This window comes from Amblyomma mixtum, chromosome 3 (assembly GCF_055824585.1).
Source record: "Amblyomma mixtum isolate Tamu chromosome 3, ASM5582458v1, whole genome shotgun sequence".
Lineage (NCBI taxonomy): Eukaryota > Metazoa > Arthropoda > Arachnida > Ixodida > Ixodidae > Amblyomma > Amblyomma mixtum.
This window is the reverse complement of record NC_143014.1, coordinates 92762606-92906784: the sequence shown is the minus strand read 5'-3', so window position 1 is coordinate 92906784 and position 144179 is coordinate 92762606. Positions and strand designations below refer to the sequence as shown.

At 49.3% G+C, this 144179-nt stretch overlaps 1 protein-coding gene and 1 long non-coding RNA gene across 2 annotated transcripts; one reads left to right on the top strand and one right to left on the bottom strand.

The window, feature by feature from the left end:
* Positions 1–3014: 3014 nt before the first annotated feature.
* On the bottom strand, positions 3015–51951 carry LOC149350949 (uncharacterized). The gene is made up of 3 exons (XR_016289476.1): positions 51794–51951; positions 9216–9426; positions 3015–3530 (listed from the first exon to the last, which is right to left on the bottom strand). It is a non-coding gene; the product is annotated as an uncharacterized LOC149350949 (long non-coding RNA).
* A 7356-nt stretch (positions 51952–59307) lies between these two features.
* On the top strand, positions 59308–136272 carry LOC149350948 (uncharacterized). The gene is made up of 4 exons (XM_089580116.1): positions 59308–59401; positions 80814–81074; positions 117109–117177; positions 135143–136272. The coding sequence occupies exons 1-4, from the start codon at positions 59324–59326 to the stop codon at positions 135167–135169; spliced, it is 435 nt and encodes a 144-aa protein (XP_089436242.1). The 5' UTR covers positions 59308–59323; the 3' UTR covers positions 135170–136272.
* The last annotated feature ends 7907 nt before the right edge of the window (positions 136273–144179 follow it).

Sequence of the window (144179 nt, the reverse complement as noted above, 5' to 3'; positions counted from 1 at the left end):
TAAGAACTTAATATTACCTGCCACGCAACCATGACGAAGCTTGGTTACTTACATAAGCATTCAGCTCATACACGATTAAACCAGCTGATATCGAGGGGTAGAACGAAATTTCTCAACTCATCATCACGGAACAAAATACTACTTCATTTAAGCAATGATTAAAGCCGTTAAAGCATTAAAGCCGTTATTAACTGACCATTTCAGCCAACAGTTCCTGTAACATTCCCTGTTATTTATTACAGTGTGTTCGCTCAATTGTGTTTTGCTTGTGCCTGCTATTCAGTTTTATTTTGAGACTCGTGATTGATTTCTGTTCACCGCCCTTCATGCAACGGCCCATCAGAGGCCGTTAAGGGTAAATAAATCTTGAAGTGATGATGATGCGTTCGGAAAAGCCGCTGCAGATCCCCCCCCCCCCCCCCCCCCCCTTTCAATTCCCTGCGGCCCCCAACGATGGAGGGCAGCGGCGCGCGTTACGGCTCCAACGATGCACTGCTGCAAAACGGTAAACACGCTACGAGCTTTTCATCGAAACCACGTCATCGATGGGCGGTTCACCGGCGTCACTGATATCTCCGGTGACGCTCCGTTCGGAGGTAAAAAGCTCCCGTCTTTCTCTTGCAATGGCGCTATGTCCTTGGGTACCCGGAGGGCCCGTGGTATGGCCGGCTGCCGTAGCTCCGTCTCAGCCACTGCAATATGCGTTCTGTGCACGTCTCTTTGAAACTGCATTCTGAGCATAATCCGTTAAACGGAAGCGCCCTTCTGCACGTACTGACCCAACCTGTTTTCAAATAATGCTCACATAACGTCTACGCTTCACTCCTTTCTCGTTTGAACTTCGATGGAGGCGAAATTCTAGAGGCCCGTGTACTGTGCGATGTCAGTGCACGTTAAAGAACCCCAGGTGGTCGAAATTTCCGGAGCCCTTCACTACGGCGTCCCTCATAGCCTCAGTCGCTTTGGGACGTTAAACCCCAATAAACCAATAAACCAAACCTTTCTCGTTTTCTTTTTTTTTTTTTTGAGAGTTGTTCCAGGCACCATTGTGTCGAGGACGTTTTATCTGCTCGGTTTGGTAGCGGTTGTACGTGATCTTCTGATTGGCGGACCTTGGCTGGACGGCTGTTATGGTTTATCTTCAGTAAACTCAACAACAACCACTTCACAGCGTCGCGATGTTCCCGCTGATTCGCGATAAGATTCCGCAGTGTTACGGAGCAGCGCACCGTTCAACCCGTTCCGCACACGGCACAATGACCGCACAGGCCGCGTGATTTCCCCACAGTGGCAATCAACCTTACTCGATCACCCCGAGTTCATAGTTACGCTGGATGGCTTACACCTTGCACTGAGTGTAACGTATACCTTCCATTTTAAGTGATCATTACTAGAGAAGTTTTAAATTCAGTTAGTATCGACACATTCTTTTTTAGTCGCTTCATTTTTTTCTCTGAATCTGATCTGTTGTCTCCTTGTACTTGTCACCTTGTCATTGTACTTGTTATGTACGCGCGCTGTATCCATAGTAGGCTCCTATGAAGCATGAGTCAGCTTTCAGGCGTAGGTTTAGGAATGCGCTTTGTAGCAGGCTGTCCTAACCCTCTGTAGTTTCCTGAAAAAGAACCACAATAGTTCCACAGTGCGGCCTTAGTGCCGCTCCGTGTACATCATGTGTTTTATTTAGAGGGAAGACGAGAAATGGTTAAACCGGCCCTAAACGCGGAGGTAAATTGGTTTCACCGCGAAACAGGGGCGCGGCTATGAAGGTCCTCTTCTAAGATCTCTGCTCCTTTTTTTTTTTGCTTCGCGGCGAAACCTACTTTTCTCGAGTTAAGAGTCAGTTTAACCATTTCTCGTGTTCCCACTAAGTACGACACATACAGTACTAGCCTATTAGTACAAGACGACACGTAACCATTGATGCGGATTAAGGAACAAGCTGCACGGACGAGGCTGTTCAAGCTGGGTTTCTGCTCCTTTAATTAATGCGAAACTACAAAGACTGAAGGTAAGGCCCAACGCGTCCTACCAAACTGAAGTAGCGGGATTAAATGGGCCACTCCTTTCAGCCGCAGAGAACACCGCAACGAGGAACGGGCGGGCCGAAACCAATTTCTCGGCGCACCGTCGAGGCCCCCCCCCAACCCGGCTCTCGTCGTCCCAGCTGCGCGGGGTCGATACCTTGTCGCCAGGCAGGTACGCTTTCAGGGCGGCTCCTGCAGCGCAATGCGATATCCCGCTCGCATGCGAGAAACCGAAGATCGTCCTCTCTTGCTCGAATATTACGCTTTAGCAAAGAAGCGTATACTAGTGGGAAAGATCGTCTACAATTCAAACTTCGGAACCCTCCGTGGGGGGGGGGGGGGGGGGACATACGAAACTTGCGTGAGACGTGTCCTGAGTGTAAGGTTTTTATGGCATATCAAAATAAAAAAGGGAAGGAAGTAAAGAACTGAGGAGAAAAAAACTGAGCTTTCTACAAAAGCGTGCGACAGTTACGAAAGAAATAACGAAGGTAAATTTTCGTATTTGAAACCGGCCACTTGGCTGATTTTAATGAGAGGCAGGGCGAGCATTCATCAAAAGCACCAGCTGGATATAAAAGTTGAAAAGGGCGAACTTTTTTAACGGCGATGAATATAGATGCTCTTCGCTGACCTTCTAGCCTGAGCTAAATTAGAAGGAGGGAGCAATAAGAAGCAAGTCAACAAAGCCGTGCATTTTGACAGCTGAAACGGTGGAAGTTGGCCTTTCAGTCATACCACACGAAGCACAAAGGACTCATTGGAGGGCACAAAATAACCGCATACTTTCACAAGACTACAGGAGCGAATGAAAGATGGCTTAGGAGCCGTGGTCTTCATGGCTTACAAAAAAAAAATAAAAGTAAGTGAACTTTCGTGTCGCTTCGGACACTAAAAGAACATTGCGTTTTTTTACGTAAAAGTAGCAGCGCCGGTTTTATAAAAGTGCTTGCAATAAATGAAGCACATACATTTTTTTCAGCTCATGTATGCTTGTTTTTCCCGCGGTTCTAAAAATGCCACAAAAAATATTGCTTTTTTTGTCTTCTTAGATATTTGATACAAAAAGAAAATAGAGCCCCATAACCTCGGCACCTTTTCCAAGAATTTATTCAATGCTTATGTCAATTTACAGCGACTTCCAAACTGCTCTACGCCCAGCCGCAACAATAAATGGCGCTTATTCAGGGAAGCAGAAGGCTCTGCCCAGCACTGGAAACAACGTTTTTCGGGGGCGCTATCTAAAAGTAGAAAATGAATCGCCGATTATTTTCCTCTCACTGTGATCCATGCGACGGCCCAACTTGACGCTCACGCCACTAAAATGAACGTGAGCAGGGCTAGAGCCTTTAATGAGCGTCGTGTGGTCCGATTTTTTTTGTGTGTGGTAAATTCTCATTTGTGCCGCTTATTCTCTTTTCTTTTTATATACTTCATAACAAGTGAAACTGCGACGTGCAGTGTTCCATGTTGTAGCAGTCTGGAGAAGTCAGGAGCGTTGAACTGAAAAAAAAAAAGGACGTCAGCCTTAAATCAAGATAGAAAGCCCACAAGCGATATCACAACTAAATAAATAAAAAGAAAAAAGAGGAACACTTACTTTTCGCATGAACAGCACACACTGCAGGCGGGATGCCACATAACTCACGGCCTTACCAAAACTTACCCCCATCCCGAGAACTGACGCAGCTGAAATACACTGACTGAACTAATTTATCGATGAGAGGCAACAAGAAATACGAAGCCAAAGTACGTTATGCCCATAGCATCCTTGTGACAGTGCGAACGGCTACAATGGCTGACTCCCCTCCATGGGAATTCACGACGACAAACAAGATGACTAAACTTCGTCGTAAAGAGAAGCAGAGAACTCGACCTGCATGTACGGACGAGTCGATTATAGAGACAGGCGGTTGAACAGCAGCCACTAGCCCGACGCACAGAGAGCTAAACGTACATCATGAATACGTATGAGACCATACGGATCCGCTTGTGATAGAACTTCAATAAATGCAATCCGCGATGCTATGGAGGCCATAAGTAAAATAGAGTCTATAACAGAAGCCCATATCTATACGGACTCCTTAGCCGCCATTTAAGCAACTGAAAAGAGCGACAAAGCAAGTGTGTGTAACGCAGGAGATCCATGCACTCAATAAGAAAACAAAGATACACATCCAGATACACTGGACACAAGACGATGCTGAGAACGCTGAGCAGAGAAAAGCCTTACACACCAAGCTCCAAACTCTAATGCATCCCCCACCAGGCTCCCTTTTGACGCCCGCTCCGCTCTCCCCATCTTAGCATACTCCTTAAGGAAAAGTACACGTGCCCTCATTCCCCCGTGCACTTTCTCCCTCCCTCATAACCTAACGAGATTGGAGGAGGTATCCCTTGGAAGGGTCAGGGCTGGGGCGGCCATTACCCCGTCGGTCACGTGCCGATGGGGCTCCGAAGAAGACGCAGGACCCACCACCTGTCCGAGGTGTTCCACACCGGCTGCAGAGGTGGATGTTCGCCTGCTGTTTGTGGACACTTTTGCAGAGGCAAGGGCTTCAAGGACACGGATTTTGCAAGATGCGGGACTAACAGCGACAAGGGAGGAAGATTTCTCCAAGTAACTGACTGTAAACACTAAGAGCAGGATCCTTCCCCGGTTCCTGCACGAAAATACCTTACATGATTTCCTTTAATATACAGCGAACCCAAATTACGTCTTTATGGCAAGTGTGCGAAAAAAAAAAAAAAGAGACCCTTGGCATCAACAATACGAAAGTGGTGGCGAGTATGGCAATAATGACATTACTGCGATTGCAAACAACAAAATAAACTGTTCCGTGGCGTATTTCGCAGAAATGCCTTTTCAATCGCTAGTGCATTCATGGAATGAATTACTCGGAAGTCTTAGTCCTTGACCGTCATCATCATGGCTTTTGACCCCGCTGAAAAATACTCGACAGTGTTTAGCGTTGGCGCGAAAGAACACAGAGGCACTAACCGACTGCAAAACATGAGCGAACACAAGCGCAGCAGTGGATGTCCGGAAGATCATGGTAAGGACAGCACGATAGAAATCTCTCATGAGCGATATAGGAAGGAGGAGAATGGAAGTCGTTGACTGAATGACCCCAGAGCTAAAAATTGTGTCATGCCTAGGATGTGACACTATACGAATTTGTTGCCTTTCGCGGCCATAGAGAAGTCGATTTTTTTTTTTTTGTACCACCAAGCCCTGCAAACGCAGTACCCTTTAGGAAGGTTAAAAATAAAAGAAGCAAGTAAAGAGATAGGCAAATGGTTGCAGATGGATTTTTTTTTTAGCTCAACTCCGCCATTACAAGGCTGCTACTTGACGTCTCACTTAATCGCTAACTGAATCACGTAACTGAGAGACATATGATGTATATGCAGAGAATCTTCTGCCGCCTTGCCCTCTTTTTCCTTCACGAGGAGCATTTGATGCAGCGAGTTTGTAAAGAGACTCCCTTCCCTGAACTGTCAGTAGGACAAGGAACAGTAAAGATAATTCCAACGCTTCCGCTACACAATGCACACGTGTACTGCGGACATAGGGCTATGGTAACGCTTGATCTTTTCACAACCACGCGCAGGCGACTGCTGGCACTCCTGTCTCCTAGAGATCAGTGGTGACGAGTAAACGACTACTGTTATCAGCAACTCGGGTGCATACCTTTTTACAGAGCGTGGCATCGTACTTGGGAAAGATGTAAACCTAGAGCCCTTTTTTCTTTTTCGTGCGGTTTTCGGCAGCATATCTATGGCATTTTGGACGCCAGGCTAGCTTCCGGGCGCTCTGGTGAATTCTTCAGCATTGCTGTCCAGCGTTCGAATTAAACCGCGTGGGAACGGAAAGCCTTTCTTTGCACTTAATAACTGCTGGCGCTGTTTGTTTCCCCCTCGCCCGTGGCGGTACCGTGCGCGTGCTGTGCGGCGGTCCGTTCCGGCGGCCCGGCCGCCCCCACGCAGCAGCAGCAGTGCACGCCGAGCGCAGCGTGACCGCGCGGGGGCAGCGCGCGCGTTGCGTCACAAGCGGGTCCCACCGAGTCGGCGGCCGAGCAGCGGAAGGCGCTCGTCGGACGCGGCGGCGGTGGATGGGGAAGATGTCGAAAAATGAATCGGAAGCCCCCGAGGCATTTCCCAACGGCTCCCCGCGCGGCAACCTGGGCCGGTCAGCCATCCATCTCGAATCCATTAAGCGGGGAAATCAAGCGGCCGCAGACGCGCCGCCGAAAAGCGGGGCCCACCATCTGCCAGCGCCGGGCTTCCTTCGCCCGTTGCGACACTGGAACAAGGGCCGGTCGCCAGGCACCAATTAGGGGGCCGCGCATCGGACGTCGCCGCGCTACCTGGCACGACTCGCCCCGGTGGACGCCTATAGCTGGACCTGGGGCGCTACTGCACAGTGTCCTGGCTCCCGAGTCGGGCACCGGTTCGGCCTCCCGGGGAACCAAGAGGGGGAGAGCAGCAGGGCCCTTTTGGGCCGCACTTATACCCATTCACATCCATGCTAACGACGAGCTCGAGAAGCCAGTGACATTGATAGGTTAGCGATCTTGAACTCGCATACCAAAAGTTTGTCCTTACATTATTATGAGCACTCACTGAATGAGCCGTATACCCAGCACACGAGCTCGTCTAATTAGCCTATCCGCATAACTACGATGATATTGGGTTGGCCAGCCAAAGCGCCTTTCTGTAAAAGTGCTGTCGAAAGATAGTCCTCACGTGGATTTCGACAACATATTACGGCGCGAAGAATAGTGCGATGTTTAGGGAGAAATGAGGTGTGCTTAGCGCGCACTGCACGAATCTGTACGACGAGGAGCAGGCACTGACGAGTCGCCAGTCAACCATAATGCCCTATATCGCACAATGCCCCCCCCCCCCCCCTCCCTCCCCTTGATGATGAGCATGAAAGAGAGGACACTATGCCTGGCGGCACGAATTTCCGTTTTGTCGTTCTCGCCTGGTAAGATCCACACGTTAGCATTATCTGCATCCCCATCTATTCTCTCCTTTCTTTCTTTTTTCCTGCGCTGAATGCACACCTTGAATTTCTTAATTTGAGTTACATGAGTTACATAAGCATACTCTCAATATAAGCGTCATAGCCAAACTGAAAGAAAACACTTTGTCACGCTCTACAAAGTTCTAGTGAACTCTGGTGCATACCTTTTCCAGATACCATTTACGTCTTATGGATGGTGCAGCATACTATGTAGTCTTTCGCATACATTTAATTTTAAACTCAAATTAAATGGTCTGCGGTTGTTATTGAAGAATGTGTTGTCTGCCTTGTTTATTTAAGGCTGTTTCTTCTTTGCTTGTTTTCGTCCAGTGTTGTTTAGTGCACCAGCACTGAAACCCCTAATCTCAGATTTCGCGGATGTCTATCTGTACGAAGCCCCAGGCAGGCTGCAACTTGCCCACCTGGCTATGGACAACCTGCCAGCAGTCTTTACGGCCAAACTATGCAGAACACTTTATGGCAAGACACTCTATGGCCGCAAGTGGGTTCCCACAGGGGTGCGAACGGATCAACTTCGCTGGCCACTGCACTAGACCACTACGTCATCGCCTGAGCCGAACATCCCGCGTGTTTAAATGCCAGTCTCTCACGCTGTGCTTTGCATGTCGTAGTCTTCATCAACTTCCATCCGTGCATAATGGATCCGGAACAAACACACCGCTATCACATTGCCCTGCTAAACCGAGCCTCGAACCGAAACCGAAGTGTCAGCTCACCTAAATCGCATTTGGCTTAACCACCCTAAATCGTCCGTCATTTTTTTTCCTCCCCTGTGCGATGACATGCTTTGAATATGACATAGTATATTCATGCTATGGGCTGCTTTGCTGTTCTTCTTGCCGACTTTCAGAGGGGGTCAAGCTGCATTTTTCGAACTTCTTCACGTGTGTGGTGAAAATAAACTGAGCGTGAATTTATTGCTCTTATCGGTGAAACGAATTTAAGGTTAGCACAGATCGCAAAGCAACGCTTAATCTCCAACAGGTGCCGTGGTGCACAGCTCTGGAGCTCCAGTATGGAGTAAGGGCACCGCAGAAGGAGCACTCCTAATATAACACTGTCCGACATGACTATAGCTTACAATATCTTTCCCGCACTGATAGGCTGCCGGCCCAGCCAGATTCGAACCGATGTGAATTTGGAAGTGGTCCATTTGTTCCGACGGCTATAGTATTACAGTCGACAGATTAATATATGAAAAAATTTAGCCAGCGCAGCCGCAAGTATTCATTAATTCTGCGTTGCATGACAACGCATGCAATAAAATGACGAAAGAGAGCTACGAGTGCGTCTGCAGGGCCACGCTTTAGTTGTCTCCGTTAGCCTTAGTCGTAGCAGTGCTGAGCGATATGCTATTGCGTCGGAGCATATATCGCATGAGCACGTAGGTGGAAGTTAAGCCGAGCTAAGAATCAAACCGTCTTGGTTAACAGCCCGCAGACCAAGGGGTGGAGAAATGGGGCGCCAGCGGACAGTGGCCGAACGGTGCAGCTGGGGCGCGTTTTAATTGGCGCGCGCGGTCGGTTGAGCGCGTTACGCGTGCTGTAGCAGCGGCGCGAGAGACCGCGCAGTAGCTTGGGGCCAGGGGCGCCCCGCGCCCGGACTCTGGCGTTCCACTTTCGCCGCTGCCCCTGGAGGATGCGCGTGGCCGAGACACGCGCCGCCGCTGCAGTGCTCTCCTCCGAATGGGGTTAGGCGCCGGGCGAGCAGCGCGGCGGCTGCAAGTCGGCCGGCGGCACAGAGCCCTCGCCCGATGGCGCGGACGGCCTTGACTCGGCCCGCTCCTCGCCGAGCGTCACAGTTCCCCCGGCGTCGCTACTTCCTTCCTCCGATCACGACCAGATACTTGATCGCTCCGGGCAGCGGAAAAACGCGCTGCTGCCTCTCGCCTGGCGGCTGCCGCTGATACCCCCTCCTCCCCCCCACTGTGCTCCTAGAGCTGCTGCAGAGCCGCAGCACGTGCGTGCACGCAGATGTATGCACTTCTTCGACGCCGCCGGAACCGCGCAGGGGCCGCCGGCTGTGCGATACAGAGAAGGGACGCGGTCAGATGATGTGACGTGGAACCAGCGTTTCGTCTGCGCGACACGTTCTGGCTTTCTAATGCACACAGAAACTGGCGAAAGCAGGCGTACGTGTGGCACGTTGTGGCGGGGGTTACTGCAGGTTCTCGCATCTCGTGGGAGACCTTAGTTGGCGAGCCCAGGTGAAAGTAGAACGTCAGCAGCGAGTTTTTCCCGGTATAGAAGATGGTGTTAATTGATTACATTTGACAGCCCAGCCCATGGTTCCCCGCGCAGGTCGAGCGCAGGCAAGCCAGCCAATCCACTCGCAGAATGTGCATTCCTGAAATAAAATAAATGTTACATGGGATGTTCGTTTCGCTTAATTATTGCAAATAACAGCAGCCTTCACTGGTGATATAATCATAAAGCTGCTGTGGAGAAGCAATGATCAAAATTAAAATTATTTCTAGTACCAAGAAAGGTAGACAAAGTTCCGGGGTGTTTTGCCTAACGAGCTGCTCTGCTGGAGGCGAGGCAAGCCAATGCAGCCCAAAGTGTAACCACTAGATGGGCAAAGGCCAAAGGTGAAAGCGATTATGAGTTTCCCGAACGCTGCCAGCCTTCGCCAGCTACAGTATTAAAACACTGTGACGAGTAGTGCACACAGCTAGAAACAACGGTAACTGGTAAAAATAATAATTTATGAACGGCAGGAGAGGGGGTACGTCTGCTAGACGATGCAAATGTCACATAATTCACAATTCATATTACTTTTACTACGCTGGGCTACGAGGAAACCTCGCTTGCGCAACTGTTACGTGCAAGTGCATGATGAAGGGCCAAATGGTCTTCAGTTTGAAACAGAACGTCAGTCTGTAAGCGTGTCGTTTGGGCTGTTTCTGTCAGCGAACACCGTAGGCAGATGCTGATTTATTTATTTATCGAACCTCACAGGACCCAACGGTCATTGTGTAAGGGGGGTTACTATATCAAAAAGGATTTCAGTAACAAGAGGCAGACACTGGGCATATCAGTTTCAAAACAGAACATAATTCACAAGAACTAACATAAAACTACATCGTACCTACACAGCGCGATACTTACAGGTGCATACATACATATACACAGAAAAATAAGGCTAATATGGTAACACTTGTACGTTGTACAAAATAACGCATGTAGTTTAACACATGTTCACGGAATGACGCAGGGTTAGGTAACGATGCAATTGCATCAGGAAGATCATAAGTCTTTGAAAAGCTTCAAAGGTTCAGCATGACCAGCACTTGGCCCAAAAAGTCAGTGGGCAGCTATCAAAAGCGTCATTAAGAATGCGCCCTATATGTCCGAAACCAATATCTTTATTTGGGATATTAATAAATGAAAAGATAATAACACATGAGAAAACACGGACCTCGGAAGAGGGCAAGGAACTGTTTCCAGTTCATCCATACCGATGTACAGGTCCCTGCAGTCACGTCGTGTTCACTTAAATGCGGCGCGAACGGCGCATTCGATTGGAGAACCTGTGAGACTGCCAGTAGAAGAAAGACGCTCGCACGTGCACGAGCTTGTTACCTTCTTTTGCCCAGGAGGAGTTTTGCCGCTGAAAGCTGGATTCACTCTGCTCTCCGGGGTCGGGAAGCGCCCTAGCTTTTAATTCGAGTCCCAGCACCCCTGGCCCCGGGTCGCAGCCCAGCGCTCGCGTGCCAGCGCGTCCCGCGATCGGCGCGCGCCGTGTGCGGTTGCGCCCGATGCACGCTGCTGTGGGCCGCGGTGGGGCCCCGCGAAAGGGGGCTGCGCAGAGGAGAAGAATACAGCGGGGGCGAGTTTCGGCGAAATACTTTTCCTTCTCTCGAAACCAACGCGAGGAGCAACGAAAAACAAGCAAGGCCCAACGGCGGCAGTGATGGCTGTGCGGCAATGAGCGGCGTAGGATAGACAACGATGCCGGAACCGCGCAAAATACCCAAAGCCGCTCGGCGCAGCCACCAGAGAAGAAGCGATGCGTCCCCTTCCTGGAAACAAGAGCACTTTGGCGCGAGCGTCGTTCGAGGCGGAAGACGCGGCGGGTAGCGAAGCGGTGCTGCTCTCAAGGCGCGGCCTTTATTCACCGCCACCGGGGGCCCCGCGCGTTTTTCATCGGCCCCCGGCTTTTTCGGGCGCATCTTCGTTAGGGCCGCCATCCAGGAAGAGCGACCATGACTCTCGGCGGTCGCCGTCAGGCGCCTCCCGGAGCACGGGGCGGAGGAGAACGCGTTGGAGAGTGCACGCCACATCGTCAAGTGGCGCTAATCGGGTAGGACAAAAGCCCCGAGATGGTCGTCCTTGTGCGCCAAGCGCGTAGTAATATGGCGCATAGATTAGTCTGCGCCAGCGTGTCGGCACGGTGTAGCGGCGACTCACCGTTTGCGGCCCATCTGGAAACGAGGAGGTTGGATCCAACTCGGGGAATCATACCAGGCCACACACAAGCTGACGCTCTCTGCACCCTTCTTCTTGGAGCCCCTTCCTTTGTGACTCTCACGGAAAGTAAAATATCTTAAGGACAGTGTCATAAGGGTGCTTCGTGCGTAGTCAGCCGTGCAGGCGCCTCTATTCCTTGCAATAGCTTTTTAGCTACCGAAAGCCCTTGACTTAACAGTTCCCGCATCATCGGTATTTGTGGGGAAACATGCCCCCTCCAACGAAACGTGAAAGCTAGTATTAAGGAGTTAATCATCACCGCATTCTTGATCACAGCCTTGACAGCGGAACCTGGAACAGATGCATGTGTACTGATATAAACAAAAGGCTATATAACAGGTCACTGAAGGGAGACGAGAAAGTAGTTCAAAAGCCCAGATTAGTAAAAAAAAATTAAAGGCAGTAAAAGCTGCAAATGGTCCTAGTTGGTTACGCTCTGTCTGTCTGTCTGTTTTTTTTTTTCGTCCTAGTTACGTTACCATGGCTACAGCGCATTAAGGAAGTGAATTGAAAAAAATTCTCGATACTGCAGGTACTGCTCTGAGGCTACGGGTGGCAGTAGATATGCGGCAAATCACGCTTACCAACCGGAAATGGCCATCCTCTTCTCGCCGCTTGCAGGAGGCCTGCGCACATATGCGAACTGGCGCTCGCCAGTTCACACCGAACGGCGGCCGCGCGAGATGGGCGCTACTACGCGGGTCTGAAAGCGGAACCTAAAAGCGCGCCCAGGGTGGCTTCTATTTTATTTTCGCTTTCCTCCCGCGCCCCGCAGAGCGCTCACGTGTGGCGGCCGACTGTAAGCAGCTAATTAACCATCTAACCAACACCCATCTGCTGTGGGCGCACGCCGGCGGATGAGCCCGTCGTGCGCTCTGCCACCCCTCGCTGAAAAGACGCGTCCGCGCGGTAATTAAACCGGGGCCAGGAATGGGTGCCGCGGGAGCGGAAGTTTTTCAATGGGCCGAGGAGACAACGCGAGTCCGGCGCCGAGATGTTATCACGTACTCTAGGAGGCGGGCAATTCGATTAGCCCCGCTTACGAGGTGCGAAGCTGGCGGCTTCCCATCGACGGGGTGGTCCCAAGCTGTGCCGCCGTCCACTGCGGTTCGCGGCCGGGACACATGTGGTGGCCGGGGAGGCCCTCCGCGCGTCCTGACCCAACGAGGCGCCGACAGCGCCTCGCTCCCGCATGAGCGTCGCGGGGAACCAAACCGTTACCCGCCGCACCCGCGAGAACGGTTTCCCAGGACACGCAGAGCGATCGGCTTACCAGGAGTGAACGAGGTCAGAGTGCGCCCGGTGGTTATGACTAGGAGTTATGACTGCAGCCGTGAAAACTCGCTGCGATACAGACGAAGGCGAAAGGAAGAAGCGGGTCTGCTGAGAGCGCTTGGTCCCCTCCTCCTTTCTGCAGGTTCCCAGGCAAAACTTTAATGTTTTGCTTTTTGCCACAGTCAGACTATCTAGGCCTCATGCGAGTGCTGGTTGCGGGGCAATGACATGAGTGACTGCACCACGGGGCACCGCGACGAAGGTCTTCTGGAATTAAATGGTTTGTTTTTGAAGAAAACAAAGGATGAAATAATATGCGCTCGCTTTTTTGGGATATGCCGGGTCAGGCATGCACATCGACTAGTTGACTGTGTTTTTTTGAAGAAGCTGGTGAATTACCTTTGGTTAAGAGCTTCAGCTGCGAATGTCGGTTGACGGCTGTGGCCGCCAGGATCCACCGGTCTGGGCCTGTGTTTATCAGTCTAAAGAAACCTCTATAAAACACCATTAGAAAGAGAGGACTCCCGAGTGAAGTGCAATTTTCAGCTGTGCTCAGGACATTTTTGGCGGCCCGTGCGGACCTGCACGAGCTACGGAACGCTATGAGACGTGTCATGCGAATATTGGCCAGGCGATGCCTTCAGAGGCCTTGGTAGGCACTTATCCTAAAATACATAAACCGTTCGGTCCTCACTTAACGTATTCGATTTCTTCTGCCAGCTACTGCTGCACTGAATGCGCTTCTGCCTAATGTGGACGTCAGCTGGTATCCTTGGACGTCCGGCAGGAACCTCAGAAAACAAACATGATCATACTTCATGCAGGCGGAGGTAGCGCCACCACAATCGCGCGTAAAACGAACGATTCGCAATGAGCTAAGCATGGGTGTAGTATGCGACGGTCACTCCTTTATTGTACCGAGCATAGTTAAGTGCAGTTGGTTACACGTGGGCACAAACTATCTCCATTAACTGCGAACCGGCCTCTTTGGCCAAAAGATCTTCGATCGTTCCAGGTTATGGCACATTTCTTGAAATGACTACAGCTTGACTGGCGCAAATAGGCATTAGATGCAGTTGCAAATTTTAGGACGTTTAAATGAACTTTTCTCGCGCTATTTCATCGGTACTGAAGGACAGAGTCCCATCTCTCTGATCCTGTCTCATAGACGCCAGTGATTTCTTCGCAGAGCGTGCACAGCATCGGAGAGGCGCGAATCCGGCGTCGCTCACGGGTCCGCCGTTCCGCTCCGCACGCGCGGCCAATCGGCGTCCACCGAGGCGGCCGGGGCCTCGCTCGGCTCTGCCGGCGGCCGACAGGTGGCTGCGCGCGCAGCACCACGGCGGGCAAGCAGTGCGTGACTCTCCGGTGGCCGAGCGATGTTATCGCTCTCCCAAAAACCGCGCTTTTTGGGTTCCGTTTCGCTGGTAGCGGAGGAAAATAAAAGGCCCTCGGAAATTCGATTATGCAAGATGTGCGTTGTCACGGTTCGAGCAAGCGCGGGAATGGATGGAGGCGAAAGCTTAATGAATCCGGCGCTGCCCCCGAGGCGCCTTATTATTACGCTGCTTCGTGGCCCGAGTGGCATACTCGCTACGCAGCCGGCGGATCTGGCCAGCGGCAGCGAGGCGCTTTTTTTTTTTTTCGGGCAACTTAAAGGTGTTAATTGGAGTGGCTCGCTGAACCGGGAATCACGACGCGGCGCGAAAATGGTCCGATCCGACCTTGTTTCGCTGCGCAAAGTAATTCTTGCGCCATGCATTTGGCCGATACCGCTGATATATTTTGACCCCTGTCTCTCATCCGCTATCGTCTCAATCTCGGCGGTCGCGGGTAGGCGGAGCTCCGGCTCATGATCATCTTGCAGGCCGTTGCCTGCAGTTCCGAACTTTTTATGAAATGCAGTGTAACAACAGACATGCAGTAGAGAGCGAGACAGAAAGAGAAACATCGAAAATTCTCTAAGTAACGGTTTGCTACATCATATGCTCGGCTGAATTAGGAGCTGGTAACAGCTGCTAGCCGGTAACAGCCGCAAGTACACGGCACTGCTGTACACTATACACGGGGGTGAAATCTAGAGGGAGGCTGCCTCCCCCGTAGACAACCAATTCCAATATCGCTGTCCACATCCAACGAAAATCTCTGCCTCTCCCGTAACCGAGAGTAGAGTAAGCATGAAATGTTTACGGGCATAACACATTGGTTGTAGATGGTACTAGTCAAAATCTTGACCAGTGTTCTGCTGTGGCATATCACTCGCAAAGCGATCGCTTTCCGCAAGACGCTTCCTACCTCTGCTTTCATCAGGCTCCATTGCTCGGCTTAAGCAGCTGTGACGGTGGCGGCATTGAAATGCAGGACCATGCAGAAGCGTACGCGGACACGACGAGACGCAGGCCTGACAAGAATGTATATGCAGCGCGTTCGAAACTGTCTAAAGTGCGTAGAGGCGAACGCGTTTTCCGCACCACTTTGCCTATGTGACACTGGTGACATCACCACGGGATTACGTCACACATAATTGATGACGAAGTAATGACAAATTACTAATTATTGACTAATTACTCATTAATGACTTAACTGCTAATTAATGACGCTTAAGCTTCGCCTTTAGGAGTGGAACGCGACAGCGTGTTGTAGCGCTGCCAGGCACCCCACGGAACGCCACCATTCGTTCGGCGCGATGCCTTGCCCTTTGAACGCAACGCTTTTTGAGGAAAGGAAATTGTGCAGTAATTCTGTCATCTCGGTGGACACCCGAACCGCACCGTACAGGAAGGGAGGAACGCCACCACCCGTTCGGCGCGATGCTACCTGCGCTTGTATTCCGGTCCTGTAGGAGAGCTTAGAGAGTCTCGTTAAATCTCGTACGATGCCCGGATGCCCTCGTTCCAGCTCCCGGATATGCGGAATTCAGTGCCCGGATGTTGGCTCTCGGTCTCGGCGTGACGTCACCACACTGCCGACAACGGGAGCTAAAAGCATTTCATGCTTAAAACACGCCACACAAATCAAACTCCGCACTTATGCTCCTGGGAATATGGAACGGTGTTCGCGCTGGCTTTGTAGCCACTGCGTTTCATTGAACTCCATAGTGTAGCGATCAATTATAAAGGCAGAGCATCCATCTCCTACACGGGCGGAAATGAACTGAATTCGAATCGCCGTACGCCAAGAAAGCTATCGGCTTTTCTGGTGGGTAAAGTTCTTTAGCCTGGTGCACTACTGCTTCATCGGAGATTCGAGAAACGTCAGGAGAAGGTGCCAGCCAGTCTGTGTGAGCAAACCGCAGAAACTTCTCCCAAGCACGCGGCTCTGGAAGGAGCTGTGCGCCAGACCGGGGGTTGGTGCCCAGTTCGGCAGGTGAGCATTCATCGATGGGTTCCGAACCGGGCACCTCCCGATGCCAAAGCGTGTTGCTTTGCCTTTGGCCCACTGGTTAGCCACTCAACTGTTCAGTAGAGTGTGTTCTGAATCTAGGACGCAGCTTCCCTCGTGGGCAGAAAGAAAGGAAGAACAGACACTGAGCATGGGCGGACGCCGCAAGAACAGCCACAATGCTTTTTTGATTGTGCGAAATTTGTGCACCTACCAGCTTTTTTGGTATTTTCTTTTCGGTTATTTCTGTTCCCTTAACAACAGCCACCTTAGACTACTTGACAACACAGCTGCAGCCGTGTACCGTCGAGTAAGCAGTCAAGTAGCATATATATCGGGCGCTTCTGCCTCGTGTTCACAGGCTTCTCCGCAAAACGCCACCGCTTGTGCGGAGAAGGAAGTCTGCGACTTTATGGCGATGACTCCGACTCCGTAGATTCGACTGTCGGCTATGGAGAGTGCGTTTCTGAGGAGCGATGGCTGAAAACGTCCGCCTCGGATCTGAAGGCACTCGTGGAACGAAATGCTCGAACGACGACCTCGAGCAACGATTCCACCGCCACGTTAGAGCGCCCACGCGTTGCTATGCGCCTTTACGTCGTTCTACTGGATATGCGCACGGCCCTTGGCGCTCATCCGCTGTCCCCAAGGGCACGGGTGTAGATATGAGGCTGACCGCACTTGCATTAGACGAAGGTGCGAAAAAATTAAAATTATCATGTGTTTGTTGAAATAACGTCCAAGCTAGAATATAAGAGGTTATCAAAAGTAGCCTGTGGAATGATCCTCTACGAAGATACTCGCACGGTGGTCTAGATCAGCTGGGCAACTGCAATCTAGGGTCCGCTGAAACATCGCCAGCGATAGGAATTAATGACCCAACAATCACCGCATACTCGGGCTTCGCGCGAGAGAAAGAGAAAAAGGAATTTTAATGAGGGAAAGATGGAGAGGTCGGGGCTTTGCGCGCTTCTTCGCAAGGCATAGGGGCTAAACAACTGCTGCTTTTGAAGCACGCGGTCGAATGTAGAACGGCAAACAAATGCTCTCAGGCGGTGTCCCTAGCAGCCAAACCTTTCAAAAAGTTGGACTAGGCCATAAGGACACGTCAAAAAAGCGAAAGTTCCATCTGCGCACTGTGCTTTGGTCAAATTACTTCTTGTGGTTAGTGAATCTATCTTCCGGTGTTCTCATGCAGCACGTCAGTTGTCGGCGCCACGCCGAACTTGTGACACCACAAAAAGCGGGCCCATTTTTCATATCAAAGGTTTGCTAGACATGCCGGTGGGTAAAGCACAAGCGTGAGACACAAAAGAGGAAATGAAAAAAAGCGCACTAGATTCGAGAAGCCGACGCGCTCACTTTGAAGTAAATCTCTGAGAACAGCCGGTTTTTTGCAAAAGCATCAAAGGGACGTTGGAATAAAAGATTAATCAAGTCTGCGCTTATTAAATTAGTGTCGGCGAGAGATAAAAGCTCGAGAACTGTCGCCCAATTCTTCGTTGGTCGTAACATCTATTTACAGCCCAACGCCTTGGTTGCCAGTGCCAGGAAATTTAAGGCAATTAAATAAATAATTCTATTTGAATGGAATCCATCAAATGGGTAGCTATGTGTCCTATCATGGAGAAATAGTTTAAAGCGGCCGCTATGAATGTCCCCATGGCTGAATGCCACGAGGGATGACATAGGTGATCTTTGACTACCGGCGGAGAAAAAAAAAACATCAGTTCTATCTTTCAGATGTCTCGAAGCACATTTTTGCTTCTGCATTTTGCTTTGCAGGCCCTTGTACACGACTTGAACAGAGTTTGTAATTTACCTCGAGGGACTCGTTCAGTGAACACTTTCCCAGGGTTTCTGAACGTTCCATAGATGACCAAGTACGCACTCTCCCTCCCACTGGTGGCTTTCTTACTACCAGTTGTTCATACACCTGAGGCCCAGGTGCATGGCAGCTCCCGGGGCCGTCGCCATTAGTTCGCGCGTAACATGGCCGTGCGCGAAGACTCAGTCGGTGCCGCACACGCATCCGGCAGCGGGCATCCTTCGCTTGGCGCCATGTTTGCCGGGCGCCGCAAGGTTCCCGCGCACGTCGGAACCGGAGCCGGCCGGTTGGCAGCTCGGTCTTGTGCAGGCCCGAACGTTGTAGCGGCCGCCAGCGAACGGAGGAATTATTTCCGCGTCCCAGAGCCGAGCCGGAGCCGCAGGAAATCCGCCATTAAGTCAGCAGCTCCAATGGTGCGCGAGCCGGTGCGCAGCATCGGCGCGCGTAGCACTGTGCTGTGCGCGGCCGCGGCTTCGCGCCAAGGTCGGACCCGAACGCCGCGGACCAGCGACGACAGCACGCGCCGACAACCGCGGCTCGCGCAGCCCCATGGCCACGCCCGTGCTCCCGGCGCGTCCGGGGCCACGTGAACAGGTGCGGCACAAGTTGGCGTCGCGATTCTCTTCAGGGGACGACCCTCTGATGCGCCGAAGTCAACGCGTCCGTCACAGAGTCTTTGAATCATTTTATGCGCCTCGATCCGGAAACGAATCAATGAGTCGGGGGTACACCAAGCCCTTTTCGTCGCAAGCGTGAAGCGTTTCTTGACGGGGCTATCTGCCTCCAGGTATATTACGAGTTTGTGTTACCTAACAGGCTCAGCCAACGTGATCAGCTTATTACAAAAAAAAAATAATAATAATAATAATGCTTGCGCACTTCTTCGTGTTTTTAGACGCCGGTATTTTTGTAGTGGTTGCATATTTTGACCAACTTTTTCAAAACGTAGTAGCCTAATGCACCCTATTTCAATGTACCTGACCTGCGTCAAACATTTCTAGTCAACGGCGGTCATGAGACCGCGTTTTGCATTGCTTGCTAGATGCGAGGGGTGATCAAAAAGTTTTGAAACTCGCACCAGGCTTTAAACAATATATATTTTTGAAAATAGACCCCCCTCAGACTGATGCATTTCTCCCATTTTCCCGGAAGGTTTTTGATACCTCGCAAACAAAAAAAAAAGCAAAACATTGTTCCTGGTCGCAGCCACTCCTCCGTGATAGTTTGAAGTACGTTCAATTCATCGAACCTTGTTCCCTTAATGCTCCATTAATTACTAGGGCCCAGATCGTGACTGTAAAGTGGGTGGTCGAGTGCTTCGAAAGAACACTCTTGGATGGCAGCCTGGGTAACACGCGATTTGTGAACCGGGCCTTTCGTGATAGAGGCAGGCGCCTCTTGTCACCAATCCTCCTCGTTTTTCCGCGATGGCCTCTAGCAGACTTCGGACATTGGCACAATATTCAGCTGTTTTTGTCCTGCTGTTTGCCAGGTAATAAATTAGCAGGATCCCCATCACCTAGCTTTAAAATTTTCACCATCACTTTCCTCCCCGAGCTTTGGGACTCGAATTTTTGGGGGACCCCGAATGCCTCCTTTGCATAGACTTCCGTTTTGTTTCTGGGCCTCACTGGTACAGCCACACCTCACCCCCACTAACATTTATAGCGGGCGAGAAAATCAACTGGGTCGCTTTCATTGAGGCGGGAAAGCTCCCTTGCGTAGAGTGGTTCCGTGCCGTCCATCGTGCCGAGCCCTTCGAGGTATACCCAAAACGTCATGTGCGATTGTGAAAGCAGTGCCATACGATATGATAAATTCTGCGGCGACTTCGGACGCCTGAATTCGGCGATTCTTCATCATAAGGCTGTCAGCTGAAGTTATAGGATCCAAATGGGTTGAAGTGCTCGGCCGCCCTAACCTTAGGTCGTCTTGCGCGTCCACACGGCCACGTTTAATCTTCCTGAAGAAGCGAGTTACTGGAGCATATAAAGGTCACTCCCTGCCATACACATTCCCCATTCTGCTGTGAATTCCTTTGGCGCAACTTCCTCCTTTGCACAGAAATTTTATCACGCTCCGGTACTCAAATATGAAATCGAGGGAGGACGCCATGTTTAACTGACTGATGCATACGAAGGGAGGAAATGGAAAGCATGATACTGAGAGCTTGGGTGACTATAAAGAGATGACCTAAACAAAGAATACAAGAAAGATCACTCTCAGGTGTTTGGTTATAGCCGAGTTGCAAAACTTTTTGATAATCCTTCGTATGTAGACTCAAGGCCGAGTGTATGCGCAAGAGCAAAAATAGAATGGTGGAGGAGAGAACTTGTAGGCCCTTCTCTTCTGGTGAGCATCTGATGTCGTACGCGGTGGGTGTAGCGAAAGAGTTACCTCAGTGCTTTCAGAGCCGCGGGTTGACTTATTAATAACACTTGCTATGGGTTGGTGGAGGTGATGCGTTGTTATACCCCATCCTCCGAATATGGTGTTCACCGAGTAACTCCTTAACCCGATCCACAAATCACTTTAGAACCCATTACGGATGTAATGGGCGCAAACGCAGCCAATTGCACTCGGAGATGGTCGGCAATCTTCTCTTCAGGAGAGGGAGCTGCCCTGTAAAGGTCATAGGCCATGAAGGCGGGGACGCATTGAACGTGGTTACCGCGTTCCATGTTTCGGAATGGTGTAAGCACAGTGTGGAGACATTTCCTTATATATGCACGCTGTACGTGTCCTTCGCATTTGAAATGTTGAATGCTGTTTACAAAAGGCCTACATGGTTTTCGTTCCGTCGGCGAGCAGACAGATCATCTGTCTTCCTGCTTTTCGACTACTGCGCATCGCCTTCTGAAACTGACAAATGGCCTGATCGACCGCTGTCGCCGTAAGTGGGTGCAAGCGAATGCAGATAGGTAGTGACCTTTCTCATCCGGCCTCGAAACAGGCGTTTGACTTCCGCAAATATTTGGCGCACATATGCTACGCGTTTGTACATCAGGACGGCGTATTTTCTGACAAGCACTGAAGTATCTACGGTTCAGAGCGTCGCCCGGTGTATTCCAAGATGGTGCCCGAGCTGAAAGACGAGCGTCGCGTTTCCGACGCGGAAGCTGTTGCCAGGGGCTGCCGCCCACTGGGTCGCGTCGGCGACCCTTGCCGAGTTGCGTGACTGCTGCAATATTGTCGCCACCTGCGCGAAGAGGTAGCAAAGGGGAACAAACGGCCAATGCTTTCGGCGCACGATTTGCTTCTTGACTTTTTCTAACCTTTTTATTCTCTCTTTCTCGGTTAAAGAGTGCTTGCGCTTAAGCGCAGTCATGTTAGAGTTTGTGGGAAATTGCGATAATTCACTCCTGGTCCCAATATTCATTTGTCAGTCCTGGTGTGATGCTATTGCGACAATCCAATTCAGACCACACGCATAAAGCATGGCGTTATACTGAAAGAACGCTTCGTCGTGGACCACTGCTGTACCGTGCCCACAGCCCATATAAATGTAGAGGTGTGCATGCGAAAAATTTCTGAGACATTCGGCGGATATGGGCTCAGAAATTCGGCCACGAGTGCAGCTTTTGGCAGCAAAGAGAGCAGCAAAACGGAACATGCAAGAAAGCTTTTACGTCTAAAGCAGCTGCTCTCGACGGCCCACTAAAGAGAACGTAGCTACTTGTGCCGAGACGTAAACTTGCTTCATGACTAAATGTCTCGTATAATGAATGACAAGTGAAACTGTGAGAGACCACAAACAAGATTTTTGTATACACGGGATTCTATCCGGTTACGATGCTTGGAAATACGCACGGCGCGTAAAAGACGGGGAGGTCACTTCAAAAGTGAGATCTTTCGCTTTCGGCTCCACTGAAAGGCGGCTCGGAGAGCAGCCTGCTTCCGCGGGGCCAAACTGGGCGCGAGTCGCCATCGGTCCCGAGTGGGGCGCGCGCGCGGTGCGCCAGAGAAGGACCCGGAGGCACCGGCAGCCCAAAGGCGTGGACGAAGGTCAACGAAACGCTGTTTCACAAGAGCGCTTCGAAGAACAGCCCCGAGGCCGGGCAGATCAGTGGCCACACCGTCGCGAAGCATGCTCGTGCGGAAGACCCCTAGCTCTGCTCCCAATTTCGATGCACGGAACGCCGCCATTAAAGCGACGGAAGCAGGTGGTGGCAGAAGCCGTGCCCCTCTTGTGTCCTGTCGTCTAGGAAGAGGGGTACCTGTCAGGGACGCCTTCTGTCCGCGCGCGGCCATTAGTAAAGGGCCCGGCCGAATCTCGGCCATCGCAAGAAATCACGCGATATTTTCAGAGCTTCCTTCCGCTCGGCGTGCGCGAGCGGCTGCGCGGGGTAGCCTTGCCCCCTCCCCCATCGCGACAGTGCAGGGGCGAATGGCCGCTCTCCGATGGAGCCGCACGCCTGCCCTTTCGCGGGGGCATCCATACTCGAGAGGGGGCGTCAGTGACCCCGGGCACGAGTACAATGACGCGACTGAGACTGCCGTTTTTCTGCAGCCTGCACTTTTACTGAAGGTCCTATAGTGTTTGGTGGAGGAGAGGAGTAGTTGTCTGTTTGACAGTTTCCTTTTCTCTCTTAACGCAACTATGATGAAGACATCATATCGTAATCAGGTAATCTAGAGCTGATCCAATTCTTTTACCCCGAGTGCCACCTTTGCCTGTGAACTTTTACAACAGCAGAACTGCCTTTTTATGGCCCATATCTTTTTCTGGAACATCCCCTTTCTGTGATATATACGCATGGTTAACGCAGAATTTTTGCACAGGGTAAGAGAAAGATGCACTGTTAGTAGATTTGTGGAGGATTCCGGAGCAACTGCGGCTGGTTGCAATGAAAGTGCAGGTGAAACTTTCAGGGTCGTTCGCCGCTTATATGTCAATTTTAAAAGAAAGCAATAACTGAGACGCAACAATGAACGACATCAAGATGTAAGATTGCCACTAAGATCAAGAATATAGAACTTCATGCTTCTGAGGAGCATTTAATCTACATTCTATTGTTGACGCCGGAGTGAGGGCCGTCGATTTCCCCGTGCAATATGACCTTATTGAGCAGCAGAGCGATTCACGGATTCGCGTAAATCCTATTTGACTACGTGAATGAATGACATGGATATTGTTTTTTAGTTCGCACTGTGACCGCATCAGCTCTTACACTGCCAGTCATTTTACGGTTTTCACATCTACCATCTCCGATAGGCGCACAAATTCAGAAAAATTTGTCGTAATTAGGATTAGGGAAAGGTCACGGATGCGTTAGTCAAGATCGTGACCGCTCCAATACCTGCATTAGTGTATAATAGTCAATATTGTTGACTTAATGATTTTAGTGAAATTTACCTGGTTGGCAAATTTTGTGGCAGAATTTTCTGCAACAACAAATTTTCGGATGAGCACTAATCAACAACGAACAAGAATGACTCAGTATGACACTAGAAATAACGACTGCAGTGCATACGATAGCGAAAGCTTCCTCTATGTTGCGTTTCAAATCTGAAGACATTGTATCACAGAGCCTATCGGCATCGAGGAGTGCAAATTTAAACCTTAGCTTTACAATAAACGCGACTCCTGACCTGTGCATGCGCCTTCGTGCATGCCATCGTGAATGATTTTGGTGCAACAGGCGCAGAGATAAACGCATCGGTGGCCAGACCGCCTGCTTCTACGTTCCTTGCTAAACAAGGGAAACAACGGGTCGTATTTTGTAACGCTCCATTTCGCGGTAATTCATTGTCTAGCCTATCTGCCATTGGTCAGCTCCATCTTTAATACCGTAGTAGGCGAATGACATCGCTATCAGCCCTTACGTCATATGCGGCGACAACGGATGATAAACAGGCAAAGGAATGAATCGGCGAGGCAATCGTTGCAAAATGCGCCCCCTGGTGCTCATGTAGCGTTGTTTGGCGCCGTCACAAAAGCGGTTTGGTACTTCGTTTAACGGCTGCCAAAGCCGTCAAAGCTTACGCGTGCTCTCGGGGCTGGGCCTCTGTGGCCGGACGCGCTCTGGCTCCGTGCGAAAACGGAAGGCGGCGTGCGCGGGCAAGTCTTACTGCCAATTCGTCGACACACGGCCCGGCCACGTCACACAGAGAGTAGAGACGCAATGAGAGTGAGACACCTGCACATACGCACAATGTGACATGCATATGTGCGCGAAACTCGAGATTCAGACGCCCCGATTGACTTTGAAGACATGAAAAGAAAACCTGCGCGAAGGACAATGAATTTCACAATAACTCGCTACGTCTCTTTTTGACGTTGCACCTGTCTTTGGGGACAGAGTGGCATTTCAATAATGCGGTTTCAAATGAATAGTGGAAATCGAGTTTTAACAGAAATCGTTCTGGCGCTGTGCTACAATACTGTTCATTGATCCTGCACCACATGTTCGTGTTGCTGGCGCTTAGTGTTTTGCTTGTGCGCGCTGTAGCGTTTATGAATGCATTGTAATGGTGTGGGCAAGCGGAAATGGCGACTCCGGTCACGCGTGACGCGGTGCGAACCTTGTGGTGTAATCACAACCTGCCCACCGGACTGTGACCACTATGACATGTGGCTGTTAAATCAGTGATTGATAGCGAGAGGTTGCTCGCGATGAGCAACCTGGGGTCGCACAAGTCCCACCGGTGGCAGCGCCTGCCACCGCAGGGCAGTGGCGCATCGCTTAGTAACCGCTGCACCAGTGCTGAAGGAGTGGTGTGAGGACAGCCAGGGACCTACGAATGTAAAGTTGAAAATTGTCAATTCCGCACACGTGGGCATCAATTCATTAACGCTATCGCGTCGTATCCTTAAGGCGGATAGTCCTTTCTGTTATCTTGTTTACTTGTAGCACGTTTCACTACAAACGACAAAAGCAGGGTGGAAGCAGGAATAACAATCGGAAGCCGAAGAAAGCAAAAACAGCCAGTAAAGTGAGAACAATGCAAAAAAAAAAAAGAATTCGTTACCTCCTTTGAACTCGGCGACAACGTGTACTGGGCGTTTAACGTAAGACTGTTATTTTTTAAAATAGGCTTTTCGAGTTAAAAGAGCCTTTTCCTCTTTAATTATTGTCGCTGGTGGTAGCCACCAGAAAACAGCTTAGTTAAGTAAAATCTGATCCTTAAATCTTTATTTATTACATTTCGGTTCCTCATTTATGTTCATGTTTGTGGCTCCCCATTGCTGATAACCAATCAAATGTTTAGATTTCGCCATTCGCGTTGGAGCTACAAAGGAAGGAATAAAGGGCACGCTGTCAGGAGCCGTACCCAAACTGAGGAGCAGAGAAGCGCATGCAGCCACGCCCACCAGCGCACGTCAACCGGGGGCGAGGGTATGACTTGCTTATAGGGGTGTGCGAATATTCGAAAGTTTCGAATATAATTCGAATATTATATTTTTAGTATTCGAATTCGATTCGAAATCCAAGTATTCGTGTCGTCTCGAATATTCGATCAGGCGCGAATATTCGTATATTGCCGAATATTCTATGTGAGCACCGCCGTTCATTTCGGTCCGCAAGTCATATCGACAGAAACAACAACACGGCGGCGCCCAGAGCAATGCGTAACGTTGGGCCTTGCCGTAGCTGACTGCGCTGGTGAGCTTCTTTGTGGCTATACCTGCGAAGCTGGTATAGTTAGAGCTGTGCACGAAGTACCTCGCAATACGTGTCAGTTCAGTGCCAAGTGAGAGGGGATTTTCTGTGGCTCGAGAAGTCGTTTCAGCTAGAAGGGAACAACTTCTGCCTGACCATGTGGAGCAGCCGGTTTTCCTTCACAACAACCTTTTATGTTCATCCCAGCAACGCGCTTTTGTGCTTATGGCAAGCAAGCCTTAATCAATGTTGTGTACTAGCCATTTTCTCTGATATTTCCACTCTTGTAATAATAATGTTGGAGACTTTGATACACACACCTTTTGTGTTCATTTAATCATTGATAGTTGAACTGTGATGTTCTCGGGTGCTCAAATAAATGTTTTGTAGTGGTTAAATGCGTCTGTCCTTGATTATTCGATATTCGATTCGATATTCGGAACCAAGTATTCGTATTCGATTCGTATTCGAAGAATTTGATATTCGCACACCCCTACTTGCTTACAATTGGGCATTTCGGCGGCTAGTTAGAGCATTATGTGAAGTGAAGGCAACAGCGCTAAAAACAAGGACGTGGCACGACTGCACAGCCGCTGCGTGGGGTGACACTAATTTGGTTGACGCCCATTGTACACCGTAGCCAAATGGAAACTTGCGAAAAAAAAAAAACGGCGGTGAAACTAACCCGTCGAGATAAAAAGGCCGTACGCCGCAGTAGTGCAGCTTGCAGGTGAAGCCGAGGCGAAGTGTTCAGAACAAGGGGAGCGGAAAAGAAAAAAAAAAGCAGCAGTTTTTGAGACACGCGACTGTCGCAACCTCCTCCTGCTGCGTGCCTGCACCGCAGCTCTCACTCTATGTTCGTGCTCCAATAGTCTGCGTAAAAATGAAATGAATACAATATATATATATATATATATATATATATATATATATATATATATATATATATATATATATATATATATATATATATATATATATATATATATATATATATATATATATATATATATATATATATATATTGTACCCGAGCATTTATCATAGTCCTTTTTTCCTGAACGAGCCGCCGACGCTTAGCAACGTTCAGTCAGCAAATGTTCGACCGTCGAGGGTCTAATTCGCGACAATTTTCTTGCGTAAGGGCTCTGCGTTACCGGCCGGCGCAAGGGCGCAGGTTAATCTCGACGAAGAACGAGGCGATATCCTATTCATGAGAGCCAGCAAAAGAAAAGTTGCGGTAAATCACAATGCGCACTTGCGCAAGTGGAGCTTTGTGAAGCTGTAGGTCTCTGTCCGTCTTCTGCGAGAATTGGCGAGGCGCGAGGCGGCCACTGTGGACGGCTGCCGTCTTTCCTCGCTGCAGTAAAGAGGAGGCCTATAGTACGTATTTTTCTACACAGTCAGCTGTTACAGCCAGCCACTATGAGACCTCGTAGACGGCGTTCGCCTGAAATGACGTCATCAGATAGCGAGGTCACATGACACACTGCCATCGTTTACATGGCCGTCCGGTCACGCGACTCACGGGCTTTATCACACAGCAAGGTGACGTGACCAACTGTCATCGCTTATATGACCAATGCCCACCGGATCACGAAGCCAACTGGTCATGTAAGCGATGGCGTCATTTTAGGTGGACAGCGACTATGAGATCTCGAAGTTAGTGGCTGGCTATAACAGATGACGATGTAGAAAAATACATACTTTGTAGTTCGGGTCGCACGTGTTATCCGAACGCATTCTCTTGCTACATACTCTATTCCATTTTCCGTTTACACACACGACTAACCTTGAAAATTTTGTCGCATTACGTAAGCGCCCTTCAATTTTTTAATCAATTATTGTTGCTATTTTAATCACTTCGTGGAGAATTCTTGAGAATAAATAAATTGCAGCGAAGTTGTTCTATTTTTTTCACTTTGGTCTTTGTGCCGCTCGCTTTTACAGCAGGAGACGCATCCTTAACGCGTAGAGTAGGCGGATTCACTCAGCGGCGATGATGAAAAAGGAAAGTTAAAAACTATACCTCTACAAAAAGGTTCACTGTGGCTTCGCGCGCATGTTCTGCGTTATAGCCGGATATAACAACTCAAGAACAAAGCGGCAGATGCCTCTCCTTAAAAGAGGCCCTCCAGCCAATGGCGTTAACCGATTCTCATGACGTTGTGATTAATCGCCATGGACCTGCTAGCGCAACATCACACGGGGTGGCAGATTAAAGTGGATTAACCACGGCTTAATTGGATCAACCACGGGGTCCTGAAAATCGGTCCACGCCAATGGCTGGAGGTCCTTTTTCTAGGGGCATCTATCGCTTCATTCTTGTGTTGTATTCGACAATAATGAATTATATTATAAGCACAGATTTCTTCCCGTTATTTTGTTTATTTGTAACATGCTGCACTCCGAACGACATTGCGTGATGGACACAGGAATAACACCTGGAATCCTAATGAAAACAAAGAAAGAACAGTAAAGTCATGACAATAAAAAAAAAATAATTTTCTACTCTGCTGTCGGCGACAACGCACATTGGGTGTTCAGATACTGGGTGTTGTGCTTCACCTGGGGGTTTCACTTTTCACAGCATTAGCATTCATAAACTAAAAATTGTTTGCGGTGGTGATTTTAATCTTGATGCGCCGGTTAAGAACAACACCGTTCGAGAAATAGCATGGTTGTTCGAGAGTTCTGGCCTAATTAGGGTTATAAACCTGCCAAGCAGTGACCGTAAACCCATCAACCTTAACAGACTTATGTGTTGCTAACGTTAGTAATCATGACACCGAAACTGGAGCGACTGCTAGTGACCCAATGACCAACTCCCCATATATTTCCGTCATCGTCTAAACAAAGAACTTCAACGTGCCAGAAATAGCTACTGTAACAACTTATATACAAAATCGTCCAACAGCACTACTGTTAGGTGAAAAACAAATCAACTCGCTAGTCCGGTCATCAAACACTATTAATAACTCAGTTACTAAATTGTGATTAGTAATGTGAGCATACACCCAGTTATTGAAGCAGAAGTCGTTTTGTCAGTTATGACGTCAAAAAAAAAACACTGCATCCTGTGATTTTATTGACATCGAGGTGCGCCTGTTAAAATTTGTGGCTGATATCACCAAACAGCCACTCACTTGCGTTATCAATCTCTGTTTTATAGATGGTTGCTTCCATGAGGTATCGCAAATAGCAAAATGTGTGTTTTATGTAAGGACGGTGATATAAATAACGTAAATAATTACAGGCCAATATCAGTTTTGCCAATATTTTCTAAAATCCTCGCAAAAGTACTTCTTTCAGATCTAGTACGATTCACAGATAAATGCAACTTGGTTACAAAGTCACATTGTTGTTTCCGGAAACAACGCTACACTGAACTTGCCCTCCTTGGTCAGAAAGAGTGTATCCTGAAAGGTATCCAGCAAAAACGCAAAGTACTAGAAATTTTCGTCGACTTCAGAAAAGCCGTTGACTCTCGACCGAATGTTTACTGCTTGAAGAGCTAAATGTTTATGGCATACGTGGCACTGATTACAATGTTATTCACTCATACGTTGGTCACCGAAAACAGTGTGCAGCTTTAAATACTTGCTTCCCCTGTATTAAACCTAATTTCTTGGGAGCACCGCAGTGAAGCATTTTAGTCCCTTACCTCTTTAATATATTCATAAATGATATTGTCAACCTGGACCGCTTCGTAAAATTTGTAATCTACGCAGATGATACCAGTTTTTTTAAGTAGTAATGAGGACAACGAGAAACGATTTCGGAGTGGAAATTACGTACCACAGAAACTCCAATGCGGCGTTTCTGGCAACGCATTCTTCATTAGTACTGAAAAAAACTACGGCCGTAATTTTCCAGCGAAAGAGTAACAAGTGGGCTTTAGTTGACCCATTTAAATACTGAGCATGATCAAAATTCCTGGTGTATTTTTCCCGAAAATTATGCTGTGGGACACGCCTGTTGATCATGTCGTAACTAAATAGGCACGCATAGCAGGCCTCATGTATCGCTACCTGCAATTATTTCCTATAAATACTAGACGTGTTATCAATTATTAACTTTTTCTTTCCCATATAGAATACTGCTTTTTAGTGTGGGAAGCAACTACGAAAACTAAGAATTCCAAGCTAACAAAACTTCAAAGTATGCTGATTAAAATCATTTCTGGAAGTCTTTCAAATTATAACTAACTTTTTGCGTAAAAAATTGCTTCGTTAGCATTACCTGATGTATACAAGTATTGCCTACGTAAAACATTCGAAGCCATCAAAAACAAGAAATAAACTTACTATGACACTTGGCATATTGAGAGCAAATAGTCGTTATTATCAAAAATGGGAGCCGGAATTCTGGTTTGTGCTTGATCTACAGACTACTTACGATGCGGAAATGTTGTGTACAGCCACAGCGCTGTTGAAGGACTCTGGAACAACTATTTCTGAAACGCAGAATTTGTTCAAGGAAAGTGGAAATCATATAGCGGAGTTGTCATCAAGCCAACTGAAGCAGTTATTTTTGTAATGCTAGTCTTTTTGTACACATTTGTAAAAATATTGACATGCCCAACCATGGTGGCTTTACCAGTGATTTATTCTGTCGTGCTCTGTTGATAATGTATGGCATGCATTTGATACTGAATGCGCATCTGAAGGATTGTGGACTTTTGTTTTTATTTGATTGCAGAGAAAGATGCGTTTATTGCTTTTCCTTGATGCTAGTTGCCTTTCTATATAAAGTATGTGCTGGTGCTGTGCCCGTGTAAAGGGAATGGGATCCAGCCAGGCTGCATAAATGCAGCTGTTTCTCCTATCTTCTCATGCACGAAACATAGAAATAAAATTCAAACTCAGATCTGAAGACGAAACGGTGAACCATTTTCGGCCCCCCACATATGCAGTGCTTTGTATTGTTCGCTTCTGCAATGGGCTTTTTACGCATCAAAAGCAGTTCATCGAAATCATTCTGAAATTACAGACTGTACCATTTCTTTAAAGTGTGAAAGTGGAATGGAAATGCGGCACAGCACTGCAAGAAATGGCGGAAATATACCATGCCAGTAAGGTGCACTTAACTGGAGTCGCACGAGCCTACCGTTAGCTGTTCTTTTTTTTTTTCTTGGAAATATAAGTGTCAAGTGGTAATGTGGCAATGAGTGTCGACTTTACGACAAAAGGGCCGCATTGAAAAGGAAAACAAGAATACGAGGCGCGTAACTTGGCGACGTCGTTTTTCACGTCGCATTACGCTTACGCAACGCTGCCTGACGCAGCGGCGCCGTGGATTAATTTGAACCTTGCTCACACAGCCGCACTGACAACTAACTCCATCCAGTCTGAATAATAGCGCCCTGCGCTCCGCTGCTTTTTACGTTGAATAAACGTGTGCCGCTTCATTTTCGCAACTTTGTACCTCATTTCCAGATCACTACGCATTACCAAACGCCCTTCAAAATCGTCTGTCTACGTGTCAGCGTGCTTCTGACAATGCATTTGTTTTTTGTGTGTGTTTCTTTTTGCATTGATATTTCCGCATTGCTAGCCGAGTCAGTGATCGGCTAGGGTGTTACTAAGTCGTCATCTTTTTTACTTTCGTTCACTCAGGTTATTTTCTTTATCGTTGTGTCTCTTTCTGTCTCGTTGCAGGAACCTGAAGCCATCTTAACGGCGTCGGATCTGAAGAGCATGGGTCAATATGCGTCGTCTCGCTTCCTTCCAGATGATAGTCGCTAACCGCGCGTGAGATATAAAAGACGGGCGCCATTTTCATTCTTACGAGCCCGTCGCATTGCCACATACGGCGTACGACATTGTTTACAGGCTCCGTTCGAATATTGTTGTCAAAACAAATCCATCGGCCACAGCTGCGCGAGATCCGTCTTGTGCAGGATACAATGCCAGCCTTATCGCGCATTGCACGAAACCAGGCTGTATATGTCACCGGGTGTCCGTGGACGCCCCTAAAGAGCCTTCATAAATTTCAAAGGTCCACTGCCTTGGACGAAGGAGGAGGCCTCGTCCAGCCACATTCAGCGCAACACGCATCTGCCCAGACGTGAGGAGGACAGCGGGAGGCTTCATTCCCCCGCTGTCCCTGGCGCAGTTTTTAAAATCGATTGACTTATTTATTTATGCGGGGCTGCAAAGGTCGCGAACACTTGTGCCTGGTTTTCCATAGCATTAAACTGTTTGGCGAGGAAACAGACTAACGTGACATAGGGAAAAATGAGACCACACGATAATTACGAGGAGCGGCGTTCAGCAGGCTCTAAGCCCGAGTATATTATGCAAGTGACTGCTAGCGCTGCAATGCTACATACATGATGCGCCATCCTGCCTGGTAATAAATGCAGTTCATAAGTGCCTCTTTCCTGATTCGATTACTTGTCACACCATGCTGAATCTCGCTAGGTGACAGTATACGAGCTCTGTTAGAAAAGTATCCGACTTTATTTTTTTTTTACGAACACCTGATGGATTTGAAACAAGCACGCTTCCACCAGCCTACCTCGAACCTTCATGCGCATGCACAAATTTTTTCCCGCCTGCCGATAGCGTCAGTCGCTGGGACGCAGCTTTTGAGGGAGGCAGTGCGCAGTGCTCTCGTCGGTTTTTTATTGCAAAGAAAATGGCGGAGCGACAGAAGCAGCGCTACTGCATCAAATTTTGCCAGAAACTAGGCGACAGCGAAGTGGAAACCATTCGGAATATTCAGACTGCTTTCGGTGACAATGCTATGAGCAGCACACAGATTAAGAAGTGGTACAATTGGTTTAAAGACGGCCGCACATCGGTGCAGAGAGAGACACGCTCCGGTCGGCCATCAACATGCCGAAATGACCAGGTCATTGCCGAAGTGAACGCTGTGGTGATGCGGGACCATCGTGTGACTATCCGAGAAATTGCGGAAGAGGTGGACATCACCTATTTTTCTGCACATTCCATTATCACCGAAGATTTGGCCATGGAGAGAGATGCGGCGAAATTCGTGCAGAAGCTGCTCACGGTGGAGCAAAAGCAGCTTCTTGTTGAAGTCTCACAGGATATGCTGGATTCCACAAACAGTGACCCCGACTTCATCAACACCATAATCGCTGGTGATGAGTCTTGGGTGTACAGGTACGACCCGGAAACCAAATGCCAGTCGTCACAATGGCAGCATTCCACGTCACCAAGACCAAAGAAGGCCCGCCAAGTGCGCAGCAATGTCAGAGTGATGCTGACTGCTTTTTTTTACTCTCTATGTGTGGCACACCACGCGTACGCACTCCACAGGTTAAACATTGACCAAAAGAATACTACACGGATGTCCTCCGTCGCCTGCGTGGTGCTGTGCGGCGCAAGAGGCCGAAGTTAAGGTCAACAGAAAATTGGCGCATCCATCACGACAATGGTCCTGCACATTCCTCGCACTAAATTCAGACTTTTTTCGTGAAAAACTAGACTGCTGTAGTTCAACAGACTCCTTACGCTCCTGATATGGCCTCCCGTGACTTCTGGCTGTTTCCCAAAATCAAGAGGCCATTGAAAGGAGCGCAATTTCAGACAAGAGAGGTCATTAAGGCTGCAACGACAGCTGAGCTCAACTCCATTCCGAAAGGGGCCTTTTCGGAATACTTCTAACAATGGCAGCACCGCTGGGAGAAGTATGTGGAGTCCCAAAAAGACTACTTTGAAGGTGATTAGGTTTCCAACGCTCCAGTCACGCCAGTTTTTTTTCTTCGGCAAAAGGTCGGATACTTTTCTAACAGACCTCGAATAGCTGAAGCGTCAAGCATTATGCCGCTATCGATTTTTCGACAATTCTAAGAGAACGGAGGAAGCTTTCATATGTTCATGACGAATGTGTTGGGGAGCAGGGCGTCGTCATATGCGACTGTCAAAAGGTGAGCAGTTATCTGAAGGTACCGCGGGGAGCGATTGCTAGGCGACGCATGCGCTCGCGCACTGTTTACGTCATCGCTGAGGAAATGTGCTACAGAGTGTAAGCCATAGGTGCGGCTGATACATACTGCACAGTTCTGCGAGTTGCTATAGTTATAATACTGGTTCTGTGCAAAATATTCTTACACAGGCTTTTGTGTGAGCCCAATGTCTGTTCATGTTGGATGCCCAAGTTGGGGACCCTTGCAATAGAGAAAAAAAAAGAGTGAAATGTTGTCCTGTCTAAATTTTCAAGATGACTCCCACCAAAACTGCTGTAATAGGTGACCAGGGAATAGGAATGATTTCTCGACATGCCACTGGACCCTTGAGAGCGAAGAAAGCAGCATGGGCCAGGGGATACATTTTTTTTTCCTGTTCGTAGAATTCAGGACAACTGCTGCAGGGGAGATCATGGCGACATTTTGAAGGATGAGAGTAGTGTTCAGCTTTTCTTGACTCCACCCTAGCCCACGTGTACCATCATTGATAATACGTTGTATGAGTGTGCGAGTAGGTACAGAAAAATATTAACGCTCTTAATGCGCGCGCTCTCAGGGTTGAGTCAGTTCTCGAGAACTTTTCCTACGGGAAAATGGGGTCATCTAGGCGGTTTAGTGTAATACGCAACACTGTCTTCTGTGAATCAAACTTGGGGCGACTCAAAGTAATGTACTCAGCAATCACTGCGGTCTGCAGTGCATTTATGGGTACATGGAGTATATGTATACCTCGCAATGTATGCAACCATGGCAGTGTATGCAGCAGAGCCGACAAGTCCTAAAATGAACCGCACCGAATTTTCAGCCTACCTTTCAGTAGATGCACTCGACAGCCAGCAGTATGCTATGAAGCTGTGGTGTCATCTATAGGATATGCCATGTGAAGGCCAATGACATTGTCCAACTCCAAAAAATGGAATTGCGGAGGTTGATTTTTGCTTGAGCACAGTTGTTGAGCCATCATTACAATTGTGAACGTTGTCTTTCAGATAGTCACAATGACTGCATAAATCTAGTGTTTTTAGGAAAGTTATCAGGTTGCAGCCTTCTCGGCGAACTCCTTATATCCGAGCTCAGAAATCACGGCGATAGCTTAGCATCTATGTGCCATTGCGTGTGCAGTAGAACAGAGAACGAAACACCCCAAGTAATTTAAACAGCAAGCTGTCGCAGTTTGTAAGCACAATGGATGGGAAGCCCTAAGCTGAGGAGGTGAGAAGAATCTCAAGGAAGTATTTTTTTGTCTTGCTCTAGCGCGAAGTGCAACTGCGGGATTCCCATCCGTCTGCCTCGGCCCATCTATCTTGAAGCTGGCGCCATGAGGAGGCAGCTCGCGGTATAAACTCGTGCGAAAAGTCATTGACTGAAATCTAAACATTTTAAACAAGTTCTGTCGGCTGTAACGTTCCCCTTTTTTCTAGAAGACGTCGTGCTTCGCGATTTAAGTTATTCAGCAGTGGTAATCTGCGAGCCATACATTGTCTCTGCAAGGATAGCATGAACTTGGGGTAGCACCTGGATAGAATGCACTTTAGCAAGGTCGCGACAAACAGTGCACGGAACGCTCAACTTCGCTCAGCAATCAGACGCGTCGGGTCTTGTCATGCGTCAAAGAGTGCGATGGTTCATGCGCTCACTACTCTGCCTTTTAGGGAAGGAGCAAAACGCTGGAAGTGCTTTTCAGTTTAAGGAGCGTGAGAAGAAATGTCGATGCCGGGAGCTGGAAACTGAATGTAACGTGCACAGCGTCAGCGACAGACTATGGTTGTCGCATTTAGTAGCAGACCCGTACGCAAACCTCATCCACAGGCGTAATGATGAGGAGCGGAATAGAATACTGAAGCTGTGACCGCGAGCCATACTGAAAAGAAAAATTGAGTTTTGTAAGCTACCTTAAAAGCACCTTCTTGAATAAGCTTCATTCTTAGTAAAACCAGCTAAAAGCGTCTTCCTAGTAAGCTAGTTTAAAGCATCGCCTTAAAAGCGTCCAGCTGCCTATCGCTTGTGCACCGATCCCGCTGGTATGATTCGCCTGTGTATTCACTGTGGAACGCGGCTCGGTGCTCAGTGCGATGTGGCATAGATGTGCTGAGGTAGCGCTCCTCCCATCCCATCCTGAAGAGGAAGGAGCGCTGGCCTCGAGCTGGGACAGGGGCGTGCAGGCCTACTCCGAACGCTCGCGTCACCGCCACCCACAGCGAGCATGGACGCGTGCTATCCTACTAAACGCTGAAGAGTGAGTATCTCGCCCCAGAAAGAACCCGCTGTACGAAGCAGTGTGCCACGGGGACAGTTAAGAACGGGGTCCGACAGCATGACTCCCGACGAGGTTCAGAGCGGCGACAACCAACGTGAGCGAACCTGGCCGCCGATTTCGAGCTTCCTTCGACAGCCTTCGTTCGCCAGCCACGAAGTGTGCCTCCCGCAGCACTCGCCACGGGAGGTTGCATACGCGTCCGACGGCGCACGCGCACCTCGTGCCGCCTGTCGGTCGAGCTGCTCGACGCCAAGTGCGCTGCCACCCAAAACATATTACCGGGTTCCCTCGTGAGCACGGAGCTCGGAGGCGTGTATTAGGTGTGGCACTATGTCAAGCGGTCCGCACGAACGTGCACACACACGCACGCACACGCACGCGCGCGCGCGCACACACACACACACGCACGCACGCACGCGCGCGCGCGCACACACACACACACACACACACACACACACACACACACACACACACACACACACACACACTGCAGCGGAGGTCTGCGTGCACTCTCAGTGGGAGATAGCGAATGCGGCGGGCACCGGATCTGGAGATAGCGCGTCTGGGACAAGCGTTGTACCGTTTCCGCGCAAAGCGGATAAAAACAGCTCACCGGCCGCGGCTGTCGCCGCGACGGCCTCTGTGCAGTGGGCTCTTTTCACGACAGGCTGCTGGAGCGCCATGCAGGGCCGAGCCCAAAATGCTCCGACTGAGCGGCAGGCTGCACGCGCTTCAAGGTCGGACTGCGACGAGTGCTGCTCGTGATGAACAGTGATAAAAATTATAACAAAAGAAACACCGGTCTCTCTGCGTGTCGCATTTTCTATTCCAGTGCTCACCAAATAATTTGCACAGTCGCTGACGCTGCCATCGCTGCTGAAGACAATGGGAAACACATTATCCTTCAGCTGAAATTTCAGGTAATTGCTAATATCAGGCAGCACTTCTAATACATCAATGTCCGAAATATTTATCAGTGAGACCGGTATCTTATCCTTACTAGAGAAGCTTAAAACAACATCAGCATCAGATCACCTTGGCTTTAATAACAAAATACTCAAAAATTCATCTGATGGTATTCATCGCATCTTGTCCGCTATTTTTTCACAATCTCTATCATCAGGCGTGATTCCGCTGGACTGGCGCCTAGCTAAAGTTGTGCCAATTTTCAAGTCTGGCGATCATTCCTCACCACTAAATTACCGACCCATTTCATTAACTAGCACTGTTTGCAAACTTCTTGAACACGTAATTCACTCGCAGGTAATTAACTATCTTGAAGAACATAACATTATCTTTAAATATCAACATGGGTTCCGTAAAGGCTACTCTTGCGAAACGCAACTTGCCGGATTCATTCAAGACATACATTCATCGATTGATGCTGGCATTCAAGTAGACTCCATATTTCTTGATTTTTCTAAAGCTTTCGACAGAGTACCTCACAACCGGTTATTAATGAAACTAGCACTGCTTAATATTCACCCTCTTGTCATTGCATGGGTTAAAGATTTTCTGTTTTCCAGGTCTCAATTTACAACTGTCAATAACCACAATTCGTCTTTCAGCCAAGTACACTCTGGCGTCCCACAAGGAAGTGTGCTTGGCCCCTTACTTTTCCTAATATTTATCAACGATTTACCGGATTCCATTTCTTCCCATATCAGACTTTTTGCTGATGATTGTGTAATTTATCGCAAAATTTATTCTAACACCGATTGCCAATCCCTTCAATCTGACCTGGATTCAGTAACAGCATGGTGCTCAACCTGGCTTATGCAACTTAATCATTCAAAAACTAAATTGATGTCTTTTACTAACCGAATGTCTCGAATTCAAACAGCATACTCCTTAAATAATAGCTCACTCGAGCTAGTCACCACGTATAAGTACTTAGGACTTCACCTTCATTCAGACTTAGCATGGAACCACCATATTAACCTTATGCTTGCATCTGCTAATCGGTCATTAGGTCTTTTAAAACATAACCTAAAGCATGCTCCTCCTCACCTCCGTGCTCATGCCTATACCACTCTAATTCGACCTAAAATTGAATATGCCTCGGCTATTTGGGACCCTTACCAATCTTACCTAATAAATAACATTGAATCATTGCAGAACCGCGCCGTTCGTTTTATTTACTCCGATTATTCACGTAACACCAGCGTCACAGCCTTAAAGAAACGCGCAGGTCTCCAGGATTTATGTCTCCGCCGTAAAATTGCACGACTGTCACTTTTTCATAAACTTTATCATCATCCATCACTTCATAACGACTTTTTTTCTTTGCCTACTTCGATTTTTGACCGCCGCGATCATCCCTTTAAAGTTAGACGCTTCACGTGCAGGACATTTATCTATGCGCATTCATTCTTACCACGCACAATATCTGACTGGAACACTCTGCCTTCACATATCGCAACCACCACTGATCCTGATAAATATTTTAAACTTATATCTTCAATAACTACTGCTTAACTCTTCGCATACATTGTTATTTTCTTTGTTCATGGCTTCCTTTTTTGCAGGGTTTGTTACTAAAAAGATTCATTGTATTAGTGTTCTGTTTGTATAATTTTAATAATGCAGTAATCTTCGTTCTTTGCCGCGCTGCCATTCTTTTGATTCTTTTGCTTACTTATATGTCATGCAAAGTGTCTTATTTGTGCCTTTGATTGATTCTTTTGCTTACTTATTTCATACAGTGTGTCTTATTTGTGCTTTTGTTGTTTGTTTTATATTTGTGGTTTTTTTTATTCTGTTCAATTGCCTGTGCCCCCCCCCCCCCTATGTAATACCCTCTCGAGGGCCTTTAGGGGTATTCTGTATAAATAAATAAAAAATAAATAAATAATAACGTGTACTGAGCTTACACTATTTACAAAGCTTCAAAGCCAGAAGCGCGCAATGGTGTTCGGAGAATACTAGTTTCCTCCACGCGTTTTCAGCTTTGCATCGAACAATACTGGGAACGCTATCTGGAAAACCAGAAAATGTTCATAACTGGCTGCTAAACAAGTCTCCTTGTGCCAGCAGAAACTACAAAAACTGTCTGTTTCGACGATAACACTACATAGGATTAGGCATGAAATTCTTTGATGCATGGTACCTAAGATGCCTTTGTAGTGTTCAGATGCAACCAAATGACGACTGTTCTACACGGTAAAGTATTTATTAGATGATATACACATTTTTGTTCGGTTCGTTAGAAATCCATTTATTTCTATGGTTTATGTTTTATGGGGGTTTAACTTCCCAAAGCGACTCAAGCTATGAGGGACGCCGTAGTGAAGGGCTCCGGAAAATTCGGCTACCTGGGGTTCTTTAACTTGCACTGACATCGCACAGTACACGGCCTTCTAGCATTTCGCCTCTATCGAAATGCGACCGCTGCGGTCGGGGTCGAACCCGCGTCTTTCGGGTCAGCAGCCGAGCGCCATAACCATTGAGCCACCGCGGTGGCTTCCATTTATTTGTAAGTTTTCACTGAAATGGTTGTATACTTCATTAACACAGTTGTGACTTCTGAACTTTTTTTCATATATTTCGTCTCCGGGATTCCCTTCGGCCATATCTTGGCCCCCCCTCTTCCAAGACCAAGACCATGACGTTGGCGTTATGCATACCAGGCCCCGGTTTCCATTCCACCTCTTAAATCTTTACGCAACCATTTCCACCCCCTCTTTCCTTGATTTTGGTTTTACTTCCCAAGCAAGTTCACGACGGCGGACCGTCCTGATGTCTTCACGCATTTTGTGAAATAAACGGCAAACTCGAACTAAAAGAATTCAATTGAAAAACATCTTTTACCAGTGGAATGAAAAAGAAGTAAACGAGCATATGCCACTGGAGGTGTTTGTTTTTTAATCCTAACTTTCTAATTGCTCAGTTAATAGTGCTTCAGCAATGAAGAACATTATTTGTGTGACTAAAAACGAAAAAAAAGGGGGTAAGGGCCCCATGTGTTGTAATGAGAACCGCACCATCTGTAGCTCTCGTTATGTGGATTAAGTTGGCAGCCTTTGGAAGGCCTTGAGTACAAATGAATTGAAACGCACTCCTTTGCGTTCCACTGGCTTCATTCGGATTATAAATACTCCGGCTGAAGCCGCTCAATATGGGGCTAAGAAGACTTTCATCAACAAACAAAAGCAGAAACCGAGTTTTGCACTTCGGAGATGTCAGGAAAAAAGAAAACAATGAACCGAGGAAGTATTTAGCTAGTTAATTTGGCTCTAATCATCCCAAGTGCGACCCGCTTGTATATGTAATCTGTCTGAGCAGTCACTAGTCATTAATTCTTCTCAAGCGGTTAATGTCTGCCGATGGAGGCCTAACGCTGCTCGTGGTTTCCTCATTTGTTTTTTTCTTTTCGCGAAAGCCGCACATTAAGGTGTGTCGTAAGCCTTCGCTTTTTTTTTTCCATATTGATATGCTTCGTTCGCGACGTGACGCGCGTGTTGTTAAACAGAAGTCGTCTTTTACGTCGCGTTACTGGCATTTTACCAACAATCGCGTGACGTTGGCTGTCGCTTCGGGAAACGCTTCGGGAAACCACGCTTGTCCCTGCCATTTGCTGCAATAACGTGACGCCCTTTATGACTCATTAACGGAGAGTTGGCCGACGATAAGAAAGCAAGATTAATGCGTGCGCTATTAGGTGCAATATCAAAACAGGCACATGTAAAATTCAAGTCGGAACTTGTCGGTAAAAATAATGCAGTTGCGACAAAGTCTGCTTTAAGTAGGGCGAATGAGTCAGGATCAGAAAAAAGAATGTAAGGAATTGCGATGTGAACGGTCCTATTACCCTTGACAACTTCAACCACAGGTAATGACATTGCTTCTTGGACGTTACAAGAAATTGAATTCCATTTTTTTTTCTTTTATGTAGGAGAAGACTTTTCAAGGTTGCTCCAGGAGATTTGTTAGCCAAGTTTTCGAACCTAACATCCTCGAAAAGAGTCCGCCCTTTTAACCCTCGCGAGGAGAAGAATGCGTCTAGGAAGCTGTAACAGGTCTTTCCCTGAAGTTGAATATTATCCGCACCTAATGACGCAAGTTTTAAGCCGCTAATTGCCGTTGTATTACTTTTACGAACTATTGGAAGGGGGGGGGGGGGGGGGGGGGGAGGCAAAACGCGACACGAATTAGCCAATCATCGCCTCCTTTTCGTTATGCATGAGTATTAACACATAACTATAAAAGAATCATTTGTTACCGTCTTTGCATCTCGCTCAGTATTTATGATCATCTAGCTGAAGCAGAAAACAGTAAAACTTTATGGCCTTAAAAAGTTCTAAATGTGTAAATTTGCCCCAGCACCTGTGGCAAAATGTCATGAACGGGGTAAAATTCGACGCGCATCCGAAATCGAGACATTACGCAGTGTTGCATTGAATGCACATGAATTCCGCTCCATACACGCACCAACACAATCTCTCTGAACCTATTGGCATGAAAAACGCTGGACCCAGACAGAACCCTACATTGTTTTGTGCCATGACCCATAGACTACAGACTACAGACAGGCTTTGCGTGAAACCTGGCTACGCGATTCTCTGCAATTTCTTGCCTTCCTCGGAACCTTACTCTAGTTTAATGACACGGTTGATATTCTCTCCCCTCCTCCCTGCCGAATGAACATGCGCTCAGGTTCGATTCGCAGTATCTGAATACGATCTTTGGGACGCGATTGTAGGTCAGGCCGAACAGAGCTTGTTCCATTCTCAGTGTGCTGTACATGAAGCCATTCTTGCTCGTCGACGCGTAGGTTCTATAGAACGTATGTGCATTTTGAACAAATAAATAGCAGCGCAAGGAGACAAGGACAAGAAGAGACAACAAGGACGGCGCTGAACTTCCAACTTTTATTTCCAACGAATCGTGCGAACATATATGCACTCTGTACAATCCGGCGTCATCGTCAGTGCATGCGCAGATACGCCAGCTCTTTATCAGAAAGAGTGATAGAAGCGGAGCTAACACATGCTTCTCCCCGATTATAATAATTATGTTCAAGTCATGTACCAACACGCCCAATTTTCCGCGTTAATTATGTGCATTTTGTTCCCCTCGTATTCCCTGACTTTACTGTTCTTTGGTGGGTGAACGTCTTTGAAGAGACACCGGCACTGCTTGGTGAGTCTCTTTTCTTCATGTCTTCCTCAAGCCACTCGGCAATCAATGCATTCTTTATGCACATTCATCCTATAGAGCGACAAAACAAGGATATATCTTTAGAGGAAGAACGAAAACCATTACCAGTTCGATCCCTGCCGCGGCGGTTGAATTTCTTTGGAGGAGAAATTCTAGAGGCCCGTGTACTGTGCGATGTCAGTGCACGTTAAAGAACCCCAGGTGGTCGAAATTTCCGGAGCCCTCCACTACGGCGTCTCTCATAGCCTTAGTCGCTTTGGGACGTTAAACCCCATAAACCAACCAACCAACTTTTGAATTCTATTGGCTGACGGCCGCGTCGTTCGCAACGATCGCTGCGACTGTGCGGCGTGCGACCAACTGGTTGGAAGCCTGGCGCAGCCGCTCTGCGACGGGAGCGGCGTGCCTTTGAGTCGCAGTGCGGCTGAAATCGCAGTGCGCTGTGGCAAGAATCGCACCATGTGAAACGGGCATTAGTCGCTTTGGGATGTTAACCCCATAAACCAAACCAAACCAAAACCATTACCTTTAATTTAGACCCTAAAGAACACCTCAATGTCACGTTTTGTCCTATGTGTGGCTTGCTGTTAAAATAAACCTCTTGTTAAAACCGCGAGGTGCAAACATTCCTAAAGTTTACATGAGGTAAGAACAATAACCAACTCTTACATTATTCTAGGGCGCCATGTTGATGGAGTTGGGCAGTTTTGAAAAATGTGGCGTGCAGAATATCGTGCCTTTTCGACCACTGTCTCATTTACTAAGGCTCATTTCTCAATTTTTTTTTTTTCTAGCCGCCGCGGTGGCTCAGTGATTGTTGCGCTCGGCTGCTGACCCGAAAGACTCGGGTTCGATCCCGGCCGCGGCGGTCGCATTTCGATGGCGGCGAAATGCTATAGAGGCCCGTGTACTGTGCGATGTCAGTGCACGTTAAAGGACCCCAGGTGGTCGAAATTTCCGGAGCCCTCCACTACGGCGTCCCTCATAGCCTGAGTCGCTTTGGGACGTGAAACCCAATAAAACGAATCCTGTTTTCTTTACTGCAGAGTAACTGCTGCTTAATAGCCCACATTCCCTTCTGTTTCTGTTGAAAAGTTTTTGATGCCATATATTTGCTATTCGCTTCATGCTGTCCTTTTTTTTCATTCTGTTTCCTTCTTCAAAGTACCGTGCATTTCGAAATCGTGTAGTTACAGTATATTTCTGTGTATTCCATTGTAGGACCCTTTTCTATATTTCGGCTCGGAGTTTCCTTGTATCAAAACATTACGGCTGTTCCTGGAGGCTCTAGGAGTCTCAGATGGCATACGCATCGTAGTTCTCTTTTTTCCTTCCGATTAGCAGTGCGCCGAATCAGACACCAAACTCACATTATTTCGGGATGGTGCACCCCCACACTCCTCCGTTGCAGTCGCCCTCGGCGCCTGAAGGGAATGCAAATGAAGCCGTTTCTGCGAAGAGAACTCCGCAGTATGGGACCCCATTAATTTATGTCACTCTGCGGCCTTATAACTGTTTTCCCATAGCGGTCGTTTCCTGTGCTGTCTTTTCTGCTCGTCGTGCTTTTTTTCGCGCTGTTTCTTTTTTAAACGTGAGTTGGCGCCAATTCGTCCAACTGTGGACTCTTTAGCAGATAGTTTTAGTATTGGGGCAATCGATATTGTGAGTGGAATCCACGGAATTCTCATATTTGATCATTATCGCAATTTTGGCTTCTGAAGGAGGTCTACTTAGAAATCTTGAACTACAGAATTACGAGCGGCAGTATTCGTACTCAGTTAAAAATGGTGATAGTTCGTCCACTTCTTAAAGACGGTAATGCTAAATGTGTACAAAATTATCACCCTATTTCCATCCGGTCCAGTTTCATCTCTTCAGTAATGAGCAGTTTTATTCACAAATCAGAGGGATCCCGGATATCAATACTGCAGCATTTGGGCTTCGCAAGCTTCGCCTGGAAGGCCGAAGACAGAGACAGGAGGCTGCTGTGGTCCCACACGTACTACTTTTAGTAACAAAAACACACATGCTTTATACACAGACACTGGTGACGCGGTGAGCAGAAACTGAAACCGAAATTCTGGTGATCCGATATATACGGCTCTATTGAAAAAAAAAGGATCCCGTAAAGAAGAATGACTGATCATTTATTTACTTCGTTTTAAGAAATCTGGTGTCATGTGCACTTTTTTTAAATGTCGCAAAATCATTCGATACGGTATGCCATGTTCTCGAGCTGGATAAAATAAATTTAAAATTTATGCTTTCGCGGTCCCTTCCTTTGTTTGTTACATTTTTTTTTTTCAGTTTATTCACAGGTCGTCTCCATTTCGAACATTCGCAGTTCTGTTTTTCTCAAAGTTGCTATCCCACAGGGTTCCACAATGCCTTCACCCTTTTTAATGTAGACATAAAGGACATGCGTAATACGCTGTCCACTTGATAACTATTTCAATGTACAGACGATACTGCCTTTGTAGTTAGCTAATGAATTTTTCGAACGTAATTACAATGCTTCAAAACGATGTCATAAAGTTAATAACTAGCTAGTTCGACGCGGACTTTATGGACATTAATCCTTGTGAATCACAGCTTGTTCGCTTTCGCAGCCCGCTGAAGCTGGTCACACTTTCTGGCTCACTCAATTTCCACATTTCTCGGTGTGCGAATTGTTTTTACCCTCGTATTAATTTTTTCAACTCAGCAAAGTGTTTGGGCACATGGTTCGATTCCGGTCTCCCTTGGTCTTTCAAGAAACCGTCGGTTCATTCATTCCTCAGCCCAAAGTGCACTCAGATATGGAATTACAACTTTTGTGCATTGTTCTGGTATCTGGCATCGGCCTGTTAATAGTATGCTAAAAAGTTCTAGTTGTGATGTATATACTCCTCCAAATGAAATGTTAACCTCTTTCAGTTGAAGAATGCCTAATTTTCGACCACTGTTTGTTCAGACAATTGACTCGAACATTTCTGGAGGGATACCTTTAAAGTATCACCTGGGAATTGTCGACTATTTGGTAATACATTAGCCTTTTCCGTTCTTCATACACGCACTAGATTTGGTAGATTCACTCTCTGCTGTTGTATTGCAGGCATACTTGTTACGATTCCCTAGGAACTTAGTTCCGACGAATCGACACGTCAAGTTGTAGAAACCTGAAAGAATTAGGCATCGACGAATTAGGAATTGTTTTTGATGTCATTGCGAATGTTCATTGCGGTTATTACTTGTGTTGCGTTGTGCTCTGCACCACACTATTCGGTCTTAGTACTGCTCATTTTTATTATTTTTTCTCTAAATTAGTCAGCTTTTGTGGTTAAGTCTTGGTGCTTGGTGCCGGATTTCATGCATAAAGCCGCTCTGATGGCTTAGGCGAACCTAATTTCTATTATCGAACTTGTATATATATGTGAATCAATTATTATTATTATTATTATTATTATTATTATTATTATTATTATTATTATTATTATTATTATTATTATTATTATTATTGACATTATTATTACTATTCCTTGCGCGACTTCAACAGGCTGGGTCCTGACTTTGCGGAAAAATGGCAATAAAAGCGTTATTGTTATTATTGCAATAATAAAGTTCTCATTACTGTGCTAGAGCCCTCGGTGTCAACTAATTTTTTTTTTCTGGTTGACCAGCCTGACCATGCACATATACACAACGCCATGGCAGTGGAGCTTAGCCAAAGAAGTCCGTCGTTCATCATCAGCTGAACTGCGCTCACTGCCGAGAAAAAATGGCTGAGGCTTAGCTTAGGTTAAGCCTAGTCAGATGCGAAGCATATTGTCGCCGAGTTGCATATCGAGCACGCCGCTTGGCTAGACGTTCTTCACGCTCTTCATCAGTCTCTGTAGCACGCCGCAACTTTTGCTTCTCATTCCAACGAGCAGCCCTGTCTCCAGGAGGCATCTCTATCCCGTGTACGCCTAGCAGAGGCAGGCGCACCCCCTTGTATACCGCCGCTCCAGCATCACGTGTTCACTACAGCGCACCTAGCGGCAGAAGCAGGAAACACATTGGTCGCGACGCCTCGCGCGACGGCGCGAGCTGGGGCCCCGTTTCTCCTATGTCGTTACGTCACGCATCACGTGGTCCTCCTTGGTCGCGACGCCTCGCGCGACGGCGCGAGCTGGGCCCCCGTTTCTCATCTGCTGTGACGTCAAGCACCACGTGGTCATCCTTGGTCACGACGCCTCGCGCGACGGCGCGAGTTGGGCCCCCGTTTTTCATCTGCTGTGACGTCACGCATCACGTGGTATGACATGGAGGTCACGAAAGGTCAATGGTAACGACACCGCCGCGCTCGAGGAGCTGGGTTGGGCTATTTTAGTATGCTTCGCATAAAAAACCTCGCTCAACGCTCTCGAATCATCCCTTTCTAACGCTGGCCCCCGACCGCCCCGCCTCAACAGTCTTTAATCCCATCTCTCCACTTGGATTTCGTCGTTGCGCTTCAAAAACAAAACGTTTCATCGTCCTCAGTTAAACAGCGTAACCCTCATTTGAAAGGCCCATATTGAGTGCAGCCATGACCTAGGTTGTTCAAAAGCACCACAAGTATGTTGACGTGAGCCAATCGCGTGATAAGATACAGAGAATCAGATGCGGATCGACTCCACTCGAACGGGGCTTGTTCCCACACGCACCTTGGATTAATCCCCCTACTTGCAGTGCGCAAGAGCAGAAATATACGAAGGCAGGAAAAACAGCACGCGAGGATCGGTAAAGAGAAAACTCAGGAGGCGGCAGAAACAGCGCGCTGAGGACGAGGGCCGTGACGTGTCGGTTGCGTCACGTGGATCTCTCTAATAGGCTTTTTGCGGGAATCAGGCTAAGCGGGGCGCAGAGTGGTTGCGATTAGCAGGATTACATAGCAGCTGCTCACTACACGTCGGCGGGACGCCTACGGCTTCTGCGAAAACGCCGAGCGAAGGAGCGAAAACAAACGCCAGCCTTTTCTGCAGCTCTTCCCTCTAGCTGCTGACTGTAGCATGCGGATCGAATCATAAATTTGGGCCAAATTTAAAGCACACTTGAAGGGGTTTGAGCGTCGCACGCGGCTGGCGCCCAAAGGTGTTGTCGGAAATGCGTGAAGCATTTATCCAAAACACAACACAAAAAAAAGTGAGCGTGTGTGTGCGTGGTGGTGGTGGTGGGGAGGGGGGGGGGGGGGGGGTAATTGTTTTCCACGCGCTTGTTCGCCACTGTCTCCTAAGCGTCCAGAAGTGTACGTCGCGGTGGCCCTCGCTTACGCAGCCGCGGAGCTCTCAAGATCGCACGCATGAGCAAGCCGACGACTTACTTCTTTTCGAGAAACACCTGTTATGCGAGACAGCCCCAGCGCGGCGCTGTTAAGTCGTGCAGCCATGCGTCGCGTGGAGATTCCCCGCCCTGGTGCTCGCAGAATCGCCAGGGGTCCCGTTGTATTCCACCATCCGAAAAACGGAGAAGCGCCTTTGTAATTGAAACGTGTCGGCCTGCGCCGGTGTCAAAGGCGAATTCGCCTTTACTCAGCGACGTACTGAGAAATCAACTCGGTGAACCATACAGTTGGCCTGTATAGTTTCCTAAAGCTGCAGATATAGACTGCAACTCGGTCTGTTCGTACAGAGCGTTCCTTCTTCAGCTCTTGCTCGTACTTTGTTTTCTTTTCTACAACAGAGAATTTCTTCCAAGGAGTTACTTGAAGCGAATTTATATATTATTCGCGCAGTAATCTGGGTTCTCACTCGCAGAGTTTTTCGCGCGCAATATTGGTTCGTGACGAGAATCGCCTTTCGTCTCATGCGCTGTCGCTAAGGTCCAGCAGACGGGAGCGCGCAAATAGCGAAGCAAACTTAGGTACGAACAGGAATGGGAATTCGCCCTCTTGAAATCCGTATATGCTTTATTTCGTATATGCTTTATTTATAACTGTACCCCTTGGAAATGGTGCAACTCGCCTCTTCTGAGTGCTGATTTCATATTCATATCCTCGGCAGGTGTAACGTATGCACGATTACTGTTCTCGACCGCATGCATATGATTTTACTTTCTTCTACTTGTCACTTAAGTAACAGAGAGGGAGCGGTGTATGCCAAACCGCTCGGACAGGTCACATCCAGCTGGCGTGCTCTGGCCAGCCTCTCTGCGCTGACAGGAGGTAAGGAGAAGCAGCCTTCAAGTAAGGTAGAGAGAGGCTCCCCATGGCAACTGCAGTTCTTTGTAAGAGATCAAACCGGGCTAACAACGGGACCATTAGGTTAATTCCTACTACGCAACGCTCTCATTTGATCTCATCGGTGTGTATCGCTTGCTTAGTTTTACCCGAAACAACGCTCGACGTCACGTCGCATCGCTCCCCGCTGTAGCACTAACATTGCTACACACTCGTTTGACCTCGAGGACGTTGTCTTTTCCATTAAAAGAAGCAGGACTAAATCCACAAATTGGTTTATTGCGGTTAAGTGTCCCAATAGTTTTACGCTGCAGCCAGGATACGTAGTTTTGTGCAAGAAGCGTTTCACTAAAACAAACAGGATTAAGCACAGTTTATGCCTGTGCACAGTCGTTAATCCCATGGCAGGGCTCTCTTCAGTGCGTCCGCAATTATGCGAGGCCGTCTGCAGTACAGGAAGGACCCTTTTCGCTGTTCGCAGTCGGCATCGGAGGCGGCGGTCCCCCCAGCCTCTGCGACGGGGCGGACGTAGGGCGGCCCCGGCGCACGCGCGGACGCGCCGGCGAGGAGGCCGTCGAGCCCCGAGGCGGTGGGGTCCGACCCGAGCCGGGCCCTGGGGTCAGAGGCCGGCGGCGGCGGCGGCGACCTGGCCGCAGCATTCCGGAGCGGTCGGCCGGTCCTTGTCCCCTGGCCCATACAGGTTGGGGCCCCGTTAGGGGCGCAGACGCCCCGCCAAGCCCCGCGCTTCACCGGGTCCGAGAAGACGCCCTTCCCCGATCCAATGCGGCGGTTCGGGGAAATTCTCCGCCGCGGGTTGTTGGCCTCTTCCCCCTTCGGACGGGCCCCACCACCGGGGTCCGTCCTTGCCTCCGTTCCGGAATTAACTGACTCGCCTGGCGGAACTCGGTCCCGGCCATGTCGTGTAGGTGTCCCGGCGGCGCGCCGCCCGCACTGCGCGTAAATCAGAGCCTTGTGCAACCGCCGAGGGCCCCGGACCCCCGTCCGTCACGCCCGCAGCCGCCGACGAGGGAGGGGCGGCTCTCGTGACAGCGCTCGTGCCGGCTTTCACGAGCGCGACACGACATGCAAATGACCGGCGCGCACCTGTTGCTTCGGAAGCAGTGGGTCGCATTGGGGCAGCGGCGGACGAACACTGCTGTCCAGGACAGGCTGTTCACGCGCTGTGGGAAATTAACCCCAGCAAGACTACTGACAGGGGCATTGCTAAAAAGTATTTGTTTCGCACACTGCGTTCGAATGCCTAAACAAATCTGGGCGCATTGATGTGTCACATTTACCGGCACGAATGTTTCCGCGATTGGTAGACAGCCTTGCTGACTGCTGTCAGTGGTCGCCGCTGCAGAAAAACTCAATACGGATGCGAAGAGGGCTAAGCCATGCAGGAAGAAATGACAGGTAACTTGGAAAGAGAACGAGCTACGTAGACCGAGACGCATTTAGAACTAGTAGTTTAAATCATTTACCAATTTACCATTTACTAAATTACCAATTTGAACAAAATGATCTGCACGCGTCCTTTATGCCCGTTTTGCTCACTAGAAGTTCAGCGGTATATCAGTGCCCCGGGATGACAAGTACGCAAATATTCTTGCAGATGCAAATTGACTGGAGTGCACGGTTGGGAGAGGAAGGTGTAGTCCCTGTGCGCCATGGATTTCTTCAACTTTTTTCACCTAAAAGAATGAAGGCCACTGTAGCTTTTTCGTATAAAATTAAGTATTCGTGTTGGAGGGCAGTGCCCCCTCTCATTAATGCACGCATGTCGGCGACCCATATCTTTTCTCCCTCTTCATTCTTCCCTGTTCACAACACCCAGCGGAGCCTCAGTCGGAATACCCCTAGTCCATTCACCTCTTCCATCTGAGCGAACACGCAGTCATTTCCACATTCGGCCGTTCGGCACCTTTGGCAGTCAGGCCTGCTTCCAAAAGCCCCGAAAGATTTCTGTGCAAATACATGTGACGTGAAGCCGCTTCCGCTAGCGCAGGAGCCGCGCCTGGACCACGGTCAGGCACCGGCGACCCTCGTCCAGGTGGCGGCGGGAGTCCCAGGCGGCCTTGGCGGTCGGCGCACTTCCGAGTGCACCGGTGGGTCCCCAAAAGGGGGGCCCCCGCGGGTCGCCAGAGGAGCCCCCGGTGCCGCCGAAGGAACCGATTAGGAACCGGCAAGAGTAGGGCCGCTCCCGCCAAGAGGGCGGAAGCCAGAGTGGGCTCCCATCCTGGTCGGGCCTGCTCTGTCGACAACACAAACACAAGAGCTGTGCGCGCGCCACGTGGCCGCCGCCGCCGGTGTTGCTGCCTCTTTGGCGCTGCTGCAGCGCCGTGCACCGTCCCCTCTCGCCGAGTACAGAACCGCTCGTGGAGAGCGGCGCCTGAAGTTGGCCATCATCGTGCGCAGCGTGGGGAGCGGCAACGTAGTATCGGCGCTGCTCTCGAGCGCGGCGCACTTTGCACGGGATCCTCATGCATGGCCGCTCTCGGCAGCTCCATGTCTACACAGCGCTTCTGAACAGGCTGCCATTAAGGAAATGCAAAAACACAACGACGCATCATTCATCACGCAGCATGCAAGCTTTGACAGGAGCATCGACTAAGAAGCTCTGTCACAAAGAGCGCTTGTATGTTGCAGTCGCAAGCACAGGTGATGCCCTTTCTGCTAGCTTGGCTCTGTCGACAATGATCTCTGGGAGAAACGCACTAGCTTCGCCGCTTACGAAATATTTACAGCTAACGGCGGTGTTACTCTACCTGGCGTGCTTATGTAACAAAATGTGTAATAACACTGTGCGTGTTGCAAGCCCTGTTCTTGATCTCACTGAGGGAAGGGCAAAGTTCAATTCGATAGCTCTAATTGTGTAATACCTTTGCTTTGAGCGGAAGGCAGTAGTTTCTTCAAAAGAAGCAACTTGCTGACGTCAAGATGTGCGCCGGAATAATATTGATGAATTAAATATCATGTCTGATGACAAATGTAATTATGTACACTTTTTTGTCAAAGACGAATGTTTTCGAATGGGTGTTACTCTAAATAATAACTTAATTGAGCGCATTGGGGGACTACCCATGTCCTAATTTATCTCAACGCCATTACTATAACCTTTAAAATATACTTAACGCATGTCATATAAAACATTTTGTGCCCTATTATTTTTATACGTTCGATTCTATTGACAGCTGAAAATCGGTTCCTCATAACTGGCGCAGACTCTTGGGGAAACTGATGTTCAAAAACTTGTCGCCTAATTACAGCGAATGACAAGTTCGCAAGCCAGCCGTTTTACTGGCTTTCCGCGACGATATTACGCTGGAAATGGGCCTTGCATTGATCAATTTGCTCACACCCGAGTCCGATCTGAAGTGTGACAGCGACAGTCGGCAACGTTCCCCAATTACATCCAAAATACTCTATTCTGCCATTTATTAACTCAGTATTCCAACCTAGAGATGATTCATGACCGCGGCTGCTCATTCATCGAGGATGCTGTCGGGAATCACAGAAACGAGCAGCCAGCAAGTTTAGAATACACCGTATAAGCAAGCTAAGCCTGGGCCGACACGCGAATCCGGAAGTTTCACTGCGTGCTAGCGAACAGTTTATACCTGCAGCCAGGATAGCGAGAGGATGAGCTGGACTACGAAGCCGCCTTCCCTCCCAGGGCGATCCCCCGGAGCCCCGGGTCGGGCCCCGCGCGCCGGCCACAGTCCTCTCGGCCAGGTGCACGCGCACTCGAGGCGCCCTTGGACCCGGCGGCCGCGGTTCCGCGCTCCAAGGAAAAAGTGACGCGTTAAAGCCGCTACGGATTCCCGGAACGCGCTTCGTCGACGCAAGCGCCGAAGGGCGCCGAAGGAAACGCGGGTCGCGTGAATGCGCCAAGATCACCGCCTTCGCGCCGCCGGTGACCGTGGGGCAGCGCGGTTGGCGCGCACGCAACGGCACTGCAGGCACCCCTGTGCGGCCGAGAAAAACGATCGCGCTCCACGGGGGCAGTGCCGAGCGGAAGTGCTCATTGAGGCCCCTTGGACGGCTTCTTGGCAGGCCGCGGCGAGGCCTTGCGCCCAGATTGTGCGCCGCCGCCGCGCCAGTCAGCGCGACGCCGGCGAGTTCGGCGCGCAGCGTTGGCCGAGGTTGCGCAGGAGGGACCCCAAGGCAACCGGCAGCTGCGAGGTGGCGACCGCCCCGGCGCGCTTCTCAGCGCGCGCCAGCGCCCGTCGCCAGCGCGAGACAAACGCGCAGTCGCTCACGGCCTGCGGAGGCGAGGAAGCGCGCAGTCGCCAACACGCCACGAGCATTATTGTTAGCCGCTGCTCCGACTAACGGAGCGCTTGGCAGTTCCCGAGATTCGCCTTGACACTCTGTAGCCAACCCCTCCAACGGCATAACAACCATTCCAAAGGAGGATGGTTGTGGATACGTATAGCAAGGCTGTACCACGACAGGACGAACGTTGTTTACGTAATGCTGTATCTGGCGTGTACATGCGTGAACCGTTGGTCGATGCTCCATAGCACTGGCCCACACGCAGACTGTGCGATTGCACGTTTAGGTGACAAAAAGGATGTCGTTGTTTTATGCGAAAATCGTAACAATAACGGAGTGTCAGATGCGGTTGTATGTAATATTCGTAAAACTGCTTCGACCACCGGACTATATCGTGCCAAAGCCCAAGGCCAGGAGCTGGAAAGGCGGTATAAAGCTCGGCATCTCAGCTTAGCAGGAACTTTCGCAATATACGATGTGACGCGAAATGCAGATTTTCTTGCCAAGGCTTCGTCAGCTGACCTGGGTGAACGGCCATATTTATAGTGAAACGAGTTGTTTTTACCAGTACAGCCTACCGTTCTGCAATCTGGACGACGATAACCCACTCCGTAGCTGTCAGCGGAGCTACAGCCTTCCCTGAGAGACAAGCACTTGAAGGTAGGAGGTGGCGCCGCCCAACTGCAGTCCGTTTAGGGGAGCTGCTGCCTTCCTTATCTCGCGGTTATCGCTGCAGCCGTGTGCTGAGTGTGCTGGGTGGTGCAGCCAGCGCTCGTTGAGCCCTATCGCGACTCTGCTAAGGGCACGAGGTCAAAACAGCAATCGCCTTTGTTGACAAACTCGAACGGGGCGATCCGAGAGCCCCGTGAGCGTGCTGGAGGCCGTGAACCCGATGGTCGAAGCGCCGTTGTGAATGGGCGCTGAGGTTGGCAGCGCCGCGCTGCGGTATCTGCCTGGCCGCCATCGTGCGCGACCGCGGCGCAATTGAGCAACAGAACACGACGACGTATCAAAGTGGTAAACTTCACTCTCTAATTACAGCGTTCTGATCATCGCTCAGCATACATTCCGGCTTATACCACCCCAGCAGATCTGATTCCAATGTGAGAATAACGTGAAGTGCTTCGTACGTTTCTTCGTTGTGCGCGTTCTTTGTCTGGCTTGTAGAAAATCTCAACGCTTGGGGGTAAATTCGAGGCAGGGCTTGGGCATGGTGCGCTACGACATAACCCATGGGCAAGGAATTTTTTCACGAAAGGGAAATTCTTCGCGCCTCTATTTTTTTTTTTCTCCCAGACAAATTGCTCCCTTAGCAGCCACTCGCCTTACCACACTAATTCCGCCAATGACAGCATCACTATTAGAGGGGCGATGAGGCCAGTGCACACAGCGCTGAAAAAGGAGCAGCACAGCTGAAGTTTGGCCAATATTCATGGTAAAAAAAAAGAGCACAAACTGGACAGGACACACAAGAGAAGGAGGCCACCGCAGCGATTGTGGTGTCTGCTGTTGTGTGCGTCCTGTCCAGTTAGCGCTGTTTTTCCACCATGAAAAATGAGCAGCAACGCAGAAACCAAAACTGACGCAGAGTCGCCGCTTGCACCGTGCTGTGAAATCGCTTACAAATGCGCATTTACTTTTTTCCCCTCGCGTAGCAGCTTATAATCGGTTTTGTTGGTTTCGCGGAAGTACGACTGCCTCTAGAAGCGATACCTGCCCCTGCAGCGCACAAATCACTCTGAGCAAGCGCACGGTGCATGCGCGCCGTCAGTGCTCTGAGTTTTCCTTCGACGTCGCTTTTTAGCCACTTCAACTACTCACGAATAGTGTAGTCAAGAAACAGGAACCCATTTGTAGCCGCCATTACTGCGTGGCGCAGCTTTCGAGCGCGCCGTATCTGTAGCGGCCGAAAAAAAAAAAAGAAATGAAGAAAACAGCGCGGCGCCGCTCAGAGCGCAGCAGTGCCCGGACGCAGCGGACAGCCCGCGGGCTCCCTCTCGGTGTAAACAGGGGCATATTGCGCACGCGGCTGCGCGAGTCGTTCAACTTGGCGTCAGGTGACCAGCAGCCGCGCATCGGGCGGAAGTGTGCGCGGCACGCGCCCTGCAAAGTGGCAAGGGGGGACCTATCGCTGCGACTGTGTCGCCGTTAGAGGCCGGGGAAGCCCTCGGTGCGTCGTAGCGAGTCACGCGATACGAGACAAACAAGGTGTCACGCCCGCGGCCCCAAGTGCGCAGTCGTCGTCGGCAACGAGACAACAGCGAGCGGAGGCAGCAGCCGCGCAAGGAGGCGGATGCCTTCTGCGCGGGAGGGATAGCACGGCGACGTCATTATGACGTCACGTTGGAAGATCGCGGCCTCCCGATTAGACGCAGGAAGCAAGCGAGATTCGTCTGGTGTGGCAGCCCGCAACGCGAGCGAAGGTCCTTGGACCGCTTCCCGGAGCCCCCGTTGCGCAAAGCGGCTTCCCCACCGGGCGGAGGACCCGCGGCGTCGCCGACCAGCGCCGGCCGCAGAGCCCGGCAGCCGCACCGCAAATAGCGGCCACGCTGTTTACCGCCTCCACGCCTGGTCCCGGGCGCGAGCCCCGATGGCCCGCTGACCGCCACGGCGGCCAGCGACCCCGCGCTCCAAAACAGGGCCGCCCCCTCTTCCACCGCGCCTGTCAAAACAAAGCCGGCCTCGCTCTCCGAGCCCAAACAATGTCGCAAGTCGCAGTGTTGCAATTACGCGCAGAAATGAAGTGCGCGCGCTCTCGGGGGCAAGAGCGTCGGAAACCGAAAGAAAAGTTCCTGTTTTTGCGCTGCCCGCCCTCGCCGTCCTGTTTGCGCGGGGCCGTGCGCTGACTGTGCGCGGCCGCCAAAACACGCACGCGCCGACGTAGCGCGCTTTGCATACGGAGCCCCAGCTCGTTATTTCTGTCCACTTCATCTTGCTGGCCGTCGACACCGCTGTTGTCGGCCTGCGCAGGGAAGGATCGTCATGGGCGCTTCGAGTGGCTCCGGCTGCCGCAGAAGGCGCGAAACACGACACATGCGCTCTCCGGCTGCTCGCGAGGAAAGAAAGAGAACGCACGATAAACGAATGTTTTACGCTCACTGAAAATGATGATTTGAAGGGCTAAACAAGGAGAGCTTTTCATAACTCTGCTTATAAGTGGAGGCAGCTTCGCTTACTGCGCGGTTGAAATGCGTAGAGATATATTATGAGTCACCTTGACGTTGGGGCATAGTGACAGAACTTACTGTGTGCATGGACGGTCAGCATGCAAGCCGCATAATTCTAGCAAATGTATAAAAAAAACGTTAGAGGGCCTGAAATAGGTAGTACATTTAAGCATGCTTCTCTGATTATGCCTTCTATACCGATTCCTAATTGTTAGCCCAATTACTGCAGTGTAAAGCTGGTTGGGTTACTGCGTGAACCACACTCCTACTTCATGATCAGCTTCACCGGTCAATAATGTTCGCCGTCAGTGTCAGTTTTTAGCGGACTGGAGTAGGAAGAAGCATTTTCTTTGTGCGAAGCCAGGACTTCAGGGGTGAGCTCGAGGTTCGCGCTGCAGTTCGAGCAATTATGGAAATACTGTTTCATTGAGATGACCTCTAGCCTTGATCGCCTTGACTAGCTTAGGGGTGAGTTGAATTCGAGTTTCCTCTCGAAAGTTTCTGCTACAGCTCCACCTCATAACTAGCCGCAAGTGACTGTATGTTGTTTAGTTCAGCAAGCACGTACTCCTCTGGTGGCAACCAATTCGCAAGGAATTTTGTAAAAAGGCATGCGGCTTAACTTCTCTCATAGGAGACCCGAGAATTTTACCCAGCGATTCCTGTACTGACGGGACAAATGCACAAATGCAGCCAGTGAGAAATAAACGCGCCTTTTCCTTAGATATCTCGCTATGTATCCGCATATTGCCTTTTCTGACCAATTCTTTGAGTTCGTCTGGTACGGCTGCAGCGTGTTTCTGTGGTATTAAAGACAGGGGTGCCCAGTTTAGGCTCGGACAATCCTGCTTGAGAGGCTCAGCGGTTTTTCTCAGGAAAAAAAAAAAAAATTATGTCACACCCCGTAAGGCTGGTTCAGTGGGCGAATCAGATGCCGGGTGGGCGCGGCCCCCTCTGGGTCCCATCGCGCTCCGGCCGGACGGAACTGCGGCCTGCATCGTCGGCGGCTGCACATTCCGCGGCGCGGGCGTCAGAGCTCGGCGCGTGCTGCTGCCCGCGGGCCGACGTGGGCTCCGCCGTGGGGCTGCTGGGCATTCCGACCCGCCGGCGTCACTCGGTAAACGCCGTTCGCCCTCCCTCGCGCCTGGCCGCCAAGAAGCTACTGTGCGTAGAGAGTATGCCGCAGCTGTGGACGGACGAGAGCGACCAGCGTCACGAAAAAGGGATACCCGCCTGTAAAATAGGACCATCAGTTTTTATTAGCTTCGGCAACGCAGCAGTAGCGGACAGGTTGCCAAAGCGAGAACTCACTGGGAAAAAGGGAAAGAAACATGATGGTGACCTACGCAAACGGTACGAGATTTCCATCGCTCGTCGTTAAAGACGTACAGACTTGGTCAAAAGTCCTCAGGCACAGGATTACATTTTGACCCGTGCAGTGGGCCACTTACTGCACCCCTGAATGCTCCAAAGTCCATGAGAAGGGAAGGAGGGGAGTTCTCTTCACCGCCCGGATGTTGGAGCCCAAGGAGGGCCGGAAATAAGTCCCTTCTTTTTTTTTTTTTTGAACCCTGTGACTGAACAGTTTTTACTAACAGTGCCCACACACCGTGTAAGCACAGCACTTTACTAACAGGCTATCCCTTGGTTTGCCTGCCTGTAAATAGTAAATTGGTTTTTGAGGAAAGGAAATGGCGCAGTATTTGTTTCGCATATCTTGGTGGACACCTGAACTGCGCCGCAAGGGGAGGGAGCAAGGTGGGAGTGAGAGAAGAAAGGAAGAGATGCTGTAGTGGAGGGTTGCGGAATAATTTCGACCACCTGGGGATCTTTAACGCCCACTGACATCGCACAGCTCACGGGCGCCGTGTGCGTTTCGCCTTCATCGAAACGCGGCCGCCGCGGTCGGGTTCGAACCCACTCCGGCTCGGTAGACGAGTGCCTTAACTGAGCCACCGCGGCGGGTTTGCCTGCCTGCACTGCAACCTCTCTCTGTGCAGCCTGCTGGCTCATGGTCGGATGAGGAAAAACCAGGTGTCTGTGAAAAAAACAAGGAAGGTGGTAGATGTATCGTCGTTGGGAGAAGTTATGCTCAAGACGGCTGCACAATTTTTTGCGCTTCATATGATGCAGATTCACTGAAGCGACGCTCAATGGACGGCACACCTCATATGGGCCGCCTTCCTTGAAGCAGTGACGGAAAAAAAACCAATTCACGCGCACAGACTCGTAAACTTATCATTTCTGCACGCAGGAGTCGTGGCACATCCGCGAAAGGTGGATTTACCACTGCCTGCACTCTGCCAGCCCCTATACATGCAAATTTCTCGCTGTCGACCGTGTCGGTCCGAGTGTTTACTGTGCAGTGTGATAGTTCCACCGGGTGCGCAAATATTCTGTTAGCTACTGATTTTTGTGCGCTCTCATTGTAGCCGTATTTGCTAACTGGAACCTCAGCAAGCCGAGATATAGCGATGATTTTACTTTTCCGTCATGGCCACAAAGCACCACATCCCCGGACTAGGGCAATGAATGTTTTTCACCCGCACCACCACTATTTAGCGCCTCGTAACCAATGGTACTTGCATGCTTTATGCGGAGTTGTGTACACATATAGCAGTTCAGTATGTATTTTGTTGTTGTTTGCGTCTGTTGGAATTGCACAATCCCACGGTGTGGCGTTGACCAGGGTGGGTTGCGAACTCAAACAAGAGATGTACGGTTACTTAGTTCAGTTAGACATTGGTTAACTGAGTTAACCAATGGGAAGCTAGAGTGGATTCTAAAACTCAGGCATTATTGGAAAGAGATATTATTTTCAGTTGAAAAAATTTGATTTTGGAATTTATAACTAACAAAGGAATATTCCTGACGAAATAATATGATCACAGAGAAATTCGCACACCGTCTTCAGGATATGCATCTCCTGGCGCTTGCACTGAAGGAGAGGAGAACCGGCATAGAGGGAGTCAGCCATAACCGGGCCAGTGGGATCTTCAGATAAGTTCTCTGATGATTAAATCGCCGGCAGGAAAGGAGAAAGTGTTCAAATGATTCAATATCACAGCATGACTGAAAGTAGTTTTCCTTCGGTGACGTTCTAGTCTTCGTTCGTCCACTGGACAGTGCGGGTACGCGATTTTATGAGCCTACGTAATGGTATTTACTAAAGCCACTCACCTCAAGCATGAGGCATAGTAAAAGAGAGACACGGAAACAAACTAAATTGTCGGCACGCAAAGTTCTCGCTTGGCAGAAAAAAAAGAAGGCTAAGTTTCTTTTTGTTTTCGAGGTTAATTAAATTGTTTTAGGGGGATATCTGTTTTATCTTCTTATAGCACAAAATTATACTCTTTTTGAATCGTCGCTTGTTTCTCGCAGCGTATTCGTCGGCTGCAGTCAGCGTGCTCACATTGCAAAACAAGCACGTGACAGCGGCCGGATCTCACGCGAGTTGTTAAGCAACCTTAAACGCTTGCTCGGGACCGGGTGGAACGCCAGGACGCGGCGTTCTTTTTTTTCTTCCATTTCTTTGTTTTGATCGAAAGCAGTTAGAGTTCATGGCTCGTTGACGTCCAACGACAAATTAAGCGGAGGCCTCGCTTTCAAAACATCGAACGCGCTGCTGCGTTTTCAGTCCCCTGGGTTTTAAAAGGGAGCGGCCGTGATCGCATCGGCACTTCCTTCGAGCCTTTCGCACTGTGAATGGCGGGGTGGCCAGCTGAATGGCCGCCTGCGCAGCGGACAGGAAGCAACCACGGATATTCCGGTAGAAGAGCTTTGGTGAGCATTGAGCAACATCCTTCGTTGGAGGAAGGGCGACGTCCGAGTCGATCTTACGTGCATGGCTGCGGTTGCACACTCCAGAAACATTGCTGTCCCATTTTTTTCCGACGTCCCACTTTCACGTCGGGGTATTTCCGAAAGCAAATGCGGGCTTCTCGCCTGCACCCCCTCTGCCACGAATGCCGTAAATATATGCACATACATGTTGGTGAGTTATGTAAGCAAGTTTTTTTTTTTTTATCCAGCAGGCGATTCGTTGTCTGTCCTATTTCGCTTTTATTATTATTATTGTTTAAACAATTATTTTGCTTTCAGCTCACGCTGCGGGAATTTTTTTGCACGTCCGGTACTGTGGTATAATTTTCATATCTTATAAAATGGGTTGCCTTAGGTTTTAATTTTCGCGCCTTAAAACTTATTCCCACCTCTTCCCATTTCTGCTGCGTTCAACACAGTATGGCTTCATACCAAGTGGGAGAAGGAATAGCAGTCGAAAAAATTGTGCGTACTAAACCTTACCAAAATATTTATATTATTTATGACGCCAAAGTAAAGAGAACACATCAATAGTTCATTACTTAAGTAGCGGGTGCGGGAACCGCATTCGCGCATTTCCTGGCCACTCACAGTGCCACGCTCTTCGGTCGAGTGAGTATGAAGCACGTACTGCGTTCGTCAAAAGTCTTTGGGCCACACGTTTTTTGCTTATGAGCCGTATAGTGGAGCCCTTACGGCATCCCACCAGGCCACAACTCTTAAAAGGGGAGGATGAGGGATTTCCTCCCCCTGAAGATATTTAAAGGGGGAGGGGGTGGCGGCCATAAGCTCCCCAGTACTCAGCTGGAAAGCAAGATGCTCGGCCTGAAGTCTTTTGACCGCAGGTGTACGTTGGCCTTGCGATCGCTTTCCGGGATCGCTTTCCGTCTAACCCGAGGGCTTTCGAGGTGATCCGAGAGTATCCCCTACCCCGAGCACTCGCGCATGCTTGTGTGCGTACATACGAGAACACTTGCACTAAATACCGACACGAGGGAGTAATCAAGCCGAAACAGCTACAAAAGCAAGTAACCTATTTCGTTTATTCGTTTTCAACTGGTAATAAGGCTGGGAGTGGCTTGGAAAAGTCCGGTGTGCACAGCCGTCTCCAGTTCGATTCCTCTTGCCGGATGCGGAGGCGGCACGCGACCTTGAGCACGCCCGGGCCGCGCCAGGCAACTGCGACTCGCCTGCCCCGAATCGGCTGAGCGCCTACTCTGCGCAGTAGTGCCTCCGCTGCCGGATTTGTCCGTGACTGTGGGACTTCCGTGAACCGCAGTCCGCCCTGCGGAGTTTCCCAGCCCGAGAATGGACGGTGCGCTGCATATATCAATGTGGCCCGGGATAAAATTCAAGAGACGGAGAAACGTACTACAGTGAAACGCTGCGCGTATAGAACGCGCACAAACGCCTGGCGTGCATGTTGGCTAGCTTTGGGTGGTGTGCTTCTGTGGTGTTTTCTGTCTACCCTTGCGAGGGCAGCGGCCTTAGTTGGCTGGACTGATAAGCTGATAATGCTAAAAGAGGTGCTTACTTCAGCTAATAAGGAAGTTGCGGCGTACCATTTTTTTTTTCTATTGCCACGGAAAACACAAATGTAGCTTGAGTGTGTATGTTTACTCCCATGCTTTCTCTGTTCTTTGCGATGTGTGACTACGCATTGCATTTTATGTGCTCATTTAAGACTGGCAACTGGTTTCTGTTCTTGACCTTCGCACCATTTCCCGTGTCCTGCGTTCCTCAAAGCACTCTACGCTTCACACAGCGATTTTTTTTGCTTCATTTCGGGCACTCGGTCCCGTGTCATCGCGGATATGCATAACGGCGCAGTACCATCCCCCAGTGGCATCAGCAGGTATCTACTGGCAATCCCTAGCAATTAACACTAAGGCAACCTTCAACTGAAATCCCGTCTCCCACGCGCCCCCCCCCCCCCCCCCCCCCCCCCCCCGCCCTGGCACTGATCTAGAATCGCGCTCACAGAGCCTCGCAGTATCAGCTACGAGTTGCGTGAGCCACCGGTTGCCACTGGTTGCCACAACGCGGTCTGCGCACACCAGACGGGCGCATGTGCCGCAGCGCGGGAGGTGGCCGCCCCAGCTGGCTGGTGCGCGGGCGAACGTGGGTCTCCGGCAAGTGTGCGGCTGAATTCCGCCATTCGGTGTCGCATCTCAAGGCCAGGAAGCGCGCGCGCTCGCCGCGAGCAACTCTTTTAATCTTTGTGCCGCTTTGTCTCTGCGCAGCACGTGCGCAGTGGGCTGCCGGGCCAATAGGCGCCCACGGCGCACGTGATCGACGCCGGGAAAAGCACCCGGACACGTCATTATGACGTCTCGCTGCGCGCGCGACCTTGGGCCCAGAACGCGAGCGCGCGCTGCGACGCCATTTTGTTTCTTTTTCCACTGTCCCAGCGCGCTAGCGCCAGCAACTGCCAGGCAGCAGCAGACTGGCGAGCGTAGACGGTGGGGCTGCGCACATGGGCCGGCCGCCGCGACCAAGGGCGCCGAGCCGCGCCAAGTTCAGGCCCCGCACGTCAACGGCTGACGTGCGCGCGCCACTTTCTGGGCCCCGTGCTGCGGAGAATTACGGCCGCCTTCATGTTACCGGCTAGGCACTGGCCTGCTAGGCGCCACCGGAGCGGGCCGGTGGCGCGACTGCGATTCGGGGGCTGCACCGGGAATGGCGTCCTACCTCCGCTGTCGCGGTTCACGAAGAGGCTGGTGAATGAACAACAATGGGCTCTGATGAGTTGAACACAGATTCCGACGGTCTGCTCTGTTCCTATTCTCTCACGAACTCATACTTTCTATCATTCGTCCAGGCTAATGCGCCGGCGGCCGTTTGAAGCGGCGGATGATGCGTTCGTACGAAAACGGTACTATAAAATGGGGCTCTGCATGATGGCTCAACGAGTCGCAAACGCGAGGCAACCAGAAGGGGCAAGAGAGTCTCTTTAAGGGACTGCGACCCTGGGTTAGGCGTCTTTGATGGCTGCGCTGTTGATTTAATTTACTGCAACAAAGTGCTGGCGTTTGCTGGTTGGTACATAATCCTTTGATTGAGTCAAGAACCCCTTCACCCCCCGCTTCGCAAAAGTGTCCGCCGCTGATATGTGGATGCTACCTAAAATTTCTCAAGCCGTTACCTCTGAGCGGTATTCTTTACTACCTCAAAAGAGGATTTATCTTTATCACATGATGCTGAATTAATGCTGTTGGCCGTGTGAAGGTATGTTTATTTAGATGGGGTGGCTGTTGGGCCTAAAATGAGGTGGATGTGAATACGTGGGTTACAGATAGTACAAAAGCTCCGACTCCTTGTGAAAGCCAGAAGAAGCGAGTCTAGCAGGCCCACCCGGTTACCGAATCCAGGCCTCATACGTGGGCATCAGAGTGCGGTTGAGGTGACGCTCCCTAGGTCCGGCGTGGGCCTGGCATTTCCGGATTAAATTTGGTGCGGTGGGTCTCTCAGTGAGACCGAAGTCCGGGCAGCAGGGTTGCCGGCTCGGGGTCCGCTTTCGAATCTTCTACCGGGGCTGGGGCGTAGAAAATAAACGAAGGTTCCTAGCAAGACAGGGCTCCTAGAAGTTTTCGTCGGGCTTGGTTGTGTGATGTAGGCAGAAATGACAACGTTTTGCCTCAAAATTTCATCTTGTGCGTGCTCTGTTAAAAAGATCTAAGTGAATAAAAATTACCCTAATAGCGTTCCGCGACTTTCCTCCTCAACTCGTACACCCTGGCAGCTGCGCCTGTGCGTCGCCCGAGGACGCCGCGTCACCCCGTGACGCGAACGACGTCAAGTTCCGGCTGGGTATGAAGGAGTGCCCAACCAACCGATCGCAAAGCAGCTCCTGCCGACCGCCGTTTTGTGCGAGCATGCAGGACAAAACAGGACTGCGAGAACTGATGTAGTCACAACAACTATGCGCTGAAAAACATCGTAGATAAATTTGTGATGTTTTATTCACAAATAGCGCACATCATCAACTTGGATCATTGAATGTCATTTCAACGAACAGACGAAACTTTCAGCGACATTTTGAAAGGCGCCATTAGGACATAACGCCCCTTAAGAGTTTTCCCCTTTTCAACAGCTCAGCTCAGTGGCGTGGTGCCCTATCGACAAAACTGACCTTCATCGCTCTTTCGTGACGCTGCACACCTCGCACACTGACGCTATGCGGGAGAGCAGTGCACATTTTTTTTTTTTTTAAATTCGCGACACTGATCACAGAGGCCCGTGAGTTGACGGCAAGAATCGGATAATCCACCTGCACGTACAGGACCAAAACACGAATAGAGTTGCCTGGCGATTCCGAGCCCCGGGGAATATTCGTTAAATGACAAACATAGCGCTACGATCCCTGTTGACCTTTAGGAAAGCCCCTATACAGAAGGACTGTACTGGAGCCGCGCCTTTGCTTATATGAAGCACCGGGGATATAACCATCTCGGGGATGTCGCAGGTCCTCGCTTCATTGGTTCCGAGCATAGAGATCTAGAGGGGGGATGGCTTCCTAAAAATCATTAGAGAAGGATCGCCAAGTTAGTCCCATATTCTGCCCTGCTACCAAGAAGACATGAACTTTGGCAACCCTTGTGGAGATGCCTGAGCACGCCTATGTTTCTCAGCATTGCAAAAAACCTACCACCACTACGCACCGACAGCCGGGGCGGCCACTGCATCTCGGAGAAGCCGCCTCGTGGCCTGCTTACGTGCGATGGGCCTATGCGGAAAGCTGATCTGCAGCACATGTACAGAGACTGCCGCGGTCCGACATGTCTATGCTTCTTCTCATAATTAGGTGCCACTGAAGTGGGAGTTACGGCTGGTGCCAGCAAACTTGGGGTTGAATTCTCAGAACAGTTGGCGCGTTAGACTGGTGTGTGATTGGGCAGCGCTTTCGCTTTCTAACGCCGCTGTATCACGATTGCCGAAGTTTCGGGCGCGAGCCGATTACGGACTGCCTTTATCTGCGAAATGTTTTGAAAATGTGTCCCCCTTATTTGCTGGTGGCATGCGCAGTACTCACTGCACTGTCGGCTTATTATGAAAATTCAAAATGTAGGCTAACTGCCAGCGATCTCTGCTAATGGTTTCGTGATGCTGTGAGACGGGGCTAAATACCTTCAATTATGACACACGAAACACGTCCTCCTTTAGTTGGCGCCGCTTTGCGGCAGGAGGAGTGCGCCGTCCCCCGCGTTCTGTCATATTTCGCTGAATTCCACGGGAACACGTTCATACAAGGAAGCAGACGAAAGTTGTGCCCGTAAGTGTGTATGCACATCGGCTGGGACCTGCGCTCGCGGTCGAAATGAAAAAAAAAATAATAATTGACCGGAGTCTCATTAATGGGATATGCGGAACCTAACCTCGAAGCCGTCCGAGCGGCGACGCTAAATCAAGGCTGGAGGGGCCGCCAGACAGGCCGGCATTCCTGTGATTGAAAAATTTGAAGCTCGGCGGGATATCAGATTGCGTGACATGTACGGCACAGCGTTGTCATGGCGAGAGACGTTTTTGCAGCGCTGCGGCTCTATGGTAGAAACGTAATATCTAGTGTTATCGGACAGCCGTCCTTAACAAATGCGTTAGTGAGCGTTGGAAATTCTCGGCTTCAGCTGGAATGAAGTTATATACATATTAACCAACAGTTACTTCCCTTGACACCCATTGTCTTAACACAAACGAAATCTTTGCGGAGATTTGTTGTGTACTAGGCACGCCATTTCGCCTTGTATCAGGTATCGAGACTTATGGTATATAGCTTTTTAAGCATGAAATGCTTTTAGCCCCCGTTGTCGGCAGTGTGGTGACGCCACGCCGAGACCTAGAGCCATCATCCGGGCACTGAAATCCACTCATCCGGGCACTGAATTCCCGTCATCCGGGCACTGAATTCCCGTCATCCGGGCACTGAAATCCACTCATCCGGGCACTGAAATCCACTCATCCGGGCACTGAATTCCAGTCATCCGGGTTCTGAAACGAGAACATCCGGGCACCGTACGAGACTTAACGAGATTTAACGAGACTCTCTAAGCCCTCCTACGCGACCGGCATGCAAGCACCGGTTGGTCTCCAAACGAGACAAAAAATAACTGCTGCCAGTGCCTTCTCAATGTTTATCAAGATATCAGTGGAGCTGTGGGTTTGATAATGCACGGAATTATAATTTCCGATTTCTAATAAGGCGTGCAAAAAGCACATAAATGCCACGTTACACTTCGTTGTCATACGTGATCCGGGGGAGAAGCGCTGCGTTCAAAGGGCAAGGCATCGCGCCGAACGGGTGGTGGCGTTCCTCCCTTCCTTTACGGTGCGGTTCGGGTGTCCACCGAGATGGCAGAGAATTACTGCGCCATTTCCTTTCCTCAAAAAACCTTGCGTTCAAATGGCAACGCATCGCGCTGAACGGGTGGTGGCGTTCCTCCCTTCCTGTACGGTGCGGTTCGGGTGTCCACCGAGATGACATTAGGCCCCTAAACATTTCATGCTTACTCTACTCTCGTTTACGGGAGAGGCAGAGATTTTTATACTAGTAATTGATCGACATGGGTATAAAATGAATCGAGTGAGGAGACCCCTAACTAAGTTGTTCGTGCATGTATTCTGCTGAGAAAATTATTTCTAGAGCAGGGCTCCTACATGCAGTGTTTGTGAAACTGGATGTTCTTCATATGCATAGCCAATAGCGTCGAAACCAAAAATAGAATAAATGAGAACGAAAAAGTTAACAAAACAAAACTACTTGAGAGATCTGAATGTAGTATGTCCGGCGAGACTAAACAGAGTAAGACCGTGCACTCAAGTAAAAAGGAAGCCAAGGTGTCCTAAGTGCGCTCTTGATCGCATTGTGCCCCGAAGACCTCTGTTTATACTCAGTGTGAGTATGAGTATGTGCGGCGACACGTAGTCAAGGTATTATGAACTGAGTGCGCATGTGAAAGAACGGTAGCAGATAAAGGGATCATCATCATCATCATCATCAGCCTGACTACACCCACTGCAGGGCAAAGGCCTCTCCCATGTCTCTCCAATTAACCCTGTCCTTTGTCAGTTGCCGCCACTGTATCCCTGCAAACTTCTTAATCTCATCCGCCCACCTAACTTTCTGCCGTCCCCTGCTACGTTTGCTTTCTCTTGGAATCCACTCCGTTACCCTTAAGGACCAGCGGTTATCTTGCCTTCGCATTACATGCCCTGCCCAAGCCCATTTCTTCCTCTTGATTTCAACTAAGATGTCATTAACCCGCGTTTGTTCCCTCACCCACTCCGCCCTCTTCCGATCTCTTAACGTTACACCTATCATTTTCCTTTCCATAGCTCGCTGCGTTGTTCTTAACTTAAGCTGAACCCTCTTTGTTAGCCTCCACGTTTCTGCCCCATAGGTGAGTACCGGTAGGATACAGCTGTTGTATACTTTTCTCTTCAGGGATATTGGTAAGCTACCATTCATGATCTGAGAGAACCTACCATATGCGCTCCACCCCATTCGTATTCTTCTAGTTATTTCCCTCTCATGATCCGGATCTGCGGTCACTACCTGCCCTAAGTAGACATATTCTCTTACTACTTCCAGCACCTCGCTACCAATTGCGAACTGCTGTTCCCTTGCTAGGCTGTTGAACATTACTTTGGTTTTCTGCATGTTAATTCTTAGCCCCACCGTTCTGCTCTGCCTGTCTAACTGATTGATCATGCTTTGCAGTTCTTGTCCTGAGTGGCTTAGCAAGGCAATGTCATCAGCGAATCGCAAATTACTCAGGTATTCTCCATTAACTCTTATCCCCAACTGTTCCCATTCCAGTCCCCGGAATACCTCCTGTAAGCAGGCAGTGAAGAGCATTGGCGAGATCGTGTCTCCCTGCCTGACCCCTTTCCGTATTGGAATTTTATTGCTGACTTTATGGAGAACTATAGTAGCTGTGCAGTCGTTATAAATATCTTCCAAAGGGATAAAGGGATGGATTATCGGAAAACTAATTGTCCCAGGTGAGGTACGCGTATTCGAATATTATCGAGATAATAGTACCACACGGTGCTGGGTAGCTTGCAATACTGTGTAGGTTTGGTTTGGTTTATGGGGTTTAACGTCCCAAAGCGACTGAGGCTATGAGAGACGCCGTAGTGGAGGGCTCCGGAAATTTCGACCACCTGGGGTTCTTTAACGTGCACTGACATCGCACAGTACACGGGCCTCGAATTTCTCCCCCAAAGAAATTCAACCGCCACGGCCGGGATCGAACCCGCGTCTTTCGGGCCAGCAGCCGAGCACCATAGCCACTGAGCCACCGCGGCGGCAATACTGTGTAGGAGGCGCTGCAGATACAGTTAACAGCGAGCCCAGATGAAGGAAGTCCAGTAGCATTTGCTGTTCTGGAGTCTGCTTCCTTCCACGACTGTTGCTGCATTTTTAGAACTGCTATTGTCGCTTTCGCTAACTCCAACGCGTTTATTTTACTGTCGCATGTTACTGTCGCCTGGGTGCGGTGCGTGTAAATACAGACGTAAAATATATAATTTGGAACTTTACGTACCCTGTTACCCTTTTGGCGTGGTCTGTGTGTTCTGGTATTTTTTTCTTCAGACGTGAGGGCTCGCCAGTCAATGGAGAAAGCAGGAACGCTTGTTTGTGTGAATTACGATGAAAAAAGGTGTATTTTTAAACTTTCTTTTGGCTTTCCGTTTTGTTTTGTTTTACCCTCTTGGCTATGGCTTTCATAGCGGAGCCGGCCAGCGATGTTGCTTGTTAGTTCTCAACGTTCACGTCACAGGCGGAAGCTGCCAATGATAAAGGGGAGCGATGATGAATCATGAAATGAGTGGTTACAAAACGCGGCCCCAGCTTTTTGTTCCCTCTGTCGTGCAAAGAATGTACAGTCGGGGACAAAAGTCTCCGGACCACGGGTTCCTCAAACGAAGTTTATAGCTGTAGTATCAGACAGCGGCTGGAGGCCGCACTTGTGGAGATGAAAGAACAAAAATTTAACGTTTACCTCCACAAGTGTGGTCTCCAGCCGCCGACTAATAGCAGAGCTATCGGCTTCGTTAGAGGAACACGTGGTCCGGAGACTTTTGTCCCTGACTGTACGAATCACTGTTCACTTTCGTCATGCTTTATAGTTATAGGGTGCTTTTTTATTATTATTATTCTGACCACATTTTGAATCACCCCAGTTATTCTCATTTTCGGCTCATCTAATACAGGAACGAATGGTCGAGCAGGCGAGTCAGTGAATGAATGAATGAAAGTGCGAACTCTTCATTGAGTTTGAGAGATTTGTCGATAGATTTCAACTAGAAGAGGAGCGAAAAATTGAAATATATGATTCACATTGCTGCGGCACTCAAAATACTCAGCATTCTTTTCAGGGACAGTAGGCATTATGGCCGATAGTCGTGCACTTTGGAGCCCTAGGTGCCTTTAGCGATTGGCAGGGGTAGTTAAACAAAAGCTAAGAAGTGATGCTGATAGCAAGAGAACGTTCACATCTCGCTACTGCGTTTTTTAACGGTGGGGTGTGGGTAGCGCTCAACTAACTCCGAGCAAAAACACATGCCTCTATTACTTTCTGCAGTTCATCTGAAATACTGTTTTCGTCTAGATCGCAATATACCCGGAAGAGGACTACCCACAGCAATGTGCTCTACGGGATCTTTGGTAATTTTGCCTGCAAGGACAAAAAAAAAAAAAAGGTGGGGCTCACGAAATTTGCGTATAAAATTCTCAGAGTCAGAAGTCTGACTCTTCCCGCACTGATCTTACCCTACAGGGCCTGAACTCAAAACTGAAACGAGGAACCGTCTTCAGGATGCCGTGCTGCAGCAAAGGCCAATGGAGTGCTGCCTATACCACCATGCCCGGTGCACCCAGTACTTGTTCGTGCTTTATAGTTCAGAACAGGTGGGACGTATTGCTTGCAGCGAACGCAGTGTCTCTAACAAGCGGAGGACGGAACGACGCGTCACACTAACGAGCGTGGCTTTTCTTTCTGCTTCTTTCACGGCGCCGGGCATTACGAAAGGGGGCCTCGTATGTGCGGTACGCGGCCAGGTGTCCCGGGCGAGTGATGAGTGAGCCACTGTCGTCTCGCGAACCGTGCGCGCTGGCGTCGAGTGCAGAGAGGCGCTCTTCCTCGTCGTGCCGGAGCATTGAAAGCGGCGGCGGCGGCGGCGATTGCAGTGTGTCTCCGTCCGCCGCCACAACACTGCGCCACGGAAAGAAGAAAAAACGCCGACGTCTCCGGTAGCCTTGGCCCCGGTCGTTGATGCTCGCGGCTGCGCGCTCCTCCGCGCCAGACGGGGCGGCCGCCGCAACGCCTGGGGCCCATTTTCCTCGTGGCTATAGGAGTGGCCGCTCGCGCTATTCTGACCACTATACTCGCGCTGCGGAGAAAAAGGGCACTGCGCACCATCGCAATCGGATTTAATGATACGAGGTGTTATGCCGTACGTGCAGTTAGATGCGCTTGGAGCTTAGGGCGACATTTAGCGCTCTGTAGATGCGGTTAAACAATTGCTGGGACTAATGTTGTTGTTCTTCGTCATATCACGAGAGCGCTTGTCGTTCTTGTGTCGTCTGCTCTTAACGCGTGACAGCTGCGTCCTCGCAAAGCCACCGTTAAGGTGTCTGGCAAATAAGAGAGATAGAGAGAGGGGGAGTTACTGCGCGTTTTACCCTTGCTGCTGCCTCTGCTCAGTAACGATGCTGTCACGATCGTGGGTCGCATTGGAGGAACGTAAAATTGCTGTCGGGATATCGATGCACTGCGGCGATGGTAGCAACGCTGACGAAATGTAATCAATCGAGGTATAACAGCCCAAGTGTTTTACGCGACAGTAGTTCTCAGGTTTGATTCCTGGTCCCGGAAACGACCATCATTTGGGAAGATGGAGGAGAGAAAAATTCCTGCCCGCTGTGACTTCGACTTGCGCCGGTCGTGGATCTAAGGACCACGAGGGAGCCCCTTTTGGAAATGAAACACCGGACCGCGTTAACATGATCGTCATCACGCTGTATGGTATCCGCGGTTCCACTGAACTTGCTGAGCCAAGCATCGGCAGTGTTGTCTCCATCTTAAGTGCGCGTTTCGAGATTCATGAGCGCAGGCTTGCTATCGCGCTTCAGTGTTTCAATGGGCATCAATTTCGCACGCAGTCTTGACTTTTCAGTGATATATATCCTTTGTAACATTTCTTCTGTTGCATATTTAGCCAGACGGATCTATTGCCGCCTTCCCTAAGACATACTTGAACAGCCTTGACGCCGGACTTGATTGCAAACTTAGTCGCGCCGTAACTGTCTGATCAATGGTCACTGTTCAAAGCGAGCGTATATTCGTCATATAGCGAATCCGTATGCTCTTAGTTACCGACAGCGAGTTTTATACAAGCGAATTTTTTACTATGACGCGCACCTAAGCGCTCGCCGAGCGAACCCACGCTTCGCTAAAAAGGGCAACTTACCGGCACCTCAAAAGGGCCGGACCTCGTGCCGCTTGAGACGCGACATAGTCGTCAGCAGCGACGTAAGCGAACAGATGGAAGCCGTCTTTGGGTGCATATACGCGCCTCTCTCATGACGGCACAAGCGATCGCCACGTCACGCAGGCTGCCCTGAGCTCGGCGGCGACAAGCCACTTGGCTCCTACACTTTTGACAGGGTGCGTATCAGGAGAGTCTTGCGTTCAAGTAGGGGGAAAAGAACAACAAAGAAAGCAGCCCACAACGCACGGCTCTGGTGCGGCGATGCGACGCTTGGCAGCTCTCCATAAACCGACGCGTTTATGTTCCCCGCCTTGGCGTCTGTAGTATTCCACATTACAGATAGAGTAATAGCTCGAGGCGAGCGCAGGACAAACTCACCGCGATCTCTGCATAAAAGGGCTCGCTGCCAAGTACATGCACCGACTGGATGGAGGGTTAAGGCCATCCCTGTTAGCTCAGGCAATCTATGGCACGCTCTAAGCAAGGTAAAGTGAGAATAAATAGAACTTTTTTCATGTGAACAACTTCGTCGCACGTGTAACAAGCTAAACTTATGAGGTACTAAGCTAGTTTCCGCCTGAGAACCGAATCGATGACGCTGCCCGGCTACACTTGCGAGAAGCCAGTGAGGACGAATAAATGATCAAGAATTGCGGCGAACTTATCACCTAAAGCATGCTAAACTCCAGTAGACTTGTTAGATTTCATTTAAATTCTAATAAATTCAAAGTCATGTAAAAAACTGTTTGGAAATGAAGACTTTTTGCCATTGTACTGCTGACAAGGCTCACATATAGGTGTCATATTTCCATGCACAGTCTACAAGATATCGCGCGAGAAGGAACTGAATTGCGGATTTTGTTACAAATGCTGCGAACAAGTTTCTTCCTCGTATAGCAAGCACGAAGGTTATGGAAAAGTTTGTCTTTCGGGAGCGTGAGCCTTCCACCGAATAATTTCTGGCTTCTCGCTGGCACCGTCAGAACAGAGGAGAAGATGCCCTTGCTCAAATTGATAGCGGCGGACAGAGCACCTGTTTGTTTCATGGAGTTGGGGGATCTGCCTATCGGCTCGGGCCAGCAAATGTGTTATGATGGTGGCTAAAAGGTGTAGTTGCGTTTGCGCAGCAGCACGCCTATCCCTTTGCACGGAGCATACACACAAAGAAACACGCCCGCACACACGTATGCGCGGACGCGTGCTCAAAAACGAAGGAAGAGAAGAGTGAAAGGTGGGCTGTTATCTGTGGGCCCATGCACATGCGCTTTGATAAGAAAGACTGCGTTTGTCCCAGAGGCACCTCTTATGGCGCTCGGCAGCGGCATAGCCTGTGCCTTCGAGCGAGGAAAAAAAGAGGAAACGTTAAGTTCTGCTTCAGCTGTGTTGTCACCCGGCGATGGTTATAGGCCTCTCTTTTTGTAGCAACAATGTTTCCATTCGCGCTGAAGACGCGAAAGTGAATCCAACCATCGGGTCTGACGTTTTCATTGTCGCTGCTGTAGACAGAAACGGTGCAGCGCACAGAGATAAACAGAGCAGTGCATTTCACAAAAGGACACGAAACGGGCTGTCTTCTGGGGTTTGAAGGCTCGTTAAACAACCATCCTTTAGTGTGTAAAACCAGCCTTTAATGCGTAAAAGTCGATCCCCCCCCTTTTTTTACGTACCACTGCCTTGTTTTGAAATCAGTCTAGATGCAGAACGTACTCATAACGGTAGATCAGGTCACGAAATTTGGTCAGGACTCGACACCCTCGTCTGCTTAACCCTTTCAGGTGATTGTGGGCAACTGTTTGCATCGCAGCAAAGAACCCCAGAGATATAGATAGATACAGAGAGGGGTAAGGCAGGGATGTTAACCAGAAGGGTTTCCGGTTGGCTACCCTGCACTGGGGAAGGGAATGAGGGGATTAAAGGGATTAAAGGGAAGAGAGAAGGAACGGCAAACAGTCACAATTTGACAATCAAGGCAGTCTCTCCCAAAAAACGAATCAGTGCCTTGTAAGCGTTGATGGCAGCCGACTGTTGTGGCCACGGACTGAGGATCTTGGTCTCGGTGAAAGGGCGAGGATCAAGGCGGTCCAGAGCACAACGCAGCTTACGTCTTTCGTTCACAAAGACAGGGCACTCACACGAGAGATGACTGATTGTATCTTCACAGACACAGTTTACACAAGAAGGGCTGTCGGCCATTGCGATTCGGAAACATACTGATTTGTGAAGGCAACGCCGAGTCATAGACGGCACAGTAATGTTGCTTCACGACGCACTACATCACACGGAATATGGAGGCGCAGTTCAGGGTCCAATGCCCTGAGGCGACGGTTGCAGAACTCTCCTGTGTTCCACACTGAAAGTGTGAGCTCCAGCCTTCAGAAACGAAGCCCACACGCTGCGTCAGCTCTCGTTACAGGGATATTGACAGGGATTCCGTCATTGGGGGCAGGACGGGTAGCTTCGTCAGCCTGGTGATTTCCATGAATACCGCAGTGGCCTGACAGCCACTGGAAAATTATGCCATGTCCTTTCAATGTGGCGTCATGGTACAGCTTGCGGATTTCTGCAACGAGTTGTTCGTGCGACCCGCGGCGTAGTGCAGCTTGCAGGCCTTGAAGAACCCAAGAGGATATATATTATGTCGACGCCTTCCACCACAGCGCCTCATTCTTTCTTCCGGCCGCCGCGGTGGCTCAGTGCATGGTTATCGCGTTCGGCAGCTGTCCCGAAAGACGCGAGTTCGACCCGGCCGCGGCGGTCGAATTTCGATGGAGGCGAAATTCTAGAGGCCCCTGTACTGTGCGGCGTCAGTGCACGTTAAAGAACCCCAGGTGGTCGAAATTTCCGGAGCCCTTCTCTGCGGCGTTCCTTATAGCCTGAGTATCTTTGGGAAGTTATACCCCCCTAAACCAACTAAACCACCACTCTCTTACTTTTTTCACACTCTCCTTCATTCCTTCACCACACGGCACAGCTGAGGTGGCAACCTATAGAATGAGAGTTACTGCGCCTTTCTTTCCTCTCAACCAACTTTTAATGCGTAGCTTTTTCTGGAAGTGGGCTACAGCCAGTAGTCATTTCTTCGTTGCAGACAAATTTAGGGCTGTGCGTATCGCGACTGGGGTTCATTTTCTTGTTCGCTAGCGAACGCAGTAACCAAAATTTCCCCAAACAGTGAGCTTGGTCGCACATCCTTGGGATGCTCGGCATACAGATTTTGCAACCTGTAATTATTATTTTTTTTTTGCACTCTTAGCGACATGTGCATCTTCAAATAAAAAAAAGAAGAATGTGATTCCCTGATCCCTCGAGCAATCATTGAGCAAATCGTGACAATTTCACTCGTGTAATTTCGATTGTGCAGTTTTTATTGTACAAGTTCATTTCTACCTGTATGTGACATTTTGTGAGAAATATTGTAATGCCTGTAAAACAAAAAAAGTTGCTCTTTTACGTTGTGAACCTGACTAATTGGGTTTCCGGAGGCTTGCATAGACTACTTAGGCGAAAAAAAAAATTATTTAGAGAAATGGCGAGAGGCGCACGAAAGGGCTAACCAGAAGAAACCTGCACGTTCGGTAGCATCTAGCGATTAGCTGCATCGGCCATCCACAGAACTGGCAAGCTGTTTCGTCGCATCTCCTTGCTTTTTATCGGATAATGTGAAAGTATACAGCTGACTTTTATTGAGGCTCACTTGTAGGCAGCCCTTGATGTGAGCGTGTGCGCAAGAGGGAATTGCAGATCACAAAGTGCGGATTATACATCAGTAGTCATCGGATGTACGCACGCATGCACATGTGAAAATCCAACACATGTAAGGAGATGGAACGGGGATGCTCGGATACAAGAGACGAAATGTTCTTTTGCTGGCGCAGAATTTCGTTTCATTCGTACGTGGCTGCTGACTGGACTGTATCGTCTTTAGAATGAATTTAGCTCTTTTCGGGTGGTTCTGCAGATCGTATTGGAGTCTGGCGCGTTTGCAGAGTTGATGCTTCGTTGCAACAATCAAATTTATTTTTGCTCAGTTAGCTGACCTGTCTTCGTTCTCGCTTTTTTTCTCTCTCTCTTTTCGTTAATGGGATTAATAAAGCGACAGCATTGAAGCGTTGCGCTCTTTCGAGTAGTCAGCTGTTGTTCATTGCCCCTGCGCTTTAGCAGGCGTATCGGTAACCGCTTTGTCGTCGTTGCCCGAAAGAAAGCGAAGCTGCCCGGATAGAACGCAGGCCGGAGCTGTTGCTAAGCGTCTCATTCCCTGCACGGACCAATCGCAAAGCGGCTCCGAGTGCACACAATCGGTAGTCCCGCAATGGTTCATCGAAGCTCAGCGGTGATCGCACACCCGCGGCAGGGGAGAGGAACAGCTGATGCAAGTCGAGCCTCGCGCAGGTCCGGGTCGGGCCACGGTTTGGCGAGCACCAGGCGCAGTCCCGTAGCGGCCGACCTGGCCGTCGGTGTAGGCCGCGCGGGGCGCCTTCCGGGAAGCGGTTGCCATGCGCTTGCGGGCCGCCCGTTACGGCGCCTCGGTGCCCATGCGCCTGTACAGCGCCGCCGGTTGACGCATGATCGAAGGATGCGGGAGAGCCGGCATCACTGGCCTCGTGCACGTACCACGGCGGCGGCACGAGCGATGCATATCATGGGGGCGGATGTGCGCCACGCCGCGCGCGCCGCCAATGCGCGTGTCCTTCCTGCGGCAGCTCGTGCCCGCTCGGTGGCGCGTGCCCCGCTGCCGCAGGTGGGGCCCTGACCTTAGGCGCCGAGCGGGACCTTCGCGCTGCACTCCGGCTCTGACCACGAGGTCCAGCTAGGTACCCCGCCACGCGCCGAGTTTACGCTGCGTCCGATGAATGCTGTTGTCGAATGTGGCGCGAATGAACCGAGTGTGCTACGAACTTACGCGGCTTGGAACCCGTTTCGATTATAGCTAAAGGCCGAGTCCGCATCTCAACCTTCTGCGAAGACGGCGGCCCTTACTGAAAGGATTCTGCGAGTAACTTGACGCTTCGCCCTGATTGGCAGTCATCGCTTCTGTTTGGCAGTACTTGTGCAACCTTGGCTTCCCACGCTAATGCATGAAAAATTTTCTGCTGTGCACACAAGCGCAAATGGGAGACAAGCGCGGTAGTGTTCAATTCAATTCAATTCAATTTTATTCAACATCTTGAGGATGTTGGGTGCGCCGACAAAAAGCCAGAGAGAAGGCTTGACAGAGGTCGACGCACCCTACAATAACTTGACAGCAGCACCAGAATGTTGTACAGTCCACGGCAAGTGAGCACACAGGAAAAAAAAAGTACAAATCATGAGTAAAAATCTCCGTGACACGAAGTGCCGACGGTACCTAGGGTTACAGCAATTAGATGCCTTATTTAATGAGCCCGGAAGGGCGACCGTATTTCGTTCGAGTTTTTGGCACGAACCATGTGAAACCAGTACGGGTGGGGTACTTCTGTTCTTTACATTTTAACTTCGACAGGTTCATCATAAATGGATTGTTTTGTCTAATACTTGTTTTATACCGCCTTAACAGTATACTTTCAAAAACTTGTGGGAGGGGGGTAATGCTAAGAGATACAAAAATCGGTTCGGTGTGTTCAAATCGTGAAGCATTAACAATATTCCGAACAATTTTCTTCTGAAGTATATGTACCCGTTTAATATTAATAAATGATGTGCCCCATACCAAAATACAATAATTAACAACAAAAGAAAACAGTGCATTGTACAGCATCTGCTTAATATGCACAGCAGTGTTAGCACTGCTGTTCCAGTGAAGCTGGGGGCTCTAAGGTTTACAGGCTACTCTTACGCCCAGATATATACGGTTTCCTCACTGACCTTGTTCTGCAATCTCATTTCTCCTGACGCCGTGGGTCTTTATCAAGTGGGTCTCTTGTGGCCTCCGCGTATGTACTTTAATGGCGTTATCTCTTTTCCTTGCCCACAGCGATAACACGTCTATCCTGAGAAGACACGAAAGAAACTTCGAAAGGAAGTATGCTCACTTGGTAAGGGGATTGCGCTAGCCGACACGCTTGCAAATTGCATAGCAAAGCTCACTAACAGGTCAGATGGCATGACAAGGAAGAAGCAATACCGTCAACTCGCTTCCAAGATCTAGTCCCAGGACCTAACGTCCCAGAGCGACACATGAGCTATGAGGGACGTCGTAGTGAATGGCTGCGATTTAATTTAGACCACCTCGAGTTTTTTAACGTGCGCTGACGTCGTACAGCACACGGGCGGTATTTCGCCTCCATCGAAATACGGCCGCCGCGGCCGGGGTCGAACCTGCGACCTTGTGATCAGCAGCCGAAAGCCAAAGCTACTGAGGCGCTTCGGCCGTTGATGCTGACAGACCATTTTAATCGACCTATGCAAGGTAAATTCGTGACACAGCAGGCACGTATAAAACAGATTTTTTTTTTTATGCAGCAAAGAAGATAGAAGGTTAACTTAGCATCCGTTAGCATCCCCACTAAAATACCATACCTTTAACGGATTTACATTTAAACCTACACAAATTTTGTGTATTGAACTATATTATGTCGTCCTGCTGAAAATAAGTGTCATAGAGGTTCTTATTGTCTAAGTATTTAAATAATTCTCATTAATTAAATAGAAATTGTTTGGTTTAAAACATGAGTTCGCATTATAAAATTCGTAATGTGTTCCCCATAACTACCCAAGTTCTAAATCTCGCTGATCGGACAGACCACCGTTTGAGGGCAACCGGGGCGGCTGGTGAACGATTACGCTTCGTCACGGTCCGGTGCGATGATTCGTCGGGCGTCTCAGCGAGCGTGTCACCGCTACAGCTGTGTACGTTTACAAGCGCCCGCTAAAGAAAAGGAGAACAGCTGCAGATATCGCGCGACTGGCTATTGCATGGGCGATTTGTGTGCACGCGCACTTCTTTGGCTTTGTCAAGCAGGCACTGAAAGAGCAGTGGCCTCCAGCGACGACGCGATGTCACAGTGAATCGCGAAGGAACGCAATTATTTCAATGCGGCTTGCCCACTTAGTGGGGAAGCGGTGAACGCGGTGAACTGATTTCCTCTGATTTCTTAACAGATAGTTCGTAACATGAGGTCGATTCGAGAAATAATGTTAATAAGCCCACCATTATTCCGAAATGGCTGGCTTCAAGTTTGCAAAATCAGCATATGCCTAAATTAAAAGGTGAAAAATGACTTATATCTATTCAAATAAAAACAACAATTACCATTCCATTTAATGTCCTCCACGAGGGTGTTACAGCTTCATTTTCGTAATAATTCTATTAAACTTATTCGTGAGCACAGCTCACATGTTCAAAGGACACGTTCATAACATGCGTCTTTTGAATCCAAAACACCTGTGACTCTGCCACAATCACAATCATAGTAGTATCATCGCAATAAACCAGCCGGTAGCGGAAATTACATCATTTTGATTTATTTTCAAGTTGTTGAAATTTCTAATCATGGCTTTCCGAGTATCTCCAGTGGTTCAAAAGTTGATTAATTATAACTAATCATTGCAGTACTAAAAAATGAGAACTCACTGCTGCTTGCTCCAGGCGAATACGAACCATCCTGCGTCGCTCTACAAACCCACGACACGCACCAGGCTTCTGGGGTTGCGTCGGACATCCTGTATATTTGAAAGAGCGATCACAAACAAAGCTTGCGCCCGCCTGTGACAATACTACAGCTTGAAATGGCTGGGAAAGTAGAAGACTAGATTCTTAGACTGCCTGCTTACCAGCTGTTATGGCAATGCTGAACGGAGATGGACGCGTCCCCGTTCCCATACGTGTTAATGTCTTACGGTGTACATGGAACAAATGGCGGAATTTTGAGAAACTACAGGCCTCTTAGAATATCATGGAGCACTTCGCTGTAAACTGTAGATGCGCTTCTAATCCTAGTCGTTTTTTTTTTCTTTTTGATAACTAGACAACAAACAACCATGGCTCTACGCCCAAGCGCTAAGGTGTAGTCTCTTATGGTGTAACCGGCCAATCAATGAAACCTGAACCGGATCTAGAAAGGGAATAAGCGCTCAGGTGATGCGCGGCGGCTTCTGAGGCAGGCAAAATCTGTTAGCGGCAATGGCTTCATGCTGTCCGAGCATTGAGAAAATATAAGCCATAAGAAGGACAACGGGGCAGTTTGCGAGGCTTTCAGCTCTCCGTCGATGCCTGCTGCATGCTATACTTGAAAACCGTCCACATTTAGGGGCTCTTTTTCTAATGAGTAAGGAACTGCGAGGTCGCGGTTGAAGTGCGTCGGCGCTGGTCGGGGGTACGCCTTCCGCGCCGCGGGTTTTCAGCGACCTTGGGTGTTCGCTGTACGGGCCGGAACTCTGCGAAGACGTACACGCAGACGCGCGCAGAAAGATGTGGCATCGCGTCGCGGAACGCTGCTCGCGGCAGTCGCCAGCTCCTGTGCGAGCATCCGCGGAGAGCGACAAGAAGAGAAGCGGGTCACGGAGACCATAACCAGGCGAAGTGCCGGAATTTTGGGAACAAGGCTGAAGGCGCCACGGTTGAAAAGGTCGCCGGCGTCGACAACGCCAGCAGCTTTCGGGGCAGGAGCGGAATACGGCGCGAAAAGCAAAAATAACCGCCGCGAGGCGACTCATCATCGGGCTGAGCGACGCCTGGCCGTGCCCGCGCGGTGCCGTCGCCAGTGGGCGCCCCACACCGCCGCGTTCGACGGCTCCCCGGGTCCTTGGGCAGGGCCGAGCCTGGCCCGGGCTCACGCACTTCCCCGGCTTCGAATGGGGGCTTTCTGGATCAACACGTGAAGGTCGGCCAACGGCGGTCGCTGTTCTTCGTTTCCCCGCTGTCTTCTGGAACATAGGTCGTGGTAGCTGCACTTAAAAAGCATACAAAGCAGACATATATGTCAGTTGAGAGCCTGAAACTATAGTTGCGTATTCCTGAATACAGGAGGAGATTGACATGGAGCCAGGACTGGCCCGTTCTGCTCGCTTTAAAGCCCAATGATTTCTTCTGCCACGACGAAGCGTTTTCGTGCACGCGAACGCGTGCGTCTATGAGAGTGGCTTTTTTTTTTTAACTGCATGGCCTGTCAAGTACATTACGAAATCACCAAGTGGCGCCGGGCAGTCCTCATCTCATAAAGAAAAAAAAAACGAAAATAGAATAAACGATAGCTCTAGTACAAGTTCAGTTCACATCCGAAGATGCACGCGTAATTCGAAGGATGATCTATAGCGAGACCGACTGTGTGCGATGAATCCAGCTCCATGCAGTGTCTGCGTTCTTTTCCCGCTTCCATGGAGAGTTTGTCACGCTCGCCTGCCTCTAAATTCTCACTCCCAAAGGTATTACTGAATGAAAATTTCAGAATGAAATAAATTTCAGATTATTACCCGTTAAAACTTGCCACTCTCGTTCGCTATATATTTCTCAGGACGCTTGTCGAATTACGCTCTGGCCGCAGTGTAAGCGAGAGTATACTTTACAGTACAAATATTCCATACGAGTAGAAATATTCTGCTGCCTGCGCAACAAGAAGACAGAAGGAAGCTTAGGGGGCAAACTGAATGCACACGTAACTAGGATCGAAGAAGGTTGCACAGTACGAGATCTAGTGCGATTTCCGCATGTGACATGTGGCTTCGTTTGAAGATTTACCCGCTGTAAATGCCACAGTCCGTTAACCTTGAAGAGTTTCTGTGTATTCAATAGCCGACCGTCAGGTCGTCTTATATTAAAGAAACGGTTCAGTTTTGGCGTGACTACCTTCTCGAGCTTTTGGTGTGTTCGCAAAACCACTATCTCTCTAGAAGTGGGCACAGCGGACCGCACATAGGCATGTTGCCTTACATGTTGCCTTACGCTTCGTTGTTCTGCTTTGCACAGGTTTTTCTGCTCGGTCCGTCCAAACTGCTTCTTCATCAGGATACCGCTACAGTCGACACGTGCCTTCAAGAATATTTGACAACAGATGCGGGAGATATCATTTCCTGGCGGAATGATTACCTTCTTCAAGCACCGCCCCCGTTCCATGTGACCTGCCCGGACCTTCGTTTAAAAGACCGACAGCCAGGCTTCAACTTCAGTGGGCACAGCGGACCGCACATAGGCATGTTGCCTTACGCTTCGTTGTTCTGCTTTGCACAGGTTGGTTGTTATTCTACTACAATTAGAAGTGATTGCCGCGGTCTTTTGGTCCTGCCGTGCCCACAACGCTGTGTTATCATTGCTCAAGACGTGTTTTGTGTTTGCGCGCAGCTTTTATGTGGTGACATTGAATGTAACCCTGGGCCTGATAATTCAAATGAGGACAGTACAGAACTATTAAAGCAGTTGCTTACCGCTCATTCCAAGTTAACAGCAGAGATTGTAGCCCTCAGAACACAACAAGGAGATTTGGAAAAAACAATATCTGACTTATACTCTCGCTTTGCGGATTTTGAAAAACAAACAGAACGTATTGATAATATGGAACGCACAATTCACGCCTTGCAGTCGAAACTGGTCTATATGGAAGATTACAGTAGACGTTCCAATTTAGTCTTTTTTGGTGTAAGCGAGGAACCAGATGAGACAGAATCTGATCTAAAACAGAAGGTTCTGACTGAAATTTTCTCGGAAACACTTGATGTCCATTGTACTTCTGTCGGTAGAATTCATCGTTTAGGAAAGAACACTGTCAACAGGCCTGTGATCATATTTTTTCAGGATTACAATGAAAAGCAAAAAGTCCTTAAAAACGCTCACAAGCTCAAAGGAAAAAAAGTATCTATTCAGAATGACTACTCAAAGGAAACCCTCAGGAAACGAAAACTATTATGGGATAGTACTAAAACTGAGAGAGACAAGAAAATGAAGGTGACCTTAATCAATGATAAGTTGCTCGTTGCTGGCCAGATGTTTTCGTGGGATGATACCACTAGCACAAGGGTGAAACTGCCGTCGCGGAACACACGAAAAAGTGAATGACGTAGTGCGCGGATCAAGAAGGAATTAAGACTTATAAACATTAATGCGCGGAGTATAATCAACAAAAGCGAACAGCTTGAGGCACTTCTTCTTGGGTACAATCCACATATCGTCATCATTACGGAGACATGGCTTCGCGATGAAATAGATAACAAAAACGTTTTTCCTCCAACTTATCAAATCTATCGGCGTGACAGATTATCAAGAGGTGGTGGAGTGGCGGTTTTGGTTAAAAACAATATTCATGCGACTTTAATTCGGCAAATTGATGACCATGAAAGCATTTCCCTAAAGCTATCTTTTAGGGGCCGTTACATTTTTCTATTTGCTGTTTACCGAGCTCCAGATTCCCCTCCTCAGTTTCTACGCGATTTGTCGGAACACATGTCATCATTCAAACATAAAAACGTAGTTCTTGTCGGTGATTTTAACTTACCTAACACTAATTGGGAGTTGGCCTCATCTAATTCACGACATTGCGCAAATGCTGAACACTTATTTGATATTATGCTGTGTCACAATTTGAAACAGGTAGCCGAACAACCTACACGTATTCATGGCTCATCTGCTTCCATTCTTGACTTGATTTTTGTGAACCGCTCTTTTGAAATGTTTTCTGTTTCGATCCATCAAGGACTATCTGATCATGAGTTGGTGTATTTCACTTGCGATTTTGTCGCTGATAAATGTGCCGTACCGTCCAAAACCGTACTTGTAAAAGATTTCTCGCGTGCCAGGGATGAGAGTGTATTAGATTGTTTAGATCTGTGTCTCAGCACCTTTGTCGGAACTGACACATCTGATCTCTGGACCAAGTTTAAAGACATATGCACATATTGTATCAACCAATTTATTCCATCAAGAGCTAAAAAAAGTGGCAAATCTAATCCCTGGATTACGCGAGAAATCTTGCATCTCAAAAGAAAACTTAAACGCTTAAGAAGAGCCCGTGTCCCTCACAACATCATTCAAATGAAGCAGGCTTCTTTGACCAAAGCTGTTGCGGCTGCTAAGCGACATTACTTTCAAAACATTTTGCCGAGTTTCATTCGTAACGCTCCTCAGAAATTTTGGAATTTTTTAAGCAAAGAAAAAAAATCCCTGCCTGCGATGATGCATGAGGGCACGTTGCTCACCAACAAAAAAGATATTGCTGACAAGTTCAATTCATATTTTCACAGTGTGTTTTCCCAACCTGCAAATAATTTCACAATTCGTGATTCTTGTTCCCAGCCTGTGCACGATCTGGTATCTCAACCTGGTATTTTTGCAATGCTTTTGAATCTTAAAACAAAAGCAACTCCTGGGCCTGACGAAATACCTAATTCATTTTTACATCGTTATGCTGAGATGGTTTCGCACTTTCTTGCTATCATCTTTCGTGCTTCTCTTTTGTCTTCAAGTCTACCACCCGATTGGAGGGTGGCCCGTGTCGTTCCCATACACAAAACAGGTGATGCCGCATTGTTTAATAATTACCGTCCCATATCGTTGACCTCTTCATGCTGCAAACTTCTTGAACATATCGTAGCCAATTACATTAAAACATTTCTCGATGACAACAACAAATTATCGGCTTTCCAGCATGGTTTTCGCAAAGGCTTTTCTACGGTCACCCAACTTACATCCGTAATTCACAATTTCGCTCAAGTTCTGGACAATTCCGGCCAAATAGATGTCATATTTCTAGATTTTAAGAAAGCTTTTGATTTAGTTCCGCACAATAAACTTATCCATAAACTTGAAACTGTAGGTCTTCCTTCTTTTATTGTTAATTGGGTTGCGGCTTATTTATCTAACCGATTTCAATATGTTAGTATCGATGGTCATTGTTCTAACAAACTTCCAGTCACTTCTGGTGTCCCGCAGGGCAGTGTCCTTGGGCCATTACTGTTTCTTATCTATATTAATGACATTACAGACATCATCTCTCATCCTGTTCAAATTAGGTTGTTTGCCGACGATTGTGTTTTGTTTAATGAAGTTAAAGTTCCAGGCGACCAGATTTTACTTAATCATAACCTACAGAATGTTAATGAATGGTGCGTTAAATGGGGGATGGAACTGAACGCTGACAAGACAGTATTTATGCGGATCACTAATAAAAGAAACGGTCATTCCTTTTCATATAATCTTCCCACTCGGCACCTTTCAGAAGTCAAAGAATACAAGTACCTAGGAGTAACACTAACGAATAATCTTAGTTGGAATAAACATATTGAAACCGTATGTTCTTCTTCGTTTCGCAATCTCTGTTTTCTTAGGCACAAGTTAAAACTAGCTTCCCCTAACGTTAAGCAATTGGCATATTACACCATGATTAGACCAAAACTTGAGTATGCATGCACTGTTTGGGATCCTCACACAAAGACTAACATTAATGCCCTTGAAAGAATTCAGCGCAAAGCAGTTCGGTTTATATTTTCTAAATATCGCACCACTGACTCACCATCTGCTCTGTTGCTTCTACATAATATACAGTCCCTTGAAACTCGGCGTAGAATACTAAGGTTAAGATTTCTCTTTCTATTGAAAACTAACAAACTGTCAATGGCACCCGATTTGTATCTCCAACCGATAACGTCCGGGTCAACCAGAAACTGGCACACTGAATCGTTAAAACCTTACTTTGCCAGAACTAACATATTCAAATTCTCTTTTTTTTCCCCGCACCATTAACGAGTGGAATCAGTTGCCACCATCATCAACAGTTGACATTGATGCCATTGAACAGGCCGTTCATTGATTTTTTTTTTTTACTTGCCTTGTACATTTTGCTTTGTGCTTTTTTGTATTGTGTTTATTGTGCCCCTCCTGCCAGGGCCCTTCACTGGGCCTGCAGTATGTCCTAAATAAATAAATAAATGAATAAACATGAAAAGCACGAGGAGGTATCGCGGCGATGGCCAATAGGAGTCGGCTGCTGCGACAAGTGGCGTGCTGCACTACTCGGTATTTGTGGCGTTTCCCTTTAGCATGGGCTTGTGCGCCTTTTTACGGCACGAACGTGCCTACCAAGAGAGAGAGCGAAAGAAAAAAAAACTAATCAGAAGAAGGAAAAAAAAAACAAAGAAAAATATTTTATGATGGCTCGTCTTGCACCTGAGCAAAGCAAGCGTAAAGCAGAATATGACCATTTCTTTCGCTTTTTCAGCTCTCGCCGCAGCTCTATGAATTGCACTCGTAGATTTATATACAATGTTCTTTCACTCTGAGTAAGCACAACGACGCTCGGCACACGTCTCTCTTGTCAGGGAGTCATGCGCTACACTGATTTGTAGAGCACGACTTCAGCATTCGCGAGCCGTATAACATTGTTTTCAAGGCAGGTACGGCCCTAGGAAGGAGTGTTTTTGTCTTCGTCGACGAGAAAAGCATGGTTGGCCCAGCTACAGGCGCTTTGGCAATCCCATCCCCACCTTTTCACGAGGGAGCACTAAGCGTACTACATGCAAGCAGTTATTTTCGAGCGCACTCTAGTGTTTCCGACGGCCCCAGATCGAAACGTGCTCGCCAGCGTTTCACAAGCAACGTTTATTTCAACTTCTTTTTGTGGCGCTCATGCATGCTTTGAGAGGAAGTTGGCAATTATTGTAATGACAGTCCGTCCTGTGCTGTTCAAGCCCAGCGAATCCCGACCTTTAACGCGCTTCGGTTCATTTATTGTATTCGACATGAAACGACTCCTGCATAGGAACTCGTTGTGAGTGATACTACGATGCTCACTGCCAAGCAAGTGTTTACACAGCGACAAGAGCGTATACACTCTGCATAAACAGAATATAAAAAGACCCCTGCAAGATAAAATTAGTGAACATTAAGGTGGTAAGCCGCATAATTTATTTGCAACGCTGTACTATGCTTCACAAAAATCATGCGGCAATGTGGAAGCTCGGTTGAGTGAGACAGTAATGTAGGCTCAGAGGGGAAAGCCATCCGCCGCACCCATGTAAATATGCAGCCGAATGCGGAATGTGAAAACACAAGCTGCTTTCAGCAATTAGCCATTCAGGGTAGCCGGCTGGTTAATAGACACGCTGGCCAGTCACAGTACGCTGTAACATGCCAGCCGGTTTTTGGACTCTGGCTCTAGGTTTTATGGCGCCAGCTAAATTTTCCAGAACGCTGTTCAGGCGCAGTGAGCGTAAAACGCATAGTTTGGCTAGTGAATTGGCGCGCACTGGCTTACCCCGCTTCGGCAAATGGCTTACTTGTGCGCGGGTTTTTCGTAGCGGTTCTCTTGTCTCTCTTATCGACCATAGACGCGTTCATGTTCAGTCATCGGAAATAACGTCCACAAATATGTCAATCTAAAAAAAAAGTAGCAAATTTAGTAATAGTAATATTCTCGTAATATTCGTAATATTCTCGTGGTTTCCTTGTTCAGAAACATTTCAATTCGCTCTTTCTTGAGCTAGCAGCTCATGCATGAGAAAAAAAAAATGTCTTCCTTTTGCGCATCATCGTCGTCATCATCACAACCAATAGCTAAGGATAACTAGGATGTGAGCCGTGCGCGACGTGAATGTGGCGCTACAATGACAACTTGCTTGCTGGCGGAAGAGGACAGACCACGCGAGTGCGTGGCCAGGGAGAACGACTGGCGTCCTTTGATTGTTTCTCGGGTGTAGCAGCCACCTCGGGCGAATTCCGAGACGCCTCCGGCATTCTTCCGCCGACGCTCCTCTCGCCGGGAACTAAGAGCCGCGCTTGGGGTAAAGGCTACCACGAAACATGAGCCTCGAAAACACCTTTGGCGCCGCGTCGGCACGCGCCGGTGTAAGCCGAGCGGAGCCCTCCTTGGGCCCCGCGCGCACTGCGCAGCCGAATGCTCAACCGTCGGCGACCGATGCCTGCGCAATCGGCGCCCAATTAGGCTCTGATGTCGGCCCTCAGGAGCGCCCTTCAACCTCGGAGGGAAAGCCGCCTTGCCGGGGGTGTGCCAAGCGGTACGCGATACGGAAAAGCAGCCGGGTTCCTGTGGGCGTTCCCAGGTGGCGCACAGCGCGCAGGTCGAGGTAACTGAACCTTGAGGCCCCTGCGGCGCCGCGATTTATCAATGGGGCCCAGATTTGGGTAGCACTGCTCCGTGAGCCGGCGCAGCATCCACGGTCAAGGCGTTCCTGAGCCTCCGCCGCCACACGGGCGGCGAGCGCTCGGCGTTCGGTTATTGGCTCCGGCCAGCTCATTGTTGCTAATAGCCGCTTTGCCAGGCGCGGCCAAGAGCCCGAGGAAGCCCCGCGCCATGCCCGGCACGTTGCATCCGTTCACACACTGCAAGCACGTGCAACAGTCGTGAAACTCGATTGAAATCTGTTGAACGGCGGCATATGCTTTTTTTTTTTTTAATGAAGTAATAATAGTCTTCGCGAAATGCTGCCCCTAGTGCACGTGCAACTACTGAGATGGCTGTTCGACATCTGTTTTACGATTTGAGCGTCTGTTATCGTTTAGTCGTCGAATGGCTTGGCTATTCCCATTTGTGCTGTTCATCTGTGGGCATCCTAACTTTCTTTTGTTGTCCACGCTCAATTACGTCGAGAGCATCCTCTTGCCTAAAAGTAGAGGCCAGGCTATATAAGCAGTTCGATTAAGTCGGGATTTATGCTAAGGCACGTCTTGAAGTTTCATATAAGAGAGTGCGAACGGTGCGAAATTTGTAGGAAAGCAATTAGGAAATTAGGAGAAGGCGTTTATTTCCACACAGCCCCTGTTCCCTTCTGCGTCCAAATAGTTTCGCGTCTTTCGCATATTAGTAAATGTGGCAAAGATTTTATTGCATAAAGATCTCTGGCGTACGTATGACTAAGTCGTAAGGCATTTTCATCAGGCATGTTTGCGTGAAGGCAGAACGAGGGAAAGCAAAATTCTATGTTTCATAGCAAGCAGCAAGGCCTTAATTTCACTGTGCGAGGGCCTTAGCCTTTTCTGAAGAAGCATAAGACATGGAAAGGTTTAATGTTCCGCCGAGAACAGACCAGTGGGCTCCAGTGATCCATTTAAGACGTCGAAGACGAACGAATTCATTTCACAAAGTGACAAACTTAAACAAGGGACTTATTAGTACGCTAATTCAGAGGAAGAAATGTGAACTGAAAAAAAAAATGCCCGCATTGGTAGTAGTGGATTTACTCAAGAATGAAACTAATAAGGGAGAAAATGACGGTAATTGTCAAACGTTTGTATAACGCTCGCAATCAACACTAAACGTGTGTGCAATAGATAGTGTGTGCAATAGATAGTGTGCAATAGATAGCACTGCATACTTGGCAGAGTGTGAGCCAACAGGACCGAAGTGTGTGTGCGTGTCTCCTATTCTCGGTCCTGTCTATCGCGCGCTGTTTTTGTTGATTTCGGCATTGGACGTCAAGGGAACACATGCAGGATCTGCCACTCAGACGAGTGCACTGCGAACAAGGAAGCCTTCCACAGAAGGCGAATGAACGCAGTTCGGGGTAACCCAGGGCAGCCGTTACGAAGCAGTTCGGCGTAACCCACCGAAGGCGGGTATCCGTTGCCCGCGCAGCGCTCGACCGGCTGACGGGGAGCCCATTGCAGTGGAGTGAGCCCTTCCGCGGGATCCGGAACGCGGCCTCTGCGCGCCAAACCTGCTCCGTGCAGGAAGGCCTCACGCACGCACCTCGCCTTTGCCCGTGGTTTGCCTCGGCACGGATCTCGTTGCGGTGGCTGCTTGTTGCGTATTCGCCATTTGGGCCCGGTGGGCAGCATCCGACAAATATTTGGATCGGTGTTTTTCGTGCACAGTGCGCAACTTCTTTCGCGGATCTCGAGTTACTTAACAGCGAAATATCACGTAAATAAATGTCTATTACCAGAATGCATCAAGTTAATATGGGAATACTATAATATTAAGCACTCTCCGCGAAAAAAAAATACGCCACCTAACAGACACAGTCAAAAAAGATGACGCCTTGCCCGCTGTGCACAATTTATGCTCAGCGATTTGTTGAGCAGCTTCCGTACAACAGGAGTCATGTTTGCCCCGTAGAAGATTTCTTGGGACATAAGTTTGATCAGAAAAAAATGCAAATGGCATCTGAGTTGTAGTTGGACATAAGGAGTACAGAGCATCTTAGATTATGAAACAATTAGTTTCAGTAACTGTTCCCGACCCTACATTGTAGCGCTGGTATAGGTATGCAGCGCAAGCCGTTACTCTCCCTGATTTGTATTCAGCTGGAATTAAAAGTTAAAACATGCGAGCCAAAATATATCCGATGTGGTTTAGTTCTGATGTTTGTTACTTCGTTTAGCAACCGCTCTCAAAGGAGAGCAAGGCTCTAATTATTTTGTGTTCGTTAGCGATAGTCATCATGTCGCAGCCGATAGTCATCATGTCGCAGCCAGTTCATCAAAAGCAGCAACTAGCCCGACGTTCCCCTTTAATTATTTTGTTATCAAGAAAACGGCCTAGCCACCATTCCTTTTAAAGGAGTATTGATCATTGTAGAATGCAAACACAGAAGACTTTCCGAAGGAAATCGTAGCAGTTGCTTAAATTGAAGAACTAAGAAAGGTATAGGGGGACCAGCTCGAAGAGTGCCAGTGTCAACGTGAAGGTGGCCTAAAGGTCATTTCTCATGCCTGCACAGGAATTTCTGTGGCGTATTCCATCACCAATGGGCACACATTTCCAAGTTATCCCGGTTTAGGCTATTTGCACACAACTCCAGCTTTACAATAGCCTCATTATAGTACGCCTAATATCGAGATTAGGAACGTACCTGTCTGGCCGGACGATGCAAAAAAAAAAAAATGTCTGCAACTGTATGGTTGTACAGAATGCTAAGAAACAAGGAAATTCATTAAATGGCCAAATCAACGCGCGAATCATGTTTAACGCACAGGAGCACTCAGTATTTCGTGCCGCGCAGCGGCTGAACGAATTACGTGTCTGGCATTAGAGCAGCATAGTGTTCAGCGAGGTATGCATCATCAAAGAGGAAATATCGTACTCCTTTTATGTTTTCAAGAAAGAGCAATGATTTTAGCATCTCCGATCGAAAAATTCCTTGCAAACATTGCTCCCACCTCACCGCATGCATGGCAGGTCACATTTAGCCTGATAGCTGATACGAACGGGAGAGAGGAAAATCAAAGATTAGACAGACATTCGCCTGTGTGCAAATTCTTGCTATATTAGGCCTAAGATTTTCTTCTCTCATTGCAGCGGAAGCTATGTAAATGCTTTCTCCGGGGTAAATGGTTTCGGCGTCGTAGCTTCACAACTGAAAGCTTTCGGCTCCACTTTCTGCCTTTCCTTCCTTTCTTCTTTTCTTATTATCCCTTCTTTCTTTCTCCCTTCCCTCCTCTATTTTCATTTCTTTCCGAAATTCTGGGATAATGAAATCTTCCTGAATTTCACTGTGGATAGAAAAGCGTAGCGCTGAAAGGCGTGGGAGTGACAGAATTGAATGGTTGATAGTCAGAACTCCTGACCACTATTTACACCTCCTATTTTCTGTCTGCTTTCTTTGGCTGCGGTGCATTTAGTGTACGCAAGTACAGGGGTGCTTGCAGCTGCCTGAGGCCTTTCTCTCTTTTATTCTATTTTGCCATAAAACCTCTTGCTCGTGTTACTGCGGTAATGTTATGTACCTTGCGCGCTATTAGACCAGCAATCGCCTAAAGAATTGAATAGGAAATTCGAGTACATGCCTGAAGTAAAGATAACTGCGTAATGGGAGCAAGACACACGCAAAAAAAAAAGGCGCATATACGGCATAGGTTTGAATGAGCCTTCAGGCTGTTACTGTCGACTTCGGGGTTCGTTTAATGCTGTAACGCGCCGATTCATATTTCCCTGTGCGTGCGAACAGATCCCAAAAGGAAGGTGTGGCGCTTCTGTGGCACTTGGTACATGACGGAAGAATAGCTAACTGCGCAGGTAGGTCCGAAACCGATAAAGACACGCAAGGTCGGTACTACAGCGTGCGTATCGTATACATCAGCTTTGCTTGCGATCAGCTCTCTCTGATGGGTGGTACCTTCTTTCCCAGCCGCCTCGTTAGGTGTGGCCTCTCGCCACGTGATTACCACATGCGGGGAAGACGGCAGGCTAGAGACGCATATACGGCCGCAGGCGTTCTCGCAAGCTTGCGTAACCTGCATTTATCGGCGGCATATGCATGTGGCCTTTAAAAGCCCAGCAAAGCATGCAAACTTCACTGCATCGCTTGCTGGAAAAGGCGGTAAGAAGGTGCCACCGGTGCCACTTGATGGTGTGAGAGCGAAGTCGGTCGCTCAAAGCTTCCAATCTTGAAGAATCTAACAAAAGCGTCGTCAGAGTGATAACGTCCTTTTTAGCTACAGGTCGAACAACAAAACGAGCATTAAGCTCGCAACGCAAAGTCAAATACAAACAGAGGGCAACTCTGGACTTTCAATGCAAGGTTGGGAGGCTGCAAAGAGTCCTTATCTTCAATGGTAAGCAGGCGTTAAGTAAGTTTCCAACCATTAACTTTTCTGCCTTTGTGGCCTTTAGGGCTTTGTTTTGCTTTGTGGCAATGTTCTTGGCGACAATACACAGATTCCTTCTTCTAATTACTTCAACATTGATTGTTGGGAGCCAGCATGACGCGAAAAAGTGCCACCATTACGGCTGCATCTCAAATAAAGGCTGCTTGTCAACCCACCACCCGATTTGTGATTTTGTGGCAAACGCAAGATAAAGTACCTTCATTACAGGAGGCTTAGAAAGCCTCCCCGAGAAGACCCACGATTACCAAGAGTTCAAGAGTTCTGCTGATTGTTAATAAAGTGCAGCTAAAGGGCAGGCCCTGATCTCGAGAGAGAAAGCGCATGAAGAACCTCTGCGTACATTCATTTCCAGATGGGCACAACCCGCATCCGGGACAGGCTTCTGGCCATGTAGTTAGGTTGCGGCCAGGCTCCTGGAACTCTGAAGCTTTATAAACTTGGCACGGCTGTCGCCGTCACTGTCTAGAGGTTCGCAGTGCCAAGAATGGCGAATGAGCCTACCAGAACAGTCAGGACGCTTGCCGGATCGCGTGATGAGCTGTTTGCGTAGCTTCGACAAGGACATGGCATGAAAGTCCACGGCACTGTATCGTGTGTAGGTGCGGTAGTAAGCGATGCGGCTCCTGCACGCTGACGCCAGTATCTCAATGGGCAAAAGTGGAGACATGACAAGCGCTCGGGGCAGCGTATCGTGCTCTTGCGGCCTCATTGAGCGGTGTTTTCTCCCTTGGCCACCTGTTGAGCCAGCGAGTGATCGTGCGCGCCGATGATGAAACACAGCACTGCGGCCCGTCGCGCGGTGCGCGCGCCGAGCTTGTCTTCCGGCGCCCAAGGAGGAGGCGGCGGCCAGGTGCCACATGGCGGGCGGCCCAAGAGTGTGTTATTAAACAGACGGGACGCGCTCGACCGCAAACTGGGGCGCTATGGAGGCCGCCGCCGCCGCGATGCCCGCCCTGCAGAACCGGCCGCCGCCGGCGGGACTCTGCCACCGCCGCTTGTCCCCGGCGTCCGTGCGCGCTGAGGGGGCGCCGCCATTGATGGAGCGGCGCGTGCGCGCACTCGGCTGGCAGGCCACGGGCGTACGAATGTGTGCCGCACCACATCTCAGCGCCAGCGGCCGTCGTTGGAGAAGAGGACGTATAGCCACGCGATGCGTTTAATCTGCGCAGAGTTCACTTAAAAAGAAAAACAAAAAACTTAGAGATACAACAATGCGGTCTGTGCAGGAGGATTGAGTGGCATGGCGCACAGAATGTTCGTGGTGGTAGCTAGTAAGAAATTTTTAGTTAACTATTATTATGTAATTTGCTTTTTCTTTTTTTGTCGTAGGGCACATTATTATGCGATGGAATCAAAGTCTTCATCATCGTAGGCGACAAAGTTATTAAAATTGCTTAATCGATATTGTGATGTCAGATATGAAGCGTGGAAATTTGCACGCAAAATGAGTCAATGCTGAAACTCATGCCCAAGATCCATGGAAATATTGGCGTGCACTTGACGCCGAGGGAACGCGTTTAAAGGCCAAAAAAAATCAGCAGCGTTCACTGGGCGTCGGGCCGATCTGGGGCTCTCTGAGCCACCGGACACAAATCATCAACTTAAGGAGGGCAGCGACACGCCGAGCGCAGAGCTGCAACGCCACAGAAATGCTGCTTGTGTTTCGGTAATAAATTACGAGACGGACGCAGTGCTCAGCGTGGCAGTGCAGAGGGGTAAAATGCATCGCTGCGGCCTACTGTATAGCGTAGGTGAAGCGGCAAGCGAGACTGGAAGCAGTCACTGCCCTCTCACATCCCCAGGAGCACCTCGCAATGCCCACGTAGCACGCGTCCGCATGAATACGCCATGTCAAGCGGCCGAGTCGGGCGCGCCTGACACTGTTACGAGTGAGGAGGGCGCCTGTCAAAATTTTGAATATCAGCGTGCTTTTCTCGTGAACGACAGTGTCCAGGCTTGAAGTGGGGCTATATCGTTTCGGCACATGTCGCGTATCTCTTTTGGAATCGGGTCGTTTTGCGCACATAATTTCACGTTCAATATTTCGAACCACAGTTTCGATCTAGAAATTAAAAAGAAAAATGATTCGGCTACGATTTTAAATGCCTTCATTTCCGCAACACAGTATCGTGCCCTAAAACCAAAAATTAAAACTTGAGCAGTCAATTATATTTAACTAATTGTATTTTAACTGCCTGCCATCGCAGACGTAATGTCCTGAGCGAACGCTCCTGAGCAAAGGGCGAGTTCTGCGAAAGCTGCACATGATGTCACTTGAACAAGTTCTTTCTTAAAATTTTGCGTAATGGGGGGTTCAGTGTGTATAAAAAGGCAGCCAACTGGACATTTCTGATTTTACGACGGACATTTTTTGGCACCATCAGGGCCTCATTGAGGATTGTTCTTCAAAGAATCTGATTTCCAGTAAAATGAAAGGAATAAATAAAGTAAGCCTGCTTCACCAAATTACAAACCTAGAAAGTTAACCTACTTATGGTGTTCTTTATACGAAAGGGCTTTTCTTTTCGAGCCACTGGTGCGCGCATTGGTAACGGTGCGGACCAAGCAAATGAAAAGTCGTGCGCGTGGCTTCAGCAGTTTTGGCGTAACCGGTACATGCCCCGCAGCCTTTCCGTTCGCGTCAGTTTTCTAAGTCAAATAGCGACTAGGCGTTTGTGTTACGTGACCACCGACACTGACTTTCAGCAATACAGGCACCTTCGGTTTTGCCAGTAATACGTCAGGAGACGACGCGAGCTTCTTCAGAAGTTCCGCATGAATTCCTCCCAACGCATCTGGTCCATATCACGCTTTTTTTGTCGAGAACTGACCTAACTCTGGATTTCGCCTATATACTATCCGTTGACTCATCTTTCGCCACATATCTCTCCTCGGGCCTTTGCTCGACTGCACAGTGACCAGAGGCCTGAAATCGGAGATGATCTAAATGTAAAGGCGATTACAGAGGCAGGTCCGCAGCGCATTTAACCGGCGAATGCCGAACGCTACACGGATTCGAAATCGTTCAGAGGAAAGCCTATTCGGAGAAGCTTTCACAATTCTCCGATTGCACCCAATGCTCGTTTCTTCGATTCTGCATTCGATTCTGCAACTCGACGACGTGCTCCTCCTGTGTGGCGGAACGTGGCACGCTAGCAAAAGTCTTGAGCACGACAACGAAAAACGTGCGGCCTCGTGACGTCCTCACTGCTTTTGCGGCAATGTTAATGAAATCTAGGAAATAGGGAGAAAAGTTGTGAAAAAAAAAAGAAATGCCAAGGGCCTATTCTCCGGATGTACCTAAGTGCAAGTACTAAGTGCTCGCAGACATGCTGTTACACACACTTTAAAAGGCTTATCGCGTAGTTATCACCGGCACTTATCTCAGTGCCACTGCACTTCACCGCCTTTCAATGTCTAAAGTTCGATTCAGTGATGTCTCTTGGTACCCAGCGGAATATCGGCAGGCACTTATCCACAACGCTCTTTGCGTATTGTATACGGGGTCTCGCCTCTCGGAGACCCTAATGCATGAGATCCAAGTCCTTTGTGTTTCCGTGCCCCCGCCTGGCTTTTCATGTCTTCGATTATCTTGGGGACTAAATAAAGGACGAAGCGCTTTTAAAATTGCCCGTTTGTCAGCAATATATGAGTACTCGATTGAAAGATATCGTCTTTTTTGTCTCCCAACACCTCCATTGTGCTGAAACCACAATACAGTTGATAAGTCAAAAATAGCTTCCTCTTGAGCCTCTTGCAAGCTGAGAAGCCGAACCACTCGACAAGTATGAAACACGTACGTGACACCCAAGTAGTTATAATGGGCAGAATAGCTGCTTCCTTATTTCAGCTATTCTACTCATTAGCGCTTGCAATCAGTGATATCATTTGTTCGGCTCTTCGTGCACACGTATGTGTTGTTTCGTCAGGCACTTTGGCTGTCTACCCACGTGCAGTGAGTAAATATCGTGGCCATTGAAGGTCCGAACTTTTCTTTAATCAGCAGTATCTTTTTTTTGTTTCTTTTTCCCCTCGTTCTGCATGAACCCCGTGTATGCTTCCGAAGGAGAGGAACAAGCATATCGCGAAGTTGTGGAGAAGGGATATTGTGTACCTGGGAATGGAAAAAGAAAAATGCGAGGAAAAAGTTGACACATATACACATTGGATATCGCTCAAACTTGCTTCACGTAGCATAGAGTTACTGTTGTTTGTAACCTAGCATTTTTTTTTGTTGATAGAATGAAGTTTTCTTAAACAATAACGCCAGTACACAGTGCCTCGCCAGTGCTCGCTTTGTTTCGTGAACTGTCAGAGTTTTTTTTTTTCATCTATAATTATAAAGCCTACGCGTATGTGCACACCTTGTAACAAGTGTCGTATCCGGTCGCCACAGCAACTCGTGGCTTCTGGTGATTCATGCATGGCACAGCGTGCCGTGAAGAAATTGTAGGCATATATTGTAGCCCAGACTTTCGAATGCACAGGTTTGAAAGTCGTCTCAAGCGTGTTTGCAACTTTCCAGCTTATCTTCCAAGAACGTCGTGAAGGCCCGCACGTCAACACAAACACGCGAGGACGTGTGCACAGTTTGGCAGATAGTGCGTTTGTCATGCGGAAAAGTTAGGTTGCATGTTGTTCTTCTGTGAAATGCATTGTTTGTTTTTATTCCCTGCTTTAGGTTTGACATAGTTACACCAGCGAAACGAATACAACGTAGCGCAAAAAATGGCAGTTAGTTTCGAAAGCTACCCCCGCTTTCATTTTCACCGATTTCACAAAAGCCTCGCACATATTCAATAGGACTTCTTTTTTTTTAAATCTCTTTGTGAGAATTTATTAGCTTTGACGTAACCCACGTTTTCAACTAACGCTTCTAAATGAGCTTGATTAGGTGTCCCAAAAACCGACGAAAACCTCACGTCAAGGCATCGGTGTTTTCGAATAGACGCAGGTGTGCCTTCTCCTTAACTGTGTCGTGTTGCTTGTCTTTCAAGACTGTTAATATATGTCCGCGCTAGCACAGCACATGGTGAAAAAAATAAAAAAATAAAGCCCGTTACGTGCATTGGCATACGATCTACGAGAAACGCATCTCGAGGAATCGTTTCATACAGGTCATAGTACAAAGGTCGACGGCGATTTGAATGCTCCTGGAGAGAAGAACGCCACACCAACAAGTGCACATGCGCTATCACAAATGATCAGAATGTGCGCGCATAGTGAAAGGAGAAAATTCCCGCGCCTCTATTCGTACAATGCATGTAACAAAGTGCTCTAGCGCTCATAGCAGACCGAACACGCCAGAAATAAAACGCGACGCGTCCTTGCACGCGGAGATTGAGGCGAGAGTGGGGTCAGTGTCGCAATTGGTGCAGTGTCAGCAGTGTCACCCCTCCCGCGCTTTCTCCTGAGCAGCGCGGCACCCGTGCAGTGGAACAGAAAGCGGTCCGCGCGGAGACGTGGCGGCGGTCTAGCGTCCCGCAGCAGAGGCCGGCGGCGCCCTCCGGAACAAAGGGTGAAGATTCGCCCGGCGGACCGCCTCGTCCGCCCGACACTTTTCCTCGGCAAAAGGAACGCCGCGTTCCGCGGGTCACGAGCAAAGCAAGCCCCGGGCAGTCGTCAAGGCCAGGACCCCAATTGTTTTGAAACAGTGCATCCCGCGCAAGAAAAGTAAAAAGAGAAAAGCGGCGGCGGCGACGCACAATGACCTTTTCTTACGTAACGAGCCAGGCTCGCCGAAGGGTCAGACCGCAGGAAACTGGTCACGGGGTCGCGGAGCTGCGAAAGCGAAAGCGCCCCTCGTCTCCGCGGCGTTGTTCCGTTGCCCGCTCTTTTTCCTAATCTTCCTCGCTTTTCTCCTCCGCAGCCGATGTAGGCCACAACCTCGGCGTATCGCCATTGTGCGCGCGCTCTACGCGCCGCCGGCGGCAGCCGAACATTGTCGGCGGCGCTGGCGGGGGCCACAATGACACCTCGGCGCAGGCCGGCAAAAGATGGCGGCGGTCAGTGACAATGCACGCGACGAGGGGGAGGGAGGGGGGGGGGGGGGGGGCGCCGCGTTGTTTACAAACAATGCGTCGTTTGGGCCTCTGGGCCAGCGAGGTGGTCGGTCAAAGCTACGCTCCTCCGCGGCCTTTGTTTTCGCCCCTGGTTCATCTCCGCGTCCGTAGCCCCGCGACGTCAGAGCACCCGGCCGCTGTGGGTCCACGGACAAGGCGCCCAGGTCGAACCCACACGGCTTCTGGCTTCTGGAAATCCACACCTGTTCGAGGCCGAACAGGTGTGGATTTCACTTCAGTTCGTTGCAACTCCCAAGTTTGCCAACTTCATTAGGACTAGCATTCGCGGCTCAACGAACAAAGCCAAGAATTTTTAAATTGTTTTCACATTTATTTTCATTTTCAGCCTGCGGCAAACCACGTCGAAATTAAAGGGCAGAAGATATCTGGAGACAGTCGTGGGATTAGGCAGGCATATAGCAGGCGAATACCAATTGTTTACTGTAAGCATCGCTTCACTGTTGAACACTGGGACATATTGCTTTACTCAGCGAACGAAGCCGACGTGAGCGGACGCACCTCACATAGGCTCCAGCTTCTACTGCCAAAATCACGTAAAGAATTCACCCTAGCACGGAAGTGAGACATCATCCGACTCTTTTTCACGTTCTGCACCTGTCCCCGCCACAATAGATCCCGTGAGTGCAATAATTCACTTTTTATAGCCGCGAAAGTTCCCAGGCGGCGGCCGCCATGCCAGCCCCAACGATGGGCACGGCCCCGTACCTTAACCGTTAGCCTTAGCACTCCGACTTCGCGCGACTCTGATGCAGCAGCAGCAGCTTGGCACAGGTGCGCTTCATCTGTCATGACTGCGACGCGTTGTAGCTACGTTGCACCTGCCAAGCGGTGCCTTGGCGGAGCTGCGCTTAAACTCTTTATTGCAACTAAAGCACACAACAAAAGTGCGAATATATAGTGTATTAGAATCTACTGCACTATAGTAAAGGCTTGCATCATTATTCCGACTCCCCCGCTACATCCCGCACAGCGATGGAGGGAAGGAGGAGGGAGTGCACTGGTGGTGAACCCCCACCCCCTGTATCCCTTAGCCTTATGGGATATAGCAGGGGGATCAGAATAAATTGAAACCACAGTGCACCGAAGTACAGGTAGATCGGTGTCACAACCGACCTCTTGTCACAAGGACTGCAAAAGTTTTCAGCGCCGTGCCTAGGGTCTATCCCAAAGCATGCCGGGCCGCCGTGGTGAAAGAATTATTGCTATGTGGGAAAGCTGACTTGCACAGTTTTGCAAAGGGCCCATAGTCTGCTGGGATACGGTGGGATGCCCTTGCTCTTCGAATGCCGTCAAATTACCTTAGCTGTCAGGATGAACAAATAAATAAGCACCTAATTTTCTTCATGCCGCTATACAAATAGGGCCCATTCCGGGCTCTTAAGGTTTCAGTTGAAATGTAAGAAGAGGCGCTCCTAAAGAGTAGTTGTATAGAAGCTGGTCGCGCGCCTGCTGAATTTTTTGCACCAGAAGGAGGAAGAGCAGTGAAGGAGTGTGCACCTGACTTCGACCTCTGCATGTCACGGAGTAACAAAACGAGAATGTGGTGCGCCAATATATGCAACACCGAGCTGTGCGGCCACCGCACTGGCGCAAGTGGCGCAGCCGTGCACCCTTTTCGGTGGGTGTTTGTTCAACTAGAGCAGCTTTGGGCAAAGTGTGCAGCGTTACAAACACGGCTTTAGCAAATTTTGTGTGCTCGTAAAGAGTCGCTGCTTGTTTCCATGAAGATGTCCTCGTACAAAAGCACAGTCTTGAGTCTATACGTTGAACTTCTAGATGAAGAAAGCTCAGTATATACATTACTGATAAAAAAAAAAAAGGCACGCATTATCGTAACTCTTTAACCCAGCCTGTAAAATGTGAGATTCCGGAAGAGAAAACAAGTGAATCACTGCGGGTGTATGTAGCAGACATTCACTCGTTAATATATTGGAGAAAGGTCCTTTCGCCAAAAACTCACTCGCTCCCATTTTTTTTATTATTTCGGCTTGGCTCGTGTAATCCGTTACAGACTAGCAGACACGTATACGCTGCAGCTTCCGGTTGTGTGACCAGCAACAATGCCCGAAAAACAAGGGTCGCGCAGTAATGTCGTTAGCGGTGGAAGTCTCGCGCCTCTTAGCCGTTAGCCAGTAAGTATAGCAATGCCGTTGTCGGTGTCTTTACTAGAGGATCGCGCCACTGACTCTTTGACCTGAAGCGATCGCACGGGCAGTTCCAACAGCCGCGTCGCAGCACGTCATGCGGAGGAAGGCGATCGAGTAAGCGGCGTCTCGTGAGGGCAGCCCCCGTGCGCGTGTCAGAGGTGGCAGGTCGCCGCGGCATGGACGGCGCGCCCGCGCGATGGAGTCAGCAGCGTGCAAGCACCTGTCACTTTGTGACGGTCGCAGACGAGCGCGTGCGCGCCGCCCCCCTCCATTCGCGCAGACCGGGCGCAGACAGAAGAATGATTGCGGCGCTCAGGGCTCGCAGCGACACGCGGTCGGGACGCGTTTCGCGAGCACTTGTTGCCAGGTGGGCTGCGGTACACTCAGCCATCGCCGATCGGGAGTACAAGATTAAAATTTACTCTCTCTCTCGTCTTCAGCAGTTTTCACAGCGCGAATTAAGGTCCCGAATTCTTGCAGGTTGCTATTAAATAGATGTGAGTTTATTAGAAGGTCACTTATTCAAACTGCGGGACATCACGCTCAAATAATGACGTGGAAAACAATGGACGAGATGGTTACCACTGGTTAACGCGAGATCCAGCAACATCTGTTAAGGTATTAAGGCGAAAGCCTTTAATGCCTCATACTGTCGTGACCAAGGAATGTTAGCAAGTTTGTCCGCGTTTAGGCGTCACTGCTTAAAAAAAACTGTGTCGAGGCTGGGAATCGAACCAGGGCCTTTGGCATTTGAAGTGGAGACGCTACCTCTCCGCCACGAAGGCTTTTTTTTTCGTCAACATGGTATTTATTACAGTGATGTAATGTTCTATGTACATGAACTATATACAAGCCATTATGAAAACAGTGTTAAACAATACATATTGAAAAGACCATGTACTAGAAAAGGGGCAATGCAGAGCACATCACTAACAGTGAGTGCCACTCCGGTTCGTACTCAGTCTGAGCATACACGTCTCTTAGATGAACAACCATTCGACTGAAGTGATCAGAGTCTGAGCATGAATAAAGGCGCATCTAGTGAATGCATGGGCTTCATAAATAGAATAAAAATAATAAAAAAAATAAGAGGAGAAAAAAATAAAAAATAGAAAAGAAGCAAAAATAAAAATAAAAAGGAAAGAAATGACAAATAAAAAATACAAAAATGTAAGGAAACGCTTTCTCCTTGCGGCACTTTAGAGAGCCAAAGTGCCCCCTGAATTTTTTATACTTTACGATATGTTGCGGCACCGAGTATGAGAGCGACCTCACATCAGTGTAGTTCTAGGGCACTCTTCTTAGTTTTCCACACGTAGTCATTCTTCTTCTGAGTGTCTTCTCCAGCCCGCTGCTCTGGAAGCGCAAGGTCGGCGATGATCCTCTCCTCGGGCGGCGAGTTTCGCAGCAGGCAGCTGCCGCAGATGGACCGTGCTACATTACTCTGCTCTCGCCGTACCACCCCTCCTCCTTACACGGTAACCACGTTCCGGATGGTTACCGTGGTATGCCTTGTTACACTCTCGCCGTGACCTCTTCCTCTCACCGTACCCTCCCCTTTTCACGGTTACCGTTGTAGACACCCTCTGGTTACGCCTTCCAACGTTGTCGCCAGACCCTCCTCCTTCCACAGTTAGCCTCCTCGTCCTTCCAGGGTAACTACTCTCCAGGTGGTTACCCAGACTCCTGCCAATCAGAGCCGCGAGATCTGTCATCGGCTATCTGATCCGAAGCTCCCCCCCCCCCTCCCCCCCAAAGCAAGCATGGGATTAGCTACGGCACGGGAATGGCCGGCGCCTCGCCAGCGTAAAAATGTATGCTGCCCTGATACAGCCTGACCATCAACCCGTCCCGCCGATTCCCGAAGCGGGCAAGAAAGGGGTGTACGCCAGCGCGTCCAGTCACGCACGCGAGCGCGAAACGAAAGAAAAATCATATAGCAACGCTCTGAACCCTACGTGCGCCATATCACCTAGGACTGCTTCATTAGCAGTACTCTCATGCGCACTTAAAGCAAACCTGACGACTGCCACCTTCTTTATTCCAAGCACAGAATTGTGCGAGATATGAGTCACACAACAGCGTTTCCGAACGACAAGCCCGGCACCATCGCATCTTTTCAGGCTTCGCGAATCACTTCATATCTACGCATTATATCCCCGGAGTCTCTATACCTCGTGACTGCTGCGTGTCTTTTCGCTTTCTTCTTCACTTCCTCTTTCTGATCTCGCATGCACTTCCTACCATCATTTATTTATACGCTAAAATATTTGTATGCCTACGCTGTCGATAGCTACTAATTCCGTAATCTACTCGTGCTAAACTCATGGCTACAAACTATAACTCCAGTCTTTTACATGCTATACACTTCAGTCCTGAGACCTGCGCCTCCTGTCCCCACATGTCCGTCAAACCCTGAAGTTCTCTCCGGTTGTCTGCTCTCATATCGATACAACCGGCAAGCGTCAGTCTATGTAAGTGACATGCTTCCAGTTGGCCCAATTGCTGACACGACAAAGTGGAGCCCCCACCATTACTATCTTCCTTTCAACTCGCCTCACGTAGGTCATAAGAAGTGGTGCGATAAAAGACATGTCTGTACGATTATTTTTTTTTAATATTTACTTTTACTGCACCTTGCATTTCTTGCCAAGTAACAGCTGCGTTGTTGTACTCATGAATTTCTTTTACTGAAGGTGATACTTCACTAATCACAACCTGTTTTCCAATTATTTGACATAACAAGGAGGCGTTTTCGTTGCACCTTCAGTGCCTATACACGCCGTCCACTGTGATCGCTTTCCACTTGTAGTAATTTCACTGCACCGGACAACTATGAAACAGTTAATCTTCTTATCGGCGACCTTGCTTGAAACCGGTTTGTAGTTTCCTCATTACCTCATGCTACTTCAGCCCAACCCTGTATCTGATGCTTGATTACTTGCATTGTTATTCTATACAATACTGTAGCCCTTAACGTGCAATACAGTCGGTTAAAAGTGTGTAGGACTTTTTTGATATTTCGCATTTGTCCTTGCATATTTTGCCTTTGTCCTGGTCTTATTTGAAGCATGCATTTCTGGCCTTTTTTCGTCGAAACAATTAATAGATTTGAGCGTGATTTTTCTGTGTAAAATTTCATTCTTATTTGGAGGACCTCCTCGATTACATCCGCCTCATTGGCACTGATGTTTCCTCAACAGTCTCGTGCACGTGCGCACTGCTGCATGGACGCAAATAAATACGCCATTTAGTTTGAAATCACCGCCAGAGATTGCAGGCGGGGACTCCTGTCCGTCTGTGGTCCAACTTGAGTGTTTACTTGAGTTGTACCCAATAAAAAGGCGGCTATGGTCCGGCCTTTGCACTTTAAGCTCAGAAGAGGGCTGGTGTATTTTTGCGCGCCAACTAAATCCCTAAAATCTTTCTGTCTTTTCTGGCCCCTATTCGCCACCCACAGGTCTACTGAGCTGTGTTCTTTGCAGCTGGAAGAGCCTCAGCTTCTCCTGCCCTGCTGTCATCTACATAAAGCCTTGATGTCCTCCTCTTCATTTCCCAATTACAGCCCACATGCTCCAGATCCAAGGACGAAAGCGTTCACTCGAATAACATAATTAATACACACCGGCGCAACAGAGAAACTATCACCACATGGAAAACTGCCGATAACCGGAAGCAATAATAAGGTGGGGAAATGGAAATGAGAGAAAATAGGGGGGAATAGTTCAAATGACATAGTTCGATGATTCGGCAAAATGTTCACTAATTAACGTTCCAGCCGATCAAACGAGCTCTCAGTCTACATTTCATTGCACTGCTTCTTTTACCTGTGTGTGCGTGTGTGAATGGATTGAGTTGGGAGGGGGGATAGGATGTATCAATCAATCAATCAATCAATCAATCAATCAATTAATTAATTAATTAATCAATCAATCAATCAAAATCTGTTTTATTCCAATGGTTAGTAAAAATAATACATGCGAATCATCTGGGCCCTTAGCCTTCTCGGCTAGACTTGGGCCCATGCAGAAAGTGCAAAAAATATTATAGCGAGACAACTCAGTATTATACAGCAGTTATGTGACAGTTATTTACAAATAAAAGCGAAATACTCAAATTATACAATAGTTAGGAGGACAAAAACAAAATATAAAAGAATGAATGCGTCCAAGAGAAACACTGGTTTATAGTGGAGTCGAATATTGTTGGCTCCGAAAAAACTTCTTTATTTCGGCGATTGACAATTGACCTATATTTAAGTTAGCTGGCAGTTGGTTCCAAATTTTAGCACTGGCATAGGCAATACTTCTTTTATCGTACACATTATTCACAACTGGAAGGTTAAAACGACAATTGAAAAAATTTCTAGTTGGATGAGATATATACAAAAACAGATGATGATAGTGGGATGTTATGGCTTAGTATATGTATAACCACTAAAGCTTAGTTTGAAATCCCGCATAGCAAAGAAAGGAGTAATGCCCAGGTCACGAAAGAGCGGAGCGGATCTATCTGTGCGTTTAATATGTGTTATTCGAAGGGCTCTTTTCTGTAAAATTGCTATTTGATTTAAATAAGTGTTATACGTAAGTCCCCAGGACTCTATACAGTAAGTCATATTGTTTTGAAAAAGGCAATAATACAAGATTTTTAATGTGCGAAGTGAGAAGAACCTTCTAGCTTTTATTAAGAGAAAGCAAGCCTGTCTCAATTTACTGCTTACACGAATTATTTGAGGACTAAAATTGAAAGCTGAATCGAGTTACACCAAGATATACCTGTTGATCGACTCGTTGGAGTGGGTTTCATTGAATAAGGAGGGAGAAATGTTCTTCTAGTGAGAGCAAATTGCATTTTTGCGCCGAAAATTTCAGCTCTGAGAATGCCACGTCCCTCCGTTAATGAAAGCAGCTCATCACGACCTCAGCGCGGCCGCAGCCGCCACGTGTGCGCAGAAAAATGTGGTGGTCTCTGTCGCGCTTGTCTTCGATCCCGTCGACCCGCAGTAGACGCGCCTGTTACCAGTGAAGTGCAGTTCCGGGCGCTGGATGGGGAGAGCCGGCCTATTCAAGGAGATTCGCGCATTTGCCATGCACATGCATAAATACCCTCTGACCATGTAACCCGCCGTTCGATCCGCGTCGCTTGCCGACAGCGCGTGGGATGGATGCTCCGAAGGTACAAGTTTGCGCGCCGCGTCACTGCTACGTCACTTTGCCCTCGTGACGTTCACGGCCGATGACAAGGCTCGATGCGCCAGTGGCAGCTCAGGAAGCCCGGACTTCAGAAAGCTTGCGAACGGGAATACAGGGGCGTGGAAGATCGTTTCAGATTCCCTAGGGCAGGTCTGGGCTCCGAAGGTTTGAATGCCGCGGTGTGACGCTTTAGCACGTGGTCCGTGAAAGCGCTCGGCCGACACAGCCGTATGCCGCGCCGCAGTTTGCGCTAGACCGTCCGGGCTGGTTCAGAACGCTGAATCTAGTAACTATTAGTCTTAGCAATAGGAAAATCGGCTGCTTTATAGCAAAGACTGAGGAAAATACACTAACGAAACGATGATTGTCTGGTTTTTGCTGTGTCTTCATGTCTATAGGTATTTTCACAGTTTCTTAGCCAGAACTGATGCGTCATGTGTACACGGGAGCTGCATGTCTAATCTTTCTTTTATTTGCACACAAAGAGCCTCATCTTTATACAATAATTAATCATTAAATTGTCTGAATGCGCTTATAGTTGGGACCCGCTAGTGATCTTAAATAGTAAAAGTCGTCATGTTAAGAAGCTTTGAATTTATTCTGAATTACCTGATTTATCCACACGTAACTAGTGCGATTTACATCGGGGGACTTCAAGGAACGTTTCTTGCTGTACTTTCACACAATATAAAGTTACCTCATTCGATGAAAGGCCCATTTTCATTTCTTAATGGGAAACTTATAAAACTAGCCATAATCACCTGCCTTCATGGCAGCGCATCATTTCAGATACTTCAGGCTCTTATTTATTAATCGATTATATGATTGATTGATTGATTGATTGATTGATTGATTGATTGATTGATTGATTGATTGATTGATTGATTGATTGATTGATTGATTGATTGATTGATTGATTGATTGATCGATCAATCTGTAAGACAGTCGGTTGGCCGGTCGGTCGGTCGTTCACTGTCATCGCTGTCGTTATAACACAGTCAGCGGATTAAATATGAATAAGGTCGAACGAAAGAAACAGGCTTCCACCAGAAGGGGTGCAACGCCGCTCCATCTCCGAATCGCTCAAGCCAGCTTCCTCGCACGGCGCGAGTCTTCCCGTCGGGGCGGCGCAGCCCACCTTTCGCTTTTAGCGAAGGTAAGTTAACGCGTTACGCGTGTGATGTTACTTAGCAAACCTGCACGTCATCCACGATTTTCATGAATGCCGTGCATAGGTTCCAATGTATATATTTCATGCGCTGAATGCGCTAGCCTACAGCATTTCACGTCTGAGCAGTTTCTTTTCTAGTTGTGCCAGCACCCAAGAAATGACTAGTCGTGCCAGTTTAGTGCAGTGCTTTCTGTACTGCTCGTGGCTGCATTGCTGGCACTGGTGGTCCCTTGGAGGAGATACGCCAGCTAGACTCACTTTATTCGACCCTTTTATTCCGCTGTTTTTGCAAGTGCCTTGGTGCCCTTTTTAATGAGTGCACTTGTTTTCATCGTGCTGCGCGGCGAAAAAAGAAAAGCAGGTGTTTTGCGGCTCATGTGAAGTTGGAAACAAACGGACACTATCGATGGCTTGGAAGAATCAGCGGTCATGCATATACACGAAATTTATCTCGCGTAAGAGCGCCACGGGACGGCGCACCAGGGCTGGCCAGTGATAGTATAGCCGGCGAGAACGGTTCCTTCTAGCAGTGAACAGCCCCACATGAGTGATTCTTTTGTAAATCTAGCGATAGGTGATTCTGCTTTGCGTTTAGCAAACCGCCCACAAAGAAAAGGCGTTGTGACTCCTCTTGTGACTTCGCTTTCTGAGGCAACTGTAGAGGTGACGCTTACGCTAAAATATATATATATATATTTTTTTTTTGCATCTTCATTCGTTAAATCAAAACTACGCGTCCGCAAGAATGCTGCTGATGTTGAGTGTAACAAACAGTGGTATGTGAGGAATGTTATGGTGCTTAACACCTTGTTCATTCAATGAGAAATGCAGTGCTACGCGGTGATGGGATTGCAATGAGCTGGCTGAGCCACAGGTGAGATCGTTCGCAGATAGGCAACTTGGGAAAGCAAGTACATACTGTGCGTAACGGATTTAACGTATCTAAATGCCTTAAATGGAAAATAAATAAAGATAACTATAGTTGGCAACAACTCAAGAACGAAGCGGAAAAAGCCCCTTAAAAGGATGTCTTCCAGCCCATGTCATCAACAGGTTCTCGTGACCCAAGCTCAGCCGTATGGCTGAGCTTGGGTGGATGCCAATGAGTAATTTCTTCAATATTACGAACCATCTGAAATAAATGTAACATTGCTGATATGGCCTGTAGCCTCCTTAGCGCACCTAAAATCTTTATGCCTGCTGTCAAAAGCTCGTTTGTCACACAGTATAATTACGCACAGTCTCAAGAGAAGCAGTTACTACATGTTTACCTCTTCCGGAAGGTCCCCAAGAACTTCACAGAAAAAAAGCCGTCACTCACTACTTGAAGGAGTACATTATTTATTCACAGAAAGCAGGCATACAGCTGTGGCAAAAGCAAACACATACATCAGTACCACATTCGTGATGTTATTTAAACTAGTCACGTTTGCGCTCACTTAGATAGCATGTAGATACATCGACAACCTCGTTCACGTTTCGTACGGTAAAGTCAGGTCACGTCGCCAGAGCCATTCAAAAGAGCGCGGAACATTCATAAGGCGGGGTGCATCTTGCGTGCCAGGACTGCTGCGGCCAACCGCACTCGGGGAACTCTTTCCCGAAGCTGCACAGAGATAACAGTCCAAGGGGAATATATATGAATTATTGGGGAAAGTGCATTCAACATTTGGTTACTTCTCCTAGAACAGTGGAAGCAGATAAGTCAGTGAGCAGCGTTTTCTCCCGGCGTCCGCCCTCGCGATTCTCTTGAGATTTTGCACTTCACTTCCGCAGCGTCGAGAACCTGCACCACCAACAGGGATGGAGCCAGGGTCTTTATGATGGGTGCGAAGTTAGATCTCGGGTAGGCGTGATGCCCCTTTCACATGCCCCTACGAGACGCCTCAGAGGTGACAACGGGGTCTGTGCAGGCATCAAAAATCAAGCTCTTTATGGCAGTGCCAAAGTAACGGCAGTTCCGTATTCGTCAGTGCTAGTCTCCCAAGTCAGGAATTCGTAGTGACAGGAAGACCGCAGTTTTCATGTTGTTTCAGCCGCTTTCTGGCACGGAAACCTGAACATCTCACGCATACAGCGCTGAACAAGGTTCAGTTGACGGTGCCCTGTGACTCAAAAGGGAAACTTGTTAGGACTGAGGGCCAGTTGGTGGGACGATCTGTGTATCTGTTTTTACACTGTTTCTTCCACACGTCCCGCTAATCCGCCCAAGCCTGTGTCCTGTCAGAAATTCATAGTGAAGAGTTTCTGAAGTGTACTAGTTTTATTCCTCTATCCTTCTATTCGAATTATGGCAGTCCATCGAGACGTCTGTCTTTCCTGTGGTCTGAGTGGTCGGTAAGGTGGGGGGCCGTTAAATAAGGCAGTTAGTACAAATTTGCTACCTAATATCCTCCCCCTATATCATGATCTGACGTCCCTTTGAATGTATTGGATCATATTTTTTACATTAATATAATTAACTTTCTCAAATACCGCTTATTCTTCACTGATGCTCGAAATTATTTTCGCTGATTAATTAAAAACTCAACTTCTTGCCTTCGCACGCAATCTTCACGCTGTTCTTGATAATCATTCATATTGTGACTGGGGAGCGCTAGATTCTAGACAAGGGAACAGCACCACATAGGAACACCATGAGACACGAGCGCAAACTTTCAACTGGGTTTATTTTCGACACGGCGCATATTTATACGCATCTAATCATGGGACACACAAACATAAAAGCGTTAAAACCAGACAAAATAGCCAAATAATCGTAAACCATGCCAGATACAAACTATCCTCGCAAGCCATGAATTTTACAACTGACCGGCTAAAAACAATCTTTCCTTTTTCTTTTTTGTTAAAACCACGGACATGTCGCTAACGTACCCGCCACAGTCCTTTACTGAAGCCATGCAAAATGCTTCCTACAATTCCCTTGTGGTCTTGTCCTCCGATTTAAGAAGAACCGTCATTCTGTCCAGAAGAAGCTCGCACTTGTGCACGGCGTATTCATACGCCGTGCACATTCATACACTGATCATTCATACGCTATTGTACCTTCCTTGACGTCAGATAGTCCTCTGAGAAAAAGTATACCGAACTACTTCTTTATATAAACATTAAGCTATTTACAAGTTAAGCAAGTCAACAATTACTGATCGATCCATTGGAGGGCTGGGCGTGAACCCGAGGCTTAGCAGAGACACCAACTTCGTCAAAAAAAAAAAAAAAGCGCGGACAGAAATACTTCGCGCTTACATCGCATGCTGAAGAAATCTACGAGCTGTCTTGCTTCAGGAGGTGTATGCATGAAACTTCCATTGGCGCATTGCCACGCGCACACACTAAACGACATGCTTTACTTGAAGGCACTCATTATACAAAATTATCATCCACATTACGTCAATACCTCTTCAGTTTTGGTTGCTTTTGTAATCACAAAAGGTGATTTTCCTTTACCGGTTTTTTATTTGCCGACACATGGTTCACATGCGACGCGCATGATATTACGGCCGTAGCGAGTTGCATTACAATTGCGTCACTACTGGCGGAGTACTTGAAATGTGCAAATATCTTTTACTGAAAGCTGCATTCCAAACGTCTCCCCGCTTCATGTGGTTGGTGAAAGAAATTGCAAGCCTCATTGTAAGAATTTTCTTACAAAAAGTGTCCGCCTTGCTTTGAAGCCGTTTAATAAAGACGCCGCTTGATATATGGCGTTTCCTCCTTTCAAATGGTGTCCACATTGAAGATCATGCAAATGGGCCTCCTTGGCCGATTTATGTGTAGAAATCTAGACGCACCTTCTGAGGGAATAGCGGATTCGATATAAGAAAATGTCTTAAATGTCTTGAATTAGAGAAAAAAAATGGCTGCAGGGTCTATTTTTTCACTTTTTATCTTCACAAGTATCATTCATCCATGGTGTAATTTTTTGCAGGCATATGAAGCCTTTATACTGCATAAGTAGAAATAACAGCAGTGGAGAATCCTCTGGAAACGAATCTTGAACACTCAGTGATAGTACGGTCGCGCATTGGGTGGTAGTAGTTTTCGTGTACATTTTCGCTGGCGAAACACTTACGAAGACTGACCACACTTTGATGGTGTCTGAATGCATTTCGCTTGAATTCATCGTAAAAACAGCGGCGGATTTCTGCGGGGGTTGGGGGGATGAGGGAGGTCGTCCCCTTCTCCGAGCGAGAAGTTTTACATAGAAAGACCACGCCGAACACCATTTTCGGCTATCCCGCCAGACCCCTGGACCCAGACGACCCTTCAGCAGCGTCAGCGCCACACCGGCCACGTTTTGCGCATTGCTCGCCTACATAGGACACAATCCATGCCCATCTACTCAGCTGGGCTTGGCCAGCGCTGCCACCCGTGCGCAGTATGGTCGGCCACGTGACAACCTGTAGTGTGCTGAAGGACTCGGGTATGTGATTATGGGTCCACATGAACGCAGCGTTCTTCGCCACATTCATGGTGTCAACCCACAAGGTTGGCTCCAAATCCGCTATCGCCCTTCTCCGCTTTTCAATTAAGTGCTGGGACATCGTTTTTTTTTTTATTTTCCTCCTTTAATAACTGCGCACCCATCCACAATAAATGGTCCTCCTTAGGCGCTTTATTACCCAGAATGGTATGTGGAATGGGTTGCTTGCTTCAAAATATATCGCTCTTATATTCGTCTCACGATTACAGCGCTCGCACGCGCCCACACTGGCATCGAGAGAAAGTAGCGCTGTTAACGACACTGCGCCGCCGTAAGCACTGCTATGTTATACCTACCCCGAGGCCTACAACCGGTGCCGCATTGGCAGCCAGATCTGCTCCTCGGGCTGAACGTCCTGCCTTGTAACTCGTGGCATTTCTGACCCACTTGGCATTTCGGAGCTGTCTCGGTTCTTCCGTTAGCGAAGCCGACGCCAAAAGCAGAGCCGATGAAGTGAGCCGTCGGCCTTATTGCCACCGGGAGTCGTTGCGTGTGCGCTTCAATCGTGGCCTCTGATATATAGTCGACGTATACGGCTCACCACTGACGCTCTCCTTCCCGTCGGTATACCAGAAAACACTAGATGTACGGCAACGTCTCTAGCGCTCTGCTCATTAAGCTCAACCTTATCTCCTCCTATTTCTACGTGTTTTCCTTAGCTACGTCAGTGCTTGGCCTGCGGTAATTGAAGGGCGACTGAGCCGTGACTGTACCGCGCGCTTTTTTTTTTCTTTTTCTGCGCGTAACCTTGATCTACCGAACACCCCAGCGTGGAGCCAAAGCGGCAACAACCGGATGCAGGCTCGCAGAAATCAACCGGTCCGCGCGTCAGTGTCTCAGGATCCGTGGCCGAAAGAGAAAGGCGCTCATCCTCCGGGCTGACACGCGTGGCTCTCGCTCCGGTCTCCCCGCGCGTTGGCTGCGCCGGCGCTGCTGTCGCCGCCGCAGCCAGCGTCGCGTCGTGGAACTGGCCGATTACGACGATAGCAGAAAGCAGCGGCGGACGGGAAAGATGAGACGGCCGCGTGGGTGACGGTCAAGGCCGCGCGCTTGGGCGCGCTCAATTGTCGAGAGTGAAAATAAAAGAAATGCGCCGAGGAGCCCGCCGGGACCCGAGGCGATGGCGCGCCATGGCTGCTGCCTCTGCGATGCCCCGAAGAGGAAATGCGCGGCCTCGCTCGGGCGGCCGAGGCTCCCGACTAAACCCGCCGAGTTGGACGCCTGCCCGGGCTCTGGAATCGCCTTCGCGTCACGCATCCCGCCTCACCTGCTGCTGCTGCATCGCAGAGAAGCGGCCGCCCCGAGAACAGCGGCCACGAGATAAGCCTGACGCGGTCGGCGGCGAGCGCCTATTAACGCGCACCGGGAGGACGTAAACAGCGCCCTGCTTTGTGGCCCAGTGCTTATGCTTTATTTTTTTTTCATTTCTAGATTGGTCCCCTTTAGAGCGCGTAGCGCTGATGTCACTGCCTCCCACCTGCTCACTGAGCGCCATTTCAGGAACCTCTGCACCCGAAAACTGTCTTTTCGGTGCAACCCCGGCCCCTCATTCGCTAATCGTGTTTGGGAAAAGGGCGGCACTTCTCTTGGGCAGAAAGCCTTGGAAATGGCGGCCTTCTGAGGATTAATTAACGGAATGATAACTAAAAAATATAAAAGGTAGTATCAACAAGTTCTTTCCAGCTAGTCCCCAATAAAAGCAGAGGAAGGTGCAATGACACAAAATAAGGAAAAATGCCTCGCTCGTCTGCTGCTTGCTTTGTTCATTGCCCCTAGCTCTGCGCATTCTTGCTTCATTTAGACATTCCACCCTGAGGAATGGCCGCTGCAGGTTACGCGTCGCGCCTTCAGGCTTTCCCAGGTGTGTCACCTCTCGGGGGCTCCGAATACAACGCTGTAAGTCGCTTTCGGCAAGATCACGCGCACGGCGTCAGGCGCGTACTAAGAATAATGACGTATACTCCAGATCGGAGCGTTTTTCAACATTTGCGCGCAATTTTTCCGCCCGGATACAGAAATAATGAGCACTTAGAGGAAATTTTCTTGGGCCTATATTGTTAACTCACCAGTGTAATGAATTTACCCGCTTAGTACACAGCGAGTTGCAACGTCACTCGGGAGTAGCCTGCAGAACGACGCGCTTTTCACTCGATTCAGCTGCGCTATAAAGCGTTGCGGAAAATAAACTGAAAGATAATGGCGATAATTTTAGCCGTGCCCGTTATTTCGCTTTAACAGTAAAGAAATTGGAAGCTGCGCCATCTCATGCGAAACTCCAGCAGTTGTTTTTTTTTTTCATTCTGGGGACAACCGATGCTTATCTGCTCCAGAACGCAAAATAGCGCGAAAACATGAGGAGCAAGCGTGCAGGTCAAGGCACTCTTTTGTTGTTGTTCACCGTATACACGCTTTCATAAAAAAGGAGCTTCTTTATACTGTCAGTCTGCAACATTCCGTTGCGTCACGCAGTCGAACCAGGGTTTTAGGGGACCGGATGCGCAGGAATTTGCGATTCAGCGGACGCGTCTCTGTTCAGGCATCCGTCCGCCACACCGCCACAGTCGCCCTTGGCGCTCAGTACTCATCGATGCGCATCATTGTATCGTCGGCGCCAGCCGGTGACACTAGAAACCACGCGACTGCGCGCACAGGCAGCCCTCCGCCGGCGAGACGAGCGGAATGCGAGCTCCTGTTCGGTCGCCGGCGCCGCGGGGACTGTTCTTGCGGTCGACTGAACGGCTGATCTGCGCACCACACAGCTCTGGGGCTGAAACATCCTGAGCTCATGTGGCAGCACGTGACAATGTCCCATTCCTTGAAAAGATAAAGTGTGTAGTAATTCCCAGAAAAGTTCTCAGGATAGTGGAGGGGGAAAAAGGCCCGAAAGAAAGTTTTGTACGTTGGCATTAATTGCGCGAAACGCATATGGTTCGATGGTAGGTATTGTGTGCACGCACTCTACTTCCGCTCTGCCAGATTCATAATCTAATAGACTGCCCCTCTACATCGGTGGATTTCGTCCAGCGAAGAGCGCCATCGCAGCTTCGAGTGAGGCGGCAATAATGGCCGACTTGGCACAGAAACACACGGCAGCTATGACTGCGTTGAGGAAATTTGAAGCCAGACTGCATCTCGTACTCAGCTGGCGACAGAGCCCATTCTCACTACACTAATCTCTATTCATCTGGCCAGCACGGAATGAGGCTTAGTCATTCGATGAGTAGTTCACTTGCTTACATTATTACAGTGTGCGAGACCCTCTTACGTCCACGCGTGACATTTCTTGGACATTTAATAATATTGCCCTGGTGAGAACTAGTATTGCTTCTTGTTTCATGTAGTTTTTCAACGGTGTACAGCTCATTTTCCAGGAAAGAAATCATGAAAACGGCTTTCAGTAAATTTAGAAGACGTGGAAAGCACGTGGGTTTTTTGCATGCTCATTTTTAGCGTGCAGTGCAGCCAAAAGCCAACCGTCATTGCCAAAAGGTCGACCCACGGTTTCCATTGCAGTCTACCAAAGGTAACCCTTGTTATTATACTATTCTATGTTAAGTGGCATATGACAGCACACTCTAACATACCACTTGTCTTCACTCCTATTACATCTGCGGCACCCAAATTGATACGTGTTTTTCATGACGGAACCGTTGTTGTTGATCTCCAAGCTCTGCTTGTCAGCCTTTGTTTTTCTTTGTTTTTTTTTATTTGCATATATGCCGCGGAGATTTGCAAACTTTGTCACAAGGTATTTCACGTCGGTATATGAAGTATTTCTTGTTAGCTACTAGTGATATTCATTAAATTGAACGCTTAATCTTCGCGTACGATAAAGTTATGAAACATACTTTATATTTTTGGTGGGCTTGGTAGAAGACATGCCAACGATACAGATACGTTAATACCTACATCATTAAACGAGCGCTGTCTCCGATTAAGTGAGGTAGAAGGCCTTGGCCGGATAAAAATGATAAAAGCAAAGCAAGAAGTCACAGGAAGGTATGAGGTATTACGTGAAAGCAGCGCTCACAGAACAGCGACCTCAGCAGCGCCGTGAATGGCCATCAGAAAATTGGCGCCCGGCCTTGGAACGTGCATTTACATGAACCTCCACTATAACGTAATCGCTAAAAGGATGTACGACGAGCTCAGACGTAGTTACGCGAGAAAAAAAAATAACAAGAACAGCGACAACGAGTACATTCCTGTACGCCCCCCACTCTTCTATGACCGGAGGCTTTCGTCTGCCGACAGCTTTTGCGACGAGTGGTTGTTCTCCGGCGTAGCAGCTGAGTACCAGACGTCGTGAAGCCTCGCTCCGAGCCCCGATTTTTAAAGAATTCCCCGATTCTGGACAGCGCTAAAGGGTCGTGCGCCGGACGCGGCAGCAGGGCGACGTGCGCCCTGACGTGACCAGCGGCGGCGGCGGCAACGGCGCGAGGCCTTGGCCGGAACCGCGGTGGACGGCCCGGGAACGTGGCCTGCCGCTTCTCAAGAGCAGCCAAACCGAAACGCCCCTGAACGAAAGACGGGAAATCATGGCGGACACGAAGAAAGCAGTGTGACTCGTGACGCGGTGCGGCCTTGGACCGCTGCCAACCAGGGAAGCAGAGCCGGCCACGTCGGTAGGCGGCCGATCCGGGGGCCAGCGCCGCCGCCTCGAGGATGGGGGGGAGTGCTGCTCTCCGGCAGAGAGCGCCTTTTTTTGCGAACGAGCCGCGTGCGGTCCATGGCGCTAGCGCGCTGGTCCGCGCGGACTGCGACGTCGAGGGGGCTCTGGGGTCACGCTGCTGTGTGCTGTCCAGTGGCGGATCGTCCCATTTCGGACGTCACACGTCACGTTCCGTGCGCTATTACACCGCGTTTTCCCTCGCAGACAAACGGTTTTCAAGCAAGAAAAAAAAAAGCAGAAAATAATAACGAAGCGCAAGAGCAACCACTAACGAGCGCGTAATTTACCTTTAATATGTTTTAAAGAAAACGCTGAATAAGCTTTTCAAGACTGAATGGATAGCAGAAACCAGGAAGGGGTGCATGTATAGAAGCGAAATTGCTCTAAGGGTATAGCAAGCCGAGAAAGTGAACCACGTTGCTCTTTTTGTAGTCTCGGCGAAACGATTTCAATGGTGTCATTATTTTTTGCTCGAAGGTCATTTGTGGCAAGAGTGATCCGCCGCTGTGGCTCAGTGTCTTTGGCTGCTGATGCCAAGGTCGTGCGTTCGATTCCGGCCACGTTGGCCGTATTTAAGCGGAAGCGAAATACAAAAACGCCTGTGTGCTGCTGTGCGATGTCAGAGCACGTTAAAGAACCCCAGGTGGCATAAAGTAATCGTCGCCCTCCATTGCGGCGTCCCTCATAGTCTTTGTGTCGCTGTTACCAACTGGAACGAAAAATAATTATGCTATAGTGTGTCAAGGTTGCACCGTGGTTTATGATGCACGCCGCAGCGGGGCGATCCGGATTAATTTTGAGAGCCCAGAATCCTTTGATATGGATTCAGTTTCGAGTACGTGAATACTTTTCCGCTTCGCTGCCATGGATATGAATCGAATCTCTGCAAACGCTGGATCGCACCCACCCAGCCACCGCGATAGAGCTTGGTGTTCGAGGGCAACGGCGGGAGCGAGACAGAGATGGCTGCACAGTGAAGGCCCGGAGCAAGAACCGCTCCTACCGCTGCGGCGCAGAGAATCGCTGCAAGGTGCAACTTCGCTTTCGCTGCGCCGCGAGCTCCCGCTGCTCCAGTCCTTGGCCTTCGTGCGGGCCGGTGTCGCCGCTGTGTCAAGGGCACGAGCAGTCACGGAGAAGAGCGAGGGGGCCGCCGCTCGCTGCTGCATTCCCATTTGCGAATAGTGGGCGAAAATCGCGCGCATTCTTCCCGAGCGCGCGGGTCTGAATCACGCCGCCCCCCGGGCCGAGAGTGGGTCCGTCGCTCGGGCCACAGCAGCAGCAGCCAGCTGCACCCCTTTTCTTCTCGCAAGCGCAGCAGCCTCTTCCAGCGCGCGCCATCCACGTCGGCAGCGAAGCGACGACGCCCGCTCGGAACCGGAGGGGGCGAGGAGGCGCGTTTCTCCTTCGCCTAATTTCTTACGCTGCGGATCGTAGTAGCGGCTTGTAAGCCACCGTCCAAGGAACGGAAAGCGGTTGACCTTGGTGGAGCTCCTCTGACCTTGAAACGCTTTTTTTTTTTCGAGGCCTCCCCGCGACGACGGCGGCGGCTGCAGCGTCGCTGGCGTCACGACGCCCGTACACACGTTCGAGTCTGCCGTTCGCGCCAAACGGTGCCGAGAGTTTGCCTTCGCCGATGGAGGCGATGTGGACACAAACCTGGGGATGACACGTTGACCCCGGTTCGCCGGAGCGCTCACGATGCATCGCCGAAGAGAAAACAGACCGCTATGAGGTCTGCTTAGCAATGTGTTGCCGCATACACCATGAAAGTGCGCGCCTGGCGCAGGTTGAGGGGATCGTATAACGAATATGAAAGAGCGAGAGTAGATTAAATCGCTGACTGAAGGTTATTCAGCTGCTGAAATCAGACAATACTGCAGTTCCTTTATCCCATGCTTGCACTCTTGTAGTGTTTTCTTACTCGAATGTGTTAAAAATGTTTTTCTTTTTTTTTTTTCAGCTCTGTACTGTTGGGTCAAGGATCGCCGATAGCTGCGCTATGTCATGTCAAGCGACTTGCACTTTGATGGTAAGCTCCTTGTTAGGTCCATGCGTGTGTGAGTGTAGGGGAAGTTGCGTGAAAAATATAGGTATAGAGAAGCAGAAAAGAGACACCGCGGCAAAGCTTTCTTTGCCGCTGCAGGCACTGATGCAGTTTTTCTTAAGTTGGTGGCACGCGCAAAAATTTTGTTCCGAATTTCAACAGCGCTCTTGTTAAAAACAATCTCATTTGGCTTAGTGTCTTCTAGCGTCAAGCCGTGATCTGACTCAATGGCCAGCCGCGGAACTTTCGACTCACACTTCCTAGCCAGTTCTTTCGCCGTACATACCGCTACGAGGGCGAGATTAGTGGGACTTTTCCAAGCGCACCACAATGTGCCCACGTCCAGTCCAACAGGAATTCTAGGCCACTTAACTTCCACGCTCAATAAAAAAAGAAGAAAGAAAAAATTTTCAGTACGTACACGTAACGCTTGTTGTTACTGCTACAAAAATAAAAAATGCACTCCCGCCAATGCCCCCCCCCCCCCTATCGCATGCTGTCGAGGCTGTCTAGTTTTTCATCCTTCCTATGCATCATTTTCCCATTCTTTTGAGCTCCCCTGGGTTAAAGTCCGTACATATGTCCTTAGGTGCGCTACATGGGACATATCCAGGGACTTTAATCTGGATAGATTGGATAGCTTAACTTCCTACCTGCTTGAAAATGTATGCACTGTATCTGATGAAGAGAAAGCGGGTGAACTTGGACCAGGACTGCTGCCCCGTTGGGTTCCGCTAAAACCTGGCGCGCAAGCCCCGGAATGCATTTCTGCATTTAAAAAAAGCTCCCAATTTTTTCAAAACAGTTCAACTCGTGTATTTTCGTGCTCGCGTTGTTTCCGAGCGAGCGGACAGTAGGCCGCGGAGCAGCTCCTCGGCGCTAGTTTTGCTCGGGTTGAGCCGAGTTCGCGACGACCATTAGGCGGTCACGGTCGCCGCAGAGAGGAGAGCGGCTCTCGGGCCCCGGCCACGAGCCCCGGCGGCCCCTCGGCAACGCCGACTGCGCTGGCTCCAGCGTCCGCCAGGAGCACGAGCGTCTCGCGAGAGAAGGGGCGCCCGTATTTCGGGACCGGCGCGCGATGCTTTCCCGGAAGACGCGCGAGTTGGCGGCGAGCGCGCATCAGCGCGACCGAGATAAATCACGAGTCCCTCCCCCCTCGCTCTACTCCCACCTCCGACGCCCCCCCCCCCCCCCCCCCCCCCCTCTCGTGCCTCGAGAGGAGCAGTCCCTTTGGCGCTTTCACCTGCGTTTCCCGGCGCGCGGCCGTCGTTGCCGGCTGTAACCGCAAATCTGCGTCATTCGCGGCGGCCAGGCGTGCGAGCGAGCCCCGTTCCTGGCCTCTCCCTGCAGTCTTTTTGGAGCCGGGCAGAGTGACAAAGGAGCGCGAGGAACGCGCTTCTGCCCTTCCTTGCCGTGGACACGGGGCAACCTTCCGCGTGTTCCTCTGGCAGAGGTGGGCTCCTCTGTAGTCAGGGGGTCGCCGCCGCCCCGACGTCGATGCGGGGCGAGCAGCGCTAACGCGTTTCCCGGAATGTGACGAGCGCTTCCACAGATGCCTTCGCTCGATGGTCGGGTTCGGAAACGTCCGGGTATGATCCTCGCCTCGGTACATGGCTGGGCTCCAGCACGTACGTCATCCACAGTCGCCGACGATGTGAATAGTTACCGGCATATTTGGATCACAATTAAATTGGCGATTGTTCCCGGAAACGTCCGTCGAATGATTTGGAAGCGATGCTTGTAATGACAATCCACAAGTCTTGCGCTATCAGCGGCAGAACTCGAACAGTGGAGCTCTGTATACGTACTGTAGACGTCCAGTAGAAGTACTGTAGAGCCCACCCGGGGCAAAGGAAGGTAAGCGACAGCACTTGAGGGCATCCTGCTTAGCAAGTGGACTACATGCGCGGTAGAGAGGCATTGCGCGAGTAGAGGCAAGTGACGAGTGTGGGAAAGTCCATTCTCTTTGCGGCACTTCGACGGAATCGATTACCCGCTGAGTCGTGGAAAAGTTGGCGGGAGAGCATCTGGAAAAGCATTGCAGAGCGGGTAGTTTTCTCCCCGTTGAAGTGCACGGAGCGGCTGACCGCGGCGGACGAAAGAACGCTGCTCCCACTGCCACTGTTTCCCTCCCTGGGTCGCCTGTCTCGACTCGCAGTAAACTCTTACTTAGGTTGATGGCGAATTATCGGGTACAGGCGATGTCTAAGACTTTCGCAAGAATAGTCTCTTTGGTATAATGTTTTCCCCAGTGGTATCGACGTTAAGGAAAAGAGAAAGAAATTTTTAAATTTAGTGACCTGAATGATTCATTCAGTTATTTGACAGTAAGCTTAGCTCCAAGGAATAATATAGGGGACTAAAAGAGGTGTCAGCTTTCTTACCACTTCCATTTTCATTACTCCAAGAAATACGGTAACGATTTCGCCAAGCAAGCACGAATGCATGCAGTTAAATTTGAGCTTCCCTTATGAACGCCCGAAAGCCTAAAACCCAGTTAAAAGTTGCCACGGCTTCCCTCAATACCGTCGTCATGCCTATGAGCGGGGGTCGGAATTTTCACTTTCTATATTTTGGAAAATTCGCGGCATTTTGGTTTATTTTTATTTTAGAACTCATGCAATTTAAGGGATTTTTCGGCGAATAATAGTCCTCATGGAAGAATGTTTTAATTTCGGTGACATATGTGACACTCCCGTGCAATCAAAAGTCACGCATAGTTTATCATGGCTTGTTTGCTATAGCATGGGCTGTTCACATATCGTCTTTGCCAATGTAAACAGGCTGCACGGATTGCTTCTCAGTCGTACTCTGCAGCCCTTATGTCACCCCTCGGTCTCTAAATCACCGTATATGGTAAAGAGAACCCTTGCCCTCACCTTTCAAGACCATTTGATTTTTAGATAAGTCGTAAGAGCTCCACTATATGCGTGTCAGAAGTGAACCATGCAGCCTAGTTATTTTTTGGCAAAGACGGTACCATTAATTAACGCATCAATGGTCGTGTGCAGAACACCTAATGCAACGAGAAACACTACCGCCGGAGAATAGAGCAACAGGGTAGAAGTCAAGTCATTGGGCCGTAGGACAAGCGTAGGACCCCTGCTCACCGATTTCGTCACTGTCTGGCTAATTTAGGTCGCGTGACCTTGCGACGTCATCACAATTTGATAACCGGGTTGTGAGCAAACCGCTCACCGTGGCAGGTGGCAGTTATATTAATGACTGGTCACGAGAGGTTGCTCGGGGCCGGAGAGCAGCCTGGGTCGCGCAAGCACCACCGGTGGCAGCACTTGCCATCGCAGGATAGTGGTGCATCGCTTAACCGCTGCACCAGGAGAGGTACGGGGACTTCCAAGGATCTATGAATGTAAAGTAGAGGATGACCAATTGCACATACATGGGCACTAACAAATTAACGCTATCGTGTCATACCCGTACGGTGGAGCTTAAAGGTGCAGTGAAGAGGAATCTGAACTCGTCTTTTTGCCGCGGGAACTCAATCTGCACGTTCCGAGCATTCTTACAAACTTCGACTTACTGCCCTGTGTGGCCGATTTCACTAATTAAATCGAATTAACGTCCGGCTCCCGCCTTTTTTTTTTTAATTCGCCCCGTACGGTGGGCGGAGTCGACCAACGCGTGGAGTGCCTTTCACCCAGTCCCGTGGCGGCTTGCCACACTGCCATCGGCGGAGTAATACGTAGTAGTCCGTAGAAGCAAATAGTCCTCGCGTATTTTTATTTCTGCGGGCTTATTTTGCGGCTATATTATCTGCGAATGAAACTATTTATTCACAGAAACCTAAAAAACAAAATAAAGCGAAAGCAAAGCCTCCATGGAGCTGGCTGAAAGGCACTCCACGCGTTGGTCGACTCCGCCCCCACCGTACGGGGAGAATTAAAAAAATAAAGGCGGGAGCCGGATGTTAATTCGATTTAATTAGGGAAATCGACCACACAGGACAATAAGCCAGAGTTTCTAAGAATGCTCGGAACGTGTAGATCGAGTTCCCGCGGCAAAAAGACGAGTTCAGATTTCTCTTCAGTGCACCTTTAAGTATCCTTTCCATTTTAGTGTGCTAGGACTAAGGCCCCCACTCACCGATTTCGCCGATCTTTGAAGACTGCTTGACCTTGAAAACTGGGCCTCGAACCGAAACCGAAGTGAAAACCGAAGTGCTATAGCGCACCTAACTAGCATTTGGCCTAAATTATAGGCAGAGCAAAACAATAGGAAGGGCAACAAACGCACTCGCATCGCTAAGGCTAGTGCCTTCATGTCGAAATAACTTCTGGTTACGATAAATACAAATGTATTCCTTTCTTACGACACACTGCTCACTCATTCACTCACGGAACGAATTGTGACAGGAGCAAACACTCCGTAAGAGTCACGCTTCGGATAGGAAAAAAATAAAATGTGACCGCAGCAGAAATCAAGTGGCAGACAAGTGGCCTGGGATAACATAGTACACATAATGACTGCAGCGATGAAAGTGCAGCTGAGCCATAGCGGAAGCCAGAACGTGACACTTTTTTCGGAGAGGCTTGTGCATGGTTTCGCGTTTCCGGAGGCTTGTTGCATTTGCAAAGGTTTGTCCGTGCCTGTGCCATTGAACGCCCCGGAAAAACCTCCCTAACCAAGTAATGGTTCTAATAAGTGACAGTCAGAAGGCTCTATAAGCTAGTTCAAGAGGCTTGACATTGTGGTTGAGCTCCTCGGTCTGAGTTCGGCGTCTGTCTAGGGCCTCAAAACGTACAACTGCGCTACTTAACTCAGTGATCACGGTATTTCAGCGAGCTCATAACTTCCGCACTTTGTCACTTCTCTCTTAACCGCCTCGGTGGTTCAGTGGTAATGGTGCTCGGCTGCTGACTCGAAGGACGCGGGTTCGATCCCGGCAGCGGTGGTCGCATTTCGATTGAGGCGAAATGCTAGAGGCCCGTGTACTGCGCGATGTCATTACACGTTAACGAACCCAATGTGGTCGAAATTTCCGGAGTCCTACACTACGGTGTCCATCATAGCCTGAGTCGATTTGGGACGTTAGATCTAATAAAATAAACTTCTGTCGTTTGACCATTTGTAACTCGTTCTAAATAACCAGCAAGCTGTGGTGTACATCTCAAGCACAATGACCTTTCTTGATCAAGTTTTCAAAAACCAAGAAAGAAAAGGAAGAATTTGGCGCATGTTTATCGTCACTTTTATTTTATTTTTATTTCCTGGATAAAACCGAAAGTTCAAACCCCCTACTCATGAGGGACTTGGTCGGAAGTGTAACACCTCTTCATGTCGTCCCACGGGGCTTTCTTGAACAAGTAACGAGGCCTCAACTCCTGGGCACTTACACGCAAGCGGAAGCCTCGAAAGCGACCAGATATCGAGTCTGCCAACCCCTTTCTTAAAACCACTCCTTAGCCAACCGGAGTAGCTCGGCGGGCACTGGGCGCGCTTCTTAGGAGGCCGTGTTGCTGGGAGAGAGCATGCCGCCGGCCTTTGCGGGCCTGTCCTTCCTCCGGTGCGGCCGTGGCCGCAGGCGTCCGCCGCCGCGGACAGCGTAGGGCCAGCAGGCCACGGCTGAAGCCGAGGAGCGACCCCCGAGCAACTATTTATTGAAGCAGCCCTACTCCCGGGCTTGGCGCTCTAAATTTAAACGGCCGCCCCCCCCCCCCGCTCGCCCTCGCTGGCACCGAGCGCTCGCTCGCACCTACGGAGCATGTGTCCCCCCTGCACGGGCGACATGCGGCTGGTGGAGTGAGACGGATGGAAGAGCAGTCGCCGACGGAAGCGGCCGGCCGCGAGGGTCCTGCCGCTGACCGCGTGCTGCTGCTGCACTGCGCGGCTCAATTCATCTCGCGTTCGGTTGCGCAACCAAGTAACTCGTCGGAGGGAACGCAACGAAGGTCGTTGCCATTGAGCATTCCCTGCTCGCCTCCCCTGCCCCTCTCCCAGAACGTGTGGCCTCACTCGTAACATAGTTAGGGGAACACCTGCTGCGGGCGCTGCACGTTAAAAAACGTAATGCGAAAATTCGAGATAACTCACTTTCTGTGTGTGTGCGTGTGTGCGTGCGTGTGTGTGAGAGAGAGAGAGAGAGAGAGAGAGAGAGAGAGAGAGAGAGAGAGAGAGAGAGAGAGAGAGATAATCATTCTACGTTGGCTGACGATCGCATATGCCTTCATTCCTATTATGCGCTGATGTCTTGCAGCAAGCGGTTTTGCGGTACGCGTCTATCGTATACATTGGCTGAGTGAGTCCAAAGCGGTTCAGGGCGGATAAGTGTGCCAAACTGATAAGTGCGGGCTTCCCTAAGCAATGCGAAAGATCAGTTCAGACCGCTTTGGATGCCAAGACTGCTCGTTCGACGCTGGATAATTACTACGGTGTGCAAATTTGCCGTTAGTGGCAGGGAGGTTACCCGTCCGGTGTATGCGGTGTGGAGCTTCCAACGCTTCTCTTCGGAACCTTGGTCGTGAAATTCTGCCGAAATGTATTGGTGTATGATGGGCTTGCACATGCTTGGAGGCAGGAATGTCACTCACCGAGGCATCTGACGTCTTTTCGGGTGTCGGCGTGCCTGGGTAAAGAATTTTTCTGTGTTAACAATAGCTCGAAAATGTCAACAAAATTTATCATTCTTGAGAAGCAGGCTCAGTAGTTTGCTGACTTATATATATATATATATATATATATATATATATATATATATATATATATATATATATATATATATATATATATATATATATATATATATATATATATATATATATATTTCAGACAACAAGGAGGTGCGGCAAGTTACATTCTGGCAGCTTCCTGCAGAGTTAAATGCAGAAAGTGTTCTTTGACCAAATTAGTGTTTCAAGAGTGCAAGTCTTTGCACACTATCAATACTTTATTTTGTCCATGTTATTTTTGTAAAGCCTACTAACCATTCACTTCCGCCGAAGCTTGTGGCATATGTCGATAATAATTTTGAATTTCGTCCTAATAAATAATTCCATCAATCGACTTGCCGGTGAACGTCATAGCCTACCTCTATACGGCTTGCCCAAAAAATATTTTTTTCCGGAAAACTTCCCGAAATAAAACTTTTCTCCACTAGTAGCCGCTATTGGCAGTCGTTGTAGAATTTGTAGCAGCAGTAGCAGTAGTAATAGCAAAGCTGTACTAGTAGCAGTACTAGTGGAAATAATAGTGGTAGTTGTAGGCGGCAGTAATAATAGTGGCACTAATGGAATCTGCAGAAGATGTTTCAGAGCAGAAACATATTTCATAGAGGAAGACCGGTGACGTGAGCTTTGATCTGTGCGTGTTGCCAGACGTGCACAAAATGGCCATAAGTACTTAGTGCACTGGCTTAGCACTGACATTTAAATGCCAGTTGCAACAGAACGACTTCGCCATCTCTCATTTACGAATTCAGCGCGAACTCTATGTCCCATGTCGTTGACATAGAGCCACGTAGTTATCCCCGTGAGATTGGAAGGAAGTGTCCTTCAACGCATGCAACAAACTGCATGAAAAGAAAAGAACATATTCGACAAAGCACAGGACAATTGCCTTGGGGTTTGAGGACTCCCTCGATGGGCCTCGTCGCTCATGCTAGAACTCGAGTGCTGCAGTCATGTCCATTGTCATGCATTTGGATTGCAGGGGGCATATCAGTCGCTGCGTCAACACATCCGCACTCCATATAAACCATCCTTATCTCTCTTCAGTTTATCTGACAACGACATAGAGGTATCCGGATTCATGGCGTACTCTGTCATCTTTACCCGGTTCGCTTCTTTGGCAAAGGCGTAAAAGGACTGAAACGTGTTATTCTGGCCTGTTTTGTGATCTGCACGGCGTTCCTATGTCACTACGACAGCAGGTTTATGATAATCTCTTAGGGTCTATAAGTCATCACATTCTCTTATGAGATGGCGAATGTTCGGCCGGTGCTCTCGGTACAGCAAGAATGGAAACGCCTTGTTCATGGTTCCTAGATCGTCTTTTGTTGGCGTTTTTTGTGCCAAAACCATCTTCCCAGGACGTCATCCTTTAGTGCAGTTTGTTTCCTTCCCTTGTGCAGAAGCATCTGATCGGTACTCGGGAGTGTTATTTGTGGGATAGGGGTTTCCAGGTGCTGGGAGGGAGGAGTGTTGGAGTCCTTCGACAAATACTTTCCCCGGATTCTCTTCCGCGTCCGGGACGACAGGTGCGTGCGAAGGGAGTCCAAGGAGCGCACGTATCCGCGCCCGGGAATTCGGATTGCCTTCAGCCTACAGACAAAGCTTTGGCTCCGAGTTTGCCTTGGCTGCCGTGATGTCTCGGCACCTAATTTATCTCTTTTTGGATTTAGAATGCCCTGGTAATGTCCACACACACACAATTAAAGAAAAAAAAAAACCTTGGGATTCTTGATTAACGATCAACTCGGCTGCAGATTCAGGACTTAAAAAGTAGCACAAATGGCAACTGGTGATAGTAAAAGAGGCAACGAACGCCATGCACTGACTGTTAATTTTTTAAGAAACTGCCAGTACTGCTGCCTCCTTCTTAGTATTGTGTTTTTTTTTTCCTCTCTTCATATATTGTCATAATCGACATGTCTCAAGAGGTGTCTTGGACATAACGGCGTAAAACTAAATGCATAGCTTGGGCTCGGAGATCAATGCCAGCCGGAACCCTTGACGATGGCACCGTTTTTAGTGCCCGACCATGGAGTTCTAATCAACGATTTCCTGTCTCTGTCTCGCAGGAGTTGTCATGTAGTTTGTGCAGATGACCCCTTGCACTTGCGAAAGATGCCAGCTGGGCGCCCTAGTTCAGCCGCTCAGGTGCCATGGAGGCTTTTACCACTGTTAATAACATATAGAAGATTCCAAGTGCAACCCGCATTTGATTTTTTTTTCTCGCATACGCCAAGTGCCTCTCCTTTTTAAGATTGAAGGGAATGAAAGGCGCATAGCTGTGTCACTTCTCGGAAGACACCTCAACAGCGCCTTGGGGGAAGAGGATGATGGGAGTGAAAGAGAAGAAGAGGGGACGTTGTGAGGGTCTCCGGGAAAATTACCGGGAGCACTTGAGGAACTTCGTGCGAGTAATGCCAAAGCCTTGCAATTCTATTCTAGTTCTATTCCAATTCTATTCTATTCCTTTGTAGTTGGTGCAGTTGGGAGTACTAGTGCTGACTATTACTGGTTAACATTTCGTATTTTCTCGCCTTTGATGACGTCGCATTGTTTTGACCGGTCGCAAGTTTTGTAACGCCGCCATATTTTGGGCGACGCCGGGTGACCGGGATAATGAGCTTCTAATGCTTTCGCATTGATAATTGTTTGTCCATCAGCACCACATCCTTCCGCTCATAGCTAAAAGCGTTGGCAGAGCATGCGCATAACCTATACATAAGGTCGACGACCATCTCGAAGCTCGGAGTAGGAGCGATTCACCGCCACCGGTGTTCAGCCCGTCTGAGCAATCAAGCAGTGAGTATCTCACCCCTAACTAGGGGCTAACGCTAACTCGCGTCGTCTCGTAACCGTTCCATTCTGTCGTACACGAATGGGGACGAGCCAAGTGGTGCGCGAAACCTTCGAGCAGGCGGTGGGGTCCCCTCGGTGCGTCAACCGCTCGCGGCTCCTGAAAGGGACGATTATTTTCGTTTTCTCGCCTGGGCGCAAAAGTGGCGCTGCTCGAGTGAACCAGCGGCGCGGCCGCAACTGCGCACTTGGCAGCGCCGGGCCGCTCGCGGAGGAGGGCCGGGAGGAGCCTCCGGCCGCCACCTAGAGGGCGCCTTGGCGCGGAAGGGTTCGTCATAAACCGGTCACCCACGACCAGCGGGGCTTTATTTGCTGCGCGGCAGGCCGACATTTGTCTCCGATGCGAGCCTCCCGGACGCGCGACCTTCGGATCGTTCCAAAAGTAATGTATGGAAGCCAAAGAGGAAAAGGCGGCCGGGCCGCTCATATGCACCGAAATAGCGAGCTATTCATCAGCGCCTCGTTTTCTTAGCGGGAGGCGCACGGCCGGAATTTGGGCGCACGCTGCGGAAGGGCGTCCGGCCAAGGGTCCCATGACAGCCCCACGACGTCATTGTGACGTCAGAGGTGGTCCCCCGAAACTGCGGCGACCCTGGTTAGTTCGATCGGAGCACCCCGCGAAGGTCCCCGCTGCCACCACTGCAGCTGCCGCTGCCGCCACCAGCAATCGATGCGTCACTGACACGCTGCTGCCTCCCGACGTCATCGCCTGAGGGGGGGCCTCTCCTCCCCGTTCGCGGCTGCAATGTCAAGAGGAATGCACTGCTACAGGAACTCGTCTTGTTGAGCGCAGTGTCGCCCTTTGTATTCAGAACGGCCCCCAAGCAACGCTCTGTAGGTGGATGCTCCCTGCTGGAAGTCGATGGCACTGCCGCCTGACTGCCGTTTTCGTGACACGCATCTGGTTTTTGCTGCACTGCGTCCGAGTGTGCCAGCCGCTCGAGCATCCGAGCAAAGAGCCACTCTCGCCTGTCGCAACACGTTTAGGCTTTGGAAAGAAAAGAAGAAATTGGGGGGAAAAAAAGCTGCTCTTCGAAGGAGCGCGGGGGGTCTCGCTAATCCGCCTGTGAGCAGTCCTCTGGTGCACGCGACCTAACTGACAGCAAAGGGGAAACAACACGCCCATTTTTGGCTCGCTCGGTGCACACGGCCGGTGACGCCGCTAAAGCACGGCGCATTGTCACTGTTATTCTTCTGTCATCATTTCGAATCAATGTAGAAAACTTGGCAAAGGGGCAACACCGCCGCAGGACGTACCTTTCGGAGCCGGGCAAATGCTTCATTGGAGCGAGTCAGATATACCAAGGCGCAGTGCCAAGAAATTACCGCCGCGGCTATCACCCCGATAACCTGTCCGCGATTACCGCAACCACGCGCTGACATGAAAAGACAAGAACCATCAACACTTCTCTAGAACGGCGCCTATCACATTCCTTCGAAAACCTACACAACGTTCATATAACAGAGATGTGCTGTGGTGAGGTGCTGTATTGAAGCAAAATCTGGTGCCCCACAGCTCCAAGTAACAACACCTACGTTTTATCGGGTTTGATTATTAGAAAAGGAAGAAGAAGGCGCTGCACAGTCACGTTTTCCGATTATAAGCACCCTTGCGTAGTACCAGCCCATTTCACTAATTAGGAGGAGAAAAATTGTGTTAGAGGGACGGGGTGCGTTTAAGTTCACATATTTGTTTAACATAAACGGCTATGTCGGTGCAGTAAATGATGCTGTGCGTTCGCGTTTGCTAAGACCTTTAGCGCGAACACTTTCCAGTGTTCTTTTTTTTTTTTGTTCTGCTCCTCACGCTTGGACACGCATGCATCGCGACGCACCCTTTCGCCACCAGTGGCCCCGTTCGATGCTCAGTACTGCTCGCCTCTGCTCGTAGCGCGCAGTGCCGCGGCGCCGCGCCCGTCCGACGTGGCCGCCGCGTACAGGCGAACGGAAGGAGCCTCGCGGTGCCGCGGGGGGCGCGTCCCACACCGCCGGCGCAGCGGCGCTGCGCAGCCGTCCGGACGGCGTCGCGCCGCCGAGGAGGACTTCCCCCAAGGACACGCTGCGAGCCCCGACCTTGAGGGCGCGTGCGTTCCATCTTACAAATGGCACGCCCCGGCCGCCCGCCCGGAAGACGGCGTGCGCCCACCGCTGCCTCCCGTTCAGCCGGCCGCGCACACCACGACACCACTTCGACACCACCTGCCTCCACCTCAGCACGGCAGCGACTCTCTACGCCGCGCGCCTCACACCCTTTGCGCTGCTCCGCTCTCGTTCTTCGGTGATTGCGGCCCGGTGAAGGTCGCGAGTCCAGTGCGATCCACCGAAGAGCTCCTCTGCACGACCTAACGGGAAGGGGGTTAGCGATGCATGTAACGCACCCTATGCAGTAATTCATAATGAAATATGAACCCAAGTAGAGCGGGGAGGTTGCAGTACGAGGACAGCTTTGGTTGACTGATTTTTACGTGCCTGTTCAACGCTGTGGGCTTAGAAGCGCGGGGGGGCTCCAGATTATTTTCTACTTCATAGATCGAACTCTCACTACCCGAGGTTTTTCAGCATTGCTCTTCAATCGAAATGCAGCCGCCGCGACCGGGATCCAACGTGTGTCCTTGGGCTCGGCGGAAAATGGGGTTTTAATTGCCTCTTCTGCCATGAGAGGGAGGCATGAGGTTCGATGCACTTGCGTTACGCACGAGTCTGCTCGAGCCACAATTCCGCAAGGTACCAGCGACGCAAAGGCGCAAACGCCGCAACAGGTGCAGCGGCTGTCACCGCATTTATTTTGTTCTCCCAGTTTCAAGATCATTGTTCTTGACATATGCCCCGTGAAAAGCAATGAACTTCACTTTAAAATTTCAGTGCATACCTTGTAATTCCCGCCGCCTGATCGCAAAATCACCTCGTGCCTCATGGCATGTGTCAAATTTTGTCCTTCCTCTCTGCTGCGGCTGGGCGACCGATAAAGAAGACTCCTCGTTAAATGCTTCGGCTTCGTGCATCGAGTGGCAGTTGCGGCATAAGTCTCGCTTGACACCTGGAAATATGGATGTATTGTTTTCTCGATACTGATGTTTTGAGGTTTGATCGCTCGTTGCCTTTTCCGCGGAACACACGTGTGTATGTTTCTTAGTCGGTAATAACAGCCTAGCACTAGGAATTCAGGACTCAGAAAGCTATAGGAAGTGAAATAATGCGGTGATAGAAAGAAGGAACTCGTGTGAGTAATGTCCTCGAGGTATGGCTGAGGGATTCGCATGCACCGCCGCCAAACATGTTCGTCTTCGTGCGCTAGGCTTCAGAGCTGGGCCTATAGGGTAATATGACCCCCCCCCCCTTCCCCCATTCTCGCCCTAACTCTCTGAATGTCTACTGCCGTTCCCCAGAGTGAGGACGTGTACCTAGTAAACTCTAAGATTCGAGAGAACGACCGCGCAAAAAAGAAAAAGAGTGAGAGAGAGAGAGAAAGTTCTGGACGTTCGTTTCTGCACACATTATGTTCATGTTCACCGAGCGGTTTCCACTCTAAGGCATGGAGGCCAAGAATTCTTGCTGTGTCCAGTTAGAGCACTAAACATAACTGGACAAAGGCTCACACTGGGAATAGCGTATTTCATAACGTGAACTACTAAATTCAGCTTTCTTCTGCTTCTTGTTACAGAACAGGCTGGCTTCCTCAAGTTATAGGGCTGTTTGAAATGGCTGCCCAGTCGGCGAGACTTAATCTTTCCATCTTGCAAGGAAAGTTCAGATCAGGCTACTGCGCAACACAAATCTTTCCTTTGAAAGGACTAACTACGGCAACTAGAAAAACTAACCATGGCTGTTCTGCCACCTAGTTGCGAACAGCTACCTCAGTGCGTGTCAGCTACTCAGGCACAGAGCCATCATCGCCGTTGAGCCGTCTCTGTTAGCTTTATTGACGTACTTATGCAAGGAACAGTGTTGGCAGTTTTCGCGCCAACCAATACACGGTGACATTATACCAGTACGACATCGTTGCTCCGCACCTGTGTTTTGCATTTTTGCTCTACGAACACGCCAGCACAGGGCTCGTAGAAGCCAGCAGGGCTGCTGTTGGAACACAGGAGTCTGCGGGAAGGAAAAGCACGTCATGAATTTTGGGGCCATGTTATTCGATCACGGAACGAACTCCCAGACTCCATTGTTACCATAACTAATCCTGAAAAACTTCGCTCGGTGGCCACTGACCTTTCTAAGGTTTTTTTTTTAATTATCATTGTCGTGATTTATCCATCTCTTGTCCCTGCTACACTGCCTGCGGTGAACGAACTTGAATCTTCCTATAGGAGGTTACAATTTAAAAAAGTACGGCAGTTGTTTACACTGGACCGTGCGCGGCCCGCGGCGTCCTGTGTTACTCCGCTATCCAAACACAACAGCAAAAAAAGTCAGCCTTTTAAGGTTTGACTATATTAAACAGGCCAGGTATCAAGATTCTAGAGCTTATAATTTTTTATTGTGATTAGCTTCTTGCTTAGGTGCCAAGAAAAAGTTTTAACTATATGGACTACTTTTTGTCGTGGAGAAATTCTGCGCGGCTGTCCTGAGGGTGGGCAGAGCTTCACTGTAGACTTAAGTTGTATGCAACTATAGTTTTCGTTTTTCTCGCCTTATTTCTTATGTCTGCGTGTTGAAAACTGTGTGACAGTGGGCGACGTGCGTGGGCCATCTCTTGTTTTGTATTCTCTTCCTTATGTAAATGAACTTTGGGTCTTCAAGTGTATAATAAATGATGATGATGACGTTTTCGAGTCTAACAGGGCAATACTGGAAGGTGAGGTTGGTACGAGGGTGGGTACCTTGGCGAAACGTGTACCCCCCCCCCCCCCTCCTCAAAAAAAAAAAAATCTAAATTGCGCGAAGCTTTCTACCTCTCAGCCAGACTCGTAACGTTGCCATTTTCTTCTTTCTTTTTTAAAGCACCAAGCTATGGCGGGCCTGCCGACAGCATACCACTCACTTTTCCAAGCGGGCAAGAATACTCCCGATCTGCTGGATAGTAGCCTTGAATTAGTCTATGTCGGACGCAATGAATGCACCACTCTGGTTGCCAACCACTGTCCTGCACATCTCGCGCCGGCTCCGCTGTCACAGCGGCCTGCCGTCCGCCCCCGCGCACCGGGGCTGCCCGCATGCTGCGCGCAACAACGCCCCTTGTTCTTTGTGCTCCGGCAGAGACCACCGTCTGCGCCGAGGCTTTGCAGGTATTGTGCAGACCTTGGAGCCGGGAAGCCTCGCAAACATCGGCTCCTTGGCTCGCTGGCCGAGCCGGCGGAGGCGACGAAGAAAAGCCGGGGGAAGCCAGCCAGAAGCGGGGAACCTCGTAAGCGCATGCTGCACTCCAAAGGAGACGAGTCTGGACTTTAGAAACGTGCCGCGAGGGCCCGAATCCTTTCTGGGTTCCCAGAAGTGAAGCTCATGCGCGCCACACGCACTGCGAATAACAAGTAGCGTTTCTCTTATAACACTCGCGCCTTTTGACGTGAAAGAGTGACAGCAGAAACGACGACTGCAGAAAGGATTACTAGTCCGCCGGCAAAGTCGGAGGACATATATGGCAACAGGTAACCGCGTCCACAATGGAAGGACCCCGGTGGAGGAGTGTAGGCTATAGCTGCGTGGTTTTCGCCAGAAAGAATGTTTGCGTTTTTCTGGTTAAAACTGAACACGATGAGCCCTGGCGAACCACTTCGTGACGCCAGGGAAAACGCTAGCAGTGTAGCAGCGACTTTTGTGATTTCATGAGGCGCCGTTCAGCTCCACCAAGCCGAAAATTAAGTTGATCCTGCATTGACCTTCGTGACGTGACTGCCCTTATTCTCGAGTGCACTGCTGATGTCTCCCGGAACGGCCACTGCACGTGAAGTGCGAACTGCCCTACAACAAAGCTATAAACTACAGGAAGCCCTCACGTTGTCGCATAATTTGTATTCTTGCAGCTGGAATCAACATTCTAGCCTTGTGTCAGTAATCGCCGATCATTTACACAATGAGAAAGAACCAGGCTTAGAACACGCTGCCATCGAATACGTGCATGCTGCCATCGAATACGTGCGTGCAATCGCTTTCCTTTTCTGGCATCTCGGCCGTCCGTGCGCGCGTCATTATTTTATGTCACTTGCTCAACCCAGTCCAGACGCGAAGCACGGACATTAAGCAAGCGCTGATCCTTTCTGAACTGTGACTGCCAAGCGTACTGCGGCCGTTCGTTGTACTCCTGCCAGATGACGCAACGGAAGCGAGGAAAACGCACTGTGCCGCACTGCCTCATTCTTATCGCTGACACTCCTCCCCGTCCCACATATGCAGAATGACCCTTCCAGGCCGCATCGGGATTTGGGCTTTTTTTACCTCGGAATCTGGGCGTGACCTTCTGCTCTGTTTTATTAAAACACCCTCCCAGTTAAACCTGCTGATAAACGTTTGTTTCACATTGCATGCTGCCACGTTGTGAAGGATCATTTCTGGGCCATGCAATAATAATAATAAAAAGATGAATGCTCACAGGGTGCATGTCGGCATAACTATCTCATTTTGTCTGGCTCACAATACGCAGTTTATTTTCTGCGTGAACTCGTAAAATAAAGGTATTATAAAATTCTTATTTAGTACACTGCATATACGAGAGCCAGGCGAAAGCTACTCGGCGCTGCCTGATATGACTGTCAAAGAGCTGAATCTTGTCATCTACCGCGGTAGCAGAAGCTCGGCATTTTCCTGCCTGAAGCAGTCACGGCAGACTTGCACTCAGCTCGCACAAGATTTTCTTATTGCAGCTGATGAAAAAAGGGATAAAGTGCTTTGAAGTTTGTCAAGTTGGATTAGCCGTGCCTGATGCCAGAGCCTAACGGCGTATATCAAGACTAGAATCGCATTAACCAATTTTGCTTTCGGAGCAACATCTGTGAAACTAACTTTTTTGTGATCATGAGGCCGCCAGAAAGTATTTTAATCATTTATTTATTTATTTGTATGTTTATTTATTTACTTCTTTTCCCACCAAAGTCACCTGGATGTAAGCCTAATGTGTTCTGAAATGACATTCTGTTGAAGTGACGCCAGAGTTGACATTTTCGCAATATGGGATGTCGTGATTATTGGCTAGATTATTACCAACAAATTCTATCTTCGAGGTCACCAATTTCCTTTATAAGCTGTGGGCCAATAACGTTAGTGCCACTCGGCCCTAATAGATAATCTCGTCTTGCTTCGCCCTACTTCAGCCACCTGTTTCCCGCCCTTTTCGCATGAGCTAAGAAGCTGAAGAAGAAATATCCCGGTGCCATAGCTCCCGATTAGAATTCACGTCCCAGCAAAACGTGAGTGGAGACCCAACACCGTTTCGTGCTTGCAAAACGGTCACACTCGCTTTTAAGCCGTACGATAAGCAGGGATGGAAACATTATGTTATTGACCAGCCACCAGCTGACCGACCGCCTGTTGTGTTTAACAAATGACGCCTGCCTTGACTGCTGTTCTGGTATGCAAGAGCGGCTAAAGTGATGGCCTTCAAGGTTACAAAACTGCGGTTTTGAAATACCAAAAAAAAAGGCGACAAGTCTAACTCACCTGCGGGCAGTGTGTCGTGTTTTATTGCTGTGCAACGGGACACTTTTTGCTTTTTAAGCGCGGCCAGCCGCAATTGATCCAAGATATGCATGCCTAATGTGGCTGATTTTATTTTCAGTGGTCTGACGCAACTTGTGGATTAATCCACGACGTTGTACCTGAGGCACGGATTTCGAGCGCTGTTCAGTATGTCTCCGTCTATATAGCTCGGCTTCGCAAGTAGTATGGCTCTTTGACTGCGTTACCGTGTGGAAGAGTACGTTTTTCTCTTTCTAGTTTTTTTTTCTGTCCCTGCGCTGAGTGAAATGAAAGCTTTGTAGCACGGCCGGAGGGGCTAATAGCATTTCACAGTTTACTCCACAGTGTAAATGCATAAACGAAACATGAGAGCCCGTTTGAAGGGCCTGAATATCGAAACGGAATTAGGCTCCGAATTGCAGTCGGCGTTTGAGCACCACCCCTTCTACCTTTACCCCATCGTCCCGTTGAAGCATTTATTAGATGGTCACCTTCAAGTGTACTTGATGTCATGCATGCGTCCATACATATCGAGGCAGTGTAACAAGAAACCGCGCACCTTATGTGGGAAGAGGGTTGCTAATCTCGAATTGAATTCAGGCCGGCTTAGATCACGAGAATAGTTTAGAATCGCTTTCCATTATGTCAGCTTTGTTTTAGCCTCGTGAGTCACTTTCTGCGGTTGACGAGATGGCGGCATGCGAAAGGGGAAACACGAAACATCGGAGCAGTGGGGATGGGAGTGGGGACGTGAGAGGTCGCCTTTTGTTTATTTTTCTCTTCTTTCCGCTGCGTCGCAGGCTGCTGCCGTCAGAGGCCCGTTCTGACTGGTGACGACGACGCGAGCAGGATCGGCGTTTGTGGCGATGGTGGTGGTGACTGGTGCGAAGGGCGAGGAGGGCCAGCGGCGGCAGCGGGCCGACTAGTTCGAGACACCACCGCACGGGCGGCGCCACCTGCCGGAGGGGTGTCTGCGGCGGCCAGTCCGACCGGCGGGTCTGCAAGGGCCTACTTGAAGAAGGCAACTTTCGCTTTTACGGCGCTCTACCTTAGCTGCCCGCCGCCTCCTCGTGTCCGCCCTCGACGAGGGAGGCTTGCTCATCACCACAGCGGGCGCGCGCAGGTTTAATTATGCGTCAAAACGTAGTCCGTCTCTCTGTGTGTCGGTCGAGACGCGAGCCTAATTAACTAGCTGGGCCTTTGTCTCGCGGAGCATTATTACGGCGCACGCGGCGGCAAGCGCGCGCTGAGCAGGAGAGTGCACACATTGACGCTTAAGTCGGTGTGCTCTTAATATAACTCCTACGCGAAGTGCTAACGCACATTGAGTCCTCCCGGCGAGTGCCGTAGACTCGCGCTCCTTGCGGTTCTGGGCACAGGCAACGGAACGCCAACTCGCGACATCAAGTCCGCTGCAGACAAAGGTGACAATGAGCGCCGGCTCCGAAGTGTTGCATCAGCCCGTAGGGCCTCCTTAACGAGTGCAGCGCTCGGCGCGCACGTGCAATATTGGGCTACTAGTTGAAGCGCGAAGGCAGAGTAACGAAGTAAGACAGCGGGACAAGAGGTCGTCCCGTCCTTCTTGCGCCGTTCTTCGGCATTCGTGTTGGCGGCTCCCACGAGTTGGTACATTTCCTCATTTTTGAACACATATGCAAATATTTAGGCATTCCCATGGGTTGCCTTTAATTTCGGTCTCTAATAATCTCGATCTCGATACGCCCTATTCTCAAAGCGGAAGGCTGGCTGGAACAGACTGGATTTTACGAACCACGCAGGGAAACGTCAACAAAACAGCCAGAGCCTTGTGCCGCTAGTTCCCTCGACGTCTTTGTTCGCGTTCCCTGCACGGTCCGTAAAATAGACAAGTCTGCACTGGTGAACAAGAAAAAATGCGAGGTGGTTTACTGGTTTGTTTGTTTGTTTGTTGTTTTTTTTGCAGCCTCTTATACATGATTGAGAATAGAAAGCTGCGCCTCAGAGGTGGTCGGTGAAGGAAAAGGATAGACGTCATGGGCAGCGCGCGTTATTAACCTGTCATTCGCTAGTCAATGCGCTTGAAATATTCGCTGACGTGAGACCGTAAAAATGACTTGTCGGTCAGCGCCAGAAGTCGACGGAAATAAGTATGATTGATTACCTCATTATGCTGTCCCTAAAACAGCATTACCAGCAAGGTGTTCCACTTCTCGAGCTACGCATAGACTAAGGATGGTGCTTATTAAAAAAAAATGGACTCTTACATTTGGACATATACGTAAAACCCATGGCATTGTTTTTTTGGTTACAGTGAAACGACAAGGAGTTTTTTTTTTTTTCTTTTTCCACGTACTAGCAATTTATGTAACTCAGCCCACTTAGCAAGCGCCTGGGCCGATTGGTCCCTTTCCTTCCAGCACGGCTGAGGTATCGAGCCAGAGCAAGACGGCTACCTTGCCTGCCTTTCTTTGCGTCACAACTTCCTCTTCCGCTAAATAAGGTATCAGCGCGAACGCGCTCATATGGCAGTGTGCACGAGATCACCGGCCATGCAACTGTCGCACATGTATCTACTAATGCACTGCGGCAATCAGCACTCATTAGTGCACACCGGTAACATTTCTATTCACTGACAAGCTTAAAGTTTCAGTTGCAATGAAAGAACGTCTAAAAGCGGTTTAACGCGCTTGGCTGGGCACCGTTTAAGTAATGTATGAGCGCTTGCCTTGGGTCACCACCTGGAAACTGCGCGCGCGCCAAAATCGTTCTTTATCGCCTTGAGGCTGAGGCATCTGCATACAAATATTTTCACTCACCAGCTCTGAGGTCGCGTTTTACGTGTTATTGTATATTCGTCCTGCCCAGTGCTCAAAATTAACCTTATTAATGCACTACTCGGTCTGTTGTGTTTTATGGCACATAGGCAACTGACCACTACTCGGTGTGTGTGTGTGTGTGTGTGTGTGTGTGTGTGTGTGTGTGTGTGTGTGTGTGTGTGTGTGTGTGTGTGTGTGTGTGTGTGTGTGTGTGTGTGTGTGTGTGTGTGTGTGTGTGTGTGTGTGTGTGTGTGTGTGTGTGTGTGTGTGTGTGTGTGTGTGTGTGTGTGTGTGTGTGTGTGTGTGTGTGTGTGTGTGTGTGTGTGTGTGTGTGTGTGTGTGTCAATAGTGGTGCGACCAGCCTAGAGAGCACACACCTCTGTAGATTATGTAAGCCTTTGTCAAAAGTTTAGAGCCCAGGGGGTTTGCTTCTACCTGTTGGCATACCTCGGCACCAATAGAGGTGGCTCAAACACTCACGGCCACTCGCACTCACATCCACTCATTCACACTCACATTCATGTCCACTCTCACTCGCAACCACTCTTTAACATTCCCACTCATGACCACTCGCACTCACAACCACTCACTCGCATTCACACTCATGACTACTCGCACTCACAACCACTCACTCGCATTCACACTCATGACTACTCGCACTCACAACCACTCACTCACACTCGCACTCATGTCCACTCACACTCACAACCACTCACTCACACTCATGACCACTCACACTCATGACCACTCGCACTCACACACTCACAACCACTCACACTCATGTCCGCTCACTCACACTCATGTCCACTCACTCTCATTCATGTTCACTCACTCTTTCCTTGTTTGCTAACAACGGAGGGGAGGAGAGATTTACTGCCGCAGCCGACTGCCCTGAGTCGCAAAGATGGGGTGCTGAGACGCCCAGGCTTTGTCGGGCTATTTGGTCAATTTCCACAGTTTCACTGCTCGATGAAAATGGTCACTGATCACGCATATTCCATGCACTGAATGGTACACACGTGCGCTCCTGGGCTTGCTGCTGAGACGATGAGTGCCCGTTCAGCATCAGCTAAGGTGCTTAGACAAGTTTTTGAACGGTGTCCATAGGCGTGCGCACGGTTCTCCATGAGAATGAGCCATGTTTCAGCGCAGTGCCCCCCACCCCCACTCCCAATCCTTTCTCACCTAGGGCCCTTACGGCCAGAACGGAGCGCAAAGGTGAGGAATGATTATAGAACATTTATTTCCATGCGGTGTAATTTCAAAATATACAAATTATTATTCAGCAGAAGTTTTTATTTTAATCTGTAACATCGGCAGAGGAATATATGGTACGGAGAGGATAAGCCGCTGGTTCCTTCACACTCAAAATGTGAACGAAGGGAGGGGAAAGGCTCAGGGTGCTTGCCAGCGTTTCCACAAGGGGTCTAGTCTTTATCCTGATTAAGACAGCCCTCTTGTTGAAACGTTTGCAAGCACACTGAGGCTTTCGGCTCCCTTGTTCACCACGTGAGTACCGGCAGAGGAAGGCATGCCACTGCGTCGCTGAAGTATCAATGTAACGTCGCACTTCCAGAATAATTTCCATTATCTCTAAACACCAGCAAATTTGACAGATTTGTTTTGTTACTGCCACAGCAAAAAAGAACCTGAAAAGCTTGCCTCAAAATGACCCGGCCAGTAAACAGTTCTTAAAACGCAACATCATGGGTGTTCAGCCACTAAAAAACCTGATTGGCCATAGCACTGCACTGTGAACAATGACGGAACAGGTCCGACACAGTAAATGTATGAGGCAGACTCGGTGGTTAGGGGGCTTAGACGATTGAGGGGGGGGGGGGGGGGGGGGGGGGGGGGGGGGGGGGGGGCGCACCTCTCTCCCTTGTGCGCGCGCCTATGACGGTGTCTAATAAAATAATGAGTTTGTCTTGACAATAGTCATGGATGGTGTCTAATTACCGATATTTGGTCTTGCTTGACAATGACGTTCCGTTACTCTGCATGAACACATTGGAGTCAAGTGACAACTATGAATACTTTTCGCGGCATGGAAAATGAAGCGTGTTTTTAAAACGATCAAGTCATTTCTTCAGGGAAAGGAAAATCGCTGGAATGGGCCGCAAGTAGAGGATTTCCCCGCGTAATAGCGATGCTAGGGGGAGTTGTCATTAGCAATCCATTTACAAAACCTCCAAAGCTACTATGTGTGACCGACTGTGGACATTTCTGCAGGGCAGAACGTTTTCTGCATTGCACATAATTCCTGTCTGAAAGAGGTTTTACAAACCAGCGCTATCTATTTGAGGCTAGTGCTTGCGGAGACCACGTGCGCATCCACGTGGTCTTCAACGTCGTTCGCGGAAGAATGCACATGCAGGTAACTTGTGAGCCATTTTGAAGCGCGCGCCCTTCTGAAACTAAAGGACTTTACTGGGAAAAGCGCTATCCAGAAGTTCACAGAGGAAATCGCAGTATCCGATTCAAAGGATACCTCATGCTGTCCAGATATCAGTGTGGGTAGGATTGCTGAAATCGATGCGTGCAAACAGAAGCTAATCAACTTACTTCACTGAAAACACGAAAAATAAACAAAATCGCATTTCACAAGCACATTTCGATTTCACTCTCGCAGTGACAAAGCTTCGGCGCCAACTAGGTCAGGTTTTCGCGTCAGTCCGGCCCAGTCAACAAATTACGGCCAGAGCAGAGCTCTCCAATGCACACACTTGGGCACAGAAAAAAACCTAAGAGTCCACCGCAGCACTCGAGATCCCATCTTATGGTAGTTATTGCCAAGAAGCGGACAGTCGTTTCAGCAGTAAGCATCGTAACTCTTGTGTATATGAGATCGAGCCGTGCGGGGAGCGTGGCAAGATACATCTGTCTATGATTTTCAGGACTGGCAATGCGAAATTCGATAAAGGATCTCACAAAACTTGTAGCGGCTCATTGCATCCGCGAAGGGCCTGCGCCCGTGTCAATGGTGAACTACAGATGCAACGAAAGATTGCCATTCCTGTGCCAGCAGAATCCTCTGCTTCGGTTGTCCAAAGACACGAGCCTTATGCCTTATGCTGCCTCGAGCGCCCTCAGTAGTCAATATTTCCTTCCCTCAGCTGTCAACAACATGAAAATACCTAAGCGGTTATCGTCGTCGCGAAACATACGCGACCGCCTTCTCTGTCGCGTCCACCCACCACTCACATCCACTCATTGCCACCCACGTCCACCCACAACCACTCATTGCCACTCACGTCCACTCACAACCACTCATTGTCACTCATATCCACTCACACCTACTCATCAAACATGTCCACTCACCACTCACCTCTACTAACGCTCACATCCACACACTCGCACTCACACTCATCTCCACTTACACTCACATCCACTCACTCACACTCGCACTCATGGCCACCCATGCTGACATCCACTCACTCTCACTCACACTCATGACCACCGACACTCATATCCACTCACTCGAACTCACACTCACGTCTACTCAAACTCACAACCACTCACTCGCACTCACACTCGTGACCACCCTCATTCACATCCACTCACTCGCACTAACACTCACGTCCACTCACACTCACGACCACTCACTCACACTCACACTCATGACCACCCTCATTCACATCCACTCACTCGCACTCACACTCACGTCCACTCACACTCACGACCACTCACTCACACTCACACTCACAGACGTGAGTGTGAGTGAGGCGATATGAGTGCACTCATGAGTGAGTGTGCCGACCTATGCCTGTTGGAGGGGGCAGGACGAAAAATCTTACTTTCAAGAGGTTTTGATCATCAAGGGTCTATTACATGCCCCACGGTGTGCATCGGAAGCAAACCTCCTGGGCTCTAAACTCATGCCGAAAGAGGGTACCTTCAGTGGCTCAAACACGCTGTTTAACGTTATCCATTGCATCCACGCTCGGCCATGAGCAAAAATGTCGCTCGAACGAGGCAGAATCCAATTTAAGAAAAAAACAAAACATGCAAGACAAAGAAAGCATTCTTTAATTTTCTTCCCGCCTTGAGCTGCGGGACTTCAGAAATAAGCAAGTGATTTTTGCGAATTTGTCTTATTCAAAGTGCTGGCTAGATGTTGTGCTTTACTCAGCGTCCACCATGCCATTCTTTTAGGAGTGGCAAATCAACCGGCAAAGTTGCATGCAGTGCCTCCCTGCGAAGCTGCCCAAGAGTAATTCCGTTCAGTTGTATGCTCAATAACTAACCCATTGGTAACAAAAGTGGGATAACTGACGGCTTGACGGCCTCTGTCTCACTTTTTCTTCTGGACCTTCCGCGTGATGGCTTTTTCCTCCTCAAGGTTAGTCTAGACCATCAGACCGTCGGAGTGGGCTAGACTGTCGGGGTGCAAAAAGGAATAAAATAAACATCAAAGAACGGAGGGGCGCACTCCGGCGACCTTATATTTCTCATTGCGCTGACATATTTGCACAATTATTCTCCCTCCATAATCCTTTTCACTGGGGCGTAGTCTCAACCACTCGGCGCTCGCATAGTTTCTGTAACGCGCAAGAATCCAGCGCTACCCCGACTTGGGAGCTCTGGGTACACTTGCCACAGCCAATTACACTATTGGCTCCGTACAGCAGCACTACCCTCTCATTTCTCGCTTTTCATCCGGAAGGCTTATCTCTGCATATTTTTGCTTCAGAACTAATAGCGCTCGGCCACTTCCGTGGCACGCTGCCCGCACGTCACGGTGCCGGCCGCTTCGCCACCGGGCGCCTCTGACGGGCACGAGGAAAGCAGCACGCCCTTCGAAGCGGCGACGTCGCCCGTCTCGTGCGGCTGAGTGACGCGCGGCCAGGCATGCCCATCGAGCGCACAATAAAGCGGCAGCCACACTTCCCTTTCAGGCTCTGTCACTCCATAAAAGCGGCTCGTAAAGTAACATCCGCAAAGCCACCCACCGGCGAGCGCGCGCCAAACCTGCGCGACCTTGAAAAGTGGCCGCCACGTGACGCCGACGTCAGCGGATTCGGCGGAGGACAGACGCTCGCCCGGAGACAGCGCGCGCGCGGCCCGTTCGAAGCCGCGCTCGTGACGTCGCCAGTTGCCGAGCCAATTGCGCCGGGTCCCGGTACCGCTACTTGGAGCCGCTCCAATGCTGTCGGTTCTGCTACTTTGTAGCTCGCGCTCGCTACGCCGTCTCGACGGCGCGGAAATTTCCGAACGGCCTGTAGAACTCGGTGACTCAGCGTCTTTGCATCGAGAACTCCTCGGGGAGCCCGGCTGAGAACAGCGCCTTTGTTTTATGGAGGAGCTTTATTGCGATCGCTCGCTGGGGCTCCCCACGGGACGAAGCTCATTTTTCGCGAGCGCCGAGAAGAAGCCTTTGGGGTTCGGCTGCTCGATACAATGCGGCCGTCGTGCGGCGCAGCCCCGTCTTTGCGCGCTGGCTCGCAGCGGTGCTGACTCGGCGGCGCGTCACGGCCGCCCGTTCGGGGAACCGCGAGGAATCCGCGTGCAACTGGACGGCAACCTGCTTCTTGTCGGCGGCGCGAGCTGTCGCCTGACAGCGGGCGCGCAGGCGATAGCCGGAGGGACACGCGTCTCCTCCGGACGAAGATGGCGGCGCACCGAAATTAGAAAGTTTTAGCGTAGCCGGACAGCCGTACGTCAAATATTGCTACTGTTACCATGCTTGCCTAGCCACATTTGCCGCATGGTAGAAGTTGCCGCGTTTACCGTATGGTGCGGCTAAAACTCTGTTGAAATTCGGAGCGTGGGGCGCGAAAACGTCAGTGGTCCTCAACGTCATCATCACGAGCTTATCCAGACACAGCGTTTTGTAACTTTGGCTCCTTGGTTCCTGATAAAGCGCCGCGCTTGTAATGTCCTCGCAACAGATGTAACACTCTACATTGGCAAGAGCACTTCGTTTCTTCGCAATAAAACTGTAGCCTAAACGGAAAGAGTCGGGCGGTGGGCCAGTGTTCCTCCTTTGCCGCTGCGCGGGCGGAGTCGTGCGGCAAATCTAGAACGACGTAAAGCACTTTATTAGTGCTGTGCACATGCACTCCTTTGCACTTTGCGTGAGGGGGTCTGGAAGTAAAGCCAGTTTTTTCATGATTCATATTCTTAACCATCAATGTTTTCTTAGTTCATTTAATGTTCAGCAAGTATTTTAAGCGTTCTAATGCATTCACTTATTTGCTGAATTGACCTTGCAATACGCCTGGTGCCAAAAGTTCGCACCCCTTCTGCAGCTTATGTAGAACAATTTAGAGAACGCACTGCGCACAAAAGAAGCGGAAAAAAAGTGAAGAAATCACGTGCAAAGCGAAAACAGTGCTCTTATTTTCGATCCATGCAACATTTTGAGCCATCATTTATCCTTAACAAGGAGTAGAAGTTGAGGAGGATCAGCTCTCTTGATGGTCATCCCGGACTCGGCGGCGCCACTCGTTGGCGACCGGCCTTATACCTCCACCGCTGCGTCTGTAGCCGACAGCAAGTGGATTAAGCGCGTTTTCCATCGACCTTATTCCCGAAGTTTCTATTCTGGAGCGAAACGTTCCTACAAGATCGCGAGTTTCGCTTTTTAGTGTACGCGGGAAAAATAGCACTATGCAACCGTGGGCGTACACTGCAAATGCCTGCAGCTGCCCTCGCAAGCGGTCCCGAGTTTTTTCTTCTGTTTCCCTTTTTCTTCATTTTTTTTTACGCGTTAACGAGCTCGTTTCGCACGTTTTCTAATGTGTGCAATCGAGTAGTACGTACACACAGTGACGAAAAATAAACGTTACCATTGTGTTCTCCGCTGCTCTCATCCGAGTTGCTTAGTCTTTTTTTGTTTTTCTTGCGTCGCCCGACTGTGCTCTTCGCGGTTTAGTGGAGCCGCCGCGATGACGACACCTCCGCGCGCAATGCCGCTTGACATTCGCGTTTTTCCTGCACGCTCTTTTTTGCGTGCAGTGGCCGAATGATCAGCTGCAGCCCATTTCCCTCGCAGATGTCCCAGACAGTCGCGTCGGGAGACGTGGCCTTGACTCGGCGC

Excerpts from the sequence above, each read along its gene's own strand:
- LOC149350948 (XM_089580116.1), top strand. The coding sequence starts at position 59,324 with ATGGCGGGGTGGCCAGCTGAATGGCCGCCTGCGCAGCGGACAGGAAGC. Across the intron at positions 81,075-117,108 it reads CGTTGTTCTGCTTTGCACAG|CTCTGTACTGTTGGGTCAAG; the intron begins GTTGGTTGTTAT and ends TTTTTTTTTCAG. Across the intron at positions 117,178-135,142 it reads AAGCGACTTGCACTTTGATG|GCTGCTGCCGTCAGAGGCCC; the intron begins GTAAGCTCCTTG and ends GCTGCGTCGCAG.